The sequence below is a fragment of the Microtus oregoni genome, unplaced genomic scaffold (genome assembly GCF_018167655.1).
Source record: "Microtus oregoni isolate MIOR12 unplaced genomic scaffold, Mior012 000012F_ref0000307, whole genome shotgun sequence".
Taxonomy (NCBI): Eukaryota; Metazoa; Chordata; class Mammalia; order Rodentia; family Cricetidae; genus Microtus; species Microtus oregoni.
The window spans coordinates 36,310,416-36,432,311 of NW_024543071.1; the positions used below are offsets into that span (position 1 = coordinate 36,310,416).

Here is a 121,896-nt window from a genome sequence, read left to right on the forward strand (position 1 = left end):
TTTTGGGACAAGGTTTCCCTTAACTTTGGAGCCTGTCCTGGAACTAGCTCTAGACCAGACTAGCCTTGAACTCACAGAGATCTGCCTGCCTCTGCCTCCCAAGGTCTGGGGTTAAAGGTGTGTGCCACCAACACCCGACATATAACCAATTCCACAATATTGATTCTTCTAGTCTACGAGCATGGGAGTCTATAACCTTGAAACAGCCCAGGACAAGGAGGGCCGTTGTGGTAACTTTTCTGCCTCATCAGTTCCAAAGAATTACCACTATTTTTTTTAACCACTCTAAAATGCTTGTCAATCTGTGAAAAAACAAAGTTATAATTTGATTTAAAAAGTTCTTGGTTTTATCTTACAACCCTACAATCCAGTAACACTTCATTCCATAAAATAGAATGAGCATTCCATGGAATGAGAAAAAGAAAGTGCTTTTATAAACATAATGAAAAACAAACAACAACCACAACAAAACAATCAGAAACTCAGGTTAAAAAAAAAAGTAGATCTGTCATTTCAAAGTCACTTCCCTCGTAAAGTGGGCAAAGAAGAGACAATTAAAAAAAAAACTAAGCAGTTGACTCCAGGTGCAGTTTTCATAGGATTAATCTGGGGAACTTGGGGCTGGAGAGATAGCTCAGTGCTTGTCCACTTCCAAAGGATGGGGATTTTATCACTGGCAACCACATGGTGGCTCACAGCCATTTGTGACTCCAGTTCCAGGGGATACAACTCCCTCTTCTGCTTCCCATAGGCACCGAACATTCACATGGTATACATAGACATAAATGAAAGAACACACACATACTAAAATATTTTTTAAATCAGAAAACTTCATTATTGAGCTGGTGGAAGCTGGCCTTGTTTGGACTTGTGGTTGTCCATGTGACTGATAGAAAAAGATCAGATGACGTCCTAATTTGGGGTTAGTGACACAGAGCATAAGTCACTCCATGTTGAGTTTTAGCCTGGTTTAGCCATGAGATTCTAGTTCCAGAGCCTAGTCCAAAACCCTGCCCTCCTGTGGTTCCTGCTCAATAAGTCTTGTGGACACAGACCCCATCCATGAGGCCGAGATTCTAGAAGTCAGCATCCACATTGTTTCTTTCTCATCCTCTTGGGCATGATGTTCAAATTGTGGTGAAAAAAATCACAATACTCAAAAATCAATAATGTTTTAATGCAATTATTTAAAAACTTTGAATTTAATGCAAATAAGATTGACAAGGTCTCTAACTGTTAAGTGAAGAGATTCTAACCCAACACTTGTTGCACACCCCTGCTGCCCCCTCCTCTCACCCTCGTCCTAACCCTGTGAAGAGGATCTACAATGAACTGAATGAATGGATATAAAATTAGCGTTTGGCTCACGTGCACTGAACACAGGATTAATGATCAAGTGAAATGTTCTTAGAACTGAACTCACTGATGAATCCTCTGGACAGATTCCTTCCTGCTGTCAGTCTGTCCATAGCTGTTGACTCAGCTGTAATGGTCGTGTGGAAGCCTGGAAGAGTGGCCTGCAGCCAGCTTTCCTACGGACCTGTGCTGCACACTGAGGCTTTTCCCAGCTTGCCTTTGGCTCGTCTTCTCTGAAGCTTCTCCACTTGACTTTTCCCTTTTCTTATTGTTTTTCTTCCTTTTTATGTTTTTGCATTTTTTCCTTCTAAGCAGTTATAATACAGGTATCCTTTGGTGTTTTCAGGAGTTTTTTCTAGGTCCCCCAAGGATACCGAAATCCAGCGGCAAAGCATTTCCTTGTAACCTCTGCATGTACTGCTGGGTGCAGGTAGCTAGCTCACAGCACTTACCATGGTGTGGCTGCTGCCAAGCCGCTGCTGCCCTGTACTGTCTAGGGGAGAATGAGAACAGGTTCGGACATGCTTGGTCCAGTCACAGTTTCATTCCTGTGTGTATTTGCAACCCATAGTTGGTTGGACCTGCAGATCTGGAACTGGCAGATGGGAAAACTGGCCACGGTTATTTAGAAACTCAGGACAACAATATATAGACATACATATGTGCATCTTCATAGAGTATGCCTTCCTACAGCTCCTTACCACATGCACCCCTCCACCCGGGGCAGTAAGAACAAGCTTAATACAATGTGATTGTTAATTGATTGTAGAAATAGAAGGTAGGGAAAAACATGGTTTAATTTTTAGAATTAAATTAAATCCAAAGTCATCATTATGCTTATAGTCAACTTTTATAGGCTTTTCATTTTAGAGTAAAACAGAAAGTGGCGTGCCTGGTTTGCTTTAGTGTAAGTTCAGCCCACTTTTGCCTGCTGTTCTCATTGTTAGTGTTCGGTGTACATTAGAGACTTAAACAAAATTGGGAACAGAGTTTCGATATTGTTCACAGTTACCTGTCATAAAACGAAAATCCGGGGTCCAAGTGTGTATTGGGCAGCTTTACCTCTCATCAAACACACTCAGTTCCAGAGCGGGTCACTGTCACTGAGATCTGCCTGGTTCTGCCTCCTACTAGCTGGGGTTAAAGGTACCACACTCAGTGTACAGGGGTAAATAAACAGTGTAAACAAGCATTTCCATGAGAATGCCTATTTGCCTAGACAGGAAAAGTTTCAAAAGTGAAATTAGCTGTTTTCAGCATGACCAGATAGATCATTCATTCATTCAGCAAGTATCTACAGAATGTCTGTCTGTGCGCAGTACTGGAGATTCAACGGGGAAGAGAATAGCCACGTCTGGCTCACATGGAACAAGGGTCACGGAGGGGTGGCAACTCACCAGGAAGCATGAGGGGAAGACAAGTTAAGTGTGGTCTACTTAAAAACCATCCTCTGATCAGGAGCAGAAGGAGAGAGAGCACGAGCAAGGAACTCAGGACCACAACGGGTGCACCCACACACTGAGACAATGGGGATGTTCTATCGGGAACTCACCAAGGCCAGCTGGCCCGGGTCTGAAAAATCATGGGATAAAACCGGACTCGCTGAACATAGTGGACAATGAGGACTACTGAGAACTCAAGAAGAATGGCAATGGGTTTTTGATCCTACTGCACGTACTGGCTTTGGGGGAGCCTAGGCAGTTTGGATGCTCACCTTACTAGACCTGGATGGAGGTGGGTGGTCCTTGGACTTCCCACAGGTCAGGGAACCCTGATTGCTCTTCAAGCTGACGAGGGAGGGGGACTTGATCGGGGGAGGGGGAGGGAAATGGGAGGCGGTGGCGGGGAGGAGGCAGAAATCTTTAATAAATAAATTTTAAATAAAAACATCCTCTGGATCCTTTATAGACAAAAAAATGTGAAGTTAAAAGCAAAAGTGAATAAACAGGCTTCCCAGTGAGATAGGAAAGGACGGATGGAGGGAGAGACAGGTAAAGCTCATCAACCCTGCGGACTGTAAGGGGGATTTAAGATGCAGTCCTGGGGTCAAGTGAGCCAGCAGCATCACTTGCACAGTGTGTACAGGGTGCAAGGAAAGCTGAAAATGGTTTCTAAGTTTGGTATGGTAACACATGCCTGTAATCCCTGCACTCAGAAGGCAGGGACAGGGGGATCGCTCCAATTTCCAGGCCACTGTGTGTTACATAGTAATCTCCGAGCAACCAGGTATACATTGCAAAACCTTGTCTTACAAAAACAAAACATACCAGGAAAAGATGGTTTTCAGCTGACTGAGCAACTGGAGAGATGATAGCACCACTAATAGAGATGGATAACAACAGGAAAGATAGCTGGGGGAAGGCCAAATCGGGACCAGAAAACTCAATAGTTTCTAGTGTGGATATATACCATTTTACCCCCTAGTTAGAAATTTAAATGCAAATATTCAGTACACACTGCATATGGGCTTCTGAAGTTCAACTAAAGTCCAACAAAAAGACATAAATTGGGGATTATCAGCAGGCAAAGGGTATTAACTGCCCAGGGCTGGATGTGATAAACTAGAAAAAAATAATGCAGACAGGAAAGAGAAAAGGTGGGTGATCAGGTCAACATTCATAACAGAGATGAAGAGTGGATGCCAGCTAGGATCTGGTGAGAAGTGGTGGCCCTATAGGTAGGCAGAATGCCACTTGGGAGCAACAGACTGACTTCAAAGGAGAAGAGAGAATTTCCAGATGGGAGAGCTTCAGGGATTTAAGATCAGTCCAGAGAAAGTCTGGGGTTTGCCAGCACAGAGACTTAAGATGAGCATGCAGAACAACTGGGGGACTGGGCAGCACACAGACTTGATGATATCGCTTGGAAGGGAGGAGAGCATCTCTGAGCAGTTGGCCTTTGTCCAAGAACCATGTTGCATAACCCTTCCTTGAGGTCACTTGTGACTTTTTCTCTCCTGGACACAGAGAGATCCATTTCCTAAACCTTTGAACAGCTACAAATGCTGGCATTCACTGCAATGAAGTTAACCAAAGTGTCTGATGTCTTTTTGATTTGTCTAAGGCCAGAGAGTCCAGATTCGTTTGTGTCTATTACTTTCAATGTACTGAGAATCATGGAGACGACCTTGATGATCATGTAGATAATCTCTCACTCTGTCTATAAGAAAATAAAATCCTGTAAAAGCAGAGAGTTTTTTTTTAAGTTGTTTTCTGTGCTTGAGGTTGAACCCAGGGATTTGAACACACCAGTATATGCCCCACCACTGTGCCATACATCCAATTTCTAGAAAAGTAGAATTATAGGAACAGACAAGAACCCAGGAATCTTTTGGCTGAATCATGTATTCAAGTTTAATGATCCACAGAACTCCTTTCTCTTCCCACAGCATACCAAATTGAAAAAGCTTGGAGAGTTTGTTTTTTCTGTTTTGTTTTATTACTAAAGGCATTCTATCTCTCAAGTATTGTAAGATAGATCTATCAATCAGCTGATTGTTTAGGATATAGAAAGTTCTATTGATGAAATGCATAATTGACTGAGTAGCCAAAATGTTCTTCCTTCCCATCAGAAAGCATTTCTGTCCGTGCCCTTGTTTGGTTTTAGGGACAGTGATGGAATTTATCCCAATGTTAAATTTCACCATCCTAGGCGACATGATAGAAAACCCTGGTTATAACTAGGTCATATAAGGACCAACAGCACAAGTCTTGGCCAAAACAACTCAAGGCTTGATAAACTCATTTCTTTTGTTCAAATTTTACAGTTTCTGTTTACCTGACTCATACAACACATGTGTCTTGTGACTCGCAGAAAATCTGGGCTTGAACTCTGCTTTCATCCTGAAATGGGACACAGTTGAGAATAGAAGAGTATGTGGGGACAAAATATTTGAGTCTGTGTGGTAGGGAACCACAGGACTGAAAAGTATTACAGATGTTGTGGAATGCTTTGAGCATCACAACCACTACTACCTTAATCAGAGCAACTGTGATCACAAGAAAACCTCAGAACTGGGCCTGTTAAGTTTACCTCATACAAGGGGGCGGGTGAGGGACATTAGATGCTCACCTGAGAGTCTGTCTTCAACTGCCTGTATCTCCACTCTAGCTCTATGTACATGTACCCCAGCTGCATATGGTCTCTGGGGGTGCCAGGTTAGAGCGGGTAAAAGATGAACTGATTGAAGGGCTTATCTGTGCAGCTCCGGAAAAGTCATCACCATGATGGGGTGAAACATTTCAGTGATACAGCTGTTTAGGGATCACCCACACTCCTGTAAGGAAGCCAGTGAGCTCATGGTTCACCAAACTGACCATGAGCGGACCCAGTCCTTTGGTCATCCTAAGTATCTCATGCGAGGTGAAACAGATGCTTGCACATGCCTCCCCAGGAAGGTTTGTACAAAGTCAGGCCATACTTAAAGACTGAAAGCAACCAGGCCACATGCAAAACTTAGGATTTCTCTAAGGAGTATCTGGATCTAGGTTTAGGCTGGGGTCGGAGTGAGAGGTTGTTGTAAGAGAGGCTGCTTGTTCATTCCCAGCTACTCAGCCCCAGAATAATCACACAGAAACTATATTATTTAAATCACTGCTTGGCCCATTAGCTCTAACTTCTTATTGGCTAACTCTTACATATTAATTTAACTCATCTCCATTAATCTGTGCATCACCACGAGGTCATGGACTACCAGCAAATTTTCAGCATGTCTATCTGGCAGCAGCTCCTTGAGTTCTCCCTGGCTCTGCTTCCTTTCTCCCAGCATTCAGTTTAGTTTTTCCTGCCTAGCTCTGTTCCCCTATAGCTCTGCTATAGGCCCAAAGCAGTTCCTTTATTTATCAATGGTAATCACAGATACAGAGGGAAATCCCACATCAGGTCTTTGGTGCCACAAATTTCTAGTTTTCTTGGTTAGAAAGCATTGATGGGTGGGTGGCCTCTGGCTCTTTAATTTGCCCTGTTTCTCTGTCTTAGGGTATGAGCATGGAATGGCAACACTTTGATGCCTACTGAAGAGTGTTCATCTATAAACTGGTGAAAATGTCAAAGCTGATTGGACTTTGTATAGATCCACTGGGAAATTACTTTCCAGGGACTTGCCAAGCTGTAGTTTGCATTCAAATTATTTGTTTCTTTTCTAACTCCTCTTCCACAGATCAGGAAAACCTTAAAAATTAGGTTCATGTTCTTTTTTGTCTATGTATGTAGTATCTTACTCAATACTGGGCACAAAGTATACATTTGAGACATAGTTATTGGATAAAATTATTTTTAAAGTGCAAGAAAGTTCTAGAATACTATGTTTCAGAATTAAGTATTTAAACAATTATTTCTTTTCACTTTTTTCCTGTTATTTATTTATTTATTTATTTATTTATTTATTTTGTGGTGGGGTCTCTCTGTGTAGCCCTGGCTGTGCTGGAACTTACTGTGTGGACCAGGCTGGCCTCAAATCCAGAGATCTACCTGCTTCTAACTCACAAGTACTAGGATTAAATGTGTGCACCACCCCCACCCTCACCTACCCCACTCCCCAGCCCCAGCTAGACATCTGTTTTTGAAACTAATGTTACTTTATCAAGACTCTCTTTTAAAAGTGAAAATGAGAAAGTTACAATAATGTGAATGGCTGCTTTTGAAACTTACTTTTGGCTAGGCACTTTTTAAAGTGATTTTTTGTCTGTCAGATAGATAGATAGATAGATAGATAGATAAATAGACAGATAGATAGGTATATATAACAGTACATATATATGTATTATTATATATTTTAAAAGATTTATCCTGTGTGTGTCTATCTGTCTGTCTGTGGAATTATGTGCACAAGAGTGGAGGTACCTGAGAAGGCCAGGTGAGGACATCTGACCTCATGGAGTTGGTGTTCCAGGTAGAGCCATCAGTGTGGGTCCTGGGAACTGAGCTATAGTCCTCTGCAAGAGTAGCCAAAGCTATAACTGTTGAGCTGTTTTTCAGATAAGAAAACTGAGGCTCCGGTAAACCGCCTGAACTTTGGGCTTTCAAATATCACATCTGGAATTTGTACTCAGTTGCTTTCATCCCAAGGTCTGTGTTCCTTGCAACATGCCAGTGACTAAATAGAAACCAACAGAGTAATAGGGTTTCATTAAAAATGTCTTTATTGGGTTTTGCTGAGCTATTTAGGAATAAGTATTGTTTATCCCAAAATAAAATCTACTAAGTACAAATAAAATGCACCTCTCACATCATTGTTAAAAACTATTGTTAATAAAAATGATTATGCATATGGTATTTAAAAATATCTTAAGGTTATATACCTTAAATTAAAAGTCTTTTTTCTCCCCTAAACCCTCTTGTAAGCAACCACCACAACTAATTTCTTAAGTGTGTTCTGAAATTGTATTTGCATTTATAAGCAAAAGAAAGTTTTGTGTGTATGTATGTTTGTGTGTATGTCTGATGTATCTATGTCTGTGTACGATCCATGTTTTAGGAAGAGCTTTTAAAATAATTTTCTTCTTCTTTCCATCCCAGATGTCTTCAACTTCCTAAGCAACAAACATTCATTACATAATCCTCTAAATTGAAGAAGCATAAACTGTTTGTGTAGGGGGGTTGGGTTTCCAGAGGCCTCCCTCTGGGCAGATCCCTAGAGATGACAAATGACTTGTCACAGGCTTAGTAGAGAAAGGCCAGCCTCTATCCAAGAAGAAACTGAGCCTGATACTTTGTCTATACAACCCATGTTTTAAAACAACAAAACAAAAGGCAAGAGAATACTGAGCTGCTATAACAGAACTGAAAAACAACTCTTAATGAGTTGTTAAGAATTAATACTGTATGGGAATTAATTAGTTAAACTTTATGGGAATTAATACTATGGCCAACTAGGTTTCTGTCTATGTAAAATATAATGAGGATACATTAAGAAAGCCTTTCTCCACCAAATCACAGAAAAGACATACGTGAGAAATGACTAACAGTAAATACAAGCAGCTTACGCAGAGCCTGTGTGTATCAGCTTTCCAAATGGATGGTGGATCTGACATGGACTGCAATAGTTGAAAACTCGCTATCTCTGAAAAGGTGTATCATTGTGAGCACAGTAATGCATTGGCTTTACTCCCATCAATGGGTTTTTTTTTTTCCTGACCCAGATGTCCAGGATTGAAAGCAAATGTCTTTCAGCCTAAGAATCCTAACATTTGTGCAAAAGATAAAGACTTTGGATGACCACTGATCTATCCATATGTAAATATCTTGGGTTTAAAAGACTGTTGGGATCTGCTTTGCACTGCTGGACTTTAGGGAACTGGCAGATCAAAAAGCACATCTCTTTTCTGCTCCTTGAAAGCCCTAACTGGAAAAGCAATGCAATCTTTATTAAAGGGGACAGACTGAGCCTCATCCAAGCAGTAGTCCGAGACTTTCCTGGTTCATGCTCAGAGGCCCTGCAAATTTAGAAAATGTCAGAAAATTACACAGAGTTGCGATGTTCCATTTTGCTAAAAAAGCATGAGTTCTTCACTCAGCCCCTTGCCTAGCCAGTGCTCTCAAACACAGAGTGGGGCATGGTGTCTTTACCAGAGTCACATCCCAGCCTGGCAGGACTGCAGGAGCCAGGATTCGGACAGTACAGAGTTGAGGTAGGAAGCTTGTCTTAGTTAGGGTTTCTATTGCTGCAGTGAAACATCATGACCAAACAGCAAGTTGGAGAGGGAAGGGTTTGTCTGACCTGTACTTCAGTTTTGCTGTTCATCACTGAAGGAAGTCAAAACAGAAACTCACACAGCTCCAGAAGGCAGGAGCTGATGTAGAGGCTGTGGAGGGGTGCTGCTTACTGGCTTTCTCAGCCCACCCCTTTTTTTGTTTTTCAAGACAGGGTTTCTCTGTGTAACAGTCCTAGCTGGAACGAATTCTTGTAGACCAGGCTGGCCGCAAACTCACAAAGATCTACCTGCCTCTGCCTCCTGAGTGCTGGGAAGGTGTGCACCACCACTGCCTGGCTCAGCTCACCTTCTTACAGAACCCAGAACCGAGAGCCTAGGGATGGTACCACCCACCATAGGCTGGACCCTTCTCCATTGATCACTGAGAAAATGCCTTATAGCTGGATCTCAAGGAGGCGTTTCCTCAGCTGAGGCTCCTTCCTTTTTGATGACTCTAGCTTATGTCAAGTTGACACACAAAACCAACCAGTACAAAGCTCCTCCCCACATCTCCTCACCATCTTATTCCTACATGCTTTCATTGATTTTAGTGGGAGCCAAACTTCTGTTTTTCCAGTTAAATCAGGTGGTAACATAGGAACTGGGTGCATAACGGTGAGCAAGACAAAATCCTACACTCAAGGAACTTACAGCCTAATACAGGGGAGACAAAAATAAGCAAACATGAGTGTATAGGCTGAGTATTCTTTCTAAGTTCACTGTGTGGTAGCTAATGCTTGTTGTCAACTTGACTGGGTATAGAATCACCAGGACATGGGCTGCAAGGCATGTTTGGGGGTATTGCCTTGATTACATTTATTAATATGGGAAGATTTGTCTTAATTGGAGGTGGGACTATTCTTTGGGCAAGGGATTCTGGGCTGCAGATGAGGAGAAAGGGATCTGAGCGCGAGCTTGCATCATTGTTCTCAGCTCCAGTTTATAGATGTGACATGATTGGCTGCTTCCAGCCTTGTTGCCTTGGCTTCCCTATCATCACGGCTGATACCTTGACCTGCCTGCAAAAATCAACTCTTTCTCCTTTAAATTGTCAGAGTGTTTTGTCACAACAGGAAAAGAAACTAAGACATTTGCGAAGAGAAATGTTTCATCTTTGGGATTCTTAAGTATTTGCATATACATAATGAGAAGGCTGGGAGATAGGACCAAAGGCTAAACATGAAATTCATTTATATTGTATGACACACCTTATGCATATAGCCTGAAAGGAATGACATAGATGTCTTCAGCATGCCTGTGACTATTTTTTAAGACATACCTCTCCCTGTAATTGTCCAACCAGACCTCAAAATCATGGATGCATGTGATCCTTTGCCTCTACTTCCTGAGTAGCTGGGACTGTAGGCATGTATCACCATACCTGACTCATACCTGAGCTTTGACTATTAATTTTCCTGAGGCCAGGTATGGAATTTTCCACTTGTGGGAACATGTGAATACTCAGAAGTTCTGGATTTGGGAACTTATTGGATTTCATACTAGGGATACTTAACTTGCATAAAGATACCAAGTGCTATGAAAAAATAAGTCCCATTAGGAGAGTAGGTAAGGAGCTAGGGAGGGGCAGTCTTGGAAGGCCTCTGCCACAGCTGAGCAGAGACCCTGTGGAGTAAGGGATGCTGTGTGTCTCTTTCTGGGGTCTAAGGGCTACAGGCAAAGTATTAATGAAACTCAGAATCGCTGAGGGTAGAGTGTGCTTGGGGCATGGAAAGACATGTCTAGAAGACCGTGAGAAAATGAGACGAACGTGGCCAGCTCACAGCATTTAAACAATTACAAGGTGGTTTTGAGCAAAGGAAGGACTTGGCCTGATTGTGCCCTTTGAAAGTGTAGGGGAGCTGGTACTGGGGAGTGCACTGCAAGTAAGCCAGGGAACAGCTAGAGGATGCAATTGTAGGAGAGATCATGTGGCTTAGGAGGAACTGATTGCATAGCCTTTGCCTTTGATTGTCGAGTTCTTTATGCCCAAGAGCATCTGGCTTTACTCACCAAGCCCGGCAGTTCCTGGGCTTTCCTACAAGCCCTGGGTCAGTGTCTAAATTCTTGGCTGGTACAGAAATACTAGCAACAGCTCTGGGGAGCAGTGGAGATGGGAAGGTAATAGTCTGCTTGAGGGTATATTTGAAGGATAAAGCCAGGAAATTTTCCTAATAAGGTACTGAAAATTAATAACTCCAATAAGTCTATGCTGTCGAGGTCCCTTGACTATAGGAGGATTACTGGGCAGGAAATTCAGAAGAGCATCCTTGAGGGTCCATACCCAAAGAATGGGTGGAGGAGGAAACAGGACTGGGTAAAGGGACACTAGACTGAAATGGGACCTCAATGAAAGCTAAAGCCAACTTCATAGACATTGCAAGATTACAGCCTACTTCATAGACATCGTGGCACTAGGAGAACCCCTTACCTTGTTCCAAGTTGAGACCAGGGAGTCAAGCCTTTAAATCCCTTCATTTTATACCCCCAACACCCCAGGAAAAGCATGTGACCTCAGGTGTTCCAGTCCCCTTCACCAAGGACAGTCTTCATCAACTATCCAGCTGGGAGCTATCTTCCCACAACCTCTGAGCATCTGGAAGGGTGGGTGAGAGTCTCTCATTCTGAAGGACATGTGGTGATTGAAAAACCCTCATTTTCAAGGGTGGTGGGAGAAATCCCCCAGTCTCAATAATTCAGGCCAACAGATGCAATCAGCAAGAGGTGTCTTTATTGATTACACAGGCACCTGTGGGAGCAACAGCAGCTTATGCCCACTGAGCCCCCGGGCAAATTCAAACAGCCATATTTTATAGGGAAAAATGATTACATAAGAGGGTAGTATAGCACAAGCATTTCATTGGCTCTCAAATTGGTGGGCTTAGCTCACCCCGGGGATGGCCCCATGTCTATTCTCGAATTTCCCTGAAAAACCATAAAGCCAGATAAAACACCCTGCAGCGAGTTGACAGTTTAGATAAAATATCTTGGGCGGGGGTGGTGGTGATGGTGGTGGAGTATTCCTCTCCTTAGTCCCGAAAAACCACAAAGCTAGATATAGCACTCTGCAGCAAGTTGACAATTTAGATAGAATGCCTTGGGGAGTGGGGTTCTCTTTCCTTAGCCTAGTCAGTGAGTCTGCAACCCATAGATATCCAGTTTTAGCATTGGCTGAGCCCGGGGTCCAGCTAAATTTTCAGCAGAGTTTAACATAGTATGTGGGCACGGTGGTCTTTCAAGTATGGGGGTCTTTCAAGTATGGGGGCTCTTTCAGTGATGTCTTACAGCATGTTCCAGAACACACTCCATATGCCTGTCTGTAACACACATGCATATTACTTTTTCCTGCTTATCCAGACACTATCACCTGTGACTTTCTAGTCAGTTGTCAGTGAAATGAAATATATTCTCCTTACAGGGCTTGCAATAATAATAAAAGTATCCATGGCCCCACCCTCAATAAGCTTTCAGTGTTCAAGAGCAAAAACTACACATGCAGAAAAAAAAAGTGCTGGACTTGGATTGATCTGGCATGGATCTTCCCATCTCTCATTGGCTAGTGCAGTCTTATTTACATGAGTTTTGCACCTGAGGCTGGGTCTGGCATTCGCTGACACAGGTGGAAGAGTAAAGCGGGAGATGCGGCTCTTCGGGATAACTTAAAACATCACTTCAGTCTCCCATTGTTTGACGACAGCACCCCAGTAATGGTGTTGCCATGGTTTCGGTTCCTCGTTGGGATGCTAGGTCAGAGAATCCGGCTCACACAGCAACCATGTGCGTTCTATCCAGGCCCACGTGTGCTGAGTGGGTGCCGCTGCAGGTGGCACTTGTCCTGTCTGAGGCAGGGTTCCTGTGTCTGTAAAATGAAGATAGCCCCACTCTGTACCCCCATGAAGAATGCTGTATGTTGTATGGCTCAGCTGAACTGGCAGGAACAAATGCAGGCTATAAACTGTAAAGCACGATGCTATTTGAGGCTATTATAAGACTTAACAGAGAGAATCCAGAGCCGAGTTAAGCTTGACCGTTTTGACATCTTAAAAATATGAACGACCATAAAGTATGGAAAATATTTATTTTACTTAAGTTGTGAATTAGGCAAAGGCTATTTTTATGATTATTCTGTGCACACACACTACTTATAAGGCAGGATAACGAATAATACCTGTAGATTTAGGGTAGCTTGTGCTTAGAGTCCACAGCCTGGAAACCGGCATTAGGCAAAGCAACTCTTACTGGCATCTTTTCTATAGGGTTATGGAAGCATTGGTTGGGCAGCATAATGTGGAAATGGAGGCAGAGTCCCTCCCTCCAAAGATAAAAAGTCAGGAGAGTACAGGAGGCAGGCATGTAAATCCCTGGACCAAGTGTAATGTGGATAAAATCAGAAAAATACAGAAGCACTTTATGGCCCAAAGAATGGAAGATGTCTTCTGGGAGAAGGAGGGCATCAGAAAAGATGTTTTAATGAGATAGAATTGGCATTGTGTGCAAATAGGTAGGATTCTACCCACTGTGTGTAAGCAAGCCAGTGTAAAACAGAGGCACGAAGATGAATTCAAACTTCACTTTGGTGGAATTGGAATCGTTCCCTGTGACTAGAACAAAGGTGAACAATGGAAGAGTTGTTGTAGTTAATTTTAAATACTGACCTAGGAAAAGTAAGAGTGTTTCTTCGGAGAACAATTATAGCAAGCAGGTGCATTGCATGTTCTTGTCCTTGTATGGCTAAGCAATGTGGGGCACAGAGAGGCTGAATAAGTTGCCCATGCAGCTAACAAGTGGCTGAGATAAAAGCTAAACAAGTGTTACTCAAGAATCCAAACTCTAAAGCACTGTGCTGTGCTATACCTCCAGGACCTCTGAGCAGAAAAACAGCTGAGTTTTCTCTTCTGAACTTACTGAGTTGTTAGCAGAAAGGTGTAAGCATGTCCTTAATTCATTAGACACCAGAGCTCCTGAAAATTGGTATGCAGGCTAGTGGTAGAGCAATAGTTATTTCAGGAAGTACATTTTATTTATTTATTTGTTTTGTTTTTTAGTATAGCGAAAGTTTATTTATTTGGGGATAAAGTCACAGAAAGAGTAGCAACCCACAGTCCTCTGTGTGCACTGGGAACTAGATCCAAATCAAGCAGCCAATAGATGCATGCTTTTTGTCTGCATTTATAATACATGAGACCACTCCCAAAGTGGGCTGATATCTTAAAGGCTATTGGCTGAAGGAGTTCCCACATCACCTCCCCATTTTGTCTAAATAAGAGAGTGAGTTCTAAGCCTATGCAAAACTATATACAATAAGAACAAGTATCAAGTATTGTCCAGGAAAAAGAAAAGGCAAAAATATACAACCAGCATGACCAATATCAAACAAGAAACAAATGCTAAATGTTTCAGTATTTATCCTATCCTAAGGAGTCTAAGACTTATATTAAAAATAACTTGGCTAAGTCATGGAAAAGGACTATGACTATCTATCTAGTCTTCAACCCCATCAAAGACCCGAGAAGAGTATAATATTACCTGAGTAAACAGAAAGTGCATTGTAAGCAACTTGGGAAGTACATTTTAACATTATGTGTTTAGCACATATTAGTAAAACTGTATCTAGAAAATCAAAACCTGAACCTTCTGGATATGATTACTCAAAATGTTACTATATTTTTTAAGTGTGTCCATTAAAGACTTTATTAAGGTTGCTTATGAAAGAAAAGGAAATTTTAGTGCAATTGGTTCTTAACATGTAACTACATTAGCCATGTAGCTAGTAGAGTCATGAGACCTCCAAAGGAGGCATCGACTGCCAATAGATCTGTGAAACCATAATGGATCTATGGAAACACAATGGGGTCATAGAATCACAACAGAATCAGAATCCCAACTGAGCCATGCAATGCTGATAACTGATAGCTTGGTAGAACCATCCATGATGGCTTCAGAATCAGGGAACCCTGTATAGCCAGTGTATCATGTCAGAGTCATGAAACTCTAATGGGTTCATGGAATTCCAATGGAGCCATGACAAAACAATGGTGGTGCCATAGAAGGAGATACAGTCACAATGTAGGTGACATCACTTAAAGCAGAAAGGGGCAGGTAAAAGACACCCAAAGTTCTCCTTCCATTCAACTTTCCCAAGTTTGCCCTGGAGTACCTCTCGTGGGTCGAGTCCTGCCTCTGGAACGCAGTCCCTGCAGGACAGAGCAGAAAAGGGGAAGCAACACCAAAGCCAACACTGGCCTCCAGCACTAATCTACTTGGAAGTAACTACAGGGGAGCCAATTGCATAAGGATATGGAAAGTGCATTTTGCAGGCATTCACAGAGAAGGAGGATAGGATTCCTATTGTCTGAGGGGCAGGACCTTCAGGAAGAATTGTGCACGGAACAGGAAGAAGCTGAACTGAACCATGAGAGAGAGCTGCAGATTATTATGGGCTCATGTGTGGCCTCCCATTGTCCTCGGTTCCCTCCCATGCCATTTCATTTCCAACCATACCAGAAGGTTTTATCCTCCTGGTTTCTGTTTTGCTTACTTGTAGTTCTTGTTTTATGGGTCCAGTTAAAGAGACACATATTAATGGTGATTACATTTATGGTAACTCTGGGTGTTTTTACTGTTTTTCCAACTGTAGCACAATCTATGTGACTGCTACCTCCAGATGCTTTCTCTGATATTCTTATAGATGGGATTCATCATTATGAACATTTTGTAGGCATTAGGATCATCAGTGAAATGTGATTATACAGTCTTCTAGCATCTGGTCTTTATTACAAAGAGGGTGCTTGACAAGCCTTTAAATGAAAAACTATCCTACGCCATATATGGTGGCTCATGCCTGTAATCTCAAGCTGCAAGAGGCTGAGGCAAGAAGACTTCTGTAGGTTTAAGATTTGCCTGAGCTACATAGAGAGTTTCAGGCCGGCCTGGGCAATAGCCTGTCTCCAAGCAACAACAGCAATAGCAATAACAAACCACAACTCTACTTTATTCCTTGAAAGACAGCACAGGCTAAACAACACTCCAAGGTATTGTTTTAAGGAGAAAATTGCAAACATTCCAACTCCTAAAATGACAAATAAAAAATTAATGTGATAGTGACTATTTCGCCTTGGCCTTGAGTCACCTTGGTGTACCTGGAGAGACAGTGAGTGCTCTGATTCCTGGAACCTCACGACCTTGAGAAGTTGCAGGGAAATTTGTAAACAAATTCCAGGCAGAAACATTTGTTCTTTTGGTTGTACTCCCTTTGGTTCCTAGGACACCACTTTCATGTCAGCATGATCTTGGCTAAATAAGAATTTATCCTTCTTGACATTTTCCTCCACTCCGAGTAACTGCCTTAATTGCCTTTTTGCAGCCCTGCCCAATTGCTCTGACATCCCTGTCTCAGGAAGAAATGATTGCAGAAGTTAAGAGCTGGACTTTGGAAATTGTGCGGGGTGCGTGAGGACTGGTTGGCAGAACATATTTTCATTACGCATGATTAAAGCCTAGCACACAGCGTGGGAGATTCCCAATAGCTAAATCCTTCCCTGGCCAACACCTGGGATTATTGCACTTCCTGAGAAATGCCCACACATAAAACGGGCATAGATCTGGCTGCTCCATGGAAGGAAAAAATAGCAAGGTCCAACCCTATACCTTTGAGGAGTGGACCTGAACATTAACCACCTAGAGCAGATTAGAACAACAACAACTAATCCCTTAGAGGATTGTAGAATTTTATATACTTAATACTCAGTAATTGCAACCAAGGTAATACTTTTTAGTGGAATATCTTTTTTTTTCTTTCTGAGATTGTACTTATATCATTTCTCTTTTCCCCTTTCTCTCTCCAAACCCTCACACATACCCTTCTTTGTTCTCTACCAAACTCATGGCCTCTTTGTTCATTAATTGTCATCACATCCTTCTATGTGTATACATATACATTCCTAAATATAAACTGTTCAGTCTGTGTAATCTTACTTGTGTGTATGTCTCCAGGGCAGACCGTTTGGTACTGGATAACCAGTTAGTGTGCTCTTCCCCGGGAAAGACTATTTCTGCTGCTCTCAGTAGCCCTTAGTTGAATTTTATTTTTGTTGTTGTGTTGTTGAGGGCTTTATGTTTGTTTGCTTAATTGTTTTTTTACTTTTATTTGGTACTTCTATACCTAGTTGCCCCCTTCTTAAGTAGATATTCTGATGCTTAAAGGTTTTTTTAAAAAATTATCTCAATAAGTAGTGTTGTTATGTGAATTAGTTTCTTAAAAAGTGTGACCAATCAAATAACTTAAAATTAATAACTTAAAATTAATAACCTCTTAATTGTAGTAACCTCCTAATGATACTAAAATTCCAAAATCTACAACTTTATATAGGAAATTTTAAAAGATCTAATATAATTGCTCAGCCAACAGTGCTTTTCAGACAGTCCTGGAAGAGGGTATTGGGATACCTGGAGACAGTATTAGAGTTAGTTTATCAGTACTAGGTTGGGTAATGCTGGGTTATATATGCCGACTCTTCAGTAACAGAGGCCACTGTGAGATACAGAAGAACTGGGAGGCAGCATTTGACTGAACAATACTACCATGCTTCCCATTCATGAGCCAGAAAATCGCCTCCTGGCACCGCCCTACATTCAAGGGGTCCTAGAACAAAGTAACCACTCTGATTTTCCCATTCAAGTAGAAATGATTAACCAAGGAACAAAACATGAGCTATAAGTCTACACGTTTTTCTTTTTCAAGTCATAACATCAGAATGACTGTTGGGTAACTTCAATGAGTAGAGTAATGTTTACCTCACTATATTATCTCCAAGGATTTTTGTGCAATTAACAAAGACGGTGAAGCTAGAACCCGTGTTATATAAGCTTAGTGGTCCCTATACAGGTGAGCTATAGTTTTCATTGTGACTTACCAATACAATAAGGCCATAGAAAGAATTTGTATGATATAGCCTTTTGGCAAATTATTTTTGGTAGGCTCTGGTGAAAAGCATTATTTCTATTCAAGAATTTCTGCATGGGGGGGGGGGTGAGAGAATAGTGTAGAATCAGCAAATCTAAAAAGAAACCAAAGTGATAATTTAAAAAATAATAAGATGGGGGCCGAGGGAGAGTGCCTGCACTTGGACAGGATCTGTTATCAATAGACAGAGAGGCTGAGGGAAGGAACAGACATGAAACTGACATTTTTCTTTAATTTACCAAAAAGTTCCTTCAAGTACATTTCAGAGTAGATGTGTGCACTGCAAAGTAGGTACACAGGGCAGCTAATGTTAGAGATACAAATGTCACATGTCCTGAAGGGCCCTTGCTTCAACTGGTTCAGAGGCTACTCAAGATTAAAACCTAAATAGTACATATTGAAGACCAACAAATATTTCCTACTTCTCTGTATAGTGGAGTCCCAGAACCCGAGAGTCTGATGAAAGGAACTGGAGCCTCGCCTGGGTTACTAAGTGAGAGCCTTAGTGTCACAGAGCAAAAGCCAGAAGAGGAAGAGAAAGTGTCTTTTCTCTCCGTGAGGAACTAGTCGGCAGGGAGAGGGAGGAGAACGATGATGAGGATAGCAGTGTACACAGAGAATATGCACATACCTGCATGCTCTCCACCCAGCATAGTTAAATAAAATTAAAAGAAAAAGAAAATTTGGTTCTCAATGATCACAGGTTTACATCACGATATTTCTTCTGACTGCAACCTAACTTTCCAAGGATCAAATTTCCAGTTCTAGCCAGGTCCTCTTTCTGCAGGATTTATGGTCATCCTAAATTTTCGTCCCTTGCTGAGTTTTCTTTATCTATGATTCTGCTGACACTAAACTAAGTGGCCGCTTCATGCTTCCCCGAACATGTTCTAATTAGCAGCTGGGATTCACTTGGTCCACTGCAAACATGTGAACTGTAGCACCGTTATCTCCACTGCTAGCTGAGATGCTTGAAGGGTAAGGGCGTGGGAGGGCCCCACTGTGCTTGTTCTGCTAAGGCTTCCCTGGGTTTGCAACTAACCAGTGAGGTTTATTCCCCCAACAGACCATGTTGTCTTCCTAATCTCAATGACTGCGTCCCCAAAGTCTTGACTCAGCAACAGATTACCACACATTTGTATTCATCCCTCCCATACTAAAACCTAAGCCTAAGGAAGACATAGAGCAAAATGAAAGCAAGATTTATTGGCACCTATTTAAGATGCATCAGAGACTGTGCGAGGAACTGAGAGACGGACGGACTGTCGGTGAGTTAAGCTCTCATTTCCTCCGTTAAGTGTTTACAAACATGTGGTTTTAAAGGAGAAGAAGAAGGTTTTGACTACTGACAAGCCAAGTGTGTTTAAATTTGTGGTCTTTGTACATCTTGTACCAGAGAAGCACTGGATATTTGCAATAAAGTGTCATACAAAATAAAACAGTTAACAAGAAACCCACAAAATAAAAAAAAACCCTAGGGGAAGACTCCCTATGTGGGCAAGGTGAGATGTTCTCCAGGATGGACTGACTCGTCCCCATGCTGACAGGGTGCTTCAGCATCAGTGGGATCTGTGTGGCTGGAAACATCTTTTAGTGCGACTGAAGGGGGTTATTGAACTTTGGCCTTTCTCCAAAGACTTTGGAGGGACTGTTAGGAATATTTCCAAAGGCGAGCTCCCTGCCGACGCAAAATTCCCAGTCAAGCCAAAATCAAAACAAGCCGAATTAAGAAATATCCAGGTTTAATGGGAGTTCTGCGAACAGAGGGAAGAAGGAAAAGGGACTACTTGTTCCTCTTTTGGGGGCTCATTTAAATACCCTGGGGAGTGGTCCTGACCCCACCCCCAGGGAGGGTTTAGGACCTGGCCTGATGGGATTTGGAGTCCAGACCAGGCCTCGGGACTGGGATAGATGCGAGGGGCTGGGGCCTACACTCCCAACTTGACCAATTGGGAAAACACACACACACGAAACACACCACTATTCTGCAGTGATTTATAGACTGTATATTAGCAGCTTTCAAATGATGTGAATTATGTGCAGACTGCCAGTGGCTTTCAAAGACCGACTACCTCATTTTATGGTCTTTTGCTCAAGTGCATTTTACTCTGACATTGTGTTTCTTAAGGTTCCTGGCAGCTTTGTGGCCAGCAAGTCCGTTGATGTTATATTTCCAGAAACTCAGATGGATGCTAGTGGTTTTTTTTCTTTTTTTAAAAGCAAGTAAGTTTTTTTTTTCTTTCTCTTCTTTGCTGTTCTGGGGATAGAACTCAGGGCCTTGGGCCTTGCATGTGGCAGAGAGGTATTCTGTCACTGAGCCTCTGCCACAGTGCAGTAAATACATTTTAATACAGTTGTATGGACTTGGTTTTTAGCCAATGCTGTTGTACATTTGAGAGACTCCAGTTCTACACATATAACTTTGATAGGCATCAGAAAACAAAAGAGTCCTGGGACTTGTACTGCGGTGCTGTTGTCTTTACTGCCGTCATCTTCAAGAGCACGGTGGATGCTCTGTGGTGTGCTGGGATGGATGGCGAGGGGTCATTTATGACTCCATTGTGGCTGTGATTCTCGTCGCACTGAGGTGGCTCATCTTCCAATACAGTCCTGCAGTGTGTTGCCCTGCTCTGTGTCCTGCACTCATCTGCCAATTGCTGTTATCACTTCAGTGTGAATGGACCGAAAGAGCTCTGAGAAGAAAGGTCAGTCATTTTAGCTGCTTACTAAGCGCTTATGATCATGGGTCCTTTGGAGAAGATGATAGAAACAAAACAAAACAACAACAACAAAAAAAAAAACCCAGCCAATCAACAACAGGCAAGCTTTTCTCCCCTGTCAAGTATTCAGATGTATGTTAGTTTGTTGTGAGCCCCTAAAATCAATACCTGGGCCTGAGAGTAAGAAGTCCAGGCTTATTACCTCTATTGACATCAGTGATGTCATCTGTGATGGAGACTGCTTCTTGTATAAACTGAGGGCATGGCTGCTCCAAGGGATGGTTAAGTAGAAGGTTTTTATCGTGGATGTGAGTCAGAGGCATCTAGAAGAGTCTCGAGCAGGGAGAGAAAGTGCTGGAGTGAGCAAGGCCAGCAGACTGGTCTGGGCCATGAGAGGAGAGGTGGAGAGAGCATGAGATGAAGAAAGAGAGAGTATGGGCAAGGAGACCAAGAAAAAGGGGCAAAAAGAGAGAGCATAGAGAGAAGGCTAAAAGAGGAAGACGAGAGAGAGAGAGAGAGAGAAAGAGAGAGAGAGAGAGAGAGAGAGAGAGAGAGAGAGAGAATGGTCAACATAGCAGGGTTATAAGAAACTGGGGGAGGAAAGTCCACAAGCTGGAGAAGTTTAGGGTAAGGGGCAGGCTGAGAAGAGCCAGGACTCTAAAATGTGTTAACAGGCCTGTGTGATACTAAGTGAGCCTGGAGAACAGCATGTGCTTGGGTATGCTAATAGGTGCCACAGAGAGCCATTTGTCCCTTCTGCCAGTGGTAAGAGACTTGGTGGCTCTGTTAGAACTGGCTCCATTGGAATGGGTGCCAGAATTTGGAGAGTGGAGTTTTCTTTGAATCTAATACTTCTAACTCATTTGCCATTTGTGTTAGAACATATTTTTTATGTTATAAAATATAGATATGTAATAAAATACCCAAGGCTGGATACGTCATCCAGGTAACAATTTTAGAAGCTGAAAAATCCAATAATCTCATCCATACAACTTCAGTAGGGATCTTCCGGTTACATCATAGCTTGGTGGATAGTCTGGCAGTAAGAGCACATGACAGGGAGAGAGTAGGCACATGGTAAGAAGGGAAATACAGGATCCTGGAAGTCAGGTTAACTCTTTATAACAACCTACATGAGGACCAACCCAGATCTCAAGAGAGCTATTTCAATGCTGATATGCAAGGCTGGCCTCTGCACACATGGCCCTGCAGTTAAACAGGTCATCACCATCTGGAAGTTATTAATAAATTTTAATATATTTTATAACTAAAGTCCAATGGGTCATGGAACACATGCCAGAGGATTGCAGTCCTGGCTCAGGCAAGGGTCTGTGTCCTTTCTTTTTTACCTCCCTAGAACTGGTTCTTCAGTATCAGCCACTGGACCTCAATCTCATCAATAGACATTACCATTTTCTTCCTCCATCCCTCCCTGAGCAAACAGTCTCTGGAAGGGTCAATACCAGAAAAGCATATTCCAAGGCATTGGAACAGGCTGTAGTGATGGTACTACCCATCCTGAGATGCCAGCAGCACCGGCAAGCAAGGTGGACAACTTACTAGGATGAGCAGATTCCTCAGCTTCACCGTAGCTACCTAGCATGTTTCTACTCAGGAATGTTTCTGTAGCCTCAAATGTCACTGGGTTGCAGGGGTCTGGGGAAGCCTAACTGTGCAGTGAGTTGGTGCCTAGGTTGACTTCCTCACCACTAAGTCACCATTTGTCAACAAGATGACCCAACTGTCTTGGAGACAGTTGCTGTTATCTACACCAATATAAGGGAACATTATTTGCCTGATGCACAAGTGTGCATGAGGGGTGAGCTGGGGGATATATAGAGCACACACAAAGAGGAATTGTCATGACAAGAGAAAGACCCCACAAGAAACACAAGTGCTTTATAATCAGTAACTTGAGCAACATCTTTTTCCTGCTCTTTCAAAAAAGGAGCTCTGTGTTTTCCTTTGGACTGTATCACTCAAATTAAACAGCCCACCTTCTGTGCCTTTCAGGCCAGCCACACAAAGTTACAAAGGATGCTGAGAAATAGTCTTTATGTTAGGTACTGACGGTCAGACAAAAGTCAGGACTTCTGTAGCTGTGAAGGATGGAGACAGAATTGCTGTAGATGGAGACAGTGTTGCCATGGAAGATAGAGAAAGGAGGTTACTGGAGCAGATAACGAGTAGTTTATTCCATATAAGAGAACATTTGTAACATAATTGCCACAAACCAGGCATTATTGACAATGTTTATAACTTGTCACTCAGTTAATTCTAAAATCAACAGTCTTGCTAGCTCCACTTACCAAGGAGGCTGAGGCCAGAAAATTAACAGTTTCAATGTATGACTAGGCTTTTGCTTGAATTCAAAGGCAACTTAGGGAGACCCTGTTTCAAAAATAAATGTAAAAGGATGCTGGGGTGTATTGTTCACTAACAGGGAATCTGCCCAGCACAGGTGAGATCTTGGTTCAACTCCTAGCACCACCACCACCACAGAGAAAAACGAAACAAAACAAAACACCAACATGTCTAGATGACAAAGATGGATTAAATTACACAAGAACACAACCAGCAAGGGATGAAGCCAAGCGCAGTCTGAACTTCATCTTCAGCACTCTAGGCCTGCAGAAAACAGCATTTGTGGCTCAGCAGGATGTCCTAGCTCTCAAAATAACAGACAAACATTGGTCATTGGATCACCTGGACCAGAGATGCTGCAGGATTGGTTTAAGGTGGAACTTCCCAACTCTAAGCCAGACTCTGAACTGAAATGTCTGAGGACCAGTCACAGGAACTCTTCATTTGAGACAAATCCCTCAAGGTGATTTTTATAAACTTTAGGAAATATTGTTGTAGAGTTTTAGGATACAATAAACTTCCTGGGATTTTTTTTTTATTTAAAGCTGTGAGGCAAGCTTTCCGATGAATGTATTGGAGTTGGAGAGACAGTAACACATGTTCATAACATGTTTGAGGCTAACACTGCAAAAGGAAAGGTAAGAAAAGAGAAAAGAACATATGAATAAGTAGCGACAGGAAAGCCAAAGGTTACAGCACAGTGTGGAAAATTTAACAGTTTCCACCACAGTGTGAAATGTGGTGGCCATATGGCCACCTAGGGTCATGCTGCCCAACACACCCCATGATTGGGACTGGATGGCAGCTGTGGGCAGCATAGGCAGCTCTGGCCCCACTTGGTCAACCTTGTGCTGGGATAGGCTGTGATCCAGTTCACCATTTCTGTGTTGCCTTGACCTGCAAGGCTTGGGATTGACCTGACTGGGAAAACAAGGGATAAAGAAACAATAGACCTGAAGAAAGAAAGAAAGAAAGAAAGAAAGAAAGAAAGACAGACCTAGGAGCAGGTGAGCAGTGTACTCTGATGGAGATGCCCCAGGGCCTGGAGATTCAGCCTACTTGTCATATACAGCTGGAATGGGAGGCCTGCGCTGACTAGCTGATCTCAGTAGGAGGTCTCTGCAGAGAAGCCATCTCAGGCTGCATCCATCTAGGAGCAGGAAGCTGTGGTTGATACTCTGCACACACTGTGAACATCTGGTCTCAGAGCAGGGGAAGGCTTTCTACCCCATGAATTTAAGGGATCGGGGTTCTCATCATGGCCGTGAACATGTCAGCAGCACACATTCACTCAGGACTTTGTCCTCTCCACACGTGATGGCAAAAGGACACACCTCCACGTGTCGCTTTGGAGTGTGGAGTGTTTCTGAGATTGCATTAGCTTTCTTATCCTTCCTGACAAGAAAAGCTCTGTCTGAGTCCTGGACAGGAGACAGGTTTTCCATCATTTCATGCCTCTTCCTGATCTGTATGACATTCCTGTCCTCTGGAATTCAAGTGTCTCACACCTGGCGTGTTCCTCCTGACAGGGTATTTTCTGTGCTCGGAAGATCGCTGACTTACACCGTTGAGTGGGCACATGCCAGAATCTCAATAACAGATTGCTCTCTTAAAATAGCCCTCCTGGCCTTTCCTGTGAAGTCAGGTCTCAAGGCTCAGAGTCCGTTGCTAAAGCAGAATGGGCACTTTCCATTGCAGATGGTTATATGTGGCCGCGAAGCCCCAGGAGGGCAGACCTCAACAGTCACCAGCTAGGGAGCGGAACCCAGAGATTAGGTCAAGTTTTCTTTACTTAAAAAGCAAGAACTAAGAGTTAAATGGTCTGTTAGCATAATAATAATAATAGAAGCCATCCTGTTTGGGGGGACCTGCGGTTAATTCTAGGTTTCCTGTCTACAGTGGCTGCTGAATAAGAGCTTGGGAGGCCTTGAAGCTGTATTTTCATAGCCCCCTCACAGGGGCAGAGAAATATAAATGGGCTGTGTCAACAAAGTGAAGGAGTAGGGCCGGGGAAGCTGCTCGTTTGCTAGAGTACTTCCTTCGCATGTACAAAGTCCTGGGCTAGAGCCCAGCATCTCATACAACCAGGCATGACGGCCCACGTCCAATCCTAACCTCAGGAGGTGGAAGCGGGACGGCCACAGTCTTGAGGCTAGCATGGTTTACGCAGTGAATTCTAGACCAGCCAGAGCTACACAATGAGAACTTGACTCTGTAAACAAAGTAAATTAAAAACAAAACAAACAAAAAAAAAACCTCACAGATGTGGCACGGACGTGTGACATATTAAACAGAGGCTGATGCAGTGGCGCATCCCAGCACTCACAAGGATGGAGCTGCAGGATCAGAAGATCAAGATCTTCATTTGCTGCATAGGGTTATACGGGTCTGTCTCAGGAAAAAAAAAAAAGAAAAGAAAAGAAAAAGAAAAGCTAATGGACTATAGAGTTTAAAGCCTCCTTCTGCATTTCCCAGGCCCCACGCTGGAACTTTATTCTGACTTCACAAAGGCCCAAAGTTATGTCTAAGATTTATCTACATCAGAGAATTCTTCTGCCAGGGTAGAAAGGTCGATATGCTTGTCTGCTACAGTAGCCACTGGCTGTGACCGCTGCGCCACTGAAATGTGGCTAACGTGGCTGGGAAGTGACATGTTCGATCACATGCTGTTTCAGATCGTTTGAGTCGCCACATGTAGATGGCCAGTGGCTCCCATTCAGACTGTATAGCTCCCTGGTGCTTAGAATGCATGCTGGAATTACAATTTCTGAATTCTGTCTTCATGTCCAATTAAGATGTTAGTGATATGTGCACCATATGACTATATTTTATTATTTATAATAAAAGACTGTCTGTCATTCTGTTTGAGGGACCTAGGTTAATTCTCTGTGTCCTTTGTCCATAGTGGCTCCAGAATGAGAGCTAGGGAGGCCCAGAAACTGTGTATTTGATATGATTGTCCTCTCATATGACTGACCTTCATTCTCCTTTGGGTCATTTCGACACCCTTGCTCCTTACTGGACTCCATGAAACAGAGACCTGACTGTCAAGTGTTCCTGTTCTGGGCTGTTTTTCTTGTTGTTGTTGCTATTTATTTTTGTCAAAAAGCAAGTGTTGGTGAAAAAAACAACAAACAACAAAAACAACAACACTAATCCACAGTTCTCACCTTAAAGGGAACAAGAGATGGCTTATTCTGAAGCTATTTTGAGTGACTATGGCCTGGGAACACAGACGCGGGACACCCAAATTCCTTGTTCTAACATGGAAGTAATGATGTGAGATTCCCCTCTCTATGCTGTGGATACCATTGGTTAATAAAGAAACCATCTTAGGCCTGTGATAGGGTAGAGTAGAGCTAGGCAGGGAAAACTAAACTGAATGCTGGAAGAAAGGAGGTGAATCAGGGAGAAGCCATGGAGCCGCCAGAGACAGACATGCTGGAATCTTGCCGGTAGGCCATGAGCCTCATGGTAAATGAAAATGGGTTAAATTAAGATGTAAAAGCTAGCCAATAAGAAGTCAGAGCTAATAGGCCAAGCAGTGATTTAATTAATACAGTTTCTGTATGGTTATTTCGGGAGTCTGGGTGACCGTGAAATGAACAAGTGGCCCCCTACAACAAAGGAAGAGGTTTCCTAGTTTTTCTGAGTGAAGAAAATCATACGTCAAGGTGAGTTTAAACCACACTGATGGGTGCATTGGAGAGGCGGTTGCAGCAGGATGGGGCAGCTTCTCTATAGGCCCAGTATGTTGTTACCTGGTGACATCCTTAAGCTTTTGGGTTGGAGGAACCTAGGAGTAGATTCCAGAAGGTTTTTTTTATCTGTGGTTACAGTCTATTAGTTCTGAGTCAGTGGAGGGCAGGGAATGGCTGTTCTGGGAATGGCTAACACTAGCCTGAGATAAGATAGTTAGCCTCTGGACCTGCAGCATCCCAATCCCTCCACAGTACTGCAATGTTAATCAATCAATCTCTACAGACACAGCTTCTTTCCCTGAGTTCTTAGAGTCCTTAGAGGAGGAGGCTAGCGTGAGAGTAGAGATAAAAAAAAAAAAAAATCACAACCCACCCCAAAGCTCCACTCCACAGGGGAGAAAACTTCATTTGCCTGAAAGCTGGGACTCAGTTCTTTCATTTGACTCTAATTCTACTCGTTCCTCCCTAGAAGTTTCATCTGAACATAGGAAGGCATTTGCTGCTGCAGTGCAGTTTGTGAGAGTGTGGTATCACTGTAAAGAAGAACAAAAATATTAACACAGTCTTATTACAGAACAGAGTGGTACGGATAGCCATGGTGGTGTCTTAGACCAAATCTAGTTCATATGGAGTCCTTCGTAGCCCTAAATTAGACTGCTAACTCTCTTCTGCATTCATTTTCTTCTCTTGGGAATGTTCTCCTCTGCATTAGTTGTAACGGCCCTGTGTATTTTCTTAAACTGCTGGTTAATAGATACTGGGTAGTTGGAGTCTTTTCTTCTGGGTCCTACCATGTCAACAAAAATCTCCATCTTAGGCCACTAGGCCTCATCTCTCTAGGCCCACTCCGGAAACCTTTTGTTAGGATCTCTACTTTGGGGAGAAGGGTGAAAGTAAGTTGAAAGGCCTATTGCAAACCCACCCTGCCTCCTTTGCTCCTAAAATTGTCCATCACCTTCAGAGTTGACACCCAAGTCGCCATCTTCCAGAATTAGGCTTGGCTGCATCTTCTCATTTAGCTGGTATGTTTTGTGGTCACAGCACAGAATGGATCACCTCCTTGTTTCTGACATCCACCCACGGGTAATAAAACCATGCTTTATTTCACTGCCCCCTAAGCAGAAGGCTCGAGATGCCACAGCCAGGTGCCCATTGGCTCACTCACCCTCCCTAACAAGTAGAACTACCGAAAACACAAATCCTGGTGGCATACACAGTCACTCAGGCCACATGGATGTGGTGTGGAGACGCAGAAACTCTCAAAGGCTTCATTCAAAGAACAAACTCATAACACATTCCACGCGGCTATAAGAAGGACATTAAGTATTCCTCTCTCCCGCTGAGTGAGCACCCAGCAGAGAGCCGTGAATATAAACAGCCCTCGAGTTGCCGATCTTATTGTATCGTTGATTAGCACACATGGTTCTTGAGCACGCAGCATGGGTGGTCCGCTGGGGGCTTATGGATCAAAGCCATGGGGTTTTGTGCTTTGCTCAGCCTCAGCCAGCTACTTCTGAGCACTTGACTAATTGCTCGTGAACTGCACGGTTAAGGGCCCCTTCTGAGTTTTTGACAAGAAAATGGCTACTTGTTTCCTCTCAGATGTCATAATAAATCTGCCCTTTACAAACCAGAGCGCCAGCGTGGCCACATGGACGAGTGAGTTTCAGACGACTCCCATGGAAGCTCCCAGCCCGCAGTATAACCTTGAGGGAGGTGTGTCTCCAGCTTCTCCCCGCCACCAGCTCAGTGCACCTGATCTGGGCGAGCGGGCCAGATCTGTACAGCTGCAGAAGATTAAAATGGAGGCAAACTTTGTCTACAAACAGAGCCCCTCCGTGCCTTGTGTTTTGTAGTTTTGAGCCTTGTTGCTCAATATCGCTCCTCTTCACTTTGTATACGCAGAAACATCTTAACCTAGACATTCATTCTGCAAAGAAGGGTGCACTTCCTCAGTTTCCTGTTTGGGGTTTGAATATCCTGTAGTGTTCTGGGGTTTTCTGTTTGTTTGTGTTTTGGTGTCTTTTTTTTTTTTTCTTTTTTCTTGCGGGAATGAGAATCAGATTGAGGGCCTCACACATACTAGGTCAGTAAAGTACCATAAGTAAGTTAGACTTTTAGCAGCCTTACTATTTATTATAGTACTTAATTTCAGGAGAGAGGGAATGAATGTGGGGCTGAGGTGGGGAGGGGCACCAGAGATTAAAGGCTGGTTATTTTAAATGACCAAACTTGTTTTATTTATATATATATATATATATATATATATATATATATATATATATAAAAACTCAAAGAGTGTGAGGAAGTCACAAATGCTGGCTTGACAACCTTCTTTGTCCGGTTTTCACCCCCTTGAAATGACCAGTGTTTCCCATATTTGCTCAACGTGCATAGGTACATTGGCTCTTATTTTTATAATTTGTAAACACATGGCTATATTCTTTATATGCTGTAGTGGTAAATACCCACCCACACTCATGGATAGGACATATTTCTAAGTTCTATATATGGTTACATCATTCTTTTTAGTACTTGCCCAAGAATCTGCAATATAATCATAATCTATTTAATAATGTCCCTATTGCTAGGGTCCCTCTCTCCTTCTCTCCCCCCGCCCCTGACAACCTCTATCCCTTCCTCTCTCTTGCTCCTCTTATTTTATTAAGGAAAAAGTGTCCTCCTCTATAGCAGTGGAGCTAGTTGAGCTGCATGAGCTTTTGGGAAGAGTGTTTGTTTACACAGTTCGTTCCCTGGGTTTCCATGTATCGCTGCCAATCTGTGCCTTGGCGGCCAAAAGCTAAACTGTAGCTTGTGGCCAGATGCAAACTTAACATCGAGGAATGGAAAATCTTGCAGAGTTTCTAAATGGTCAGGAAAGCTTTTAATTCCAAAACAGGTCTCTAGTTTCTGTTTTACAAAAAAAAAAAAAAAAAAAAAAAAAAGTGTGGAGCCATCTAATTTTTAAAATCATCTTAAGTATGTATACCCCACACAGACAAAAATACAGTTTTTACATGGTGTGAAGCAAAGAGAGGCTGGGGTTTCTGGTATGGTAAATATCCTGATCCAAGCATTATTCCGGCATGGTGTTCCTGCAAGGAACTGGCATCTCATGAAGGAGGACCTCTGCCTGTGTTTTCTTTTTTTCTCTTTTTAAATTCGTGGCATATAGAAGATTATAAATGTTAGTTGAGCCACATGGAGACATATATGTCTTCTGTCTTGCTTTGCTTCAAGAGCATGTCTTATATCTGTTTGATGTGGAGAAGTTGTTTATGAGGCAGAGAAGGACAAGGGTGAGCCAGGCCTGGAGCAAACCTGTAGTGTCGGAGAGCAGAAGAACTGGGCGAGGCAGCATGGTCTATTGATGGATGCGAATCAGATCTTGAGGATGTTTTTCCTGGACTTCAGAGCAATGGAAAAACACAAGAATCCTGCCAATAGGGAAAGAACAGCCAAGTCATTGAACAGAGCTTACCTGGAGTTGTTCTGTGACCCACCTGTCTTGCCCCTTTCACTGACTAATTTTGCTAAGATTTTCTATGTATGTTTGTATATAAGTACACAAGTGTAGAAAGACCAGAAGTTGATGCTGGTATCTTCCTTAATCATGCTTCATGTTATATTTTAAGACATGGTCTGTGCTGGCTGGTTTTATGTCAACCTGTCATAAACTAAAATCTTTGGGAGAGGAGGGAGTCTCAATTGAGAAAAAGCCTCCATAAGGTCAGGCTGTAGGCAAGTCTGTAGGATATTTTCACAGTGATACATGTGAGAGAGCCCACTCCATTGGAGGAGGTCTGGTGGTACTGGGTTCTATAAGAAAGCAAGCAGAGAAACCATGAGAGCAAGCCAGTAAGCAGCACCTTCTATGACCTCTGCCTCAGCTCCTGCCTCTAGGTTCCTGCCCTGCTTGAGTTCCTGCCCTCACTGTGTATTGAGGATGAACTGTTAAACGGAAGTGTGAGTGAAATAAACCCTTCCCTCCCGAGTTACTTTTGGTCACGGTGTTTCATCACAGCAATAGAAACCCTAACTAGGACAATGGCTCTCACTGCATATTGGGCTAATTGGTTTAGCTGGCATGACTGGCCAGCAAGCCCCAGGGATATTCCTGTCTCTACTTCCCCACCCCAAACTGAGATTACATGGGTGCTAGGATCTGAATTCAGATCCTCATTGTTAAACATCGTTCTCCCCAGAGCCCTTGATCTTATTGCCATGTTTCCTTATACCAAAGCACATTCATGGTGTTAGAAATGCCCTTGTGTTCTACTTTTGTCTATAATAAAGGAGTGAGGGTTGTGCACACATTTAAGTTTCCAACAGACCAACGAAATCCAAACACCTTAATAAGCGATGAATCATTTATTTTCATCCTCCCAAGTCTCTTGCTGACCTGAAGATGACATGTTCAAAGGTGTATAGTAATTTGTGGATAGACTAAGCAAATTGGAAGCCCCATACTGATCCCAGGAGCTAGTCTGTCCCAATTCAGAAAAAGACATTTCAAGATGTTATCTTTCTTTGAAGGCTCTTTATGGCTGAAACTTCCTCGAGGGGATATCCAAGGACTCATCTCATCCTTACCCATCACTTATCCTTTCTGTGCTAGGTGATTTTACTTGTCCCAATCTCACATCCAGTCACACTTCCTAGGTCGGGAGAAGTGCAGGAGACAGGCAAGGCTGGGGCACAAAGGACTGACTAAACACAAAGGCAAAATGCTCGCAGAGACCTCCACCCTCCTTGATTCAGACAATGAAGTCCTGGGAAGTAAAGAACTGGAAGGAGTAATGGCTACTTTAAATAACTGTAGTTAAGGACACAAAGGTTAGTGCAGACCTACTCAGCACATAAGTCAACTACCCTGAGTCAACTGCCGAAATCTGTAAGAATTACAAGATCTTTTTAAATGAAGAGAAAGAAGAAAGAAACCATTTTCAAAATCCAACTTTGAGTCTACTGTGAGTTTCCTAGGAACGTCCATAATTCACAGATTTAAATGTGAGTGTTCAAGCTGGGTGGGGGTGGTGCAAACCTTTAATCCCAGCACAGACAGATGGATCTCTGTGAGTTCAAGGCTAGCATGGTCTACAGAGCAAGTTCTGGGACAGACTCCAAAGCTATAAAGAAACCCTGTCTCAAAAAAATAAAAACAAACAAAAAACAAAAACTTTCAATGTTAACTGTGAGTATGCTCTCCCTTCGAATGACTCACAGTTTCTTGCTTTGGACTTGGATTTGTTCCTGATCTCTGCAAAGTTATTGGACATATTTTCCCTCCTTCCATAAAGCCCATCTTTTAATTTAAGAATTCAAAGGAGTGGCTGGGCTTCTCCACATCTGAAAGGAAAATCAAGAGCTCGTGCAGCCGTAAGTCTAGAGAGACGTCTGAGTCACTCAGTCCAGGTTTACGACTACTGGCATAATTGCTATTGAAGGGCCGGTGAGGAAACAGGGCCAATCATGGAAGTTATTTTTCTTTGAAGAGGCCATCCACTGCTCATCCAGACCAACGAGCTCAGAAAGCAATTTCCTTGATCTGGTCGCCTTTCAGCTCTCACAACACAATGCCACCTGCAAATCAGAACTTCCTAATAAATGCTTCCTCCTTTCTCCCCAAAAGAAGGAATTTTGAAATGTTAGCAAAAGAGGAGGAGGAGAAGAAGGAGACGAATGCACAATATTCTAGAAGACTCTACTGTGATCAAAACTTCAATTTCAATGTTTCTTTTAGCTCCTAGCTTCCTGAAAAGATGAGTTTACTTGAGCTGGGCTGTGGTTGAGTGGCAAGGCATTTATCTTGTATAGATTAAGCCCTGGGCATCTCCCTCTCTCTCTCTCTCTCTCTCTCTCTCTCTCTCTCTCTCTCTCACACACACACACACACACACACACACACACACACACACACAACCTTTAGACTTAACAAAGGAAAAATAGGACATTTAGTCCTGTGACTAAAGTAAGAAGGTCAGAGGTCAGGATGACCATTACAAGCAGCTTTGGAAAATGGAGAGAGAAGTGTTCTTTTCCGATGTGAGTGCTGGGTTTTCATTCCTGAAGCCCTCTCTGTGTGTTCATATTCTATCCTCAACCACTTAGCAGAAGCTCAGCATTCTTATTTCAAAGTGTTTATGTGTGACTTTCTAATTTTAGCTTTATTAGATTGTATCTGTTTGGGACTGATCTTTCTAGAAAGCAGTCCCCATCCCGGGTTTTCCTTTTTAAGTATTTCTTATTCTACAATCCAAACAAGAAAGGAAAGGGCTGCATAGTCTATGAAATATAGTCTTCTTGCACAGATATAATCTGCCCCCTAAGCTCAAAGAAGTTCTGCCTGCTCGGTCACTCAGAGCCATCTGTCCTATCAAAGGGCTCTACCAGTCACTTGAAAGAAAGGGATAGCAGCTGAAGACAAGGCTGACCATTGTCCCTGCAACTGGATTCCTTTCTTCATCCTTCTTCAAGCTTTTTCTTTTCCTATACCTTTGCTGCAAACCAAAGTCCTAACTATCAGACCCAAAAACAATTGCTCTGAGGCACCTCAGGTTTTCCACCACAGATGCAGGTCAATACAATGACATTACTGAGGAGACACCTCAGTCAGACACAATTAAATGTGACAGTCACACAGAGAAGTATCTTGTACACATTCCAGTATAAATGAGCAAGCTCTGTCTAACTCTACCATGCTCTAGTTAACAGGCTTCAGAAGACTCTAGGGAAGGACGTGGACTGAATGGCTTCTTGGGTTTTGTCAGATGCTAATATTTCATGATCTTAAATATGTCCAACTTGGTACTGCTTGTGTTACCCATAGTCCTATTTGCCCCCTCAAATACCACAGGAAATCATCTGTTGGTGATTCTCAGTTTCGGTGCTGGCAGGTGGTTTTTTTGTGAAGTGGGACACTCATATTCTTCCATTCCTGGCTTGCACTGACAGGTCAAAAAGCTCCACTTAAAATTTTACCTCCTCCTGATTATCCTGCCCATTGTCCCAGCAAGCTCTAGGAAAAGTGAGATGACTTCGGATAGCTAGAAAAGTGTGTATAATGCTTTAAGCAACTGTTTTGTTTATGGCCATGTGTCTAAGATCTGAAATGGTCCCTGGAACAGAGTAGCTGCTCTGTCAATGCAGTTGAATGAATAAATGAGCACAACCCTCACAGCATGCTGGCAGCAGCATCTTGCACCGACCAGATCGCATTCTGGAAAGTCACCACCACTGATTCATGTCTCTGATGCCACATTGACCCTTGCCCAGCCTTGACTTACAGTGCAGGACTTTCTTCCTGTCTGCCTAACTCCTTTCCCACACTCATCCATTCAAAGGTCTTCTTTGAGTAAAAACCCAAATGCCATGTCCTCAATTCAGGGAATAGCCATTTGGAATGAGTCTGATTTTCAAGATTTTCTGTTATCTACTGACAGCATTGGCAAACATAGCCAAACAACTTTGTGAGTAGAATATTTTATTGAGCTCAGGAGTCTATGGACACTTCTAAGGACAAGTGGCAGAAGGGAGCTCTCTCCATGATGACATTGTCTAACTAGTTCTGGGGAAGGCCTGATGCCTACATGATAGGCATACACAGGGACATTTGTAAAATGAACTTTACTATATTGGAATTATAATAATGAAAGTGATGTTCCTTTTATGTGGTGTTGCATATATTTTGATCTCAGAACTTGGAATGAAGATGAACTGAGAGGTTTGAGCCTCAAATCAAAACAATGTATTAAATTTGTTTTGTGATAGAACTTTTAACATCGACAAATGTATATTGTTCTATATCATAATTATTCCCATCACTACCATCACCAAAGATCCAGGAATCACAGAGGATGACCTGGTTTACAAAGCTAAGTCAGGTCTTGCCATGGAACGCTGCGACTGGTTTCTAAAGGCTCGGGGACCATATTATTTCATCCTAGGGTGGTGGTATCCCAGAAGGCCAGGACATAGAAGGTAAAAGCCTTCTTTCTTATTGTGTGGGCTTTGTCAAAAAACTCAGTGCCTAGGGAGCTATCCAAGGTGCTGTCCGAAGCCAGTCTTCCTGAATCTCTTGGCCTAGGATTGCCATGTCTGTAAGTCTATGTTAATCTTTTCTCTGCTATTTACTTTAATCCATACCACCCTGAACATGTTTGATCTCATCTCTGTCTGCTTTTACACACACACACACACACACACACACACACACACACACACTCACACACATTTCCCCTTAAGTCAGGGTCTCTCTATGTAGTCCTAGCTGGCCTGGAACTCAATACATAGACCAGGAAGGCCTGAACTTACAAAGATCTACCTGCTTCTGTACATCAAGTGCTGGAATTAAATGTGTGTGCCACCATGCTTGGCCTGTCTCTCCTTCATCTTGATTCTGCCCCGTCTGCCTGGCTATTGTCCTCTCTTAAGATTGATCATGTGTCTCTGATGCAAGATTTCTGTACCTATACCACATGCCAGCATAATGGGAGAAATCAGAGTCAAGCAGCAAAAGAAGTTAAACTTCAAGAGGATAAGGTTCTTATTTTGCATTATTATAAACTGCCTGAATTATATATTGTCACTAAGGTAATTTTCTAGTGAAAAAATACCTAATTATACAGAGACTAAAAGGGGAAAAGAGAAGCAGTTTCATATTTATGTTGCTCTCTTTAGGCATGTTTGTTAGAGGGAGTGAAGCCTTCAGCTATTGCTGGCAAGGTCAGAATTAAAACACACATTTGCTATATAGACATCAGTCCTTTGGAAACTTTTACCTAAAATTAAACTATAAAAAATATTTTGACTATTGCTGTTGATGCCACAGTCTAGCAATTGGAACTAAGTTTTAAATTTATTTATTTATTCATTCATTTTGTTTTTTTTTTTGAGACAGGGTTTCTCTGTAGCTTTGGAACCTGTCCTGGAACTAGCTCAAGTAGACCAGGCTGGTCTTGAACTTATAGAGATCCGTCTGCCTCTGTCTCCTGAGTGCTGGGATTAAAGACATGTGCCACCACCACCACCCAGGAAGTTTTAATTTTTTATATTAATATATACCATTTTATTGTTTTTAAATGAGTTCATGTTCAAACACACTCTTGCCAAGCTTGCATTATCATACACTCTCAATATGATATACCTTTAGAAATGAAGGTTTAAAATACCAAATTAAAATTATGTTGTTAGGAAAAATGAATTTTCTTGTTTAAAATTCTTGGGGTGGGTTTTCTGTTGTAAGAGGCAGGCAGTCTTCAGTCCTTCAGGGTACTGAAAAGTCTTCACCCACTAAACCCCAGTGGCATTCTTCACAATCCCTTCTCAGTGAATGGAGAAAGCCGTTTTAGAGTGGTACTTCAGAAGCCACTTAGTCACACTGCTTACAGCACACTTGAAAAGCCCTTCTTCTCCTTCTCCTTCTTCTCCTTCTCCTTCTTCTCCTTCTCCTTCTTCCCTTCTTCTCCTTCTCCTTCTTCTCCTTCTTCTCCTTCCCTTCTTCTCCTTCTTCTCCTTCTCCTTCTTCTCCTTCTCCTTCTTCTCCTTCTTCTTCTCCTTCTCCTTCTTCTCCTCCTTCTCCTCCTTCTCCTCCTTCTCCTTCTTATTCTTCGTCTTCTTCTCCTTCTCCTTCTTCTTCTCCTTCTTGTTCTCCTTCTTCTCCTCCTTCTCCTCCTTCTCCTCCTTCTCCTCCTTCTCCTTTTTCTTCTCGTCCTTCTCCTCCTCCTCTTTCCTCTTCCTTTTCCTCCTCTGCCTCCTCTGCCTTCTTCTCCTCCCTCTTTCTCCTCCTCCTCATCTTCACCACTTCCAGCTTCTTGGTCTGTGTTTGAATCACTGTCTCCTTCATCACAAGTTTCCTTTTTAATAGCTTTGTACTTCTCTTCATTTTCCATAACATCAAGGTCCATCTTGAAAACACTAAGAACATCTTCTGGATCATAGTCATCCTTCAAGCAGAGCACATTGGTAACCTGATCATCTGTCACTAAATCAAGTCCTTCCCAAATAACAGGGTACTCCTTAAACCTATCCTTCCATATAGCATCACTTTAATCGTGAGCTTAGTTCTTTGGTCAGTTTTAGTCACATGTAGAATGTTTCCCAGGTGTTCAGAGAGAGTATTGAATCCTTTTGGTGACAACGAGGTTAACTTGAGGCCACACTCCTTAATGATGCCGATAGCTACCTCAGCGTTGTCATCTGTTGGTCTCTCCAGCAGACACAGAACCTCATGTGCCACATTGTGGTTGATAAGATGTGCCACACATTTTGAAGCAGTCAGGTAAAGTTGCTTATCATTCCTTTGATATCCTTTCCAAAAATTAAGAATTAGTCTCTTGAGGATTAATTCTCCAATCTGTGGGAATTCTGAGTTGATTTCAGTGTAAAGATGAGCGAAGACTGGAGAAACACTCTGCCCGCAAAACAGAACTGGGCAGCAGTCCTCTCCCTCTGACTAGATTTTCTTGAAGGAGCTCTTGGATAGTAACACTTATATAGAAGATGTTGACCTTGTTAATAAGACCATTGGTTGATTTCTCCAAGGCCTCCCAGCTCATCCTCTGGTAGGCTAGACCGTTTTTATCTGTGATCTGCTCCTGCATCTCCCTGAGTTCTACAGGAAGAATATATGCTCCCCTGGTTCAAGTGAGCAGTGGATCCTGCTCATCCTTCCTCTTCTTGTGGCAGGTTCTCCCTGAGTAGAACTCTGGGTTACTTGGATCTTTCTTCTTCTTCTTCTTCTTCTTCTTCTTCTTCTTCTTCTTCTTCTTCTTCTTCTCTCTCTCTCTCTCTCTCTCTCTCTCTCTCTCTCTCTCTCTTTCTGCATTTTTCTCAGTCCCTACTTAGTGACTCCATGCTGTCTTTGGAAGAATACCCTCTTCCCAACGGCTCATAGTCAGAGGGGCTGTAATCAGAGTAATCTCCATTCGGGGGGACCTTTCTTGTTCTGCATTCTGTCTTCTGAGGAGAAGGAGAACTGCAGCTCTCCTTCTGTTGTCACCAGGGGAGTGTTTCTTGCATGTCACACTTCTTTTCATTTTCTGGTGTCAGTTGACCAAATAAACTAGATTCCTCAAATTGGTTCAAGAAACACATACACAATGGTCTGAATTACTTGACAGGTTTTTTTCTGTCTCCACACACCTCCTCTACTGAATCTTCAGACCAAAGGGGCGATCCTGTCCCTATGAATCCTCAAACAGAATGATGTCTCTACAAAACCTCAGACTGAATGCCAAGTTTTAATTTTTAAGAGACTCCTTTTTCTTTTAAGATTTGGAACATAAAATTGATATTCAGTGCGATATTTGCTCTAAAGTTTTCATTTTTATATAATTATAATGTTTTATAATACAATAAAATGCTTTTATACACATTCATAAAAATATCACTATAATATGTACATTGTCCGTATATTATCCATGAACTTAAAGCATCATAAGAACATATCAAATTCTCTACAGCTGAAAGTGTGGGTGCCTGTCTCCTGAACGTCATTTACAATGATCATTCTATCTTGAGAAAGCACAGGGGAAAACAGCTAGGAGCGACATGCCCTTAATCTCAGCACTGGGTAGACAAAGACAAGAGGCTAACAAGTTCTAGGCCAATCTGGGATGCATACCAGCAATTTTCTACTCTGTGTTAGGAGTTGATCAGAAGACCCTTTCTCAAACAAAGGAGAGAAGAGGGAAAGAGTGGGGGAGAAGAGAGTAGAGAGAGAAAAGAGTAGAGTAGGGAAGGAGGGAGGAGAAGAGAGAAGAAGAAGGAAGAGGAAGGAAACCTCTGTGCAGAATGTACTCTATTTCCAATCTGCTGAGCATGGCCAGAGGTGTTTGTGTTGGCACCTAAGGTGGAGCTCATGGCTCTGCAGAGTCGTTTTCACTCTGTCCCCAGTTCTCGTGTGACCAATGACCTGCATCTCTAAGACAGTTCTTAAGATTAGTGACACATATCACAGCCATTAACATTTTTTTTCTGGCAGTGGAAAGTTAACAAACCCTCCAGGGACTACATTCTTGGCCTTGTCTTTTGATCAACTGCTAGCATAGAGTACAAAATATTAACCAGACACCACATTCCCACTGGGCTCCAACTGAGCTTTGATTCAACTTGGACTTGCTATCAACAGAACTGGAATGGTCAGCTATTAACAGCAGGACACATTATCCATCAGAACTCTCTAAGACAGCCTGGAATACAATACAGATCAGAGGAGAATTAGTCCCATAGAATGGAGGTCTAGGAACCTGGATATCCCTGACTTTCATACCACTTGAGGCTCCTTCTCTGACAAAGAACTGCCCAGTTCTCTTATTTTTCAGAAAGGAAAACCAAAGCTTGGAGATGTTAACCCACTGCTCACACTCACACAGTAAATGTGGGCAAAAGGAAGACAGGAAGCTGGGCTCAGGACCACCTTCCACGGGCTTCCACCCAGTTCACAGCACCTGTCTGTCCTCCTCCCAGTTCCTGTTGTTGAAGCCTGAATCATGCAGACTTCTGTCCTAACAAAGCTATGTTTTTTTTTTCTCCAAATTGAAATGCTTCTAACTCAAACTGGTGTAAACTAAATGAAGACTTTATCATTTAACATAAATCAAAAGCTTGGTTGGGTCTGACTTCAAGTCCTTGTAGGGGATTAAAGATGCTATCTGGTCTGAGTTCCCTTTCTCTGTGTCTCTCATTCCTGTCTTTGGTTGTGCTATCTTCATTCTTGAGAGAGCTTCCTCATGGACTCCAGCAGGTGGAGGCAGCCAACCTTAAAAGCTGGTAGTCATCATAGAAAGAAAGCTGTTTTCTCCTAGAAGCTTATGAAATTCTTCCCACAAGCCACACTTACCTGGATTGGTCATGTGATTTTTATTGCGGGACCAGTCACTGTAGCAAAGTGGATTGATAATCCGATATAGCCATACTTAGATGAGCACAGTTAGAAGGAGACTTGAAGTAGTAATATACCATAGTACCGAGAGATGGCAAGACCCTGAAGGCAGTATAGAACTGCAGGAAACTCAGCAAAACAGACTGGTATTATCATGACTTAATAGACATAAAATCTAGGTTCTTGTTTTGTTGGCACAAAGTACTGTACTAGGTCCATGCATCATACTAAATATTCACATACCTCCCTATGAGGACATGTTGTCATCCAAGTCATGACATCCATGAACATGAAATGTCTATTTGTTTCAGTTCTTCAAGCAAGCACCCCATCCTATTCATTCATTACAAGACCCCAGATTTTATATATATTTGGACTTTTGTATCTTAGATTATCTTTGTATTCTAAAAGACTGGATGACCTTGTGGTTTACATCCTTGTAGGGATTGGCAGGAGAAGTCAGGAAATTACAAGTAGCATTAATCTTGGACAAATGATGAACTAGAGACCATTACAATATCCACAAAAATATTAAATTAATTTCCAATTTTCTTAATAATAATTTTTATAAATAATACCGAAGGAGTTACTACAGTGGCAAAATAGGTCAAGAATATCACACAATGGGAATATCAATTATCAATGACTTTTATGTTTGTAAAAAATGTTCTACTCCACATAACAAGAAAAAAATCACATGATAGCATCAATAAAATTCCATTTTAATTTCCTGGACAAATCCCCATTATTCTGATGAATGCTAAAATTGATTTGGATAGAAGAAATGATCCTATGTATTGTCACTAGAAAAAAAAATGACACATCTTCAAAAAGAAACATTTGGTACCACTTAACCAAAATGAGAAAAATATATCTATTCCTTTTAATTCTGCAGTGCCATTTCTAGAGGTCTCTTCCATAGCTGTGCATACTTTGAAGTCTGTGCTTAGTCATAAATAGAAGATAATCACCATAATTCTTTTAAAAGCAAATCATATGGGGATATGTTCATCACTAGGGCAACAATTAGTTAAAGATGATACTTCTAATCAGAGGGAAAGCTATGTGGGAGTTACACATGCACACACACACACACACACACACACACATATATATGGACATATATATATGGATAGAGTAGAGCTCCATGGTAAAACTACACACATCATCCCTCAATTCTGGGACAATTCTTTCGGTGAAGTTTTAGATTTGAAGGTCTCTGTAGGTGCTACCAGATCAAGTGAACTGAACCTGTGACCCTTTTTCCTCCCCTTCTAGCTCTCTGTGATGAGTCCTTGGGATGTGAGTCTTCTGGCAAAGCCTTGGGCCAAGCCGAGGCAGGTCCAGGAGATAGAAAGAATGTGTCTGGATTTGCAGCAAGCACAGTAAATAGTTAGATAGATTTATAGATGGATGACAGACAAAAAGAATCTTTACAGTATATTCAAATAAAAGTGGCACAAAAAGGGTGTTTTAACCCTTATATGAAGATTCAAAATCTATATCTAAATATATAGTTGTATTAGCTACTTTTCTATTGCTATGAAAAAACACCATGGCTAAGGAAACTTAACAGAAGAAAGCACTTACTTAGCCTGATGGTTCTGGATGTTTCTGCTCCTGATGGCAGAGAGAAGGCATGTTGGCAGGAGTAGAAACTGAGGGCTCATGTCTTGGACTGAAATTAGGAAGAAGAGGGAGCAACTAGAAATGGTGGTGATCTTTTAAACATCCAAAGCCCATCTCCAATGACGTACTTCCTCTAACAAGGCCATCTACCCAAACATCACCATCAAAGGGTGAGCAAGTATTCAAACATCTGAGCCTGGAATGGGGGGGGGGGGTATTCTTATTTAGATCACTACAAAGGTTCTGTGTATTTGTATATAAATAAAGCAATTCTGACATAATGTCCCAGAATTTCAGGATAAAAGAACTAGTTGATTGTCTTATATTTTTAAATTGTGCACCATTTTGCATTAATTTAAAAAATAATAAACCATTGACTTCATACATAGTATGGTTCTGGTGCCCTGGGAGATACCACTCCTGTCATTCTTTATACATGGGCATGACACAAAATGTAGGCATGTGCACGTGCGAGCGTGCACACACACACAGAGAGAGAGAGAGAGAGAGAGAGAGAGAGAGAGAGAGAGAGCCTTGGCTTTTTCCAGAGAAAGAATCAAGCTAAGACCAAGGGTTGCAGGATGCCCTATTAAATCTGAACTGCAAATAATCAACAAACAAAGTTTCCTAGGGTCAGTGTGTGCCATGCAATATTTAGAATACACGTCAGTAGTTCCAACTGCTCTGTCTGGCCATCTGAGTGAATCTGGAGCTCACTGCTCATTAGGAAGAGTGCGGTGTCCAAGCCAGGCTTCTGCAATCTGTCAAATGAAAGACAAAACTGTCCAGCTTTTTCATGAGGTTGATGGCAGGCACAAGTCAGCTCCAGTGCTTTGTAAATAGTTAGGTCTCTAAAGCAGAGTAAAAACATGTTTCTCTCAGTGTGTCAGTATCGAAACGCAAACCACTTACTGAAACCTGATTTCTTCTACTTCTACTTCTATTTTGGTGTTTTAAAAGTCTTAGATTCATATATATACCCACATATTTCTCTCCATAAAAAGCAAGCAATGCTTCTAAAATAGCGAACACATCATAAAATATAGCCAGAACTCCATTTTTCATTGTTCATTCCTTTTGGACTAAAATTCATAAAGGGGTCTGCTATTTAATTAGTTTATCATATGCTTATTAAACACCTGCTGCTGGCAGTGAATAAAACAGATACAGTTGACCGTATCTGAGTGTGTAGTGTGGCTGAGGTCTGGCTGCGAAAGCAAACCATTAAAAAAGAACACTTCTCCTGCTGGGTCACTTCGGAATCACCCAGAAGGTGTCTGTGTGACCTGCAGGCTTTGTCTCTTTCAGTGATGCTGAGGCCCGTGGGGTTGAAAGCTGGTGGATCCATCCTGCTTTGTATGGGAGGGCTTCCATGGAGCAGGAGTGCCTTCCTCAACCTGTGCCAATTTAAACAAAAAGTGGGCACTAAGGGCAAGATGCAGCACTAAGCCTCGGGTTCTGAGAAGATCTAAGATAGAGGTTGCCAAACCACCACCAGATTCAGATTCAGATCCTACACTATGGACTTGGGAGGAAACAGAATCTGTGGGTAAAAGTGTACTTAACATCAAAGGTCTGTATAGCTGTTGGCCCCACCTGGTCATCCCGGAGGCTTGTCTTTCCGTTGTCAATAAATGGACTCCTGCATTTGCTTGTGCTTTTAAAAAGTTGTAAAACCATAATGACTCTAGATCAAAATGCTCACTAACCAGGTACTGCATGGTGTCTTTCTTTCCTTTCTAATACTGTTTCCACCATTGAACATCATATCTTCTTGTATGTGTGTTATGGTACATGTGCTTGTGTCTTAGTTAGGGTTTACTATTGCTGTGAGGAGACACCATGACCACGAGTAACATTCAATTGAGGGGGCTTGCTTACAGTTCAGAGGTTCAGTCCAGCATGGTGGGGGGGGGGCAGGACAGTATGCAGACACACATGGTACTGGGGAAATAGTGGAAGGTCCTACATCTTGCAGGCAACAGGAAGTTGACTGATTCACTGGGCAGTATCCTCAGCATAAGGAACCTCAAAGCCCACCCCTGTAGTGACACACTTCCTCCAAAAAAGCCACGCCTCCTAATGGTGTCACTCTATGGGGGCCAAATTCATTCAAACTACCACAGCTTGTATGTGGATATGTATGTGCATTTATGTATGTAAGTGCAGACTTGCACAGGTTCCACTGCGCATGTGTAAAGGTCGGAGGACCACTTCAGGGATTGGTTTTGTAGGGTTTCTTTGTTGTTGTTCCCTATCACATATATCAGGCTAGCCGGCATGCAGAGTTCCAGGCATTCTCCAGTCTTCCATGTCACTGTAGGAGCACGAGATGACAGGCATGTACTTCTGCTCCCAGCTTTTACATGGCTCTAGGAATGTGAACCCAGGTCCCCAGGCTGGCACACAAACGTTTTACCCACTGACTCATTTAAACTCTGTTTATCCTGTCTTCCATCTTCTATACAGCACAACAAGATGCAACATGTTGACCTCTGTGTATTTTTTAAATAGCGTATTCTTCTCAATCCTTCTTCATCTTATTCTTTATAATACACATGATGCAGAACTTGAAATACAAAATTGTAAAGACTTTAATATCTTTATGTATGCATGTGTGTGCCAACACACACACACACACATATACATGTGTATGTTCATATACATTTGTTTGTACATGCCACAGTGAAGTCTTCATAGGCATGCCCATTTTCTTCTGGTCTGAATGAAGGGAAATGTCTTATATAATTCATGAACAAAACTATCAGTTGTGTTCTCTGTCATGTTATTAGGCAGTTTACCTATGTTATTGTCTGTTATCTACCAGTCTCCTATCTTAATAAAGGACACATTTTTCATAGAGGCAGGATGCCTTTCCCCTTCCCAATACACTTGTGAGAACTGGCAGTGAGTCAGGTTACCCATTGTCCTTGACATCATCGCTGTTCACATTTATCTTGTTTCTTTTTATTTCTTTGTTTTCTTTTTGAGCCACAGTCCCTCTAGAGAGCTCAAACTGACCTTGAATGCATGGTCAGTCTCCCTACTGCTGGGATTAGAGGGATTAGACACCAGGTCCAGCTCTTTTATGTTAACTAGAGGGAGCATGTCAATATTTCCAAGGAACATCTTCTAGAAACTCTTCCAAGAGCGGGTGCCTAGCAATGCAAACATTCTCGTTCAGTGGAAGCCTCTTTGAGTTTTCCAAGCTTTGTAAAGCTGAGTTCCCTTTTCCAACAGCCTCATGACCTTTCCCTGTGGGTTCATCACTTGGTTTCCTGTTGGTAGTTGCTAAGGTAAACTTCTCTTTCAGAACTGCCACTGAGGTCAGCAGGGTTTAACCACACCCTGCATAGCCCTAAAGAAAAGTGCAGGCAGACATCTGGGTGGCAGCTTCCAGGGTTGGCCACTGTTTACATTGGAGATTGCTGCTGACGATCTCCTTAAGCACTCATAACATTCTGTAATCTTTTGACACAACTTTTGCAGTGTTAGCTACAAGGAGAAGTTTCCCTGATGTCAGGGGCAATGGCAATGTCCTTGGAGACAGCTGTGTGGTGTTGCCCTGTCACTGCTCCATGGAGTGTTTTGTAACAACGCCTCCAAACTGGGAGTTTGATAAAAACCATTGCTCTCTTTAATCTGGAATGTCACATGCCGGATGGCCTTCCGAATACTTCCCACAAGCTCTACATTCCAGCAAAGCAAAGAATTGTTCGATTTTACACTTCTTTGCATATCTCAATGCAGTGGGGTTAGTGGTTCAAAAAGTTTTAACAGTAGGGGCATATGTGAAAGTAGTTAAGTGTGGCGTGAGTCACTAGTGAAGATCCTAGCTTCCATCAAATGTCATATTTCCCGGGGTGAAATTTAGGAGTAACAGTAAGGGAGAAATTATTAAGAAATTTGAAACTAATGAGAGAGCTCCACAGTGAAAGGAATTTTAATGTGTCTTTATACAAAAATAATAAAGAAAACCTACTGTCAAAAGGGAGTTTATTCATTTACTTAAAAACAGAGAATACAAACCTACTAAGAGCCAAGCAGATCTGCTCTGTGCCCTTAAATGTGAAAAGTCCTAATGAGAATGGTAGACAAGGAACTAGACAAATGTAAATGGATATAATGGATGCTAAAAGAGCTTAGAAGAGACTTCCAGTATTGTAGGTGGAGGTTAGCAAAGAGTTGTACATTGCACTGCTATCCACAGTGCCTCTGTCAAGACTGGAGTTTAATGAAATGTCCATGACCACTGCAAAGTCCTTTCCATACACGGAGAGGATATGGCTGTAGCCCTGTGTGGGGGTTAAAAAGGAAACGTGTACACTATAATTTTGTTTTGCTCTTTAAATGCAGGTTCCCCTTTTCTCCTGGTGCAAAACTGTGCTTGAGATTCCCCACATAAGAACACTTTGCTATGCTAGACTTTGTTCTGAGAAGAGTTTCTTAGCAATGGGTACCCACATAGAGCTGCAAGGTCTGGTCACGCCTTCTCAATTATAGGCCACTTTGCCCATTCCACTTTAGGAGTGGACTACTTATAAAGAGGTGGTGTAAACTAACCTCCTCAGAATGTTGCTTTCTCTGAAGAGTTGGGTATCAGTTAATACCTCTTAAATCACTTTCTCTGCCCAAAAGTAAATTGAGAGGCAAGGGGTTCCTGTACTTTCACTGGCTCAGAATGAGGGACCTCAGATGGCAGCAATGGAGCAGAGAAGTCATTCCCATTCAAAACATACTGGGAAGGGTTGTAAAGCCATGAAAAGTCCTAGGGAGTGACCCTTCCTATCCAACAGGGGCCTGAGGCCTAGTGGACTGACTATTTTTTTTTTTATCAGATAGCATGGAGTAATGTGTTGTCCAGCAGATAAGAGTTCAAATCCATGGTGGAAATGACCTACACCAAAATCTTACCCTGAAGCCTTCTCCTCAGTGTCCGGGAGTAAATACATCAGCCTGGTACAGCAGGCTGAAACCTGGGGAGGCAGCCACTGATGGCTTTGTGTAGAGTAACTCTGTAACCCTTCATGCCCTTGGTGTCATGTGTCTAGCACTGTTTACAATTCAGTAGATTTATTGGTGATTATGAGTCTGGTTGAAAAAAATGAATATTAATAATCTCAAGTGTTCACTAGAGTTTCTTCAACATTTAAAGAGTGCTATCACAATTATTTTCAGATAACAAAATCAACTAGTTTATTTTAGTTTTAGTTATGTGTCTAGGGACATGTACAAATGATTGTAGGTACCCAAGAAGGCCAGGGCGTCAGATCTTTTGAAACTGGAGCTACAGGCAGCTGTGAGCTGCCCAACATAAGGGCTGGGAACAGAACTCATGCCCACTAAAAGAGCAATATATGCTCTTCACTCCTCTTAACCATCTCCATATTGACAACCATTTTTGAGAACCCCTACATACAGAACTTTCTATACATATTCATAAATTGATGTTTTTGACAAACCTTTTATATGTCAAAGTAATCACAGCTCTTTCAAATGTAAGTTTATGAGGTGTACAGAATGAGGATACACATGTGTGGAGGAAGGAGCCCATCTCCGCAATGGGAATCTGGTTCCTTGCCAAGGAATGTTTGCTACATGGTTTGAATGCATTGCTGTCCAGAAGGCTCTGGTCAGCCGGTGGCTCCAGAGATGACTGTTTGATGCAGAGCACAACTGGGCAGTGGGATGGACAGGTAGGAAGAAGTCGGCATGAGGACAAAGCTGTACACACAGTAGCAGAGAAGCACTAGGCTGAATGTGTCTAGCTGCAAAGGCAGAAAGGGTCTTCCGTGCAGTGGCAGAAGTTGGTATCAGGTCAGAAGAGTAGGGCCATCACAGCAGCAGGATAAAGGGTAGCTAGTATCAGAGAGTTCTTGAATAAGATGACAATGAGGATGCTAAGCGTCCAAAACATCTTACTGACTGGTAACTGGGGAGATAAGGACTAACATTTATTAAGATCTTGGCAATATGCTAATTACTATACAATATGGTTTTGTTTAATCTTCTTAAAAATAATACAGAATTAGTGATTTAGCATCCCCATTTTACCAGTGGAAAAAGTGAATCTCAAATGCTATAATTAACTTGCCCCAAAATGACAGCGTTTCTAAATAGTGTGGCTAGAATCTGAACCAACATCTGGCTGACGTGCCTACTCCATTTGACCACTCTATACCTTCACTTAGGCAGGGTGTGATCCGGGGAGAAAGAGCACCATGAAATCAGGGAAGAATAGCCTAGTCCGAATTCAGGGGCTGGACTACAGGCTCGTGGAGGAAGTTGACAAAAAAGCAAGTGAAGAAGCAAAACTATACACACAAACAACAAAAATGGACTCCGTGGCTTGCATTTGTATGTCCACGAATGTGTATATGCAACCAAAGCAAGCAGAGGAAAAGAGGCTGTCAGTCTGAGAGTGGAGGGGTGTAGGAAGGGTGGAGGGAGAAGACATGGGAGGGGGCAAAAGAAGGAAAGAGGAGAGATGATGTAATTACATTTTAATTTAAAATGCATTTTAAAAAAATAAAAAATAAATACAAGGAAACGCCTTTGTCTTCTAGAGGAAGAATTCTGAGAGCTCAGAAAGAAAGAAGTGCAAGCATTGCTGCCAGGTCTGGCACACAAGATTTGAGGCAGTCTCCCAGGAGGAAGCTGGCCTTGTCTTTGGATGGCACTAGATAGGAACCAGCTGGGAGGTGAGGAACTTGCTGAAGATGGAAAAGGAGGAGCCTCCCACCGCAGAGGGCACAGGTGCTGGGTTTAACATCAAAGGAATAGTTACTTTAAAAAAAAAAAAGTGAGAGGAAGGCTTTCTCACAGCAGCCCTGAACAAATGCTCGGCTGATCTGCTACCTGAACAAACACCCTGCTCAGAGCTTAAAGAAAGCAAGAATGAAGTACAAACTTCCCACTCTCTGGAAAAACTAAACGACTTGCAACTCAATAGTAAATGACAAATAACCCAAACTTTTTAATAGAAAGGGGATTTGAATATATTTGTTTGCAAAGAAGGCATACAAATGGCCAATAAACACAGGAAAGATGGTCCACATCATAAATCATTAGATAAACACAAGACAAAGGCATACTTAGACACCACTTTTTATTTGCCAGGATGTCTAATAAGAAAGATGGATAATAGCAGGCATCAAAAGTTCTATCCGTAGACAAGAAATAGGACCCACACACTAGGGATGGGAAGCAAAGACTGCAGCCACATGAGAATTTCTGGCAGTTCCTCCAAAAGCTAAACATAGTTACCATATGTGCTAACGAGCAGTGAATGATGGTCTCGTCAGTGAGAAAGACTTGAATGTTCATCTACTGAAAACTCATGTGCGTGCTCACAATAGCATCCCTGCTTAACACAACCAAAAGAGAGAGTAGCCCAAACATCAGTTAGCTGGTGACTTCAAGATGCAAAGTAGAACTTTGTGTTAAGAAGGAATGAAATTCCAACACAGGTGAACTCCGTAATCACCTGAGAAGTCAACCATACACATATATATAGTCATTTCCAAAACAGGCAAACCGTGGTCTCCAGAGGCGGCTCAGAGGAGGGTGAAGAACTTGTGAATGAGTTGAGAAACTTGGTTTGAGTGGCACAACTATTCTAGAATCACATAACAATGAGATAGCTGTACAACCTTGGGAACGCACTGAGAACCACTGGACTGTATCAGAAGGGTAGATTCTTTGGTGAGGGAATTCGTTGTAACATTAGATTGCTGATGTCAGTCTACCCAGTGCAGAATAAACCATGCGTATTTTTCACTTCGTGGTATGCTTCCCTTTAATAAAGAAGATTTACAGGAATTTTGCTAGTAATAGTATGGAAAAATCACTTGCTCATTCTATATTTGATTTCACAAATTTCCTCTAAATATATCCTGTTCCTTCTAGTTTAATTTAGCTGTAACATGGCCACAAAATACAGTGTTTCTTTGAAACCCCAAGTCGAAGTTACAAGCAACATCTACCCAAATGCAGACTCAGACTGGCTGGTAATGAATGGCTCCATGGGACTCTGTGTTTAAAAAGATTCTGAGGCTGAATCCAGGCTGGGTATGAAAAGTGGACTCAGTGATTGAGTGCAGTATCTTGGACTAGGCGGTGAGAGCATTTGAATTAGTTAGTTAAGTTAGGAAAGTGCATTGCTCTACTGGGTAGATAAACCTGAAAACAGCTAGTAGACATATTCACAGTGTCCCAGAGCTAAATTTGAGTTCAGTAATGTAAATATGCAATCTAAACATTTTGAAATAGTCAATATTTATGGACGAGATGTCAAAAATCACTCAATAAACAGCATCAACTTTCATCAGACAGTATAATATCAAGGTATTTTGAATAATGCATTTTATGCAGTGTATGCTTCAAAGGCTCTTAACAAGAAACCATTAGCGTATGCTTATGGGGATTTACAAAGTGAGAAAGAATGTCAAGACAGATGGGGGAGGTAGTCTTCCGTGGGAGAATGATAGGCTTACCAAGGGCTACACTCTTGGAGAAAACTCTCTCTCCCTCTCCCTGCAGCTACTATAACTGCTGATCACTCCATGACTAGGAGTAGGGTTGTATACTCAACTCCTCCTCAGTGCTGGAATTTGGTCTCGCTTAGGCTTGCTTGCATGGGTCTTGGGCAAGCTATTGCAACCCCTGGGCGTTCCTATGTAGAGCTGTCCCGCTGTGTCCTGAAGATATTTCCTTGTAGTCATCCACCTGCTCTGGCTCTTACACTTTCTACCCCTTCATCTACAATGATCCCTAAGCCTTGCGAGGGAGGAGAGTTTGGCATATATGTTCTCTTTAGAGCTGAGCGTTCTGCAGGCTTTATTCTCTGCACCCTGGCCAGCTGTGGGCTACTCTATTAGCCACTGCCCACTACCTTTTTGAGGTAAAGTCTTACTGGTCCCAAGCTTGTCATCCTCCTGCCTAATCCTGTACGTGCCAGGAATTAAGAGGTGTGCATCACCACGCCCAGTCCAACAGAGGCTTTTTTAATAGTTCTCACCAAAAAGTACAGATATCCCCCATTGTTCAGGGCTATAAACCTGCTATTACACATGTTCACTGATGCGTGAGTTCTTCTTAGATTCGTCTCTTCCCTCCCGATCATGCTATAGGAACCCATGATGCACTTTCTGCGACAGACAGAAGGTGCCCAGCTCACATGGGCAGAGCACTAGAGCTGGCCCTGGTGGTGTGAGTGCAGGTGAGCTGGACCTGAGGACCTAACAGCAGGAGAACTGGCCCCCAGCCCCTTGCTGCAGGCTGCTTTGGGTGAGCTAGCCAAACAGTGCTGGAGAGCTCACCGGGGTATTGAGGATGCGGGAAAGCTGGCAGGCTGACCAACCTAGCTACCATCCCGGCCCAGAGCCAGAGCTTAGTGTTAGCTCACCCCAACACCCACCTCATCAATGAACTGTTGGGGCAAAGAAAGAAGATGAACCTCCAGATCCAAAACTGCAGGATCTCCAATAGGATATCCAAGAGGAGCCCCACAGAGAGCCCATTATCGATAGTGTAGCAGAAGCCAGAGGCCTCAAACCAGACCAGTGACTCATAGCAATGAACACTCACTAGTAAAGATGAATGGACTAACGGGTAAACTGTGTGACCCAACAGGCCACACTACAGCTTCCATGTTGAGATTCTTCTCTTTGTTTTGTTTTGGTTGGTTGTTTTTTTGTTTAATTTTGTTTTGTTTTAGTGGGAATGTTGCAAGGGCAGAGGATGGAAGTGAGGGGACAGGGAGATAAGTAGGTTTGTGATGCATAATGTGAAATCCACAAAGAATCAGTAAAAGTTAAAAGAATTTCTTTTAAAAAGTAAATGTCTTGAATCCCTAACAGGTGTTCTAATGTTACCATCACTCAGAAACAGCTTTTTACTAAACTTAGTAGTACCTGGTGATAAGAGCATGTCTAGCCGGATAATAGTTTTGTGGCTTTATAGAATGTAATTACGGTGGCAAAATTAAAACTATCATGGAAAGGTAGAGCTTAATATTGGTGGTAATTGTCTTGAATATTAAAAAGCATTTGACTAAATATTAAAAAAGGAAAGAAGTGCCTAGAGAATGAGCCCCATTTCTTGGGAGGGGAAGTAACCCGCCAGATGACTCCAGACTTAAGTTTGAAAACTTCAGCTTCAAGTCTCGAGCTTTCTCTTCTGTAATGTGGGAAGGAAGGAAGGAGCTGAGGCAGAAGAAACTGGGAAATGCCCAGGGGAGCTAGCCTCTGCAATAGCAACTTTGGGATTTATCATGGATGCTGGCTCATGCCCCATTTCCACCTCTTCACTTCCACAGGAAACACTCTCCACACCCCCACGCTCCGTATCTATCTTAGTTATGGTTTCTGCGGGTGTTATAAAGACCAGAACCAAAAGCAACAGGGGGTTGGGAGTGAAAAGATTGATTTCAGCTTTCCACTTTCAGATCAGGCCCATCCCTGCGGGAAGTCAGGGCTGGAACAAAGCTAGGTATCTGGAAGCAGGGACTGGAGAAGAGACCATGGAGCAGTGCTGTTTTACCAGCTTGCATCTCCTAGCTTGCTCGGTTTGTTTTCTTACAAACCCTAGGACAACCATTCCAGGGACGGTGCTGCCCAAAGTGGGCTAGGCCCACCCACATCACCAGCCATTCAAGAAAACATCTCCACAGGATGGGAGACTATCTGATAGGGGCATTTTCTCATTGGAGGTTCCCTCTTCTCAGATGACTCTAGCTTGCCTCAAGGTGACAAAAAATCTAACCAGCACCCTATCCCATCCACACTCCATTTAGCTACCTGCCAACTCAGATGCCCCTGAGCAGAGTTGGGAAAACAGGGTGGCACTTACACTGCCCCCGCCGTCACAGTGATCCAAGTCTTTACTAGCAAACTCCTTGGTATCAAGAGCCCAACTTCATCATTGGGAGCCAGTAGGCACCACAGCTGGTGAATGGCGAATGGGTATCATGTGCTTAGGGCAATGCCTGGTACCTGAAGACTAGCTGTACCCAGAATACTTGGTGGTGACAATAGCTTTAGGCATCAGGCTTGCCACACTGGGGTGGGCTGAGATGTTTCACACAGCTCAAGCTGTGGTCACTTGTGAGCGACTGCCCCGTGAAGATTGCCTGCTGGAGATCAGCTTGATCTTGGGATCCTCCAGCTAGCAAGATGGCATTCTGTGTCCTACATGGAGGTTGATCGTTCGCTGGGTTGCTTCCAGCCTGCCCGAACTGGCCACTGATGATCCTAGCTGGGATGGTTATTTGGGGCAATATGTACGGAGGATGGGCCGAAGGAAAACATACATGTATCTCAGAGCTTTCTGGCTCAGTACTCAAACTACCAGGGGTGGAGTGGGCGGCCACATGGTAGAAGACACTATGTAGATATGGACACAAATGTGGGAGTTTCCGGGCATTTGCAGCCTTCGGCTTGCACTTCCAAAGACCAATAATCAAGTGAATCACTCTGCTAGGAGGTCCAGGTGGCCAGAACAGTGTGGAAGGCTTACATTGGTGTCCTTGGCTTCACTCCTTCCCCAGCCCTCCATACCCTAGTCCAGCCCGCAGAATACCACTCACTCGTATTAGCAGAACAGAGACAGAAAGAGAAGAGGGTGGTAGGAAAATAGAGAAAGAAGGATGGGGAAAGGAGAAAGAGTGAAATGGAAGGAGAGAGAGAGAGAGAGAGAGAGAGAGAGAGAGAGAGAAGAGAGAAATAAAACAAGGAAAGGAGAAGGAGGAAGAGATGAAAGAGGAAGACAAAATGGGTGTGACCCTCTCCAAGCCCTATGTATGCAATGTGTTCTACGTACACTTTCCATTTAGTTGTATTTGGATGGGAAAGAGTCTAGGCAGAGGGAATCTGATTCTTAATTTAAAAGAAAAACAGCTTACACTTTGTCTGGATAGGGCCCAAGAGCCAGACTGAGTAACTAAATCAATTTAGTCTATTCTAATGATACAAGTTAAATGCAAATTAACTGATTTGTTTTGGGGAGAACTGTGTAAGGAGATGGTTGTGTGCCCCAAGTTATCTCATTTTGAGGCTTTTGGGTCCAGCCTGCTCATATTGCTCCCTAGATTCAATGTCCGGAGCCTGCACCCTCACCCATGTGAGAGCCAGGGTGCCTTGTGCAATGTGCTGAGGAGACCTGGTGTAGGATGAGGAAAAGCACCGGATGCTTGGCCTCAGTGTTAGAGTTCAGAGGAGTTGAAGGGATAGAAAACTGGACAGGGCACTCCACTTTCTTGCGAGGACCACTGCTCAACTCCAGCCTGTTGTCATGTGGAGAAGTGGCTGCGGTCTGGCCAAACCATGTAAGGGTGCCCAGCTTTCAACATTGTCGTATAACATCCTTTATGAGTGTTTTGGGATGCATTAACAGTTATCCTGGGGTGCATGTGGCCCATGGAGTGCAGGGGAGACATGCCCATTTCACAGATCAGAGGCCAGTGTTCAGGCAATTCTGTTGGGTTGAGACAAAGCATTTGCAGGGTCTGCCTTTCTCATGGGTTTAATGGACGAAAAGGTTCCATTTCTAAGACTAATTCCATGTCTGGGCTCCTCTCTCTTTCAGGTCATTATGTTTATGTGGACACCTCTTTTGCTAAGCAAGGGGAGAAAGCCGTGCTGCTGAGCTCTGATTTGCAGGCGGAGGAATGGAACTGCCTTCGCCTGGTCTACCAGATAACCGCACCCCTGGGCCCCGTGTCAGAACCCAGCCAGCTGAACCTCTACCTGAGATTTGAGGACGAAAGCTTCGATCGCTTGCTTTGGTCCACTAAGGAGCCATCAGACAGCTGGCTCATAGCCAGTCTGGATCTTCCAAACAGCTCCAAGAAATTCAAGGTAGGCGGGGCTGAGGAGGAAGATAGGAGACCTGTGACTTGCTTTATGATGGAGGAAGGTCATTGGCTAATAAAGGAACTGCCCTGGCCCATTTTATTGGTTAGGACATAGGTAGGTGAAGTAATCAGACCAGAACGCTGGGAGGAACAGGAAGTGAGGTCAGAGTCTCGACATCTCTTCTCTCAGGAGCAGACGCCTGAGAGAGACGCCATGCTCCTGGCTCCTGGGCAGACGCACGCTATGAAGCTCCGACCCAGAATGGACATAGGCTAGAATCTTCCCAGTAAGCGCACCTTGGGGTGCTACATACAGATGATTAGAAATGGGCTAAATTAATATGTGAGAATTAGCCTAGAAGAGAATGGGCCAAGCAGTGTTTAAATGAATACAGTTTGTGTGTTGTTATTTCGGGCATAAGCTAGCCAGGCAGGCGGCCGGGGGTGCTAAGAACACAGCCCTGCTGCTCCAATTACTACAGCTTTATGTTCCACGAGGTCTTATGACAGTGGTTCTCAACTTTCCGAATTCTGAGACCCTTTAATACAGTTCCTCATGTTCCCAACCATAAAATATTTTTGTTACTACTTCCTAACTAATTTGGCCACTGTTGTGGATCATAATGTAAATATCTGATATGCAGGATATCTGATATGAGACCACTGTGAAACGGTCGTTTGACCCTCAAAGGGGTTGTGACCCACAGGTTAAGAACCATGTTTTATAACAGGTAAGTCAGTAAGGTTCATTGCAGCATACAAAATTAATGTAAATTAATATTTGTTTATTCCTTAAAAGAGCATCTTCATGAACTTTCCCATCTATTTAAAACATAAGACTAGATGGTGCTTAACTTGACCTCCTCAGTGAAAATGGACTTTCTGGAGTATTTTTGTTGCCAACAATTCTGCGTCATCCTTCTAAATTGTTTGTGGAATATGTTGTGTTATCTTCCTCATGGGTTAGTTGCTCCAAACTTTGAGCAAGACATTATCATAAAATGAGATAATCAAATACTTTGAAAGAGGAAAGTTATTTGCCAGTCATGTTTCCTTTCTTTTTCAGAGAGGCTAACTGTTCTGTCAGCTCTGAGAGGAAGGCAGAAGTTATAAGGGGAGGGGTGTGGAGTGGAGCAGAAAACGGAGCTGGAGGGTGGCCCATATAACATGACAGTGTGTGTCCCTGAGCCACCAGGAGAACCCCATTCCTAATGTGCTCCGTTCCTAGGCTCAACCTCTTCCTTTGAAAGGCTTTAAAACAGAGCATCTCAGGCTAGCCCAGCCTGTTGGGAGTCTCTCTCCACCAGGCCGCCACTGAGGGAGGGAACACTGAGTCTGAGGTCCTATTTCACACCACCCTCCAATGGTTATCAGACCCCAAATCTACCCACATCATTACAAAATATCCTGCTGAAACCACAGGAGAAAAAGCTATTTGAGAAACAGGACCAGATGTGAACTCTAACATTTCTTGAAATTAACCACATGGATTGTCACGCTTTTATCTGTTCTTTGTGTAAAATTCTCAATTTCTCATCAAAGTAGAAATTATGGATTAACTTTTGAACCTTCCCATCTCATGTGGAGATGTCTGATAGTTTGGGCTCCTGCCTTCTCATCCATCGATTCCTCACAACAACAACAACATCCCCCTTTTTTGCCCCTGTATCATCTGCCCTCAGTTCCATTCAGCACATCTCCATGAATATCCACCAGTGACTGCCTCCATGAACACAGGAGGATGTGGAAGTTAAGACAGCATTGGAAGACATTGGACTCTGTGCATCTGTTGAACACTTTGTCCATGTCAAAGTTCTCGGTGTACATGTATGTGTTCATGGATGCACAGGAACAAATGCAGTAGTAAGAATCACACTCAACAGCCATGAATCACACTGAATGACAGCTCCCAACTAAGAACTGAAATAATAGACAGGAAACATGGTGTTCTGATGCCTGATCCCCCTTCTCCCCCATATGTTGTACAGATTTTGATAGAAGGTGTCCTGGGACAAGGAAACACAGCCAGCATTGCCCTCTTTGAAATCAAGATGACAGCCGGCTACTGTATCGGTGAGTGAGCTTTGTGATCATGGCAGCAGAGTGCAAATCTCTCCCTACAATCCACTGCCAGAAAGTGCTAGATCGATCCTAAAGGCCAAGTGTGTCATAGAGCACGCTGCAAAATGCCTGGTAGCTTCTGTTCTTTGCAAGGGTGGCCTGAAGATGGTACATTGATCCTCGGTCTTCAGTGGAAAAGCTCATTAGCATTTGTTCTAACTGTCTGAAGGAGAAATAGACACTTTTACCCATCAGCAATGCTCCCTAACCTCCCTTAGTTATAATAAAAGCAATGGCTGGCTTGCTGTGAAAGGCCATCAGAAACTCTGTTTGCCAGAAGAGCAGACATCCATCATGTCACCTACTTTCCTGATACACTGCTACTGCTGTCTTCATCATCAAAGCTGTCACTGGGATCCTGCCTGGTGTGGGCAGGATTGATTGCCTGCCTGGCAGCTTTGAGAAGGCAGGAAAAGAGGACAGCCCCTGCCCCATGACTGCTTGACACTTCCTCGTCTGCCGCTGACCATAACTACCCAGTGAGCACTGCACGGAGGGGCTGGCGTCTGTGGAGGTGCACATAGAAGGTTGTCTGGGGACAAAATCTGGTAGGAGAAAGGATCTGAGCGTACAGGCACAAAGGCCAGAGTCGAGCAGTTGGTAACCATCATGGAGTTTCTTCCAGAGTCTGGTCTCGGGACTGGGAGCCTGGGTTTACCTAATTATGAGGTTGGTAAGTGTTAAGAGTTAGCTTGCAAGGGACAGGCGTCCAGCTGTGGCTTTCCAATGATGTCACTGGTCTCCATGAGCTGGAGACAAGGAAAATACAGATGCATAGGAGCTAGTAAACTCCTGGAAGAGGCTCTGACTTTACAGGGATTGCAGGAAGAGGACCTTAAACCAGGGGCGTGGTAAAAAGGGGGGGGGGGGGAGTAGCATTGCAAAAGAAAAAAGTCGATAGATCTGCGAGACGCCTCAGCATTGTCTGTGTTTAGACTGAGGACTCGGGCCAAAGGGAGCAGAGAGTCAAAGATGATCCTGTACGAGGAGCCTATGCAGACACCCTGTGGTACAGCTTCTCTGTTTTAGTCTTTAACTGATACCTCTAAGGCAGAGCTTCCATCCAGGTTTCTTCTCCCGTGAGAAGCCTAGGTGCTGCACCTCCACACACTGAAGCAGTCAGATGCAACTGGGGAGCGTCACCTGCTGTCTCAGTCTCTCACTACACCTCCCAACCCCCTCGCCTGGCTCTAGTCATCGGCTGCAAAACAGAGTTGGTTCCCGTGAGGTCTGAGAAGAGGTGGATTTGAGGGTGAGCACTCCAGAAGTGTTCATGACCTAGTGGCTTCTGATTTGTTTGAAACAAAAAGGACGCCACAGAAGTGTATCTTCTTGCCGTGCTGCCGTCCCTCCTTGCTCTGTGCCCACTTCTCTTGGCTCCTTGTCTGTGCAATTGGGTTAATAATAGTACCTTTCTCAAGGAGCTATGTTGAGGATTAAGTGAATTCATAGCAAAAGCTTAGACGAGTGCCTGGCATGCTGAGAAGGATTTTGCTTTTTATTACACTCTGCGGCAGCCCTTGGCGCTAGATGTTGAGCATCAGTTGGCAGAGACTGTAGTGGAAATTTGAAAAGAAATCTTGAGATTTGTCAGTGCTTGCTGACAACTGTACCAGCCAGGATCCTGGCGGGAAGGTGGGAGCTGGAAGGTGGGGATGGGTTGGGAAGTGGAGGGGTGGGATGGGGATCAACCTCGCCTCTGTAATTTGAAGAAAGCCCATCACCATCAAGGAGACCAAAAGCTGTGCAGGGTAAAGACACCTGCAGGCACTGCCACTGTGACCAGAATCAGGACCAGCTGTGACTCATAAGCTGTTACCTCACTTGCCAATGGGACAAGGGAGGAGGAATTACTAGCACCTTGAAACAGTGGCTGTGGAGTCAAAACTGCTTCTGGCTAGGCTATTCCCTCTGTAATGGGGCCTAGCTCACCATGGCAACCTGGCAGTGATGGCGCTGGCCACTAGCACTGATGTCACCTGTCCACCTCCCTTAGGTGGGACCCAGTGAGGAAGTGGATGGGGCAATGGAGAAGAGCAGGATGGCAATCGTCCTTCATTTTGTAATTGCAAGATTATGGTGTCGGCAGCTGGATTGGGTTTATAAATTCCCTGTTCCCACTAAAAAAAAAAAATGTTAATGGGGAACAATGTATAGCAAACATGTTAATGTCCTCAAAGGTTTTACTTCTGTATCTCTCGTCTCTAGGCAGGAGTTGCAGGAGGACCCTGGGCCAGGTGTGTGCCTGTCCTATCTATTCTGCCTAGATCCTAAGTCATCAGAAAAGTGGGGGAAATTTTGGCATCTTGGAAGCATGAGTTCTGGGAATCTTGCTCACCATAAAGAGATGGGGGACTGGGCCAGTAGGTCATAGAAAGGGAGGTGCAGAAAATGCCTAGAGCTGAGGAAACAACCCTAAAGTGGTACATTCAAACAGACTCAGTGGAGTTGGGAACATAGGTCAGCCGTGAAGTGTGTGCTGAACATGTGCAAGACCCTGGTCTTGGTCCCTGGAACCAAACATTGACTAATTAGTTTAACAGATGACCAAAAAAACCATCAGCTTATTTCAAGCATGAGCCACATGTCCGGTGCTCTGGTGCTGTACCGAGAACTGCCCGTGCCTGCAGTCTGATAATGTGGGCCTGTTGTTTCCGATTCACACAGCAAGAAACTGACTCAGAGAGACGGTGAGTCCCACAGCAAGCCACAGAGCTAATGGGGAAAAGGACTATGGCTCAGGGGGCAATGAAGAAGCAGCGCATTGATTCGTTACTGGATCTCCCTTCTTGTTCAGAATTTCTGGTCCACAGGCCCCCATGGTTGAGGAAGAGAATGACAAAGGGCAGACTCCGCAGGGAGTGTGTGTAGAGGGAGGCTGCTTGTTTGTTTCCTGGCCGCCCGGACCTGAAATAATAACACAGAAAGTCTATTAATTAAAACACTGCTCAGCCTATTAGCTTAGGCTTTTCATTAACTAACTCTTACATCTTAAATGAACCCATTTCTATTATTTTATACATTTACCATGTGGCTCGTGGTTTATGGGCAAGGTTCCAGTGTGTCTGTTTTCTTTGGCAGCTACATGGCGCCTCCCTGACTCCGCCTTTTTTTAATCCTCTAGCTCCACTTGGATTTCCTGCTTTGCTCTATTCTGCATAGCAATAGGACCAAAGACGACTCCTTATTAACCAATGGCAATAAAACATATTCACAGCATGCAAAGTGGAATCCCACATCAAGTGTGCATGTCCCCAGGTGTGACTGCAGGTCCGTGACATGCATGTCTATGCTTCTTCCTCCAGAGTGTGACTTTGAAGAAAACCATCTCTGTGGCTTTGTGAACCGCTGGAATCCCAACGTGAACTGGTTTGTTGGAGGAGGAACTGTGAAGAACACCCACTCTGTCCTCCCACAGGACCACACCTTCAGGAGCGAGCAGGGTGAGCCAGTCACAAATGCAGTCTCCTTCCCAGGGTGAACCCTGCCTTCAGCTCCCACCTCCCGGCTTCTGTCAGTAGAAGAAAGGGTGGGGAATCACACTGGGAGACCTAGTGGAAGAGGAAGAAGGACAACCTCTGAGACAGGGACAACTGCAGACATAAGCTTGTCGCGAAGGAAGTCATAAAAGGAGAGGTTTTTAGCTCGTCTATAAGCTTGGGTGTTTTTACGTGTCCATGGATGGTTTCACTTCTTTGTTGGCTGTGTTCTTATTTCTAAAGACAAGGCTGGAAAAATTCCGATCCTCATTAAAAATAGATTGCAGGTTGGCAAGTCCTTAAAAATTTCCCAGGAAATTCTTTCAATGCTAAAGATTGAAATTCTTTCAATGCTAAAGATTATTCTGCTGAGGTGTGCAACAGGGCCCCCTGGTGGTCAAGTACAGGGACACTCTGCAAGGAAAACGCAGAGGCGAGGCTCTCAGAGAGGGAGAAGGAGAAAACCTCTGGGAGGGAAACATCCCAGTCCTCGACTCTATGGCCTTTACTAAGTATTGAGAAGATTCTGACTTTCCCTCCCCCGCTTTTCTTTTTCACTATTGACACATCCTAGTCAATTTCATATGACGAGAAACAGCATGGAGTCTTGCTGGGATACATAACCGTGGTTCCCTATTGGCTCTCGCTGACTGCAGTCTCTTGACATCTAAACGTTTAAAAGCATGTCTTCGACTTTGCCCCCAGTGTGTCCATTCTGCAGGTCACCTGGACTCTAGAGTCTACATCTTGACATTCCTCGCTCTTCTCTTTGTTCATGCTCCCCCTCCTCCTTTGTATTGAGTCTCAGACTCAGTTTCCTGCAAGGGCCAAGCAGAGAGATTAAGCAAGTGGCTAGCTACTGAGAACTGTGGCTATCTAGAAAGTTGAGACATGCAGAGTAGATCTGATTGTGTTGTCACAAACGTGAGCCCACTTCATATGATCTTTTGATTTTTTTTTCCTTAAAATATTCAGGAAGAGAGGGGTAGGTTTTGAAATTTCTCAAATATGTACCCCAAAATTAGTGTGTATTTTCTAAACCAAAATAAAGAAAAATACTATATGGGCTGACAAAAGGTTAATTAGCCCCTGCTTTTCAGCCTCTATTTTACAGAGTTTTTCTTTTCCTTTTCAACATGTCCAGGTTACTTAGAACAAAATACTTCTAAGTAGCCAGCACGCTTCTAAGTAGGGCTTGTATGCTTGAGATAAACCCAACTTTGCATTTAGCATTTTTATTCATCTGGTCTTGAATTGGGTACAGTGAAGAAAATGGCAATGAAAACGACAAGCCACCAGGCTGCTTCCAAACTTCAAGAGATACTTGCCAAGAAAAAGAACCACTTTCTCCCAGAAATGGACATCAAACAAGATCATATCTGCCAAATGTTGTCAGAATTATCCTCTTCCCTTACAAAAAGAAAGGCGATGAACATTTAGAGATAAAATAACACTGATAAGTATTCAGAATTAAAAGCAAAGTGGTTTTTCTTGGATTTTTTTTTTTTTTTTGGTTTTTGGTTTTTTTGTTTTTTGTTTTTTGTTTTTTTTTTTTTTTTTTTTGGTTTTTTTGAGACAGGGTTTCTCTGTAGCTTTGGAGCCTGCCCCAGAACTAGCTCTTGTAGACCAGGCTGGCCTCGAACTCCCAGAGATCCACCTGCCTCTGCCTCCCGAGTGCTGGGATTTAAAAGCAAAGTGATAGATATTTGGAGGTAAAGGAACCCTTGTAAGTCACACAAGTGAAGTAAACGGATTCGAAGGGGAGGTGTGGCTTTAGAGAGAGAGTGAAGAGAGGAGAGAAGCAATGATGCTGTGAATAGCTGCACCAACTGCAAGAACTAAGAAGAGAGAGGTGAGGTGGGGTGAAAAAGCACCATGTGGGGAAAATCTAAAAAGCTTAAATGCGGGAGCAGATTTGGACTTCACTGACAGTGGGAAGCCAGCAGAGGTCTTTGAACACAGGGTGAGACAACATCACACAATGGGTATAATAGCACCCTGAAGGTGATTGTCTTGCTAAGTGGAGGACAAGACCACAGAATAAGGGAATAAATTAATACTCCAGTAGCCCTTTAGATAGAATTCGGGTTAGTCACATGAGGGACGATGACACACACACACACACCCCAAAAAAAACATTTTCACTTCCTAATTTTAAAAGAAAGGCTTAGCACTTTTGGTAATATCAGAAATTTGGAATTCTAAACCTAACCGAAATTTCAGCCCTAAAGACACACAATCCACTGTGGCCACAGAATCTACAGAATCTATAGAAATGAGGGTTCTATTCAGAGTGAATGATGGCCAGCAATAGCAACGATGCCCACAAATCCACCTGAATATTGTAAAAGGTGGGTTAACTTGGAACAGTAAAATGCCAGCACCCTCAAAACCTTTGTTTAAATAAATAAAGCTGATAACAATGTCTAGGGGTTTCATAAGAGAAACACCAGGTGACTTTCTCATTACATGTGGTGCCAGGCTAGCTCAGTGATGGTTCTTCTGTTATATCTTATAAATCAAGCACCAAAAATGATAGGAAGTTAAAGCTGTAATCACCGTGGGTCTCTGTTTCACAGCTACACAGAGGTAGCCACTCAAAAATTAGCTCCAAGGTGGTGAGCATCATGATCTTCTGATGACATTATTCACAGTGCCACTGTCATCCCCATTGATGGTAAGAGCCAGCTGGCCTGCAGGAATGGGGATTTCTTAGGAGAAGCCAAACCAACCTCTGGACGAGTGTCAAACTGTTCGTATGTCTGTATTTCCTGAATGAGGACTCTCCTTAAAAGAGTGTAATCTACAGGTCTTCTTCCATGACCACAGACCATGTTGGCCATATTGGATCAGTAAGGGACAGAGAATGAGCTAGTCCAGGAGTCCCCCAGCTTCTATTCAGTTCTCAGAGTGCTGGGTTTCCTAGAGCCACCCCTCAGCTTCCCAGAGTCACCATTAACCTATTTGCAGGTGAGGTGAGGAATTTGCTTCCAGTGATCGTCAAGATGTTTTTGCATTGCATATTTTACTTCTCTCTTGGCCTGGTGCTACACATTAAAATCCCTGTTTTCAGCGCTCATTGGGATCAATTTCAGAGCTGTGTGGGAGCCTTCTGAATACATATAAGTGTTTTGTATTTGACACCAGAAAAAAAAAGGAAGGGAGGGTGAAAAGGACCGCAATACGTTCATCCTTAAAGGCCTCTATGTTCTACTGATGGAGAGCTACTACTTGCTACTGCACTTGCCCCTGTCCTCTGTTCATTCTGTCCATCGTATTTCCTCATTTCTATTTTCCAACCCTTTCCACTTTCCTTGGGCTATTTCTAAAACATTTCCCAAAGGCAAGCAGTTCTAGCATTGTTTGGTACCCCTCATACCAAGCATCAGACACTATGACTGAAAGGGAAAAGTCTAGAGAAAGTTTACATCTCCCTTCCAGCAAACCATCAGCTGACCTCCAGGAAGAGGCTTTTCATGGATCTCTCATGTCATATATAGTAACGCACCTGTTCATTATATACACATCATAGGCGACACACACATACACATCTATACCAGGCATTCTTGCATGCTTTGGTGATGTGAAAAGTCACGAACTTTGAAGAGATTTTTGTCTAAAAATGTTCTTTCCCAGAACAATAGCTAGGGTACATGTTGCCTTAGCTTCTTTCCTGTTGACGTGAAATACTTTGACAGAGCAACTTGAGAGACAAGGGGTTTATTTGGCTCATAAAAGTCATCATTCAGTCCATTATCATAGGGGAAGTCACATGGGTGGGAGCTTGAGGTTGTCAGTCTCATGGTCTCCACAGCAAAGAAGCAGAGAATGATGGGCCAATGCGACCCATGGTGGGAGGGTCTTCCCACTGCAATTAATATCATAAGATAAAGCACCCCCCCGCAGACCCACCCAAAGGCCCATCTTCAAGATGGTTCCAACATCTGTCAACCTAACAGTTAACTCTTTCTGTTTCAATTACACTCCTCATCAACTTGACACCCAAACATCATTTTTAAGCCATAATCTTTCATTCTTTATCAGTATAGGTTCCAAACTACATTACACTATAACATGCATTCCATCCAACTTTAAACTACCCTATACCTCTCAACAGTTCCAACGCTGTCAAATTGTCTATCTATGAGGCTCTATAAAAATTGAAAAAAAAAAGTTACATACTTCTAACATATAATAGCACAGAGAAAGCAATCCCATTCCAAAAGGGAAAACAAGGCATAACAATAAATAATCAAATTAAAACAAGCCCAAAATCCATTAGGACGGCTCCACTCCTCCAACTCTGCCACTGCAGCGGGTGTAAACTCTCTCGTAGGTGGACTCCACTTCATGCATGAACTCCCAGAAAGCCACGCCTTACTCAGGATAGGGCATAAGAAGGTGATTTCTGAAGATTCCAAAATATTTGTCTAAAGAGACTTGCCTGCAAGATGACAAAGACTTGACCAGTATGACTCTTGCAGAAAAACAAAACTACCAACACTCTAAAGAAAATAGAGATTGCCTCTCTCATTCCATTTGCCTTCTATTGGATATATTGATTTTCTCCTCACTCTATCAATTTGGGTGGCCAAGGAGAAATTAAATGGTCCAGATATCTGCCTGCAGCAGCAGAGTTTGCTCTCTGGGGACTCAGCTCACGTTTGTTCACATACTGGAAGCAGCTTAAGCCTTTGTGTTTGGTAAGAAGTGAAGCCACATGCAGTAGAGACCGGGGTGTGGAAGGACACATTCCCAGTTCTTTGCTGTAGAAAGGGGAACAGTGCATACAACATCTGCAGAATGCACTGTGGATACCAGGGTTCTTTCCTTTGAATGCGTGTTTTTACCAGTTTCCCCCGAACAATGAGGGAGCTCTGACTTTTCAAATGAACACTGTCCCCAACTTCCTGTTGAAAGATAGAAACAGATTCTGCACTAAGAATTGAGGTTTCTTTGTGATATGGGAGGGGATGTGGTTTTTATCTTGTTTTCGTCTCTTTCCAGTTCCGATTCACCTCATTGGGGTTTCTTCTTTGTTAATATTTCATGAAGTAAAACAAAACCATTCGTGAGGTAACTTGCTGACAGCTCGGATCAGCACTGTTTCCTATGCATCTTGGCAAAAAGAAGGGAATTGATGGGAAAATAATGAGGAGAATTCATTATTTTCTTGAGGCTTGAGGTTTTAAAAGTCAAGCTGCTCGGAGTGCCACTCTGCAAGGAGCTGGACAAAGTTGCAAAACTCAGAATAAGATTAGGGTTGTTTTATTCCTCCAAAGCCCATGAGAAGGCTGAATCAGCTTTCCATATGCCACGCCATTCTCCTCACTTCTGTTAGGATGGAGCCCCGAGTGGCAGGACGGCACCTAAGCATTCCGTCTGCCTTGCACAGCTTGGGTCTTGGCATCAGCACCCACTGGGGATGTGGCTTTGTTTACTTCCTCAGCATTGCCTTCGCACAAGCTCTGCTGGGTCTTCACACAAGTCTCTGTGGCTTCCTAGGCATCTTCGCATAGCAACAGCCTCACTTCCAAGGATTAGGTCCAGCCAGGGCATATCTCCCATGTCTTATGGACGCAGGTCGTCTCTCAGGCTCTTCCACAGAGCAGCAGCAGCAGGGAGAAGTTTGTGTTCTGGCTCCTTCTGTGTGTTCACTTTTCTCTTCTTTGACTTTCCTCCACTCCTTCAACCAGGCTGGCTTTTGGGGATTGGGGAAGTATAATAGGGTTCAGCACATAAAAGAAGGGCAATGGGCAAAACACTTTACCTGCCTGCCGCTGTTTAATCTTAGACTGATGCCCTTAAACTGCAGATGATCAAAGGCCACTTCTCCCGTGGCCAATGAGAATTGTGCTCTATAGTTCCAGGAAAGGAATGATGCTATTTCTGGTTGACTATATGAACCTCTTCCAGTTTTTAGGAGTAATGGGATCAGCCAGACCTTCTCAATGGGTATAACTATGCACACAGGCAGTCCTCTTGAGACGATTTTTCTGAAGTGCTGTAGCCCGCTCAGGCTAAGGAAAAAGTCAGAGCCTTTGCTCCATCAAAGTCTGGAAAGTCATCAGCAACAAAATTGGTCCCCACCGCTCTACAATCAGATTCTTGCCTTTTCCTACATCTGAGAGAAGCCAGGCACTTCTCTCTGTATTTGATAAACTTTTCACTGAATCAAGTTCTCTCTCATACTCTGATCTGATCAGGCCTGGGGAGATGGCTCACTGGGTAAAGTGCTTGTCATCCAAGCATGAGGACCAGAGTTCAGATCCCTAGAAACAAAGTAAGTAGGGAGGCTCACCTCTAGTTCCAGAACTCTGAAGGCAAATTTAGGGGATCAACCAGGCCAGCTATGTCTCCAATCTCTGACTTGAGCTGAGAGACCCTACTTCAAAGAACAAGGAAGAGGTTATTGAGGAAGACTCATAAACATCAATGTTGTACCCTCACATGCAACGTCCCCACACACAGACAATCATACACCACTATATCCTAAAAACAAACAAATAAATTACAGTATACCTGTTCTGAGCTTATAAATAGAAAAAAAAATTCTGTCCAAGCCACACTGCATAGCTCTTCTCGTCATAACCTAAATAAAAGTATAGAAAATTACTACTAGTGCTAATGACTCCCCCTTATAGGAAGCAGACCATAGGACAAGCATAGCTCTAGGTTCATAAACTGTATTGTTATTTCCTTATAACTACAGTGAGCAATTGTGTTAGGCACACAATGAGCACTATACATACATGATCTCCTTTCATACCAGCAACCCTAGAAGAAAGCACAGTTGTCTGTCCCAACTGGGGGCTTCCTCATCTGTGAATTCAACTAACAGTGGACAAACACAATCAGAAAAGTGACTGCATGCATGTCACACAGTTGCCGACTTCTCTCTTGCTCTTTCCCACTAAACAGCAAGAAAAGTTAATGACATTGTATCACTATTTTAAGTTATTTACAAGTGGTTTAAAGCACATAAGAAGGGCTGAGGGTGTAGCTCAGAGGCAGAACACCTGTTTAGCATGTACAAAGCTGAGGGTTTGATACCTAACACTATGTAAAAAAAAATAACAAACAAACCAAGAGTAGTATTGTGTGGCGGTAATTACAGCCTTCAGGAGCCTGAAGCAAGAGGATTGGGGATTAGAAGCCATCCAGGGCTACACAGCAAGGCTCTGTCTATAAGTGAATAAATAAAAACTTTAAAAATAAATTTATTTATTTTACATCCCAGCCTCAGTTTCCCCTCCCTCCTCTCCTCTCTGTCCCTCCCCCCCCCATTCCCATTCTATTCCCACCCCACCTCCAGTCCACTCCTCTTCTATTTCTGTTTAGGAAAGGGCAGGTCTCCCATGAGTATCAACAAAGCATGGCATATCAAGTTGCAGTAAGACTAAGCACCTCCCCACATATTAAGCCTGGGGAAGGCAACCCAACCGTTAAAGGCTACACTCATAAACCAAAAATAATAAAACTTTCAAAAGCATATAAGATGCACATAGGTTACACACAAACACTAGTCCATTTTATATGAAGGACTTGAGTATTCACAGAATTTAATATACCCAGGGGTTCCTGGATCTAATCTCATCCAGATAGCAAAGGATGTCAGGGTTCTCATTCTAGAGCCCAGGAAATTGAGTCTCAGACAGATTCAGAGATCTGCTTAAGTCCCAGCAGCTCGCCAAGGAAGTGGGATTCCAAGTCCGTTCTCTTCAATAGCAAATCAAAGCTCTTCCCACTCTCCATATTGTTTTAGCCTCTGCCCTTAGAAGAGCTGAATGGCTCTGGGTCTGCTGGGTGCTGTTGTCACCAGGGTATAGCAACAACGGCGTCACAGGTTTGGACTCCCAAACACTAGCCCTGGCTGTAAGCTCCCTTAGTATCATTCAGTCACACAGTATGCATTGGATATAAGTCATGAAATGTGTCCAGGAGGGTCTCTCCGTGCTCTTTACATAAAAGACAGTACAGTCTTGAAGTTTTATAACTCAAAGAAGGCTTGGAAAGGAATCACATCTGATATAGTGGTGCAGTCATCTGTGAAAAATCAAACACTCCAAAGATGACACATCTTTCCTGTGTGGATAATTTACCTCAATCAAAAGTAAAGGAAAAATTTATACTGCTTCTCAGCTGGCATTTGCAGTGTGCAATAAACTCGTGCGTCCATCTTCCAGCTGTGACATTTATGCACCCACGAGCACCTTCCTCCTTACCCCTCCAATGGATTATGTTGAGGTGGGTCCCAGAACACACAGTTTCATCTGCAGCTTACCCGCCTGTCTTCCCCTGTGTTCTGTTTGTATGACTTCCAGGCCACTACATGTACGTGGACTCTGTTTACGTCAAGCACTTCCAGGAGGTGGCCCAGCTCATCTCTCCGATGACCACAGCCCCCATGTCTGGCTGCCTCTCGTTCTATTACCAGCTTCAGCAAGGCAACGACAATGTCTTCACTCTTTACACCCGGGATATGGCTGGCCTGTATGAGGAGATCTGGAGAGTGGACAGTCCAGGCAGTGCCTCCTGGAACCTTGCAGAGGTGGAGTTCAGTGCTCCTTACCCCATGGAGGTAGGTGAGCCCTGGCCTGCTGGCATGCTGAGAGGCTACGCACACAGACATGGAGGTCACCCCACCGTACTTCCTTACTTACCTCAATCATGCTTCTGAAGACAGGAATACATTGACTTTATTTTTTATTTTTAATTTATCAAAAAATTAAACCAATTTATGTAGTGAAGTGTGATGTTTTGATTGTATATGACTCAAAAGGGTGGCAATCAAGTCCTAATAGCTAGATTATGTACCACCACAAACATTTATTATTTGTTGGTAGAGGCACCATTTAAAATCTCTGGGTATTTTGAAATGAACAATTTATCATTATTAACTATAGTTGACCTACTGTGCAATAGGACCAAACTATGCCCTTTAGTCTAATTGTAATTTTGTACCCACAGACCACATCTCCCTCGCCCTTCCACTCTGATACACCTGCCTCTATTGTAATCTTTTAGGAGGAAGGAGCTCAACAGTTAGGAGCACTGGAAGCCAGACGAGGGTAGCTGATACCTTGGACTGGAGCTGCTGGCACCTATGTTGTAGCGCCTGGCTATTATGTGGGTCCTGGGATTCAAACTCCTGACCTCCTGAGTGGGCAGCAAGCACTCTTAGCTCCTGAAGCATCTCTCCAGCCCTTCAATGGTTTCCTTCCCTCTCTTGTCCCTTCATAATCTCTTCACTTCTCTCCCCGTGTAACCCCTTCCTTTCTCTCTTACTGTCTTCATCTTCCATCAGAAGTGTTTTTCTAAAGGCAAGTGTGGAAGGCAGTCTACCAGCTGAATTCCCTGATGCACGTTCCCTCTGATCAGGTGCTATAAGCCTTGAGTGTTCAAAGCGGGAAGTCAGGACTGGAGTATGACTCCTTCCTGAACCTCCACCCCAGAGTTCCCCGTCATCTAAGGGTCTTTGCCTTTACCCAGATAGCAATCTGGGTAGACAAAAAGAGAGTCTTCACGTGCTGGGTTTGGCCAGTGCTAGTTTCCCTCCGCTTTGTGACACAGTGATGGGCACAGAAGGCAGCCTGATCAGCGGCAATGGCAGCAGGAGGCGCCCTATCATGTTACAATTCTTGTGCATACCTCTAGAATCCAGACCATGGGCCCTACAAATGCTACCCTTGCCTGTCTGCCCAGGAAGTCACGTTCCGCAGTCTTTCATACCAGCCAAAGCTGTAGCTGAGACCCAACATCTGAGATCCCATGGCCTCGAAGACTTGACTCTTCCAGTGACCAAATCCTGCACATCCTCTGCTGTGGCCCCCTGTGGCTTTTTATCCCCTCTTCAGTCTCTGCCTTCGACCTTCTCTCGCCCTCTCTCTATTTTTATAGCCCTTTCCTTGCTGCCAGGCCACTCCAAGCTGTTTAGATGTCCCTTCTCCAGCTGTCGCCAGCCAGCTAGCTGCCTCCGCACTTTACAGCCCTGCCTCCCTGGTGCTCAGCAGACATGGCTACACCTGCCGTAGCCACCGCTCCACCATCTGCTGCTTCTTTCTTCACGTTTCTCAGTAAAAGAAAAGATGAGAGAAGCTTTAGACTGGGTCTGGAACAGCAAGGGAGATCTCACAGCATAAAGTCTCCAAACCGATTCCCTACGCGAGCCTGAGCAGCTTGCTTACAGCTAAAGAACCAATTGCCTTGTCTCCTGGCACCAACCACAGACATCGAGACTTATATTTAAATCAGTCACAGCCTTGCCTGTTTAGCGTCAGTCACAGAAGCCCCTCTGTAGGGCCACCGAGAGAAGTGAACCTAGGGAGAAAGGGTTGTATGGTCATCTAGAGTTTACTGAGACTTGTGATAGCTAAAGGTCTGGTACAAACTGTCCAACAGCCCTGGAGGAAGCTGCGCCTTCAAAAGCCAGGGCAATCTTCTGTGATGATTGTGTAGTTTTCTCCAGGCGGTCAAGCCTGCCCGTGCTGGCACACGAGTATCACCTGATAGTCCCTTGATTCAAAGAATCCAATGAGCCAGAGAAAAGTTCCACAGCTGCAAACTGGAGGGTTGGATTCCCATGTCCAACCTCTGCTGAGCTACAAGAAAATGCACATTGGAATGCATGCTCATGATACCAACCTGAAGAATATTTCTGAAAACTAGCAATGATTCTTTAACAATGTTTTAATGGTGCTCACCACCTGCCCAGTGGTCCAAGGGGAGATGTGCTTAAAGAAAGATCTGACAGCTGACATTGTAGTATTTATTGCTACAGATCTTTCTGTAAGCACATATCTGAATCCGTATCTATAGATGTGTGTCTTTCAGAACTTCCAGGTACTGGCAGTGTTTCCTGCCCTCTAAAGTACACAAATACAATCACACCCATAGTCAGAGGACAAAGAAGAAAACAGAACTGTCCAAGAGGTCTGACGTCTTCTTTTCTAGGTCACACAGCTGGTAGATGCCAGCGAGCTTAGGAGACTTCCTAAAGTAATGCACAACCGGAGAGGAAGTACTTCAGTCTGTCTGAGGCCCCCACCAGGCCACAAGAATCTGGGGGTGCAGGACCTGGGGGTGCAGCACCATGGCTGAGCATTTGCAGCTAGCTATAAGTAGCATCTTTGTTGCCAAAGTTATTAATACCCCCCAGTTTTTCCCCTCGTACTTTCTGTGGCATCTTCTCCAGTTCCCTTTAAAGAACAGAAGTGGCCTGCTCCCCTGGCTGCTTTTCAGTGGCGCCATCTGCTAGCCTGCTGTGGAACTGGAGAAGGCTGAGCTGGCTCTCCATGGCCAATGTGCTCTGTCTGCTGCTGGCCTGCCTTGCCTGACACTACTGTCTCCTTCCTATCCCTCTCAGATCCCTCCCTCCCAAGAGCACCAGAGAGAGCACAGTGCCTTTGTAGAATGTGTGCTATTTCCTGTCACCAAGTCTGATCAGGCTTTGATTTTTGCTCTTCCAGCCCAGTGGAAATTTTTCTGTGAGTTTGGGTTACAGAAGGAAAAGAAACGCTGCCCCAGAACATTTTCCTCTATTAAAGTCAAATGAGTCTGCACAGTCAGGCAGGCATGTGTATAATATGCATGTGCGCATACACACACACACACACACACACACACACACACTGATAGTGTTATTACCAACTTTTTTTTATTCAACATAAACTCTCCGGGCAACATTTACATGAGTGAAGTATTCCTGGATTTTTATTTTTTTAAATCAGCACTTGAAAAGTCAGGATGCTGGGCACTGCTAACCCTAAACATGAATCTTTGGATCCACATGTGTGCCATCTTGTTTCCCTAGTCTAGGTTTCTCATTTGTGTCATTTGCTCTTACTAATCGCCAGGAAAAAGAATCGGCACTGGAGAAATCAGTGAACTCAATGCCGCCACATTCTCAAGTGCCTTTCAAGAGGAAAATACACATAGGGGACTTTTCTGAACAGAGAACACTGGCATTATGAGCTGGGATTGGCAGACCTTTGTCAGAAAGAGCTTCTTAATCTCTCTGCTCAGGATGAGCAATCTCTTCCTTCCCTCCATCAGCCACCCAGTGTCAGTCTGTGGTGGGGACGGGGTGGGGGGACATGCACACATCAATCATTTGGAAAAGAGACCCACCCTTCTGCAGTTATGACCTCATCTTAATTACATTTGTTTTAAAAAGGGGGGGGGGGTAACAAACTGAGGTCCTAGGGATTAGAAGAGGCTTAGCAGCTGCCTTCTTTCAATAGAGCTGCCTTCTCCACTCTAGAGAGTCTGCATCACAGCTGGCCAACCTCATGTATTTACATATTCCTGGCCCTTCCTGGCGTGTATTCAAGTTTCAAGCCAGAAGCCACAGTGTGACTTAGTTATCAACTCACACAGCAGAGATTGCACACCTGGATTGTTTTCCTAACACAACTTGGGGCCGTGCTGGTCACACCTCATGTCTTGTGGCCACACGCAGAAAGTTCAAAGTCAACAGGTGGGAGATAACGAAGTAAAAGTGAAGCTATTGATTTCATTGACCCATGGTCTTTGTGAATCCATTGGAACATGGCTAGAAAGGCTTAGGCACAGTGCTCTGACCACTGTATCTTTTCCCAGGCTCTCATTTGGAGTGCCATATGGGGCAAGGGGCATAGCAAGTTAATTTCCTGTAGATAACGGAAGAACCTAATCTACTTTCTTCACTGGCTTTTTCTTATAGATGAATCCCATAGTGCTAATGAATGAAATTCTGTCAGAAATATCTTGGGCATGCCACCTGATAGTCAATGAGTGGGGCATGCAGCCATTAGTAAACACAAATTTCAGATGTCTTGGTCCATTATGGGAGCTACAACAAAATGCCACAGCCTCAATGACTTATAAACATCAGTGTAGTTGTTTTGTTTTTTGTTGTTTTTTTTTTTCCTTTTTTGGCTCTTTGCTCTTTTGGGGGGTCCACCACCCAGCTTCCAAATAAATACATGGAGTTTTATTATTATGTGTAAAGGCCCGGCCTTAGCTTGGCTTGCTTCTAGCCAGCTTTTCTTAACTTAAACTATCCCTTCTAATTTTTGCCTCGAGGCTTTTACCTTTCTTTAGTTCTTACTCTGTGGCTTACTGTGTACCTGGGTGGCTGCCCTTGGAGTGCCCCACTTCTCTTCTTTCTTCCTACCCCATCCTCTCTTCTCAGATCTCTCCTCTTTATTTTCTCTGCTTGTCAGCCCTGCCTATCCTTCTCCTGCCTGGTTATTGGCTATTCAGCTCCTTATTAGACCAATTAAGTGTTTAGGCAGGCAAAGTAACAGAGCTTCACAGAGTTAAACAAATGCAACATAAAAGAATGCAACACATCTTTGCGTCATTAAACAACTGCTCCACAGCATAAACAATAATATTCAACTCATATTCCATAACATATCAGAAATTTATCTCTCAAAGTCTAGAAACTGAGAAGCCCAAGCTGAACGTGCTAGCAAATTCATGTGGCAAGGGTACTTTTTCCAGTGCGCAGATGGCGTCTCCCACTGTGTCTCCACATGGAAGAAAGCTGCTTGGGACTCATCACTAAGTCCAAGAACAGAGGCTCTGCCCTCGTGAGCTAATCACCTCTCAAATGACCCATTTCTTAATACCACTACATTGAGGGTGAGCCCTCAATAGATATAACATTTCAGCAAGCAAATCTCCTCAGAACGCAGCAGCCATTTCATTCTCCCTGAAAGAGGCTGTGGGTCAAGTAGGTTGATATGATAACCAGGTACATATTGGAAAGTGACTACATGAGTCCTTGTATCTTGGCCTCAACTGGCTTGGTTGAGGTGTCGTTTTCAGTCATGGAAGAGCAAGAACGTATGTAATTATATGCAAACCTGTCGTTTTCCTTCCCAGGTTATTTTTGAAGTTGCCTTCAATGGCCCCAAAGGAGGCTATGTTGCTCTGGATGATATTTCCTTCTCTCCCGTTCACTGCCAAAATCAGACAGGTGAGTCCTGCTTCTTCTTCCTCACTTGGGATGTGCCTGCCTTACCAGATGCCCAGAGATGGCACTTGTTTTGAGTTGTCTTTACTTTCCTCCCCTTTTTTCCTACCTTATCTTTAAAGGGTCATCAGCTAAATGATCTTTTTTTTCCTGGGGCATTGCCCTCTTTCATCCCTCATATGGTGGGTTTAGTTTCTTTGATACTATACACAAGTTTTCATGAGGCATTTTTGTCTTCCCTCCCTATTAGGAAAGGAAAAGTTAAATATTAATTTACCCAAATTAATTTATTTCTTTAAAGGGTAACTTGGATCCATACAATGAATAGCTGAATAAGTTTAGAGAAAAACAAAACAAAAAACTCACAACCTACTTAATGGAATTATAGAAACTCTAATTTTTTTAAGTCTCCAGGATTCATAATGTCCTTGTTCTTACAGATATTAGTATTCAGCAGACATTTCTGAGATGGTCTTGGCTAAACAGTACGTGCTCTTAACTCCCTTCTTTTTTCAGAGCGAACCCTCACATAATTTTATCCAGACCAAAATTGTACTTCTATAAAGTTCAGTGTCTGAAAAGAGAGGGGATTCTCTACTTTCTCGGAAAATGGATAAGCAAAGTATTTTATAATAAGGGTGACAGTAGCTAAACAATGACATGGTTAGATGCAATTGATCTCACTGTTCAGCAGATTCATTTCCTTGCAACAGCCAGGGTGACGCCGTTTCCATCCCACCTCACTAACAAGCGCTCTTTCTGCATCTGAGCAGGAGAAAGGAGCTCATGAAGCTGACCTTTGTGGCCTGACTTTCTCCTAAGACAGAACTGGTTTCTGATATGTTTTCAGCGATATCCTATCAAGTAGACTAAGCTAATGTTTTCCACTTGGGCTAAGCTGTTATCCCCAACTTAGAGAGAAACCTAATTTGCTAACAAGAAGCTAAGGGTTTTTTGGTTTTGTTTTTTTTTTGTTTGTTTGTTTGTTTTGTTTTGTTTTTTGTGGTGGTGGTTTGAGTGAAAACAGTCCCCATAGGCTCAGGGAGTGGCAGTATTAGGAGGTGTGGCCTTGGAGTAGGTGTGGTCTTGTTAGAGAAAGTGTATTCCTGGGGGCTGATCTTTGAGGTTTCAAATGCTCAAGTCAGGCCCAGTCTCCCTCTCTCTCTCTCTCTCTCTCTCTCTCTCTCTCTCTCTCTCTCTCTCTCCTTGCTCCCTGCTTGCCTGCAGAGCCAGATGTAGAACTCTAATCTACTTCCCCAGCAATCATGTCTGCCTGCAGGCCACCATGCTTTCTGCCATGACAATAATGGACTGAACCTCTGAACTGTAAGCCAGCCCCAATGAAATGTTTTACTTTATAAGAGTAGCAATGGTCGTGTTGTCTCTTCACAGCAATAAAAACCCTGAGACGTTGTTGTTGTTGTCATATTACTGATCTAATTTCTTTTAGAAGGGAGTTAGATGAAGCTATCTCAATCCATAGCCTCAGGCATGGGAGGCAAGCACTCTACCCCCTGAGTCTAACTATATGTTTACATATTTTAAATAATTTAGCCCAAAGCTTAAAACAGTCCCTAAGTTTGACAGAACACAGAGGAAAAAAAAAACATGTTTCACATCTTTAAAATGTTATTGCTGCATGATACCCCCGGTTAATGTCTCCATTATGATAATAGCGATTTCCCAATCTCCTTGTCGTGATTTTTCAAGGCTTTCTTCTCTGTTACTGGGTGCTTACATGACCCCTTATATCCCTAAGCTAGGCATGTGGGAGGAGAAGTCCTGCACTTGATAGAGAGGAGGATGAAGAAGTAGCCAGGAAGTAAGAAAGCCAACTTTTCAGATGCTTCTAAAAGAGATGCAGGATGTGTATGAGCACAACCTCCGTACAACACAGGTTTGACTAGAAACAGGAAAAAATGGTTCCACCGAAACAAGGGTACTTAAGAGGGTCAGTGTCTCCTCGGTGTGTAATGTGCTCCCACAAGCCCCTGTTCCCTGGAGGAACCCACGTGCTTCTTCTCATTCCGTAGGTCAGCCAAGGCACCATATTGGTCTTTAGAACTCTTCATCATTTATGCCAGGCTTGCTTTTAAAAAGCCATTTAATTGCATCATTTTAGTATTATGCCCGAAATGAATTCTCATCCCTTTACTCACATTTATAAACTGTGTGATCTTGTCATGGTAATTTTTAAGAAAGGTTTATGTATTCTTATGTGTTTTGCCTGCCTGTATGTGCATGCACGCAATGCCCTCTGTGGCCAGAAGAGGGTATCAGAACTGTTAGTTCGGGATGGTTGTGAGCCATTGTGGAAGTGCAGGGATGACAACATTGTATCACAAAGCCAAAAAGTGAGGACTCTCCTGGGAGTCTACACTATTGCCTTTTGCTCTGTACATCTTAGAACAGACAACAAGCCTTCCTGTCTACTTCTAGAAGGCCTAACTTAACGCCCAACTCCAAAATGTTATAGCATACGCAGGTCCAGGCTTCTCTCCATTCCACACCCAGGCCAGAGACTGCAGGAGTCCTGGTGCTCATGGTTACTCATAGATACTCCTCAGAAGGCCACGTGAGCCAACAGCGACCATTCACCAACACCGGGACACGGCCCAGAGTTCGTGTCTAGTTTGAGAACGACTCCACTTGCTGCCTAAACTATAAATGAAGCTGCTGACATTTTCCTGTCTCGGTTTCCTGAAGTGTATTTGTTACTTATCCACCATGTGTCATCATGGTTCTCTAGTCTAGGACCGGGTCCCAGCCACATTCTCTCTCCCCCTAGTCAGCAGTGAACTGTCTCTGCTGCCTCTAAGCTGCCTCGTAGGAAAGAAAACCATGCTCCAAGGCTAGCTTCCTTCACCACCGTCTGTGTCTGGTCCTTGTCTCTTACTACAGGGCTGAGGAGTCTTAGATTACAGCGCTAGTGCTTAGGCTGTCTCCAGGAGCTCCATGCAGCAGAGGAAACGGGGACACACACTCCAACTTCTCTTCCCAGGCTGCTCTACACACCAGCTAATTAGGTTGTCTGAAATGCCTCCATTTCTAAGAAGTTCAAATGTCAGGAAGGAAGTAATTAACTAATACTTGTATGATGATGCTTTCTGATAACTTAAGGAATTTGCTTTCTTTTCTTTTTCCTATCAGCTGATGCTTAGTGGCTCGTGTCTGCCTCCAGTTCATACCTATGTACTCAGCGTGTCGTTAACAGGCTCCAACAGCTCAATGTATGATGCTCACTTGACCCAAACTTCTGAAACAAGGAGTGAGCAAGGGCTTTGCCTCCACCTCAAATGCTGGGCACTGCCCTGGGGGGATGGGGTCCCTATCTTTAGCTATTAGTTATGGCCTCAATGTGATGCATAAAGAAAGACTTGGTCTATGATTTCCAATTTTGAAATTTTCTCTTTATCAGACCATAGACAAAACACTTCTAAGACCAAGTATTTATCAAGGGAAGAAAATAACATGACCAGAAAACTCTGTGTTACCATGGAGAAAAGTGATCCTTGCTTAAAGTTGTGCTTTATTTGTGTGTTTTGAGGTTCAGCCAAGTGATGAGAAGTCAGATCAACCACACATACACCCTCCTGTCCATATGTATTACAGTCACCCAGATACCATAGTTTACCCTAAGGATCACTGTTGGTATTGCATGTTCCATGGGTGTGGACAAACTTGCATTGACATGTGCCCACCATTACATTGTAATCCGGCTCTTTCTCTCCTTCCTCCCACAACTGTTGATCTTTTCCCTGTCTCCCTTGCAGTTGTAGAGTCGTGCAGTATACAGCCTTTCCAGACTGGCTTCCTTTGCTCAACAGTGACATGTATGTCTCCTTCTCATCTCTTCATGGCTCCACAGATAATTTCTTTCTTTAATATTCCATTGTTGTAATGTACCACAGCCCAGGTACCCAACTGAAGACCGTCATGACTGGGTCTACATTCTGGCCGCTGTGAATAAATGTGCTGTAAATTTGGAATTTCAGCACTACCTCTACCCCATCCTGTCCGCCTAACAAAGGAGATCAGATTCCCTTGCAGCCACCCATGGGTGCTGCTCCGACATTCATTCCTGATGAGTAATTTTACTGACCTCATGATCTAGGTGCCAAGCATTTAGGAGTAGTGTCTCACCATTTCCCGAGCAAAATGACTGGCTGTACATTTTGAATTTTCTTATGTTTTTCATTACCAGGTAGGGGGAAATTGGCGAAAAATTGAGATGGTGGGGTTTCCTCTGGCCTCCACGATCCATGGAGAATGTTGAAGGAATGCTGAGGGATCCTCGTGTGTGTGTGTGTGTGTGTGTGTGTGTGTGTGTGTGTGTGTGACAATATTCATTTTTGCAGGCATTGTCTCCTGGGCTTATAGATACAATTTAGTTCTGGCAGAAATAGGCAGAGCAGCATGTGGGTGAATCACCAGGCCCAGAGCATTGCAGCTCTTATTTCCTTTTCCACTCTCGGGCTCAGGCCCAAGATTTCAGGTGATCTGAAATGCCCATAATCCAGATATAAGGGGACAGTTTCTTCTTCTTTTCCTGTAATGCATGGTTAGTCATTACCAAAAAGGAGAGGGGGGGGAGGGAGAGAGAAACATAAGGAGAGAGAGAATGGAACTTCTTTCGTAGCATTTCAAACTCAGATAAAATTTACAGGAATTTGGGAATGCGGTGAGACGCTCCCATAGACTCTTCTCTCTACAAACTGATAGCATTAGGCAGGGCCAGCATTTTCCTTATCATGCCTTGAAGAACACTGTATTTCTTTATCCACTGAACTGTTTTAATGTGTATCTGCAGTGTAACTGTAGAATAACTAGGAGATTCAGAAAACTTAATACTGATACAATGTTATCAATGAGTTCCCAAAGTATGTAACTGTTATAACAGTGTTTTTTTATAGTTATATGCTTTTCTGGGTCAAAACTGAATCTTGGGCTCCTGTAGCATTTGGTTGAATGATTCTTTTGACCATTTCTCTGGATGAGTTCTTCCATTCACATGAGTGCTTTTTTGGGTTGAAAATTAGCTGAGAACTTGGTCTTGTCCTTCACAGCCCCGTAACGCCAGTTGACTGTTCCAGAATGACAGTTTCTCTACAGACGGTTTCCAAAGCTGTACAAAAACACATCCTCTATCTTTCTGGCCCTAACTTGTCCCAGCAATGTATCTCACCATTCAGACTAGGCTTGTACTGAGCATCCCAGACTTCCGTGGTCACAGTCCCTCTGACCCCACAGGGCAAGCTAAGCTGCAAGGCTTCCAAGTCCCATGTGAGTAGGAACAACTGTTATTCCCAAAGAAGCAGGATTCTTCCATATTCCATTCTGTCCCACAGTCTGGGCCAAAGTGATACTTTGGAGCAATGATGAATGATGGTAGAACTCATCAAAGTCAAACCAGGAGCCCCCAGTCAGCCTTGTGTGACTTCTGAACTTGTGGTTTCAGCTGAGGGCTGCTTTTCCTCTGGTGGAGCAGCTCCTACGGCTAATGCCAATCAACCATGTGCAGAGATAAATCAACCTCTGGAAAAGACTATTTCTAAAACACCTCTTAGAACTTGCGTGTCTCTTAAAAGCCTCTCCTTTCTTTTGAATTTTGCAGGAGACGGTTTGAAAGGTTTGAGGAAATGCGCACAGCCTCTACATTCTCAGAGGAAATTCCTTCCGAAGCCTAGCACTTTTTTATTTTTGTAGACAACATGATCAGAGCCTTGCTCTCCTTTTAGAAAGGAAAAGAACAATTTCCCTGTCATGTCAAAACACTGTTTGGATGATAACCTGTCAGCCTGACACGTGTATAAAAATATTTTGCTGTGTGTCCTCCTCGGTCTCCCTGGCACAGTGGTAGCTGTACCCAAAAGCTATCTGATGGAGTCCTCCGAGAGTCCCACGCTGACTCTAGCTTTGCTTCTCGTTTGTCCAGGGCTTCCTTTCAGTGCTGTGGAAACTAGCTGTGATTTTGAGACAGACCTCTGCAACTTCTATCAAGACAAAGACGGTCCCGGTTGGACCAGAGTGAGAGTGAAACCGAACATGTACCGGGCGGGGGACCACACGACAGGAGCAGGTGAGTCACGGGTCTGTCAGGCCGCACAGCCTGGGTTTCACACACTACATGCTCTTCTGTTTCTGCGAAGGCAATGGGGGGGGGGAGGAAAGAATGAGAATGAAAACGCGGCACTTGGTGGTAACTGAATATTTTTAAGTTGTCATCCAAGATGCTATGCTACCCAAAGCCTTTGCCAGTCCATTGATGAGACAAATATTTGGAGACTGCATTGCTCTTTGTTTCAGATCAAATACTTTAAAACAAACAAACAAACAAAAACCCACTGGATTCATCTGCATGACATCTACAAAGGAATCCATAGCAACAGAAGGCCGATTAGTGGTTGCAGGAGCTGCGGGGACAGGGATGGAGACCAGCTGTGGAATGACCATGGAGTTTACTTTGGGGATGATGAAAATGCCAGGGAACTAAAGAATGGTGACGGTTGCTCTGGCTCCGCAAGTTAACGACATGAAAGCTTAGCGAACCACCAAAGGGATAACACTATTAACATGGTTGAGATGGGGAACGGTGTATTATGCATTCTGTCACAATAATAAATATCATGGTGAAAAACATTTGAGTGGACATTGCATAGGCATATCTGTCCCAGAGCCCAGGGTCTGAGCGCTGCTTCAGTATTGAAAGTATTTTAATGACATCCTCAGGAATCCCACTCATGGGGGCGCAGGGCAGGCAGGGGGTTAAACAGTTTGGTTTCATTTATTTGTCTATATCCTGGGTACCATGATGAATTTGCCACAAAGCTAAGGGAGCTAAATTTCTAGATGTGCTCATTTACAAAGGCCACGAGGTGACCTTGGAAAGGGCCTTGCAACTTTATGCCTATAATTGTACATTGCTTTCTTACAGATGGTCTAATCTGTGGTGGAAATGAAGGCCCTACAAAGCCTTTTCTAAACTTTGGCAAATTAACCCAGCGAAAATAAAATACCGACATGGACCTCACTCTCCTGGCTGAGAACCATTGCAATGAGCAAAGGAAGTGATAGATAAACATATAACATATATACAGATGAGCATAATCCTAAGCGTAGCAAAGGATGAAAACTTGTCCCCTTCTCTCTTAGTTTCTGTAGCTGAGGCTGAGAATTAAACAGACGTGAGTCAGGTTAGCAAGAGGAAAAATGTAACGTTCTAATAAAACATTTTTACATGCACATGGGAACCTTCATAGGGAAAATGAAGGCTAGAAAAATACATAGGCCCGGAAGCTTCTGTATCATCTTTAATAAAGAAAGTTGCGGAAAACAGCGAGACAAGCGAGAGGGAGGGATAGCAGATTGTGAGAAAGTGACTGGGAAATCTAGGGAGAAAACTAATAACAGACAGTGACTTTGCTGTGCCTCTGTTGGTACAGATCTGCTCTGGTACAGTCTCAGTCTCCGAATACTGACTTCCTCAACAGGATGTGCACCCTGCTCCCCGCACATGTGATGGCCTGCTTTAGTTAGAAAGCGAGAGAAGGCAGAGAGCCCTTTCTGCCTCTACTGTCCCCAAATGCCTTCAGCTCAAAATAACCAATGTACCAGAGTGGCATACTTTAGGCACTGTGTCCTGACGACCTTCAGTGCTCTGAGAGAGAAGAGAGTAAGGAACTGATTTGGGTTGGAGATTTCAGAGTGGTCTCTTCTAGGGAAGCTGCAGAGGACAAGCGTCTGTGAGGTCTTTCAGTGTGGAGAGAGCCAGCCACACCCGCTGTGTGGTAGAAGGGGCAGCATGACTGGTGGGGGTGGGGTGGGGGGGTAGGAGGATGGATGGCAGGTTTGGCAGACCAGAGCAAGCCCTGGGGGTTAATTATAGAAGAGATAAGAAGCTGCTGAAAGGCTTTGAGCAGAGAAGAGAAAGATGATATTCAGGTTCCAAAAGGGTCTGGTTGGTGGGTGGCCATCCATGTTCGTCCATTGCCAGAGGAAAGCACCACAGACTGGGGCTTAAACAGCAGCTGCTTTTTGTCACACTCATGAGTCTGAAAGTCTGGGATCCAGACTGGTGAGGCTGTTCTTCCCGGCTTGCAGACATCAGTCCTCGCACCGCGTCCTCACGTGCCCGGCCAGTGTCGGGGAAGGAACAAAACCCCCAACTCTTCTTACAAGAATGAGATTTTTTAAATAGTTTGGGGAAACTAAACTGTAGAGCAAATGCTGAAGTGAACTCACGGAGAACGGATCAGAAAAGGGGAAAGCTGTTCTATCTGGCTTCACATACATGGATCCGTTTTAAGCTGAATACAAGGGCAGTAGGATTGGTGGTAAGGAAATCATTGCTGTTAGAAATTTCCTTATGCTATTTAGAACAATTGAACACAGCTTCAGTACCTGGGAGGGCAAATCTGGGTAGAAACATGGTTTCTCAGAGATGGGTTTAATATATGGTCAAGAGAACAGTGGGTTTTGCCCAGACACAGAAATCTCAAACAATGCCAGGCCAACCTGTCTTGCCACCACCTTACAGATACAGCCTGGGAATGAGTTCTTGACTGCCACTGAGTGTGTGTGACCCAGCACCAGGAATCGAGAGAGCCAGACATTCAGCAGTCCCAAGCTCATGCATTCATTTTCTGATATAAAAAAGCATAATTCCTAGTTAATACCACGAATCTGAGTCTGTGCACTATAAGATCTATACTGCCTCATGATATTTACTTGAATTTCCAAGAGATTTCATTTACAATGGAGGTACAAGGACATTTTATAGATTTTATATTTTTTTGTCACTTAAATCACAAACTTCAAGAAAACTCATCTTAAAAAAAAAAGAAAGAAAGAAAAAGCATCTTTCTAGTTTAAAGCCCCTGGAAGTAGTCTCTGCTGGCAAACCCCATTGAGTTAGCCAGTTTCCACTTGACAGTCTGTGCTTCTCACTCTGCCTTGCTGCTGCTTTGTCTCCCTCACAGGGCATTACCTGCTGGCCAACACTAAGTTTACGTTCCAGCCTGGCTACATTGGAAGGCTCTACGGTCCCTCCTTACCAGGGAACATGCAGTACTGTGTGCGCTTTCACTACGCCATCTTCGGGTTTTTGAAAATGAGCGACACCCTCGCTGTTTATATCTTTGAAGAGAACCATGTGGTTCAAGAGAAGATCTGGTCTGTGCTCGAGTCCCCGAGGGGTGTTTGGCTGCAAGCTGAAATCAGCTTTAAAAAGCCCATGCCCACAAAGGTACAGTAGAACTGCACTACCTGTGTCCAGTTTTAGTTGCTAGATCCGTTTGCAATTCCTGTTTAGTTACTGTCCGCTGATGGTGTCTTATTCTTCTGTTCAGATTAAGACCTGTGTTAGTACGTAAAATACACACGGCCTGCCCCCAGGCGGCTGCATACTGAGTCTTCAATTCCTTTGTGTTTTCTGAATTATGTCCACCTAAGAACACACAATCTCTCTCTCCCTGTCTCCCTCCCTGTCTCTCCCTCCCTCCTCTCTCTCTCTCTCTCTCTCTCTCTCTCTCTCTCTCTCTCTCCCCACCTCTCTCCCTCCTCCCTCCCCACAATGCACAATGCTGCAGTTGAAAAGATGAGATCATTGTGCCTGGGTCTTCACTGTGGCTTTAAGGTCAACACTCAAGGCCTTAAGAGAACACAGGCTAAAGACTGGGTGATCACTAGAGCCAGCTGACTCCACTCAGAGACACACACAGGGAGCCATCAGCAGCTGATTTTGTTAGTAATAAGAACACAAAAACAGCCCTATAAATCAAGGCGAATACAAAAGAAAGGCCGTAAGCTCCCAAGCTTACCCATTCATAAACTCAAGGAAGCTTGACAGATGCAGTAAGTTCTGTGAATTAAGATGGGAAACCAGCGTGGGAAAATTCGTTTTGTTTTGGCCTGTCTGGAGACTAACACATTTGTCTTGAGTGTCCTCTGTGTAAGAGAGAGACCCAAAGAGGGTGGACAAAGGTCATTTCCTCCAAGGGCATCTCAAACAGTGGGGCTCTGTATGTACTGTTGAGTGAATGGGTGAATAAACTGATCATCACATCATCCAGGAGGTACCCCGACTCCAAACCCCCCAAGAAAGGTTAATACCATGGGAGGACAAGATAATCCTTTATCTTGTTGCTAGACAATTCCAAATGTGCGCTCAATGAATCTTTCTTTGTATAAATGTCCTTTGATACTTGCACTTCGTCTTTGATCAAAAAATTAAGATGTTTGCCCATTTCCAATCATTTAATTCTCACAAACAGCCATCACAACACAGACACACAAACATGCACATCCCAGTGTCACATACTCAAGGACTCACCAGAATGTAGAATTTATCTTTTGCTTTACGTTCAATCTTACTGATTTTTAAACAAAAATATAGCAATAATTTTGCTTTATTTATTTGGCTTACATGTATTTATTTGTTCATCCATGTGTCTGTTCCTTTATTAAACCATCATCTGTTCTGTATATATTTGAAGCACAAGATATAAAGATAAATGAATCTCAGATCCTACTCACAAGATGGAGTTCATATTTGATAGTAGATAGAGATGCTTAGGACTGAGATAAATTCACTGAATGTCACTATCCCACTGAAAGTTGCTATCCCACTGAATGTCGCTATCCCACTGAATGTCGCTATCCCACTGAATGTCGCTATCCCACTGAATGTCGCTACCCCACTGAATGTCGCTATCCCACTGAATGTCGCTACCCCACTGAATGTCGCTATCCCACTGAATGTCGCTACCCCACTGAATGTCGCTATCCCACTGAATGTCGCTACCCCACTGAATGTCGCTATCCCACTGAATGTCGCTATCCCACTGAATGTCGCTATCCCACTGAATGTCGCTATCCCACTGAATGTCGCTACCCCACTGAATGTCGCTATCCCACTGAATGTCACTACCCCACTGAATGTCGCTATGACTGCTCAGAAAGTTGTAAAAGTGGATCTACTGATTGTTGTTGAAAATAATGTCATCCAGACTTGGCAGACCTCGTGTTTGGAGGGGTCAAAGTTCAAGCCATGACGGCTTCTAACCCCTGTTCTTCCTCACCTCTGTAACCTCTACTGGCTAATGCTGGACTGCTTGGGAATCTGCTCAGTCCTTTACAGAGAGTCCAATCTGTTCCCTGATCCCCAGGAAGCTAGAAGAGCCTCCTAGCAGATAAGGGTGCCCCAGAGGTTCTGTCCTTTTCTTCTTTGGAAGCTGAGCACCAAGACGTCCAGCCACTGAGCAGTTCCTCAGAAGGGAAAATGGAGTCAGACCCAGTCAGGGTAGAGGAGTTCTTACAGCTCTTGGGAGGAACTGCTCATGGACTCAAACGAAAGTCCAACACACAAACCTCCAGGTGTCTGTTTGAAGCTGGCCTAGTTGTAGAAGATTCCTGCTGGGCAGAACTAGCTCCTCAGAGAGGAAGAGGGTGCAGTTAGTGGGGAGGAATTGAAGCTTGCTTACTTATGGTTTATATATGTGTGTGTACTTATGTGTTTATATGCTAGGTTTCCATGTGTTAGCACACATGAAAGCTACTTAAGACAAGAGATACAGCAAAGAGTCAGTGTTTCCTTCACTGTCCTCTCCCCCGAGTGCAAACTCCAATTCTACTCCTGTTTTTTTCTGAGGAGTTTCTTTCCAGATTTGTAATGTTTCCCTCCATTAACTTTTACTGTGTTTGCTGATTCTCTGCTATGAAAAGTTAAGGACTTCTCATAGTTTTGTTTTTATTTGGGTTCTTAGAACACAACTTTAACTATACCTCTGTGTCAAACTTTAGATAGTGTTTATTTATATCTACTTTGTAACGTGACTAAATCCTCACTCTTATAATTTTTCTTGGCTTTCTGTGCCCTTCTCAAATATATAGTTGTTTTTGACATTGTTATGCCTGAAACACACACTCACATTCCTACTAAGCTTGATCTGAACAGATGTCCTAGCAGAGGTCCTGTTGACATTATAAGGCAGACATTTCTGACTTTATATAGAGCTATCCCTCAAATTACTGGATTTTAAACTTCCATGGTCACTGCAACAACTAAAAATATCTGTCCATTTCTAAATGATGTGCAATATCATGCTTAGGTGAGGAACATTAATCTATAAGTTAATTCCAAAAATTAACATAATTCTGTCTCTAATTGTAAGCCATTTTTTGCTTCCTTGCCCTCTGCCTGCTGTTTTGTAGGAGATTTACAGTGAACCCTTCTCTTGCCATAACCCCTTGGCTTCTTCTTTTTAGTGCCCGTGTGCTTTCTTTTGTTTTTCTATAGTACTGGAAATTGTACTGTACTGAGTCCAGGGTTGGTAGACTAGCAGGTTTTCAGTGGGTAAAAATCTAGGCACTTGCATGTTTGTGTGAGTTCCATGCCCAGTTCTCCCACTCTGAGATGATGGGAGATGTCCCTTCAAGTTCACAGGTCTGAATGGGACTCTTCATACCCCTAAGAATCTAGAGTTCAATGTGCGGTTCTTGTGTAAGCACCCTTCAATGCATCTGAGAAAAGTATTTGAGAAGTATAACACCAAACCTGTGAAATTGTTCCCCACATGAGGTTCCTGTCCACAGAGGGTATGTTTCTCCAAATATTCTTCACATTTAGAAAAGCGTGTTAAGTCGCAAAGCACTGAAAATAGGCATGGGGGGGGGATGCTTATCAGCTGTTGCATGTTGTCTAGAAGCTTCTATTGGCTGCTTTCTACGGTTTAATCATGCAGTATTTATTTTAACTTATTCTAAACCGGTGGAAGCTTAAGAGATTTTTCTGAGCATATTGAGCTTCGCATACATTTTATAATAGTTGGAATTCATAATGACTGAGATTCTGAAATGAACCTGCTGGGACTTCCAGAGAGTCCCAGATCAGCTCAGGTCAAAACCAGAAGAAACGTGGCTTTTTATCAAGCACCTACTGTGTGAGCAGAAGTGTGCTCTCCCACCCCCAATCCTTGACATCTTCCTACTGTGTGACCAGAAGTGTGCTCTCCCACTCCCAATCCGTGACATCTCCCAACAGACCATTTACAGAGGAGGACTCTGAAATCTCAGTGTGTTAGAATGGCTTGGTTCTTCTTGGTTTCTTGATCTCCTTCAAATTGCAGGTAAGACCATTAGGTCAGAGCTCTAAAACGCATCTCAGACATGTTTTTCTCTGTTTCACTTGCCACCCCCTCACACAAAACTATCATCGCATTCACTGCAATTAGGAGGACACTGCTGTTTTCTGCAACTTTGGCTTGTTGTTTCTCTGAACTTAAATGGCAGGGATGAGAGTGGATCCAGGACTCACTGACTGCAGAACACACGCTGTTTTTATACCGTACCTGTTGGTCACCCCGTCCTCTCTTGGTTGATGTCAAATGACAGGATCAGGTAGGAAGGAAAGTGTAGCCCTAACGCTCTGATTAGGTAAATAAGCAAATCCAGAGCTTTATTAAACTGGCTCTCCATTGATCTGTTTTAGAAACGTTCGGCTCCCAGAGGGGGTCAGAATTTAAGGTGGTTAATCACAGATAAAACAGACCAATGAGTTAGAACTTGCGGTGTTTGGCTGAGGGCCCTCTGTCACTCATGGCTTCTTACTCTGGGCTAGTTTTGTGGCACATTTATCTATGTAACCTTCTCTTTTCTCCCATGTGTAAAATGGGCATCTGGTAGTACTTGCTGTGAAGTCATTTGTGTATCACGTGAGATTAGGTGAAGTATGTCGTATGTCTTCTGGTACATAATTAGCACGATTAAATTCAGCACAACACAGGCACATTGAAAGAAAGAACAAAGGTTGTTTTTCTAGGTTACAATACTTATTTAGTGCATGGATAATTCTGTATCCTGATTTTTTTTTTTTTTTTGCTGTGAGGTGTTGAAAATGAGGTCAGAGTTAAGTCATTTTTAGCAATATTAGACTTTCTTAAATAAATCAAAGATGTATACAACCATGAGCTCTACAAGATTTTATATGTGTTTGTGCACATATGTGAGGTGAAAAGGTGTGTGTGTGTGTGTGTGTGTGTGTGCGCACACAAGTGCACATGTGTGCGTTTGCACAAGCAAGCCAGAGATCATTGGTCAGGAGAATTTCTCAATTGTTTGCCAGCTTATTTTTTAAAACAATCTCTCACTGAGCCCAGAGCTCACCAATTTGATTAGACTGTCTGACCAGCAAGTCCCAGGGATCCACCTAGCTGTTCTTCCCCACATCATCCGTTTTTTTTTTTCTATGTTGGCACCGAGGTGGAGTTCAGTTCCTCAGGCATGCATGACAAGTACATTATAAGTTGATCCATTTCCCCAGCCCCTTCTCTCTTTAAAAAACAATGTATTTTTAACATTTCAGAAACATTCTCAAAAGTTCAAGAACCATAAAACTCTTTCTTCTGCACCCCCATCGCTACCATCGCAGTTTTCTGCAGAGTAGAGAGCATCTAGGAAGTTACCTGGAAGAAAGAGCAATTTGTAAGGGTGTGTTAAAGCTTAATGACAGGGCACTTGCCAGAGAGAGGATTAAGGAGAGGAGGAAAAAAGCAGCAGGAAGAGGGGGAAGGAAAGTGTTGTAAGAGGCCGCTTGTTTGTTCCTGGCTGCTCAGGCCCAAAATAACTACACAGAAACTGTATTAATTAAATCACTGCTTGGCCAATCATTTACTTGTATTGCTAGCTAGCTTTTACATCTAGAGTTAACCCACTTCCATTCTTTTATATTTTACCATGAGGCTCGCGGCCCACCAGCAAGGTTCCAGCTGGTAGCTCATGTCTTTCCAATCGGGTAGCTCCATGGTATCTCTTGTCTCTGCCTTCTTTCTCCCAGCATTCAGTTTAGTTTTCCCTGCCTACCTCTATTCTGCCCCCAGGTCAAGCCAGTTTCTTTATTAACCTATGGTATTCACAGCATACAGAAGGGAATCCCACATCACCTCCCCTTTTCTGTTTAAATAAAAAGGAAGGTTTTAACTTTAACATAGTAAAATTACATATAACAAAACAGGTATCAAGCAAGAATTACAGTTACAATATTTATATATACTTTATCTTTTATCATAACTAAGGAAAATTATAACTATCCTTCAGCTCCATCAAAGACACCAGAAGGATATATTACCTAAGTAAACAGAAAGTGCATTGTAAACAACTTTTAAAACTCTAGAACTGACAGAGACATCTCACTGCCTGGACAGTTACCCAAAGTTTGTCTGTACCATTGGGGCATCCATCTTCAGTCTACAGGCCCATAGTATCAGGAAAACTTTTCCATAAAGGAGGAAATGTCAAAGACAGTTCTACCTATATTGGTAATTTGTCAGTCACTTTCTTCTGTGTCCTGCAGAATGTCTGGCAGACTTTCATGAAGCAGGAACCCCAAAGGATCATCTCACCTTTAGGCAAGTTCAGCAGTCATTTCTCTGTGGTGCCTGCATGTCCAGTTCATATGCCAGAGATGTATACACGAGAAGCAGGAACGCCAGGGATGAGGACATGGTTCAGTTAGGACTTGCCTTGAAAACATGAGGGCCTAAGCTGAGCTCTCCAACACCCACAGAAAAGCTGGGCATGGTATCATATCTCTGGAACCGCAGTACTTGAGGAGGTGGAGACAAACAGATCCCCATAGCTCACTGGCCAGCCATTCTAGCTAATCGGTAAGCTCAAGGTTCAACCAGAGACTATGTCTCAAAAAATAATATGAAGAGAGACAGAGGAAGTTATTATTTTGACCTTTGGGCCCTAGGTGCACACACACAAACATGTATATACACACATGCATAAATATATGTGCAAAACAGAAAAACATCTACATCTGTCTTTCATCAGTGACAAAGGGTTTATGATATCATTATATATAATATCCTCATTATTAGAATATGAAATTAGATTCTGAAATATCAACAAAGATGTTATCTTTTCTTTGTCTAACGCTCACTTTTGGAGATCTCACATTCGTGTTCTGTTCGGATGCCCCATATTGTGTAAAACTGGTCATCTGTGTCCCCAGTGTAAAGGCTATAACATTGGTTTCAGGCTTTGCTCTCAACATAAAGGAAGTATGAAGGGGGCATGATGATGAGGTTGTAGGACGAAGGATCAGGGATTTGGAAATTCTTTCCTAAAGTGATCATGGAAAGATGGAGTGGAAAGGTAACAGTACCAAGTAAGGGAGAGAAGAGCATCGTGGTGAGGAGGAGCAGCTGTGAAGCCAGAAGGGTCACCGCTGGGTCCCGGTTAGCCAGCTCTCTGAGTACACTGTTCTCCAGCACTCAGGGCTGGGCAAGCACGAAAGTGTGGTACCTGTACTTTCTCTCCTCATGACAGCCTCCTATTACAAACCTCAAGTGAGCAAGAGAGTGATAAGACTAATGTGAGCCCCCAATTCAAGTTTTGTGTGATGTGGGAGCCCTTAGAAACAAAGACTTGAGGATCCAGGGACAGGCTCTCCGTGCCGCATGGACAGCCGTATGGAAATACTAGTGGGTAAAAAGAATGCACTGATGGCAAGAGGTGGGGAGCAGGAACAGAACCTTAACACTCGCAGTCCCCTCATTTGGAGTAGATTGTCCTCCCAAGCACAGTCTGGAGCCCTTCTGAAGTGAAAGGGGTGTTTAACCTACTCTCTGACCTGTAAGATTGGTCAGAGAAGTTCTGCATGGCCACCTACAACAGAAGATGGTAAAGATTAGGGCAATGTTTCTATGTTTTATGATGGTATTTGTGGGGGAAGGGGAGTCTAACTTTCATCATCTCCCTTAGAGAAAATAAACTGTAGTCTCTACAGACTGTTTTTGGACGGACCTGGAGACAAAAAGACAAAGGTATAGCGGGGGTGTCTGCAGTTGTCTAGAGGGTTGCTGAGTTCATTCCCTAGAAGGAACAAAGAATTGAGCCCCCAGAAAGGACAGAAGAGCAAGCTGTAGGGAAAGGGAAAGCTGCATGCATTCCGGATGAAAGAAGCCCAAACCTGGAGTCTTTTAGATGGTAGCTGGCTCGGATACTTCCTGAGACCTCTGGGTCCTCCCTTTCCAATACTGATCCTGTTTAAATGCCCCCTCTCCCCAGGGCCTTCCCACCTTTCTCTTTGTAAGGTTTTCTGGGAACAATAAGCAGCCATCTTAGGAAGCCCATTTTCCTTTCCTACCTGCGCCACTCTAACTCTCCTTCAGAGGGACAAAGAAGTTGACTTCTGAGGCCCTGCCAATGTCCTTTGGTTCAAAGTAGCTGGGACAGGTAAGAACAATACTTTTGGAGCCCCAAATCTGAAAACTTTTAGATGTATGACCGAAATACTTGGTATAAAGTCCAGGCCCAGAGCTCTTTAACTGGGAAGTTCTAAGATCAAGTCTTTCAGAACTATATTTTTATTTTATTTCCCTTTTATTAAAAATAGCTCTTTTTCTCACATAATATATCTTGATTATGGTTTCCCCTCTCTCCCCTCCTCCCAGGTCTTCCCCACCTCTGTTCCCATCTAGACCCACTCCCTATCTGTCTCTCATTAGAAACAAACAGGTTTCTTTTCTGTTTTATTTACTATGTATACCATGTTCTGTGTACATGTGTGCCTGCAGGCCAGAAGAGGGCACCAGAACTCATTACAGATGGTTGTGAGCCACCATGTGGTTACTGGGAATTGAACTCAGGACCTTTGGAAGAGCAGCCAGTGCCCATAACCTCTGAGCTATCTCTCCAGCTCCAAACAGGTTTCCAATCGATAATAATTAATATAATATAATATATATCATAATATGATAAAACAAAAACTAGCACATTGGAATTATACAAAGTAAACAATTAGAAGGAAAAGAGCCCAAAAGAAGATACAAGAATCAGGGACCCACTTGTTCACACTCAGCAATCTCATAAAAACACTAAACTGAATATCATAATATATATGCAAAGGACCTGGTGCAGACCCATGCAGTCCCTGGGCATGCTACCTCAGTTTCTGTGAGTTTGTATTGATTTAGAGGACTTTTTTTGGTATTCTTCATCCCCTCTGACTCTTACAATCTCTTTGCTCCCTTTCTGCAGGGTGGTATGTGGGTAAGGGACAGGATTGAGAATGTTTCTTGAGCCCTGAGAGGAGAGATTTGATGGAGGCATCCTGTTTAGGGCTGAGTGCAGTCTTCTTCAGCACCTACAGGAGAAGGAAAGAATGAGCAGAGTGGTATAATTTTCTCTGTCCCTGAGATGGCAAGGGTCTTGTGTTTCATGCTTGGGATGTGCAGCTTGCTGTCCTATGGATCTGAATCAGAAACTGCCCTTGTCTTGCCCTAAAACTGACAGATTCTGGAGCCTCTTCTACCTGTCCCCCACCTTACAGTGGCAGGAAGATCCAAAACTCATGCAGAATTTTAAAATCAATGAATTGCGAGGTTTGCTTATTTACCACCCAAAGAGAGATGAAAAAATGGCTATGGCCTGCATTCTATCCCAGCATGCCCTCTATCTCAAACTGAAGGCCTGTATGAATAAAGATTTTTTTACACTGGGGAAATCTGGAAGCTGATCAATCTTTGTTGTTTGTCAAAGCTGAAAGTTGTATTAAATAATATGAATCTTTACAGAAAGAAAAAAGAAAACCAGATGGGTCTTTTTGGGTCTTTTAAGAAGAAAGCATCGGTCAGCGAAAGAGTTGTTTAAAAACACATGGTCCTTTTGTGGTTTGTGGGACACGCAAACCAAATATAGCATCTGCAAGAGTCATGCTGTTACGATTTAGCAACAATTTCCTAAAATATAGCCGGGATCTAAGACTGTTTAAATCTCACACTCTTTTCCAGGTGCCATTCCACTAAGCTTGTTCTTATAAATTAGTGAAAAATTCCTTTGTTCCTGCCAAGTATCTTCATTTTGGAATCTGTGTTGTTTTCCTGGGGCTTTTGTAGTTCTCAGAATCAAACACACTGACACTGTCAATCATTTAAAAGAGTGCGATGACGTTAGGGTTTCCACACTATTCTTGTGTCCACAGCATCTTAATGAAGGGTTCTAGAATTTCTCTGTGTATATCATAGTGATTTTGTGACTAATTCCACCAACTCTGTAATCAACACACCCAAATACATCTCTGAAATTATTTCAAAGGATTTTAGCATCATGAGAAGAAACGTTTCAGTTTAACCTGGGATCTGAAGTTGAGGCCCATTACTGATAACAAGAAACAACTGAACTCCCTTGATGGACATGGCTTACTTATGATTTTGCTGGCAGAGCATTGAAATGTTTTCATCTGAAGATCACTTATGGAAGTTGTCCTTCGCATTCTAAATAGGGACCTAACTTTACCCACCAGTGGCTCAACAACTCAGCTTGCAGTCTATCAATCAGGCTACAGAAAGGTCATTAGACATCACTGAGAAACCATGCAGTTTGGCCAGGTTAGCTCTTTAACAAAGACAACCCTTGTTAACGGCTCAACAGAGCCATGTTTTACTGTATCCCACAGCTCTTTACAAAGCCTGATCTCCTTCATCTTCCAAATCCTATTCATTGTGTTGGCTAGTGTTTGCACTTTGACACCTCTGAAGTGGAAATGGATAGTTGTTCTGAAACAGCCTGATGTGGTTTGGCTAAATGGATTCCTGATAATACTATTTGTCTAGGTCCCTCCCCACCCTACCCTACTCACAGTGTTCTAACCAAGAACTTACCAAGATTTTCACTATCTTAGGGGCAGTCTGGCCCCTTTGACTAACACAGCCAGGAGTAGGTTTTCACACAGACCCTCTCCTCATCGTTACCTCATGTCATGCTTGCTCAGTTCCCTCCTAAGTTCTTCTGGTTAGTATTAGTATTTTGTTTCTAGAGAGTAGAAAATTATTTTTTTTAAATGAAAAAAAGATGAAGCATAGAGGCAATTCTATCATCCTCTGACTAGTACAGTTTTGGGGTGAAAGGACTTGCAATAACAAAGCCCTAAAAGTTGAGGCTGGAGAGAGGATTTTGTAGGCCATACTACTGGACCCAGGGCACCCACAATGAACAGTCAGTTGGCTTTAAATATCAATAGCACTGAGACTGAAACACCCCGTTGTGAATAAAAGAACATATGCGGTATTTTTTCTTAGCTCAATGAAGACCAAGTTAAATAGTAATATCTGTTGTTACTTAACTATATTATTTGCAAGAATATTTGTGTAGCTCTCCAAAGCTAGTCTAGAGAGGCTTCCTCAAGGATGAATATTCTCCATCAAAACAAAACTAACTCTCAAGCATTAGTGACACCCAAGGCTGAAACCTTCAGGCACTTGAAACACACTGATTTAATGAGTATGACTAGACTTCACTTCTGAGCTATCTATCCTGTACAGCCCGGGACACCTGTCTAAGAGATGCCATCCAACTTCATGACTAGGAAACACTGTTCTTCATCTTTCTCCTTCTTCAATACATTTTAATATATACTTGGATTAAGGTTTATTCCCCACCTTTTAGAGACGATTTACTCTCTTCGAAATATTACTGAAATCGATATAAACATTGGAATTTTAACTCTATAAATGAGAGATTAATCCTCTCATGAATTTAGATTATGGCTGATCCTTTGACACAGTCTTATCTCAACCCATATGCAAAGGGTTTTTAATGGATATTCATTGTACAAACTAATGGGTTGTTGAACTTTGTTTGAGGCAAGGTTTCTCTGGGTAACAACCCTAGCTATCCTGGAACTCACTCTGCGTGTCAGACTAGCCTCAAACTCGCTAAGACTCACCTGCCTTTGTGGTGTTTTTGTTCATATGTAAAAGGTACCTTGATCATAAGCCCCAATTATCCTGTTGTCTCATTCTTACTGGTCCCCTTCTCTCTTTCCATGTAGTCTCCTTTTATTTTCATGGCTTACAGATGTATTTTTTGTATATAAGAGAAAATGTGTGGTATTTATCTTTCTGAGTCTGACCTATTTCAGTTAGCATGATGAGCTCCAGTTCCATCCATTTTCCAACAAATGTCACAATTACATTCTTCTTTATAGATAAAAACTCCATTGTGTATGTATTCTTTATTTATCTTTAGCTAGACACTTAGACTGAGTCTGTAAATGTGGTTATTGTAAATAATACTGTAAGAAACATGGGCATTCCAGTATCCACAGAGAGCGTTCTTAAGAGCAAGCACCAGGTTAATTTTTCTTTTGTCTTGGGCAAAGTCAATACAGGGTAAGTCAACCACTCTTTCAGTTACCAACTACCTACAAATAGCTTCTCCATACCAAGTAGCCTACAAGAACCATAGTGCTTAGTGTTACCAGAGCTTCGGTGGAGAATGCCAGCTGCTAGCCTGAGCAAAGTGATCTTGTTATACTTCTTTTATTTTCTGGAATGCTGACAGAAAACTGCCAAACAAATTTAAGGTTTGAGGCCTTAGCTTGAATTAAGTTAGTAGATGATGGGTTGGAGGGGGGGTGGGTCTGTGGTTAGACAGAATAACACCCTGGCCAGCTAGTATTCTACATGTGGAAAAATCTGAAGTAGGGATAACCTGGTGTTGTTCCAAACATGTTTAGTAGTTTGTTCAACATAATTGGCATGACTAAAAAAGAAGCCAAGTATGTGATTTGGTATGGCAAAAAGAATCCACGAAGTCCTTTCAATGTTACTCTTTGCAATTAGGAAATGTTATTTATCTGTCGGTTCAATTCATTTAGGCACTTGGCTGCATTTTACTACTGTATTGAATACTTTGTCATGTAGTTAACGATACTGAATAGCTTTAATTTAAATATAATTTGTGCCTATAGGCTGTCATATACATAACACTAGTCTAGAGTAAATATTAGCACATGATTCTACTTTAGTCTCTATATTGTGCTGGGAATTGAACCCAGGGTCCTGCAAATGCTAGGCAATCCCCTGCCATTGAGGTACATCACAAACGTTATTTCTACATTTTTGTTATAGATGTTCTTGTTCTTTTCCTCAACTGTAAACTGTGAAATAACTATAATTTTATGAGCCTAACATATTATTTAGTTATTAATTTTTTTAGGCCTCTTCTATTAGTTTAGATGAATTGGAGATTGTTTTCTTTTAATCGGCTTTTTAACTTAGCATTAAATCAGTATCTGTGGCACTGAATAATTTCCAAAGCACTCAGATTTAATGATCAACTATTTCTCAGACTGCTATATTCTAGTTTATTTCTTTTCTTTTGAAACTTTAGGCTATTTCATCTGTTGCCCGCCTGCATGCTTTTTGGCTTAATGGTCACTATAAAATAGCGCCATAGTCAAGATATAAAAGCACGCTAATATTTCCCATCTTTAGAATGCATCGCTATGCAAAGTGTTTGGGCTTTCCACAGGGACAGATTTAGAGGATGGATCATTTTGCAAAAGTACTCTGCCAGTGTACTTGTGAAAAATGGACTTTAAAGCTGACAAAAGAAAAAAAAGGCGTTTTTTCCCCTCTGTGTAGCACAATTAATTTGGTAAATCATGAGGCCTATTAATGCATTTTTTCTAATATAACAATAAGATGCTAATAGAATGTAACACTGTTTGAGAGTGAAGACAGAGATCTTTGCTCCCCAAATGCAGAAGAAGCTCCAAGTCAGGAATCTAGAAAGTAAAATATTTTCTCTACTATTTAGATAACCTCTACAATCTCTCCAGAAGAAAGAGTCACAGAAGCTTACAAAAAGAGCCATAAAAGTCACCCTATTTTGTTTTGTTCTGTGTAAATCCACAGAGATAAACATTTCTATCTCTTAGCTATCCTATTTATAAAAGAATATGAACACAGAGTCTGGAAACATTCACACATCAGGCAATTAGAGCTTCCTCTGGGGAGATTGGCTTAGGACGTTTTGTAGCTTGCGTAGTGACAAGATGTCACGTGAGCTAAGATTTTTCTCTTAAAAATAAATTCTGTCTTTTAATAAATCTGACCATCTTGAGCAAAAGGACCCCACTAATGGCACACAGGAATAAAAACAAACCACAACATTTGGCTTAGGAGAACCTAGACAGTCGAGTTTTCTCTTTAATCCTAAATAGAATTTCAGCTGCTGTGTGTCAGCCTTTGTCTTCTCCACTGGCGTAGAGATTCGCAGCTGGGAGACAGAATATAGACCATACTAACCCACACTAATTAAACATTAAACTACATATTTGAAGCGATCAACTGCAGTGAAAATGCAACATAATATTTTAGGAAACTCTGTTTGGCCAGTATATATCTGAAACACAGCCTTTTAAACTGGCCCAATAGTAAGAAATCAAAATCAATCTCTCTCTCTCTCTCTCTCTCTCTCTCTCTCTCTCTCTCTCTTCTTTTCTCCCTCTCTCTCCCTCATCCTCCCCACACACACTGAATTTAATAATAACCATGTTAGGGCTTTTATTCGCCTTTGCCTTGGAAATGGAGCAGAAGTCTCTGGGTGGGTGGCCAATGGGACTTTATTCATAGTGTAAATAAAGCACACTGCTAGGCAGTTCTTTCAACAATAATGTTTGTACTGGAAACATTTGAAGGATGCTTGGGAAACAACCACCACTTTGGGGATTATCAAGGGAAGATACTTAAAACCTAAGGGGCTTTTCTCTATCACCTAGCTAATTGCTTGCTTTCCTCATAGCAGCTGCCAATCTTGAAATACCACCTCTAGTTTTTATATTCATATACACGGTATTTTTTATGAAGTCAACTTTGCTTCAAAGAACGCAACTCCAGGGGAGTTTATCAATGGTAGCCATTTTTCATGCCACTGGATCCTGTTACTCATACAGGCAATGAGAGGGTGTTTCAAATTGCTTGTGCAGGTCTGTTGTGTTTAGGAAATCTCAGGTTGAAGGGTTTCCGTTTTCAGCTAACAAGATTCATTACTTTATTTTTATGAATTACAGGTGGTTTTTATGAGCCTATGCAAAAGCTTTTGGGACTGTGGACTTGTAGCGTTGGATGACATTACCATACAATTGGGAAACTGCCGGTCTCCAGGTAAGGGGACTGTTAGTCACTTCAGTTGTGTGTCTCTCTGCCCTATGATGAACATTTCCAGCTCCTCTAAGAACCTCAAACATTTGATCCATACTATTCCATCCTTTGCTTTTCTTAATAGACACAGAGCTTTGTAGTCGATTCTACAAGTTGGAAATGAAGGTGCCAGTATTCTGTGGGGTTTTATATGTATGGCTTGTCTCCTTTTCCTCATTGTAAGGAAAATTAGCAAATTAGAATGTTGGGGACAATGCATACACATTCCCTAGCTTATTAACTGCCTCCAAATAACACTTTAAAAACAAGTGCCCTATTATCACTGTACTCTTAGAGAATGCACATTTTCAAGTAATACTGATGACGTTGCTATTTCACAAATACTTGTGAGACATATACCATTAAACTTTTGATAAAGTTGATATGTTCTAAGTCAACTAAGTGACAGAGAACAATAGACCTACAGCAGCAACAGGTGACATAGTCTTATGTTGCTGCTTATAGCAGCCTGATGGTTATTTGTTTCACTTTTTAGTTACTTGAAAATTTTGTACAACATTGTTTTGATCATATTTACCTTCCCAAGTCTTCCCAGAACTACTCTCTTTCCCTCATTCACCTAGCTTTGAGGGGGGACTCTAAACCCTTCAAGGCCATTTGTGCTGCCCAAAATATCCTTGGAAGTGTGTTCTTCCACTGAAACATGGTCAACTTGTGAAGGGTTATACACTTAGATAAATCTGATCCTTCCTTTTCCAGTAGCTATCTATTGTGAGGGGTAGGATTGTGTGCCTGATGCACCTATGCATGCTGGGATTTAGCCTGGCTTGGATGTGCACGTTGTCACAACTGTTGTGAGTTCATATGTGCAGTTCATATGTGAGTTGATATGTGTTGTGAATTCATATGTGCTGTGTCCAGAAGATGTTCTGTTGCAGTTATCTCCAGATGCTGCTCTTACATCTTTGCCCCTGTACTTCCACAATGATCCCTGAGCCTTGGGATGAGGACACAATGGTTCTTTCAAAGACCTCAGCTCGGGCTTCTATACCTCAGGAAAGAATTTCCGAATGAATCAGAAGCAAAATTGGAACTTATTAAGAAAAGGTTTAAACACGGATTTAAGTTCTAGTGTCAACACAACGAGATGCTTAGGAAAAGGACAGTAGATACCCAAGACATGGCTGTGGGGCTTCTCAAGAGAGAGTCTCCATAGTCATATAGAGAATTTTGGTGGCTTTCTGGAGTTACATTGTTAAAAGGGTTTCTAGGGATTTTTTCTTTTTCTAATATGGTTTCTAATGTGTACTGATAGACATAAGGACTGTTAAGAAGACAAAGCCACAGTGTTGAAGGATTCCTTACTATATTAGTCGCAAGGGGGTTGGGACATATTTTGTCTACAAACTAAATTTATAATCTTGTGTGTGAGAGTCTCAGAACATAACATGTTTGCATCTGGAAATGGAGAAGGATTAATTTAAGTCATACACAAATCTTAAGCAAGGCTCCCTACTATTTTAGCATTATTATTTAAAATAGTTCTAGAAGTGTGTCAAATCCTCCGCTCTTGGCTGGCTTGAGACTTCAGCCAGACTCCAGAATGAGCTCCTCCCAGTCATTTCTTTATAATTTCCCTTTTATTTTTGTCTTACATCAGACTAAGCATTGATGACAGTAAAAAAAAAAAAAAAAAAAAAAAAAAAAAAAAAAAAAAAAAAAAAAAAAAGGTCATGGAAGCTAGCAGCATGTCAGACATGGCAGGCAGTAAGTAAACAGTACATACCTCCAAGATCCTCAGTATTCATCTCTATAACAAACAGCCAACGTGTAGCAACACTCTGATACTGGAGAATAATTGCAAACTGCATTTGGGCTGGTGGCCTTGCTCAGTGGCAGACATTCTCACAGCTTACACGGGCTCTGTGTTTGTTCCCACTGTTAGAAAATCAATTTAAAGGAAGACACCTTGCTTTCAGACCCTTGGTTTCTGAGTCCTTGGAAGGACAATACCAATAAGAATAGCCACACTCAGGGCAAATAACAGGGAAGGAGGCTTCATTAATTAGCACTGTATGTAAAATAAAAGACAAAAGAAACATAAAATACAGACTGTCATTGAAAATTTCACTGGGGAGATGGATATAAGGAGGGGAGGTGCTGGAGGCACTGCGTCTCCAATTTCCAGAGCTTTGCAATTCTGCTCAAACAAATTCCCAAGTTCGGGGCAATGTCTTGTTCAAAGTAACCCAATATTTCAGATCTAGATTTCCGATTCTGTGTCAGGATAGGACCCATGATGGAGCACAGGTTAGCTGGAGGAAAAGCTTCGTAAGCCACCTGTGGGGGTCTGCGTCCCCATAGGCTTGGCATATGGCCAGACACCTCTCAGACATGCAATGTGGGCTGCTAGGAGTCATGAGACTATACATATTCATCGACTGTCTCCGCAATTGCAACACCTGCTGTTTCCTTGCAGAGAGACTTCCACCTCCACCTGGAGAGTGCACTTTCGATCAAGATGAATGTGCGTTTACACAGGAGAAAAGAAACCGGAGCAGCTGGCACAGGGGGAGAGGAGAAACACCAACCTCTTACACAGGACCAAAGGGAGATCACACTACTGGGGTAGGTGAGTTATGCCACATGGTGCTGTTTCCTAAGAACATAACTTAGCAACTAGCGGTCATTTGCTGCATTTTGAGGGTGCAGATTCACGTCTTGTGACCAGAATAAACTACACGTGAGTCTAAACGTGTGAAATTTTTAATCAGTTTACTGGAAAATCATCTTTTATGTTTATGATACTGATTAATGTATAGTGCTGCAAAGATAATTTAGAACTAGGTTTTAAAAACTGAAAGAAGCACAAAAGGGACAAAGAAGTTAATCAAAGTTGAAGTTGAGGATTAGTATATAAATGTACAGGCAGATTGGGAGCATGCAGGTAAGTTCAACTCCATTCATCTGTGAATTCTGATTCACTATGTTCTTAGGATAAAGCAGGGGGAGCAGATAGCTGTAGGTACAGATAATCAGATGCACATTATCAACCCCACAGACAAGGTCTTATTCAAGCTGGCCTAGAACTCAGGATCTTCCTGCCTCTACCTCCTGAAAACTCAGAGATGTAGATGTATGCCACCATGCCTGACTAAGGAGTATGATTTCAACACAGAGTATGTGAAGTATCCTAGGACAAACTCAAGATTGATCATCCTGTTGCTACTGTCTATCAGCAAGTAAAAACAATCCGTGGCAAGATATGCCCATTTAGTATATCAGTTAAGGCACAACTTAAGTTCAAAGAAGGAAAACTGACCCTGAACTAAACCCACAGAGATCCTTGACACTAAGCTTCAAGGTCCTTGAAGAAAAGTCAGGAGGATATGCTGGGTTATACTGTGCTTACCTTATGACCAGCCTCAAGATAAACCAAATACCCTGAATCAACATACAATGTATGTAATCTTTCTACTGAATTAGTCCAACTTGATAGACCTCAACCACAAATGGCTTTATTTTTCTTTCCATCATTCACTTCAGTTATATCCTGAAAACTTTTCTCCCTACTCCTTGGTAAATCCATTACCTCTCAGTTCGGGTGAGGTATTGGAACAGTCATAATTCAGGCATGTTAAAATGTCTCGTCCAAATAAAAAACTTGCATTTCTCAATCAGTCGAAATGCTTCTGACCTCTAGAGCTTGGCCTTGACTCCTGTCTCAGAAGGATAAAGGAGAAGACTGTCTAGTCTTTCATCTTTATTTCATCCCCTCTCCTGTTTTCTCTGGTTTTCATCCTCAAGTCAGGGCAGGTAGAGAAAGAAATAAAAGAAAAGAACTTTAAGATATTTAGTGCTGTTTTAAATTCTCTCTTGGTTATTGACTCTTCCCTCACTATGACAGATGTCAATGCTGGCCAACTGGAACTTCTGCAGCACATCATTCCTGGCTATGTCCGCTCTGCCTAGCCCTCCATAACCAGCCCTTTGCACTTGCTCCTCCACAACTAAGGTGCACATCTCTATACAGCTACCCAAAAATTTTTTGAAAGTTTTTGCTTTGTTTGAAGAGCCTTTGATTCCATCCGTCTTCCCAGAGTGTCCGCTGGCCTCAAAAACGAATGCTCTCTCACCTAAAATGTTCCACCTAGTGCTACTGCTGCCCTTTCTGTGTGCTGCTTTCTCATGGGCTCGGGAAGATTATTTCCTCAGTGAAGGGATGCAGCAATGGCCAAAGGTAGACCAGATGTCCACTTTCAGTATTGAATAGTGATTATAAAAGAGTTTATGAGACCTGTTAAGCTCCATCTGAAAATGCATCAGGAAGTTACAGTGATAACTAGAAGCCATATATGATAGCTCCCTGGCAGCATAAAACAGAAACAGAACTCAAACTGATATAAATTTTGCTGAACTTTGAGACAGGAAAAGGTCAGTTCAGTCACATTCTGATGCAAGGGATAAACTATATAATCAGGGAACTCCCTTCTCATTCCACCTCTCTGTGCTGGGTTTTCTGGATTAGTTCAGTCTCTGACATGATATCCAATCATGGGAAGAAACTGGCTACAGCAAAGGCAGCCTCATGGACTTTCAGTACTAAATTTTGCAGGAAGGGAAAATGCTGATGAAAATCTCCAGACTGATCTCCCCCCACCCCCGCTTTTTGAGAAACAGCACTATTAGGAGCCCTGGCTGGCCTGAAACTTGCTACAGACCCACCTTCCTCTCTCCTAATTCACAAGTGCTAGAATTAAAGGCCTGTGACACCATGGCCAGCCAAACTGAACCTTATTGGCTCTGAATAGCAATGTCACGAGATAGAGTACTATAAAACCATTGAATTCCCATAGTACTTAATATTGTGACTTACATAAGCTATGCAAAAACAATCTTTACGGGATAAGTTAACAAATGTATGCATGCATGCATGCGTGAATGAATGCCTTTACTGAAACATGAGAAAGAGCATTATATAGCAAGACCTCTAATAACTAGTATGGTGGTACATACCTATAATCCCAGTACTCAGCAGACTAAGGCAGGAGTATTACAAATTTAAGGCCGGCGTGGATCACATAATGAGATCCAGGTCACACTGGGCTATATAGCAAGTCCTGTCTCAAAAAAAAAAAAAAAATCACCAAAACCCTCTTTAGAAAAAATAAGATTGTGGGAAGATACTATTTTCAATATTCAGAACAGTAGAGAAGAGCTAATCAATTTAGCTCATCTGTTATGGGAGGTGTTTTTTCTGGGAGAAAGTTGATAGTTTTTTTTTTCTTTTCTGCAGACATAAAGAAGGCTTCAGTTAGAGGTATGAAAAGATGCTATCAATGATAAGCATAGGAAGACTTCGTGGGGGGCAGGGATTCTGGATAATGAAGATCATGGGATGCCTTGGACATGGAAGACAGGGCAGAATCACAGTAGTAAATAGTGAAGGAGGCATTCCTGAACAGCGCAAAGGGAAGCAACCGGGTCAAGGGTAGAAGAGACCTATGGATTTTGGAGTTGGGAAAACCTAACAGATTATAGTCATTGAGTATGGCCTTAAGAAAGCAACTTAAATTTCCAGCTTTGACATCAAGAAAACAAGAATATCGACAACTACCTACTCATTTACATAATTTCAAGGAGTGGTCCAAGATCAAGGTTTCTCACTGTTGCTTTCTTCTGTCCTCTCTGGCTTGCAAATGACCATCTTCTTGTTGTGTCTACATATGGTCTTCCTTCTGTGCCAACACACTCCTGATGTCTCTTTATCTTATGGCACTTGTAATGAATCAGTAGCCACCCTAACAATCCTCTTTTAACTCAGTTACACCTTTAAAAGCTCAGTCTCCACATATAGCCGCACTCTGATATACTGGAGCTAGGTCTTCATCATGTGTGCTTTGGAGAGATGCAGCTTAACCCATGGCAGACTCCCTCCCAGGAATCAGTGTCATGGGCTGAATATCAAAGGAGAAGGACAATTCTTTCAAGTTAAATGAGTGACAGTCCAGGCTTGCTCCTGCTCCTCTTTATGCTACAGTCTAGCCTTGTCTGACTTAGAACATGTTCTACCTCCTCCTCGCACATTCAAAAGCATGAAAATCTATCAAAAACATGTGCAATGTATATTAAGTAATGCATAGTTCTAGTCCTTTACTGACATCATACTGAACTATGGGGGCATATGTTAATTAACTCGGAATGGTTTTGTTTGAAGATGGTGTGGTTGTGTTTTCTTTGTCTCTTTGGAAACTTAAAAGAATCTTTCAGCTGGCTAGGGTAAAACTTCATAGCAAAAGAATGAATACAAATGTTTCTTAGTGAACTCCATATTTATTCTGAATGAATACTAGCTCTATTAAATGAAAGTCTCTGGGGCACAGTGTAGAGAATGCTGATTTTAAAAATAAATTATCTCACCTGCTTCAATATTAAATTCCAAAAGATTCTCAAGACGCCTTTCAGATTGTTAACTAATAAAATATTTTTGGAATCTATCTTTTTATTCCCATGCAATAACAATGCACGTAAGAAAACAAATACTATGCCCACGGTACCTATAGATACATAGCATTTGGTTAGGGCTGCCAATTACTTTAATAACCTTTTCACTGTAAAGCTAGGGGTTATTTGTTGAAGATTTATCCTGAGTGGGCTCTTACCTAGAATCTTTATACTCTTTCTATAATTTGCTGAGCAAGTAAAAGGTCCCGTTTTTCAGACAGGGAAATAAAGGCTTGGAGAAGCTAAGAGCCATTTCAGAGCTAAATAGTAGTAACTGGGAGAGCAGGGACTGGATTTCAGGTTTGTTTGGCTCTAGTGAGCATATTCTCTCCACATTGCCTTACTGGAATCTCTCAGACACTGCCACATCACACATGACTCATAATGCATGCCGTCATCCGAAATAATCTACAGGGTTCCCGACCTATTTCTAGTGTCGATAATTTGATATTATGGGTGCAACTCCAGGAGCACACCCCATATTCCTGTTGTCTACCCTCATACGTGGTAAAGTAGCTTTCTTCTCCTTCAGTTGTTAACAGTATGGGCTAAATAAGATTGATACAGGCGCTCTCGGATCTAAAAGAGAGAAGGGTGACCCATTCAAAACTGCAAGTGTTATAAACAAAGACTCTTCTGAAACAACTGTCCAGAGTTTTCTACACATTTATTTAGCTGGAGAGAGAGAGAGAGAGAGAGAGAGAGAGAGAGAGAGAGAGAGACAGAGACAGAGAGACAAAGAGAGAGAGACAGAGAGAGAGAGACACAGAGAGACAGAGACAGAGACAGAGACAGAGAGACAGAGACAGAGAGAGACAGAGAGACAGAGACAGAGAGACAGACAGAGACAGACAGAGAGAGAGACAGAGAGACAGACAGAGAGACAGAGACAGAGAGATCACGCATGCACACGGCACAGTGTGAGTGTGGAGATCAGAGGACTGTCAGGAGTTTGTTCTCCACCCACCATGTGAATTCCAGACACTGAACTCAGGCCACCAGGCTTGGGGAAAACACCTTTCTCCTCTCAGCCATCTCACTAGCCCCCCAAATAACTACTTATTCAAGCTATTATCTCAGAAGTTACATACATATTAGAATCAACTATCTTAAAAATGAGTTACCATTAATATCACACAATCCAGAGTCCCCACTTGATTCATTCCATATCTTCTGAGATCTCAATACCCATTACATACCAAACACCATCCCAATGACTCGAAGCTACAAGTAAAGCTATAAGGGTCAAGTTCAAGAGATGGTGGGACAGTGTCAGGCAGCAGCTCCCCTTAGCAGTCTATTGGAGGATGAACCAGAGTAGCTCAGGAATAGTAAGGAATATGAACGCATGTCAGGATGAAGAAACAGCAAGCATGAGACACGCAGCCCTTTAGGCAGAAGGACAGCTTTCAGGACCTCTAAGTTACACTACTGACGATAGGATTCTGTCACCCAAGAGTCCCATGAAAGTAGAGCCTCAAATGTGACCTTATACGGAGGTGGTACACTTGAAGCTATGAGTCTTCACAGCAGGAATGGGTAACAAGGCCATATAACAAGGAAATATCCACCCATACAACAGTGATTTATCCATGACTTGGCCACTCCTATGTCCAATTGATTGAGATAGTGGGGACATCTCATAAGCCGTGTTGAATTATGCCTCATGGCCTTCAGCTAGAGAGTAAAAGGGAAAAGTAGGGCTGGAGAGATGGCTCAGTGGATAAGAGCACTGGCTGCTCTTCCAAAGGTCCTGAGTTCAATTCCCAGCAACCACATGGTGGCTCACAACCATCTGTAATGAGATTTGGCTCCCTCCTCTGGCTTGCGGGCATACATGGAGGCGGAATGTTGTATACATAATAAATAATAAATAAAATCTTAAAAAAAGGGGGGAAAGTATATTTTCATAGACTCCTACTCTCACTGCCCGTTTAGCATGGCCTTCCCACTCCTGCCCCATTCACACGGGTGTAGAGAAATTCTGCAGAGGCTTAAGCTAAGAGTGATTGAAGACACCTCAGTATTAAAGACCAAAAGCCACTGGTATCTGCCTTGGGCCCAAGACAAGGCATCTATCAAGATGCTTCTGAATCAGTCCTGTCTTTTAACTTTCCATGTGTAAAGCCTGTCAGTTTACAGTTAGCAGAACTTGAAAAAAAAAGAGGAAAGAAGAAAGATGGGCGGGAGGGAGGTGAGATGCAAACCTGCTTTATAGGCAGTTGCATTAGACGGCCAGTCAATACATGTCTGTATTGACAAAGAAAGGCTCAGAAAAGCCACACTATAAATATGTCAAGCTGCTGTGTGTCTGTCAGAATCAATACATCATCTCAGGTTAAATAAAGACAAGCCCTGTGAATGAAGCTCTTCAATTTAGCTGCCGAATCGGTCAAATAATGTCAACTTCCCAGGAATGGAGTGTTTGGGAAGTAGCCTGCCTATTCTGACTCGGTGTCTGTGCCCAGCCTGTCCTTGCAAGTGCCTTAATCATGAAGCTCTTAGTTTACCGTTCTGCCACGGCAGAGGTGCAGCTGGGATGAGGCCGAGTCAAAAAGGTCACTGTTCTTAGCAAAAGCCAAGCATTTCTCTTGAACTAGCATTCCTGAGCTGTTAGGGCTCTTTAGTGCTTACATATGAATTTTGAGGTTGTTTTTCCATTTCTGTGAATAATATAATCCGAATTTTGATGTGGATTACACTGAATTGTAGACTGTTTTTCTAAAAGTAAATTTATTTATTTTTACATGCATAAATGTTTTACCTTCGTGTAATGCATATATGTCTGAGCACCATGTGTGTGTAATATTCACAATGGGCAGAAGACAGGACCTTGGATCCTCTGGGATGAATGTCTTATCTACCAACTTACCCATAAATCCCCCCTGACCAAAAGATAGAATGTGATATTGTATTTCTGCCCTCTTATGATGATAAGCATTTGTTGGTGTTTTCTGCCTTTTTTTCCAAGGAACTTGTTGTAGCTGAGATAATATCACATAGTGTCCCATTCTTTGGCAATGGGTAATAGGAGAATAATAAAATTTACACAAACTCTGGCTGTAAACTGCCCAACAGCAGATGTCACTGTTTGTGTCTTTCCTTTTATAACCCCCCATCAGGAGCAATAAATACCAGGTACATTATGTTAAGAAAAGTATCCCAGCTGTACTTGTTAAAGCACAGTAAGGCAGACTTTACTCCCAACCATCATGGAACCAGCGTAGTGTGATTTTTCAGTGGTGGGGAAAGACTGGGCTCAACCTGAATGCAGCATGGCCAAGGAAGACTAGAGAAATGAGGGACTGCATGAGACCAGGGCATGGAAAATTAGCAGGAAGAAGCATCCTGTGTAGAAAGGATTCTTGGTAGGGGCAGCCCAAGGCTCTGAGATGGTGGCAGGTGAAGGAAATGGTCACATAGCTCCTTGATTAGATGTCGGGGTGGAGGGCTCCTGACTTAGGAAGCCTCTTATAAGGTAGGATTTGTGAGGAAAGGGTAGGCCTAGGGAAAGATTTAGGAGCTAAAGTTGGGTCAATCTTTGCAAACTCTGAGTATTAAAGTGCTGTAAATGTCTTCCTTTTATTCCCTTGCCAAAGAAGAAACTTAGAAAACTGTATTATGCTATTTAAAGTGACTCGTAGAGTCAGTATAATTTTTGCTTAGATAACACTGAAAATTTTCTTTAATGCCAAATATATCCTGAAATAATATATTTTGAAATTTTTCATTGACTCAACAAGTTAATAGCAGTTCATAGATTTTTAGGGTGATGGGGGTATGCAGCCTATTATAGATCAGCTAAAACAACATCTACATTAAATAGTATGGCAACCTATTGAGTGAAATTATAATAATTATCTGCTGTTGCTTAGGTAACAACAATAAGTTCTCTTGTTACTAAGTACACACTGCAAACAATGATGAATTTCATCAAAAAAGAGAGCTAGTGCCCTCATGGGTGACTTACTGCATTTCTAAGGCTCCCTTTAAAATATATCTAAGAAGATAATGGTAGGAGCAACTTTAAAAAGGGGGCTTCCTATTTTATACATTGGAATGTGCTCCACTGAGACATGGGACCAGTAGCACAGTGTGCTTTTTCTTGATGCCTACCATGGATAATGACCACAGGGTCCTTTTGAAATTAATGTAATGCACTCTGGAACTTTTGAAGGCCATGCCTCTATCTGTAGAATGCATGCTACCTTTTCACTTCCCATCCTTAAAGCCTGGAAGGAGACAGGCATCAAAACTGGTTTATAGATAACCGTATTAAATGGTAAGTCAATTTAAATTTATTACATAAAAAAGAAGTGCCAAAAAAAAGGAAAACGGAAAGAAAACTGTAAACATGCCAGGTAATTTTGTGCCTGTCAGGATCAATACATCTTATATATAACAGTTCTAAAGAAGATACAGTTTCTGCCTTCCTAAAGGACAATGCAAACAAAAAACAAAACCTTTCAATATCCTGAGGTTAGCGTGGTATAGTCTAGTAGAAAGGTAAAGCATCCATCAGTAAACTGCCCCTCCTCTTTGCTGGCTGCAAAGCCTGGGGCATGATTCCAGGGCCTCTGAGACTGAGTTTCCTCATATATAATAATATAATTGTTATATTATATTACATATAAATACAATAATAATAGCAATAACAGTTAATGCCCTACTAGTCTCTTAGGGTTGCTGTGGTAATTAACTGATAATTTTTAAAAAAGTCACTGAAACATGTGGTATCATTATTTCTACAATTCATGAATCTTTCATTGAATCTGATGTCTGGCTCTGTAATACTTTCCTATACCCCCTATTTAATGCCATGTGTGCCTCTATAAAGTAGAAAGCCATTGCCTGTGACCACTAATAAACTTCCTTGGTAGAAAGCAAAAGACTTGGTAGAGTCACTAAACCAAAATCCCCCTTAATCACATTCTATCTACCTCCGGTATGTCAAGTGATAAGAGTATGGCTACTTTTAGGTTTGCCAATAATACCCATGCAAATAAAAAACCCATAACCAGCATGCCAGAACTGTTATTTCATAGACTTTTAGCTTGTTTTCTGTTTTATGCTAGCATGAAGTTTATTTGAATAAACATCTATAGGTAATAAAACTATTAAAACTATTGCAAATAGACTATTAAAAGGAAAATATTAAATGCAAGTAGCATATGTAGACAAAAAGTATAACAAAGACAAAATCTGTAGGATGAAAGAGTGGGGAATACTTACCAATAAATCATTGCACTAAAATAGCAACAGAGACACCCTCCAAAACACTCTAGCCCCACCATCTCACCGCTGTTAAAAGAAAGACAGCATTCTGTGACAGATGGGGTGACTGGCATCAAGGTGGCATGGGCGTTGCAATGTTTAGCTCTCTGGTTTCTGCACCATCTGTGTGAGTAACTCTGTTCTACAGAACTAAAAAGTTTCCTAACACAGATGCCACTGTGCTTCCTATTTATGAGACAGCGACAGCAAAGTCATAACAAGCTTACCAGGGTTTTATTGCCATTTATATGATGCCAAGCTGTCAGAATTCTTGGTGAGCTTTTGTTTTAGAAGGTTTTTTTAAATATGGATTTTATGACTAAATGATAATGAATAAGTAAACCAACAGATAACTATCCCATTTATGAGAAATTTCTTCCCCACTTACCCCACCTCAACTTCTGCCACTGAGTCTCCTAATAGGTGGCCTGCCTATTCACCCCATCCCTCCTCCTCCCAGAAAAAGCAGCTCCATTCACTGCCTTACCACCTCCAAACAAAGACACCGTCATTCTCTTTCAGAATGCTCTTTGATGTTCGTTCTGGAAATTAAATTCTCTGTCAACATAAGTAATAAGTAAAAGTAGGTGTCTTCTTCATGTCTAAGAAGACATACCAAAGAATAGTTTAGTTATGGAAATATGCTTTTAAATGAAAACAATGTATTTGAAATGTTGTTTGGGTTTGGTTTCTTTGTTTCTTTTGTACTGTTTGCTGATGCAAGATCTTAATAGCCACACGACCTTAAACTTCTCATCTAGCGGGAGTATGGGCATGTGTATGTGTGTGCACGCGTGTGCAAAATTGTGCACAGTGTCATTGTTTTTAACAGCTGAGTCATACTCCATTGTGCAAATGTACCACACTTTCTTCATTTATTCTTCAGTTGAGGGGCATCTAGGTTGTTTTCAGGTTCTGGCTAGTATGAATGCTGCTGCTATGAACATAGTTGAGCAGGTGTCCTTATGGAATGATTGAGTATCCTTTGGGTATATGCCCAAGAGTGGTATTGCTGGATCTTGAGGTAGATTGTTTCCTAATTTTCTGAGAAACCTTCGTATTGATTTCCAAAGTGGCTGTACAAATTTGCACTCCCACCAGCAATGGAGGAGTGTTCCCTTCCTCCACATCCTCTCCAGCATAAGTAGTCATTAGCCGTTTTGATTTTAGCCATTCTGACAGGTGTAATATGGTCTCTCGGAGTTGTTTTGATTTGCATTTCCATTATAGCTAAAGATATTGAACAGTTCCTTAAGTGTCTCTCAGCCATTTGAGATGCTTCTGTTGAAAATTCCCTGTTTAGATCTGTACTCCATCTTAATGGAATTATTTGGTAGTTTGATGTATAGTTTCTTGAGTTCTTTATATTTTGTGAATATCAGTCCTCTGTCAGATGTGGGGTTGGTGAAGATCTTTTCCCATTCTGTGGGCTGCCATTTTGTCTTATTTACGGTGTCCATTGCCTCATGGAAGCTTTTCAGTTTCAGGGGGTCCCATTTATTGTTGATCTCAGTGTCTGTGCTGCTGGTGTTTTATTCAGGAAGTGGTCTCCTGTGACAATGTGTTCAGGGCTCTTTCCCACTTTCTCTTTTATCAGCTTCAGTGTTACTCGATTTATGTTGAGGTCTTTGATCCACTCGAACGTGAATTTTATGCGTGGCAAAAGATATGGATCCATTTGCTTTCTTCAACATGCTACCATCCAGTTGAGCCGGCCCCATTTGTTGAAGAAGGTTTCTTTTTTCCATTATATAATTTTGGGTTCTTTGTCAAAAATCAGGTGTCTATAGGTGTGTGGATTTATGTGAGGGTCTTTGATTCAATTCCATTGATCCAGATTTGAAAGACTTTTTAATATGACTGAAGGAAATGGGTAATGCAACAACTCAAAAGTCGTGCATCTGGGAAAAGAACGGATAGGGAGTCAGGGGTGGAGAGGACAGTATTAACAGGCAGAAGAGAGATAAGGAAGGGTTGGGAGAGAGTAGCCGGACTGTACTGTCTGTGTAAAGATTACCGAAGGACTAACCTGATAATCATAATGGAGTGATTTTATAAGGACACCTTGTAATCTACCAATTGTTTTTCCCAAAGCTTTGCTGTCTCCCCGATGGTTAGGAATGCTCTTTCAGACCAATGAAAACAGCTTGCCGCTCCTTCCATGGGGCCTCATCACGCAGGCTGCCAAAGCCCCTTCCCAACCCTTTAAAAGAGAGCCAAGAGCCTAGAGGAGCAGCTGTCTACCCGTTAAAGATTATGAGTACAGTGTGAGCCTCTGCTTCTCGGGGCATCACAGTTGACCCACAAACAACAGATGGGGCCCTGAGCGACCCGGAGATCCACGGAACTCCTGCATCCTAAATGTCGGACGGCAGCCCACAGAAAGAAAGCACTTTAGCCCCACCACCGCCAGCAACCATCGTTCGTTGTACAGGAACCCATGAGCTGAGCCTCAAGCATCAGTTCGGCCACATCCTGCTCTACCCCAGGCGTTGACTGCTGAGACAGCGCTAGAAGCTGGAATGTGGAATGCGGACAAGCGCACTTGACCTTGCTCTGCTCTCCAAACACGAGTGAGGCAGACGAGCATCTGTGACGTTCTCCGGTGGTTTCAGGAAAAGGAAGGATCGCGCGCAAGTTGAGAAGGGAGAAGTATTTGTAATCAAGAGGAACAACCAGTTCATACATGGGGGTGGGAGTTCTGATCAGCTAGCAAAGATGTTAAACTTATTATTTAGGAATAGAGGTTGATCGAGATTCCTTTAAGTCGGTATTCCCGTACACAGGTGTCGTTAATACAGATTATTATATCCCGAAGTGATTTGCGAAGGCTGAGAATACTGAAGAAAGGCAGACTGAAGTTAGTGTCCTAGGAAGTCACTCTCCATCCAGACAGGACTGTTCTTCCAAAAGGAGCCCAACCACATGGGTCCAACCGTGTGGATTTCCTTTTATATTCTTCAGCACTTAGCCCATAGCTCTCTGGGACTAGGAGGCTTAACTAAGAGCTTTCACCTGATCCCAAGACTCGGTGACTCGGGAACAGAAAACTGAGCAGGCTGTGGCAGTGACATGGATAGGAGTGTGTAGTCCAAAGCAAGGAGATGTGGGTGTAGGAGGCTGCACAGGCAGCCCTGGTCGAGTTAGAGCCCACCTGGCGTGCTGGCAAGAGCCCGGCCTGGAGTAATGCTTCCCCTTTCAATGTTGAGGAAACTAGTGTCTTCGCCAATATTCGGGGAGTCACTGAGAGTTTGTTAATCTTATAGGACCTCAGGCTGGCCGTGGCTGAGAATTATTATCACTAAGGGAAAGACAACCCTAGGCCACCAGTCAGCCACGAAGAATTCATTGCTGAAGAATTCATTGCTTCCTATCTTATCTCTCCGCCCCTCCTAGTCTTTCATTTGCACTTGCTCAGTGAAAGACTATTTCAAGGACAATGTCTTTTCTCCTAGAGCCTTGTCTCTAGCAAGGGTCTGTCACGCAAGATTGCAAGTGGCCTTGGAGAATTCCAAAGCAAAGCACGTGTGTGTGTGTGTGTGTGTGTGTGTGTGTGTGTGTGTGTGTCGAGGTCTCAAGTAGTTCAGGCTGGACTCAAACTCACTATGTAGCCAAGTAAGACCTTGAACTCCAGTGTTTTCTGCCTCTCCCTCCAAAGAGCTGAAATCAGAGGCAGAAACCACTACTCCCAGCTTTATGCGTGTTCCTTTCTAAAAATACCTCAGACGACTGGAGCTTGTCTGGGAACATTTGTTCTAATGTGACTGTGATTTTATCTCATCTTAGGTTTGTAGTAGATTTGTCTTAGAGCATTTGAGTCCAGATGCCTTCCTCATTGCCGAGAACTTCATCCGTTCGGTGTGAACTGGGTGGAGCCATGTGTTCTAGAAACGATCGGACTTGTTTGTGGCTTGGTGCTAGGAAAGAAAATATGTTCATCCATCCGTTCACAGATACTTTTGAACATCTACCATGCCTAGGAACTGGGCATGTGGTCCTGAACTAAACAAGGAAGCTGTGCATTAGAGAAGAAGGAAACGAAGATTAAAGAGAAAAGAATTAGGTGACCCATTAAAAGGCAATTAAATGTTACAAAAGCATAATAAATGAAGGTATAAGGGATGAGGAGCGCTGCCGGAGCAGGTGAGAGGGGGAGATGGCAACTTGAAATAGTGAAATCAGAATAGGCCCAATAGAAAAGGTAGCGTCCAAGCAGGCACTTAAACCGGGAAAGAGTGAGACAGGAGAAAAACTCCAGAAGAGCCAGAGTTAGTATATGCAAGTGTGAGTTGACATCCAGGAACAGTAGAGTCCATTTAATGAGGGATAAGAAGGACAATAGTGAAAGGTAGGTGATTGGGGCGGGCGGGGGGGGGGGGGGCAGGTTGTTCAGGGCCCTGAACCAATCCTGAGGCTGCCAGCCTAGACTCTGAGCTGAACTAATGGAAACTTTAAACAAAGCCATGGTACAATTTAGCTTTTAGGGTTTGGAAAGATACCCAGTAGGCAAAAGCACTTGTGAAATCATGAGGGTCTCAGTTTGGGTCTCTAAAACCCATGGGTGCAGCAGAATCAATGTCTGCAATCACAATGCTCCTATAGGGAGAGGCAGAGACAGGAGGATCCCCCCCCCCAAGAAGCTCACTGGACTGATAACCTGGCACATACTACAGAAAAATGGCAAATCTACCCCACCTCAAACAAGATGGAAGGCAGGGACCAACATCCAATGTTGTTCTCTGACCTTCACACAGGCATGGTGGCAGACACAGGCTCCCATGATACCCAATGAACACATACACATTAAGCATTTAGAAAGACTGCTGCGGATACTGCTGAAGTTAGACAGACTACAGGGGATAAGGTGAGGACAAACACATGAGCCAGGAATCAGTCACATTGGTTCAAGGTAACATGATTGGAGCAGGACACTAGCAGTAGAGAGAGTGGAACAGGCCTCTGCATTTACTTTGAAGGTAAGGTCACCAGGACTTCTTGCCAGCCTGGAGAGAAAGGAGAGGGAGAAGGCTGTCAGACTTTGCAGTTCAAGGCCTCTGCAACTGCTGGAACCGGAATAGATGGGGGGGGGGGGGGGCAGCCATGCTTTGGTTCTGCTGGGCTGCGGGACAGCTTATAAACATCATATCTTTGTTCACCACAGCTGTGGATGCTGGGAAATCCCAGGTCAACATCAGATTTGGTGTCAGGGGTGAGGATGGGGGTTTCTTCTTCAGCTGTGTCCATCTGCTCACACTCCTCCCTCATGGCATAAAAGATGAGTTAGTTCCAGAAGTGCTTGACGAAGATGCTGTTCTCATTTTGGGGTCACTGCCCTTGTGACATAATCACCTCTCTAATATGGATACCCTAGGCGTTAGGATTTCAGTGTATGAAGCTAAGGGGAGTACGAAGGCAAGGCAGTGGTAAGATAATTCTGATGTGATAATTATACCAGTGGCATAATACTGGCGCAGTAATTCCCTTGTTTCTACTAAACTGGATTATAAACCATTAAGCGAGAAAATTATTTTGTGGTCTAATCCTTACAGCATATCTATTTTCCTTGGATCATAAATACTCTCCAGGATTATAAAACCTTTTTCTCAGTACTACAGCCGAAGTGTCTATGTTACCAGGAATACTACAGAAAGAAAGAAAGAAAGAAAGAAAGAAAGAAAGGGAAAGGAAGGAAGAAAGAAGAAAGAAAAAAGATATGATTGGGTCTTTTTTCTAACCATACTTGCTTTGCATTCCTCTCAAGGCTACTACATGTTTATCGAGGCCTCCCACATGGTGTATGGACAAAAAGCACACCTCTTGTCCCAGTCCTTGAGAGGCGTCCCCGGGAAGCACTGCTTGACTTTTTTCTACCACATGTATGGAGCAGGAACTGGCCTGCTGAGCGTTTTTCTGAAAACAGAGGAAGAGCATAAAGAGACCCTGCTGTGGAGAAGGCGTGGGGAGCAAAGCATCTCCTGGCTGCGGGCGCTGGTAGAATACAGCTGCAGGAGGCAACACCAGGTAAGCCTGGAGGGATGCCAGTCCACCCGGGAAACACACAGCCTAAAGCGCCTATGCTCTCCGGGTTCTTGCTACAAAAGAGAATATTTTGTCCTTTCTCAGAGTCGGAGATAAAGGCAGGATTAGTTGAAGAGTAAACACAATTAGCCTGTCATTGATTAACTCTAAGCAGCGAATGGAAAATTAGACAGGGAGCTAAAGCTTTGGACGTTCATGCGTAAAGTGCTTGCTTTTTACAATTCAAGGATGAAAGGTTCCTATTCTGTCTTAGTGTGTTGTGAATGCCAAGTACGTTTCTTCCAAAAGCAAGTCTCCTTTCTTACAAATGCATTAGTACTGCCCCTATTACCCATGATCCACTTCCTTGTAAGGACTTTTGTTCTAAGCTTCTATTTAAGAGTGTGTATGGCCCATGGTCAGTTTCTTTTCTTTTTTTTTTTTTTTTATGGTTTTTCGAGACAGGGTTTCTCTGTGGCTTTGGAGCCTGTCCTGGAACTAGCTCTGTAGACCAGGCTGGTCTCGAACTCACAGAGATCTGCCTGCCTCTGCCTCCCGAGTGCTGGGATTAAAGGCGTGTGCCACCATCGCCCGGCCCATGGTCAGTTTTTTACGTCTCTGTATGCATTACTATATTGCTGTAGAAGAAACTGGGGATCTTAGTTCCAAGACCATAGTCATCTCGACCTCAGACCCCCAATTCCACATGTGTTATAGAAAGCCCCTGTCCTAAATGTATCCAATCATTCCAGTAGGTGGGCCTAAGCAACTCATATAGCCTAGAAAACCTAGACTTCACATAGCCACCAAAGCTAAAATTCTGGGGAGACAGCCTTCAGACTCCCAGTTGTTCTTGAATTCACTCTGTAGAATTCTGGCATGAGCATGCTCTCCAACTAACACTCCAGCTTCCTCTGTGGCTTTGCTTCTGGGTGGTAAACCTCGTGGGTGCGCTCAGCTTTAACCACTGGCTAGCTGCCTGGCCGGCACGGAGGTCTTCCTGTGAAGAGATGGCCGGCACTGAGGTCTTCCTGTGAAGAGATAGCCAACATATGAACTTTTTTTCTCGCCACTCAACAACACAAACTGATTTTCTAAAGATCTAAACTGAAGAAATGGCAGCTCTAGTGGATGAGTACAATGCCATTCGAGCTACTACATTGATGAGCAACAAACAACAGGAGGAAGATGTTCTACTTCTAGGAAGGATCCTTCAGCTAAGCATAAATATCTGGAGACATATTAAAGAATGGTAGATTATCCCATGAAGCATTTTTTATGATGCTATAGAAGGTAGCTGGGCCAGACGAAAACGTACTAATGTAGTTGATCATCATTCAAGATGGCAGCTCAATCGTGTTCGGCTTCAAGACCCTTTATCAAAAAGTTCTTAAGACATGGTCAATAAACCAACAGCAACAGCAATACCTGAAATATAGGGTCACCCAAAATGTTAACTCTCAGACTCCACCGCAGAACTCTAAATCAGAAACTCTGGAGGGCTTTGGAGCCCTAGAAATTTACTTCAATAAGCCCTCCAAGTGATGCAAGCTAAAAATAGAAAATCTCCAGATTTAAATGAATATGACATTTTGGTGATGATATCCAAGCATTCACACAAACACACACGCATGCACACAAACACACACACACAAAATCCTCCATTTTGCAGTGCAGAAGATCAAATCCATTACCTCATATATGCCAGATAAGTGTTCCATCACTGAGCTATACTCCCAAGCTAGCATTGGTTTTTCTTTTAACTCTTTTTTTTTTTTTCCGAGACAGGGTTTCTCTGTAGCTTTGGAGCCTATCCTGAAACTAGCTCCTGTAAACCAGGCTGGCCTCGAACTCACAGAGATCCGCCTGCCTCTGCCCTCCCGAGTACTGGGATTAAAGGCATATGCCACTACCGCCCAGCTTCTTTTAACTCTTAAATGATGCTGATACACAAATGCTGTAAAAATTTGAGTTCTGGGGATAAGCACACAGGGCCTTTCCTAAGATAGACTATGCTTCCTGGGTAGGCTGTCTTTGACGTTGGTTTTTGTTTTTGTTTTGAGATGTCTGGTCATGTAGCTTAGACTGGCGTCCAACTCAGGATTCTCCTTACTTAAATTCCCATTGCTGAGATTCTGGGCATGCACCACTCTGCCCAGCTTGAAGTACATTTTAAATGTAGATTGGCAAAGCCTGTGGGGTTTCAGTTTAGAATGTGGCAGTTCAAGGGGTACAGAATGATTAGAGCATCCATCTCTGACCTACAGGCCTGTCATAATCAAGAGACTTTTCTGTGAAGTAGGATATTCTGGAGGACTGTCCCTTCTTATACCAGAATGGCCAAGATCAAAAACACTGCTGGAGAGGATGTGGGGTAAAGGGAACACTCCTCCATTGCTGGTGGGAGTGCAAACCTGTGCAGCTGCTTTAGAAATCAGTATAGTGATTTCTCAGAAAATTAGGAAACAATCTACCTCAAGATCCAGCAGCACCGCTGTTGGGTATATACCCAAAGGATGCACAATCATACCACAAGGACATGTGTTCAACTATGTTCATAGCAGTATTATTTGTTATAGCCAGAACCTGTAAACAACTTAGGTGCCCCACAACTGAAAAATGGATAAAGAAAATGTGGTACATTTGTACAATGGAGTACTACTCAGCAATAAGAATAACGACGTCTTGAAATTTGCAGGCAAATGGATGGATCTAGAAAACATCATATTGAGTGAGGTAACCCAGACTCAAAAAGACAAATATACTATGTACTCACTCACAAAAGGCTTTTAGTCAAAAAGCAAAAAAAAAAAAAAAAAAAAAAAAAAAAAAAAAAGCCTATGATTCACAGAGAACCTAGACAACAAAGAGGACCCTATATAGGATCTAAATAGAAAGGAGAAAAACACAAGATCTCCTGAGTAAATTGAGAGCATGGAGGTCACAGGAAAGGTTGGAGGGGGAGTGGGGAGGAAAGGAGGGAGCAGACAAATATGTATAGCTCAATAAAAACAATAAAAAATTTCATCTAAATCATAAACTAATGACATGGGTAGAGCACATATATCTTTAGGACAGTTATCACTACCCACAGACCTCTCTGGAAGATTCAGTCACTTATTATCCATTATTGCAACATCCTTGGAGCTGGTGATCTATTTTTCTAGAACAAGAATATATGATTAGTATTCCTCATTGTCTTGGTTTAGCTTTGGTATATGGTACTTATTTTAAAAAAATGTCCATTTCTTTTGTATTTTCCAGTTTTGTGGCATATAGGCTTTTGTAGTAAGATCTAATGATTCTCTGAATTTCCTCTGTGTCTGTGGTTATGTCCCCCTTTTCATTTCTGATCTTATTTATTTGTGTGTTCTCTCTCTGTTGTTTAATTAGTTTGGATAGGGGTTTGTCGATCTTGTTGATTTTCTCCAAGATCACAGTGGGTTTTTGATCCTACTGCACGTACTGGCTTTGTGGGAGCCTAGGCAGTTTGGATGCTCACCTTACGAGACCTGGATAGAGGTGGGCAGTCCTTGGGCTTCCCACAGGTCAGGGAACCCTGATTGCTCTTCGAGCAGATGAGGGAGGTGGACTTGATCGGGGGAGGGGGAGGGAAATGGGAAGCGGTTGCGGGGACGAGGCAGAAATCCTTAATAAATAAATAAATTAAAAAAAATAAAATAAAATAAAAGAATATATGATTAGTTGTTTTCCTCAAACACTCTAAACTCATGAAACAGAGTGTCCTCCCTCAAAGACTGTGCCTTTGATGTTATGGTATTTAACATAAGTGACTCACTATCTTTTGATCAATTTAATTACCTTACACATTATTATTTAGCTTTTCCACCTAATGCCAGCCCAAAGGTAGAGTCAGCGGGAGATAAAGATGCTGAGAGGAGCTAGACATAGTGTTCTAAGTGCGGTGGGTTTTCAGGTTCCTGATTGAGCATCTCTGGAGACCTGCCTAAAGAGGCAAAGAGTTATGAGGCATCATACTTTATGGTGAAATATTATAACTCCAAATAATCTAACTGGAATTTGTACTTTAATTTTGTGGTTGCTTGTTTTATTTTAGAGCCCGGGTCTCACTATGCTTCCCTGACTGGCCTCAAGCTTGCGGTACAGCCCAGGCTCTTCTATAACTCACTAAATAGTCTAGGCTGGCTTGAATGTCTAAAAGTTCTTTCACTTTAACCTCTTGATTTACGAGATTATAAAGTCAGCCTAGAATTTGTAATTTTGGGTCCCTTTTCTTAAAGTCAACCCCACCAGTTATCAAAGTTTTTAGAGCCACAAAGCCTTGGTCGTCCCTGACCAATGCAGTTTTATCAGCTTGACTCCATTTCTAATAAAAACGTCATTCTTTTTCAGGTCATTTTTGAAGCCATTAGGGGAGTGTCAGTAAGAAGTGATATTGCCATTGATGATGTTAAATTTCAGGCAGGACCATGTACAGGTAATATTTTCCTCAATTACATAAGCTTGATTGGAAGATGGATTTTATAATATAGTTTCAAACTATAAGAATTCAAAATCATCTTTTCTATAGCAACAATAAATATTGTCTATCTTTCCTGACAGAAATGGAAGATACAACTCAACAATCATCAGGATATTCTGAAGACTTAAATGAAATTGAGTATTAAGAAATTATCTAAATTGGATTAAATAGACAAAATTTGTGCCTCTCTTCAATCAAAGTGAAAACAGAAGAAATGAATACTGGATATTCTTAACTATTTCATAAGTTGAAATGATTTCAGAACACCCCCTTTCATTAATTTTGAAAACTAGAAAGAGAGAGAGAGAGAGAGAGAGAGAGAGACACTCAGGGCTTTCCTTTTTTATTCCCCTGTGCATTTGACAACTGTTATTGGAAGAACAGGCTACTGCTTTTACATAGACCATTTCATCTTAATTTGGGTGCCAATTAAAAATACAAATGTACTATGTTATAGTCATTTCAAAGTGCACATAAAAAGGGCACAGTCAAAATGAATGTGCTTATTTAAGTCTGCATTCAATGAATGTGTTGGGAGACTAGGACGTGGTGGTTTTCCTTTTGCGTTTCAAGTACGAAAAATTTGCTTAAATAATGCAAGGTGTCGGTAATATCTGCAAAATGAATGCAGTTTACTTATGGTAACAAGTTATTCTGGAAATAAGGCCTCATTTGTGTATTTTATTAACAGAAAAAGCTATAAACCATTACTGTTTCACTATCGGTATAAGAAAGGAGCTCTCATGGAGCCTCAGGGTAAGTCCATAGGAATTAATGCTGCAGTATAAGGCACTGCTGCCCTCTTTGCTCTCCCTTTGAACTACCTTGGACAGTTACTATGAGTGCACGGAAATGCACCTCTTCAATAAGGCAAGCATGAATTTTTCATGTGTACACACCCAACAACTTTTATAAACATGGTCAACAATTTGACTGTTTTTTATGATAACATGTTTTGGTGAAGTTTTGAGTAATATGGAGTCAACTACATTTACTAAACTATTGTCTTCTATTTACTTAGAGAATTGTATCTATCTGTGCGATTTGTGGCCAAGTAGCTGCTGTAAAACTTCAAAATTACCTAATAAAAGATAAGTTGAAACTCCTTTCATTAGCAATTAACTCATTTCTACAGTGTTTGACTTTATCAGAACATATTCATTATATAATTGCCAATTCTAATTTGAATATCTATTCTGCCATGATTAGATGTCTTAAGTTACCTTATTAACAACATCAATGCTGCAATTATTTATATAATAAATATTTAAAGAGCATTTTATTTCCTATAAGAAAATTTCCCTAAATTTTATCACTAGAATTAAACTATAATGACATAAATTCTTTTCTTTTAGCTTTTAAAATTAAATTTACTTATTGGAGAGGTTCACATGAATGCTATAATATGAGTATTAAGAGTCTGACCTTCACTGGAGAAAGCTGCTTCTCCCCTCCTACTGCATGAGCCCTGGGGACTGAACTCAAGCACCTCTACACACTGACCATATAGCCAACCCAGGACACAGACTCTGGTGTTTACTTTTATGCTCTTAGTGCCAAGGAACAAAATTGAATGTACAAATGAGTTTAATCTCTCCTTTATCTCCTGAAATGGAAATCTAATTAGCATTTTCACAGGGATGAACACTAAGTATCAGTACTGGGGACATAGTTCAACAATGCAGCTCTTGCTAAACATGAACAAGGCCTGGGGTTTGATCCTAAGTACCCTGAAGACAAAACAAAATGAAATGACTGCCGAGCAATGGTGGCAAATACCTTTAATCCCAGCATTTGGGATGCAGAGGCAGATGGATCTCTGTATGTTCAAGGCCAGCCTGGTCTACAAGAGCTAGTTCCAGGACAGCCAGGACTGTTACACAGAGAAGCCCTATCTCGTAAAACAAAAAGCCAAAATTGAAATGA

The 121,896-nt window shown here is 42.7% G+C and overlaps 1 protein-coding gene and 1 pseudogene across 1 annotated transcript; one reads left to right on the forward strand and one right to left on the reverse strand.

The window, feature by feature from the left end:
• Window positions 1–36,567: 36,567 nt before the first annotated feature.
• Window positions 36,568–37,827, reverse strand: LOC121454711 (annotated as a pseudogene).
• Window positions 37,828–53,863: 16,036 nt separating this feature from the next.
• Window positions 53,864–121,067, forward strand: Mamdc2 (MAM domain containing 2). The gene is made up of 12 exons (XM_041662149.1): window positions 53,864–54,160; window positions 56,145–56,229; window positions 59,583–59,720; window positions 68,081–68,337; window positions 73,629–73,722; window positions 79,655–79,798; window positions 82,698–82,963; window positions 97,580–97,673; window positions 100,150–100,302; window positions 115,210–115,469; window positions 119,841–119,925; window positions 120,051–121,067. The coding sequence occupies exons 1-12, from the start codon at window positions 53,864–53,866 to the stop codon at window positions 120,113–120,115; spliced, it is 1,938 nt and encodes a 645-aa protein (XP_041518083.1). The 3' UTR covers window positions 120,116–121,067.
• The last annotated feature ends 829 nt before the right edge of the window (window positions 121,068–121,896 follow it).

What these genes read in the sequence shown, in the direction of transcription:
- Mamdc2 (XM_041662149.1), top strand. Translation starts at nt 53,864, where the DNA reads ATGTCTGGGCTCCTCTCTCTTTCAGGTCATTATGTTTATGTGGACACC. An exon ending in AAAAGCCCATGCCCACAAAG is followed by an intron (nt 82,964 to 97,579) that starts GTACAGTAGAAC and finishes TATGAATTACAG; the next exon opens with GTGGTTTTTATGAGCCTATG. An exon ending in GCTGCAGGAGGCAACACCAG is followed by an intron (nt 115,470 to 119,840) that starts GTAAGCCTGGAG and finishes ATTCTTTTTCAG; the next exon opens with GTCATTTTTGAAGCCATTAG.